The sequence below is a fragment of the Aythya ferina genome (genome assembly GCF_964211825.1).
Source record: "Aythya ferina genome assembly, chromosome: 1".
Lineage (NCBI taxonomy): Eukaryota > Metazoa > Chordata > Aves > Anseriformes > Anatidae > Aythya > Aythya ferina.
Window position 1 is genome coordinate 22,082,411 of NC_140296.1, and position 144,179 is coordinate 22,226,589.

The 144,179-nt window shown below is 42.2% G+C and overlaps 3 protein-coding genes across 9 annotated transcripts in view; 1 reads left to right on the plus strand and 2 right to left on the minus strand.

The window, feature by feature from the left end:
- Positions 1-977: 977 nt before the first annotated feature.
- On the minus strand, positions 978-109,210 carry FLT1 (fms related receptor tyrosine kinase 1). 3 transcript variants are annotated; one of them, XM_084529132.1, is made up of 31 exons: positions 108,945-109,210; positions 94,749-94,845; positions 94,202-94,422; positions 85,025-85,149; positions 78,546-78,708; positions 78,322-78,458; positions 76,586-76,760; positions 74,589-74,706; positions 72,118-72,287; positions 71,551-71,710; positions 56,250-56,364; positions 47,722-47,830; positions 41,489-41,779; positions 36,348-36,494; positions 34,429-34,560; positions 29,124-29,230; positions 25,849-25,987; positions 21,212-21,316; positions 17,780-17,893; positions 16,895-16,983; positions 15,242-15,401; positions 14,725-14,822; positions 14,040-14,162; positions 13,029-13,140; positions 10,853-10,952; positions 9,374-9,479; positions 9,165-9,295; positions 8,759-8,843; positions 8,239-8,330; positions 4,657-4,725; positions 978-2,999 (listed from the first exon to the last, which is right to left on the minus strand). In XM_084529132.1, the coding sequence occupies exons 1-31, from the start codon at positions 109,000-109,002 to the stop codon at positions 2,795-2,797; spliced, it is 4,053 nt and encodes a 1,350-aa protein (XP_084385258.1). In that variant the 5' UTR covers positions 109,003-109,210; the 3' UTR covers positions 978-2,794. The 3 variants fall into 3 exon arrangements, with proteins under 3 accessions (XP_084385258.1, XP_084385260.1, XP_084385259.1); XM_084529134.1 differs by lacking the exon at positions 34,429-34,560; XM_084529133.1 differs by lacking the exon at positions 4,657-4,725 and having other exon boundaries at positions 108,945-109,209.
- Positions 109,211-122,009: 12,799 nt separating this feature from the next.
- The window catches only part of SLC46A3 (solute carrier family 46 member 3), a 44,085-nt gene continuing 21,915 nt past the window's right edge, over positions 122,010-144,179 (minus strand). The window contains exons 7-9 of one of the 5 annotated variants that reach the window (XR_014697514.1): positions 127,560-127,664; positions 126,031-126,123; positions 122,010-122,811 (exon numbers count right to left, since the gene is read on the minus strand). The gene's annotated coding sequence lies outside the window, so the exon portion shown is untranslated. Of the gene's footprint in view, positions 122,812-126,030; positions 126,124-127,544; positions 127,665-144,179 lie in introns of all 5 variants that reach the window. The other 4 variants (XR_014697517.1, XR_014697513.1, XR_014697515.1 and 1 more) reach the window with 4 other exon arrangements.
- The window catches only part of POMP (proteasome maturation protein), a 7,055-nt gene continuing 6,226 nt past the window's right edge, over positions 143,351-144,179 (plus strand). The window contains exon 1 of the mRNA XM_084534367.1: positions 143,351-143,429. Coding sequence (XP_084390493.1) covers positions 143,427-143,429 — 3 coding nt within the window. The 5' untranslated portion in view covers positions 143,351-143,426. The remainder of the gene's footprint in view (positions 143,430-144,179) is intronic.

Here is a 144,179-nt window from a genome sequence, read left to right on the forward strand (position 1 = left end):
AGAATTATTTCTTTATAGTTGACCTGCATCGGTAAGATCTTCTATACCCATTCAATCCTGACTATGCATGTATAACACAAAACACTGTGCAATATATGTGAAATAGTCAATACTTTTTGTATTATTTTAATATGGAGTCATTATCCCTTAAATTGCAGTTTCTAGAGGTTTTATTACATGGAGACTAAAGCTGTGGTAAGTTCAATTGGTGCTCTTACCTATTCTACAGTCTGTCTTTGGTAATGTGCATCAATGGATGCAGAATATCCTACAGCAGTAGGTAATGCCGTTAGGTTCTGTGTACAAAGGAAAATTCACCTCTGCTTCCTTCCAGCACTTCTGTATTGTTATATCTACGGTGTGGCTTAGAGTTACCCTCAGGTCCTAAAATGATATATGGCAGAGAGTCCTTGATGGAACATCTCAGTGGAGGCAGCTTCTCCAGGTTGTGCCATCTTGGCTGGGGATTTGGGTCTCAGGTGGGTCTGTGAAGAAGAGAACATCTACCAGGTCTGAGTTGCTAGCTTGTGTCATAGTTGGTTTGGAACAGGTTTTATTCATGAAACCTGGCTTCACTTGCTGTCCTTCCATCTGTACCAGATCTAGCTGCAGGACTGACCACAAGGTGAGTAGTTGAGTGGATATTTGGGAATGGCAATCTTTAATTACCCTACCATGAAACCTTGGCTCTCCTAGAGGCAGAGTTGATTTTTTTATTTTTTTATTTTTTGCCTCCAGACAGCAGTAAACATTTCTTAAATATTCTGGATTTAGTGGATTTCACTCTCACAAGGAGCAGCACTACTGTCCATCACTGTATCCCCTTTGTTCAAGAAGTGTGCCTTCAGTGCAATTATTCCACATTCCTGTTTGCTCACAAAACTGGTATGTTTGATGCATGAGTGCTGTCCAGAGATGAATTGTCTGTTGCAGTAACCTTCGATACTGGATTAACTAACTGGTCAGAACTGTGCACATTCTTTGAAAAAGCAAACTTTATTGTATGAGTTTAGTAGTCAAATGCATTATATGAAGACAGAAAATGCAAGATAAAAGGAGTTATTCACATCCAAAGAAACTTAGGGGATTCATATAAAAGTAATCTTTGTAGTCCAGTTTTCTTAAATATTATGCACAAAAAGCATATTTATATATTTACATTGTGCAAACACTTCCTTTCAGAGATGCATTATCCCATAATGACTATTGCTGAAATGGAACTAGGAAACAGTTCTCTCCAATTCCATTTGTTTTGATCAAAATCAAATATACTTTACCAGCAAGAGACAGTGCAATATGGTGTATTTAAAACTGGTGATCTCTTGGGAAGGAAGATCTAGAATTGATATTTAGCTTAGAAGTGGCAGTACATATTTCTTTTACTTGCATATACAAGATCATTTTTCTTTGTAAATATGCAAAAGCTCATTTCCCTCTGTCTGTTAGTGGGTTAAATTCACAGTTTCTAAACTGAGTTTTAAGAGGTCAATCCATATATGTAGCATTTTAATATATATATTTAAAAGGGACCACAAAAAACAGATTGGGCAGTAGTTGATTCAGAAGACATCAGAGCTATTGTGTTAAATGGCCAAAGCCTCCTTAATATTGTATTTAAAGATGAAAGGGGATAATGCATCCCCCCCACATCTTGAACTGAGAGCATTCATGTCCTTTCTGAGATGCTACACAGAAGTCTGTTGCAAATCAATGATGCATTTTTATTCCTGTACATACATACTGTTAACTAACCTAGAAGTTCAACTGTCTTCATAGAAAAGCTGCCCAAACTTTCCAAAGAGATTGCCGTGCTATTTCTAAGTATTACCTTCACGCTCTCTATTAATCAATGCTTTGTTGAAAATATATGCAGCTTAATAGCCGTACTGTCCTTTCGGACAGATTCCCATAAATAGAATATAATCAGTGCAGTGTTAGAAAGTCCACTAAGTTTCATGGACGGAGCTTGGCTTTAACATATCTAGCTTGTTTGTTTCCAGTGTGTGTATGTTGGCGTATTGACAAAGTGCAAATCTTCAAGACTGTTGACCTGATTGCAGCAGCCTTGACCAAAGGGAATTGATCTGCATTCCCTGTTCTGGCAGCACCGACTCTGACCTGAGTTCTTTTGTATTCTTGCAAGCTGTGTTTTGCAAGATGTGCTTGAAACTCTTGCCTCACAGAACTCCCTGCGTCTTTTGTCATCCAAAGCAGTAAGACACGTGTAGTGCCTCATCCCTCACTAGCCTTCCACCAAGTTTCTCAAGGTGGAGTTTTCACTTAAAACTGTACAGTGTGGTCTGTTCTGTTGTTTTTCCTCTTCTCAGAACCTCCTTCATTTTTCAGCACTATGCAGGTAGCCTCACCGTAGGCCCAAGCAATACAGCACCCATTCCAAGGTGCCTTACGCTGTGCGCTCATCCCCGCTGCCTCTCCTGACCAGGACCCCAGTGCTGTGTGCCAGAGTCTGGGTTAGTGCAGTATCACCTACCATCCTGCTGCCAGGGACCGAATGGTGAACTGTTTTTTATTTCGGTAATGATGACAATTATGGTTTTTAGAAGCGCTGGGCAATTTTACTGACAGCTTCTGGAGTTCAGCATTGGGAAAGTCAAGGCCTAAGCATTAGTATTCTGCTATGTTTTGTATATGCTTGTTGCAGTCTGTAGATACGCAGATCATTGAGATTAAGCCAACGATAACTTCTTAAACTTCAGGATAACTTTTTAAACTGACATTGTTTTTAGAGAAACCTGCTTGCATTAAATGCATATTAAATCCTGGCCCAGATGACTTAAACAGGCGGCTGAGAGTAATGGACCACTGAGTTGTAGTCAGGAGGGGGAGAGTGGCACGCTTTCATTTTCTCCAGCACTGCGTTGCCGTAAGTGTATCTTCGCTTGGGGTCGCTGAGTTGGTCACAACTGAAACTGCAGAAGCTTCTCGGCTTTGTCATTCCAGAAAGCACCGACTCCTTGCTCCTGCTGGCACCTTTCACACTGAAATAGAGCAGCATCACTGTTAGCATATTTAACATGTGCTGATGTTTTGTTTTCATGACTTGAGCAAACCACATCACAAGTCGCAGCTTTGTTTATTCTCAGATGAGGGAAAGAAACAGCATTGATGCAGATGGGATTGCTCAATGGAAGAGCAGAACGGAGCACTGAAAGAGCCCTGTGTCCCCCCTGAGTCTCCCTCTGAGCAGAAATGCTGTGACTGAACATCCTTAATAAAGTGATTGTGGTCATTGTATTACAGACTTGGTGCTCACGGGGGAATATCTGAGCACTCAGCCTAACCTTTAGTGTTCATTTGTGGCTGGTGCTGGGGGGTGAAGCTTCACTGCAGGGCTGAGTAGTGTGGAGTGTCCGACACATCTGCCCTGCTGCTGGGCTGTGGGTCCTGAAGGGGTCTCTGTACTTAAATGTTCTCTGTAAGGGAACTGGGGGTGTTTGACCAGGAGGAGTGAAGTAATGAAAGGTCCCAAGCCATGTGGTAAAAGCAGAAAGCTACTAGCACAGTTATCAAGAGCCTAATGCTGCAATGAATTTTTGAGACAAGTGACCAGTGCTTCTGAGAAGGGCAAAAGCTCTGGGTATCGCCTATCTTAGCCTGCTCTCGGCAGCAGCCATTAGCTGCTGTTTTTAATTAGTGCTCCTGTCCCGCAAAGGACCAGTTATCCTGTAAGCTGTCTTTTATAAAACGCCTTTTTTTTTTTTTTTTAACAGTGGTGTTGGTGTTAAATGTCTTTTCAGCTTAGCCACTCCTTAAGACACTGTTTGTTTTGCAACGCGTTCTCACCCATATTCTAAGAGTGCAGTGCTTAAAAGGGCTCTTTCAAATAATGAAGACAGGTAAGGCACAGACGATTCTCACACCATTGGACTTAGACACTGAAGCCTTAGCTGCAGACATATGATAAGATGGGACAGTTTCCATCATTGGTTAAATGTGAAATCCCTAATCCCAAATTAAACCTATGTTGGACTACAGTACCTAAAATAAGGTTCCCTTCGTGTTTATAAGTTCCTGGACACTCTGGTCCTCTCCCTTTGTAAGGTCAGGAACATTGGCAGTCTTGAATTCCAGAGAACACAGTCAGAACATCTGGTGAGACTTTGCAAGCCCAGGATTTTGCTTTTAATTTTAATTTGCGCTGTTTGATCTTTAAATGAAGTACAGAACTAGTAGCTCAGCACAGATTAGGAAATGGAGAAGTAGCACTTTCTCTTAGATTTCATGCTTTCTTGAATCTTGAACTCACAAGCCTTTGTACTTTGTAAGCAATGAGGTCTCTGCCTACTGTAGGAAACTGGAGGGCCCTCCCAAGCAGACCACCCCATTACATTTGTCTGTAGATGGATGGGGTTCACGAGGAGGAGCCCTCATGATGAGGGTTGCGGATGCATCCCATATTTCTGTATTTAATCTGTTGGCAGATGGCAAGTAGTTGCCTTGGGATAAATTCCATAACTGCGTGACAAGGTTAGTCACAGCCTCAATGGACATTTTAAAATGGTTTTATAAAGAAATGTTTCCATGATTTACATTGCAGTTGTCGAGTCTTAGGGAGCGGTGGGCTGGCAGAAGTGCAATGTGCATGCTAAGTTATGAGCCTTAAAATCATCAAGCTTTGATCCTTTTATTTCTCACCAGGCTTTTGCACCATGAGAATATGAGTCTTCTTGCAGCCACGGACCATAACATTTTGTCATCGTAGACCTAGTATATTTGGAAATACTAATGCTTTAATAAACAATACCTCATATCTCAAGGCCAGCTAAAAGGCCTGAGGCAGTATCATGTTATGGAGCTAGAGTAAAGCTTCAGTACTAGACTTGGCTTCTCCTCAGGCTAATTAACAAACCTTTATGCCAGTAGAGCTGCAGCTATTCATTTCACCATGAGTGCACTGGTGTACCTGGACACACGCTCCCACAGGCAGTGCTCAGAGAGCCTGCAGGGTTTGGCATCTGTGGCCCGGCTTCTTCAGCTGTGGACTATTTTATTTCCACTCTGTACATTGGAAGGTGTCTACTTGGGTTTTAACTGGGATTATTTGCTGGAGGGAGTTGCTGCTGCTTCCCTGACAGTCTGCATTTAGAAATTTGCTGAGGAGGGAGGTTGGCTGTGGTTTTTGAGATGCGTGTTCTAGCCCAAGGATTTTGGCTTAACAGGGGTTGGGCTTTTTCTACAATACTGGAAAGCTAAATAAGAGGTGCCACTGGGATCCCGATCACTTGCAAAGTCAAAGAGCAATCTTATGAGCTCTTTCTTTGCCCTCAAATCTTTCCATTGAGATCACATCACTTGAGTCCTTACAAGTAGGAAAGACTTCTCTCTTAATGCTGTTCCCATTAATACCTTTTTTCATCTCAATGGCAATAACAAGTCCAAGGCATGCCACCATGTCATTAGTTGTTCTGTCTGCCACTTGGGCCTGGGGGACTCACCAGGGCTCAGGGAGATGCTTGTTTCCTGTAGGGGGATGGGGTAAAACCAAGGGGGAGCTTTGCATGCTGATTCCTTCCCCTACACAGTGTTAGAAGCGGGAAGAAGGGGACTGGCCTGGGTCAGCTGGGTACCTCTGTGTTGTCCCCTTGCCTCTGGTTGCTCACACTGAGGTCATGCTTTGAGAGTCAAGAGCATAGAGACAACTGATGAGTTTCCTGTGAAACAAGCCCTGTGTGCACTTCAGGGGACAGCTCAGTCCTGTGCCTGTGTCCACGAAGAAGCACAGGGAAGACGCAACAGCTCTGGCTCCCTCCACCCTACTCAGTACTTCAGTGCTGTCAGGCTTGGCCCTGCCACTTGGTCCTCTGACACTGCACTCCAGGCCGTGCAAACACACTTGGGCTGTTATCAAAACACCACCCTATCTGCCTGGCTTGCATGCTATTTCAGGCACCTCAAACTGAGAAAAAAAAACAACATGCAGATCCTAATTGCTCTGTCCTGGGAAGCACAGCAACCAACAGGGAAATTCCAGCTTGGTGCTTACCCCCCTGTGAGCCTGGACAACCTGCTCCCAGCTCACCTGCTCTGGGGCAGCAAGGGCACAGCTGCTCCTGAGCACTCCTGAGAGTGCATTTGTCTGCATCTGTGTCCTAAAACACAAGTGCTGAGGTTGATGGAGTGTGACGGTGAGCGCTTTGGAGTGGCCAGGCATTGCAGTGAATGTGTTAGCTGATGCTAAGAGGGGTGACCCCTTCCTCATCCTGGCACTGTCTGCTCTGACTATGAGCCACTACTGCTCGCTCAGACTCTATTTTAGCGTTATTCTTCTAATAATCCAGCGACCTGAGCTGGAGAGAGGACAGGACCACAGCGTGGGATGCTTGGGATGCAAGGGAAGAGGTAGGACTGTGCAGTGGGTTAGATAAGCTTACGTATGTAAAACCCCTCTAGGTTCTACCTTGTCTAGTGTTCAGGGGGTGTTTATTTGCTGCTCCAGCTTAGCCTAATTAAAGGATGCTTAGCTAGGAAGCTGAAACTTTTAGGAATGTGTGCACACCAGAGGGTCACTGATATGTGAATGCTTTTTGGCTGTAACGCTACAGCAATGCTTGTTTAGCTTGCAGGCCCGCTGACCTTGTGTGTTCTCAGCCAACTGCTCTGTTTCCCTGAGGATTTACATTCTAGCAGCCACTGCTGAGTTCATTTTTTTTTTTTCCCCCCACCCAAGCATTCCTTTTCCTTATGCAGCTGAAAAATCTCCTGAAAGCCCTTCTAGGGTGATGCTGGGGGCATGCTTCATGCCTTCTGTGCCACACAAAGAAAAAGGCGTTTTGCGTGTTTCACAGGGGGAGGTCACTGCGTTGTCCCTGCGTCTGACAGCAGCCTTCACCCTTACATTTACATCGCAGTTACAGAGAGAAAAAAAAGTGGGTTAAACCACTTCAGGACAACATTGCAACCTCTGGAGGCTTGTAACACCTGTGTGTGTGTTCCTAGCTTGGGAATACTCAGCTCCTCCAAGGAATGTATGGAGAATAGCTCAAAAAAAAAAAAAAATAAAAAAATCAAAGCACGAGGCGTTCTCCTGTGCTTTGTTGGGGGGGCTCGTGTTGTCCTGGGCTTGACCTGCACCAGCAGTGCTGCCAGCAGCACATGTCCCTGCCACACTGTGTATTTTGGCCATGTGAGCAGGCCTCTATGCAAGTTCTCACACGTGTGGCTCTCTGTGTGTAACCAACACCCTCTTAGTCACCAGAATTTTTCTCGAAGCGAGGCCTCCCCGCCTTGACAGCACGTTTCAGCCGTCCACAATTGTTCACTGAGACAATACTGAGACAATAGAGTGCTGCCCGGCCGGTGACAGGCTTGGAACAGCAAAGATGGCCTTGACCTAATGCCAGCCTGAGAGGAGCGGTGGGATGGAGCTGGGCTGCCCCTGGCCTGGCCATGAGCTCAATCAGGCCCTGGTGCTGCTGGCTTCGTGAGGCCTGTGAGCTGAGACACCACCAGCACCAAGAAAACAAACATTTCCCACTTGCAGAGATCCTGCAGCACGTTTCTTAGCGCAGTCCTAGCTCCCTGCGTGGGTAGCTGTCAGGAATTAGGTGGAGGAAGGTGGCCGATATATTCAAGTGCTTAAAGGCAGGAAGAGAAATGAGGCCCTCACATCCATCTATTGTAAAGTTGCCACTTCAGCATCCTGAGCCCATGGGTGTTAAATGGGCTGTGCTCAGCTGAGTCATGGAAAAGGAGGGCAACAACAAGCACAGGGAGCCTTGTTCCAGTTGGGGTGCCCTTGGGGACACACAGGAATGACCGTAGAGCCTCTGCAGCCACACATGCCTCCTCCTCCTCGCCAAGGGCTGCTTTCCTGCAGCCTCCTGCCTCTGTCTTGGCTCCCTGGCACTCGCCTGCCCGGCCTGGCATGAAGGTGATCAACAGAGCCCTAATAAACCCTAGAGACGATGGGCATCGAAGAGGCTGAGGGTTATTTCTTTTCTCTGAGGCATATGGAGGGTGGTAGGAGCTGCTTGACTCCTGACTCACTGGGCACAGGAGTCTCACATCAAACTCAACTGCTTGAGCAGGGGTTGGACCAGATGACCTCCAGAGGTCCCTTCCAACCTCAACCATCCTGTGATGAAGACATCTCAGCAAGAGCCTTTAAAGGCCTGGGGGCACCTCAGCTTCTTTCGTTAGGCCCAATTCAGTACAAGGACCCCAAGTCCTCCTTTGCCTTCTAACGTGGAGGAGGAGAAGGGAACATAAAATACAGACCCAAAGAGCGTCCGCTTCTGCTTGCTGCCTGTCCAGGTGAAGCGTTTCAGCTCTTCTGAGGGCAGCACCATCCCGCTGTCTGCTTGGTAGTCCTTGGAAAAAACAGAAACGCAGCCCTGTTAGGTGCTGGTTGTATGCAGATACTTTTACAGACTTGATTCCTATTCAGGAGGTTTTCCTGCTGGTTTTCCAAGTTGTCCTTGTTTTGGATTGCAGCAAACACATGCCAATAGTGCAGATAACAAGTGTTAATAGAAAGGTGCTTATAAGCAAGGGGAGGGCCTGGCCAGCCACCAGGTCAGCCTTGAGACCACCGCCGTGCCTTTCTCACCTCCCACCTTGCAGTGTGTATAACTGCTTGTCTGGAGTGCTGCAAACACAGCTGATCTTGCACCTCACATCAGGAGAGGCTGCAAGGCAGTAAAACCCCTCCTTGATTCTCTTTGTGTAAATCTGTCACGCAAAAATAAATAAACAAACAAATAATCAATGGCCTATCACTTGGCCAAGAGTCACTTACATTGAATGCAAGTGTTTCCTTGATGGGAAGCTCTTCAAATGTCTTTATACGCTGGGGTGGTTTTATTTTGAAGGTGTTTATATATCTGTTGAACAAAAAGAGGAAGACAACCTTTGGCGAGAGCATGAAGTGCATGACCAGGAAGTGCTGGTTATTTCTGTATTTCTTTCAGTTTTTGCTTAACAGCCACCGAGGTATTTTTGTCAATGGGGCTTGTTGGCCAGAGCCCACCCCAACCTCCCTCCCCAAGCCCAGGACCACATCGTCTGGCCCTGATAGCAGCACTGCTGGGAAGCTCAGTTGCTGTGCCTGGGGGTTTTCTTCCACCCAAACGCAAAACAGGCTCTGGAGCATGCTGCAACACCCACCAAACCAACCCAAACAAACCTAATCCTGCTTATCTCACCTGACGTTTTCAGTGCTTCTGCAATTTGGGCTCGTTACAGGAAACTTCTCATTGCACAAAGGGTCAGTTGCAGGGGGAAACCCACTGTTGGTCGTAAATATGGCATCGAGGGGTATATAGTCCTTGCCCTCCTAAAAGCAGGGAGGAAATCACAGTGTTACTCCCAAGATCAGAGGATGGCTGGCAGCTCACAGTCCTTCCAGTCGTACCTGTTGCACGTTTGCCTGCAGCAGGTCGCCCAGCCTCTTCACTAGCTCGGAGAACCTCGGCCTCTCGTTGGGGTTGCTCCTCCAGCAGTCCATCATGATTTGGTAGCTGTGAAGATGAGGGCAAAATGAGCACGTGAGGGGTTAGGGTTCAATTTGATCCAAGGCAGCACAAATTCTGATGGCTTTTCATTGACAGAGTTAACTCCTGAACCCGTATGATTTTACAAACGTGCTCCCCATCACTAAAAGAGCAAGCTTTCCACAGACAAAGCAAAGGATTTTTTCTCACAAGACACCAGGAAGACCACATCAAAAGAATAATTTAGCCAACTAGTCATACTTTCTTTTTTTATTCCTAATTAAGCATTAAACCTTTGTATTAAACACCTATTAACGGGCAATGTTTAAGTTAAGGCATCCTAAGATGACTTATATGAATGTGTCACTTCCTCGTATTGGTTGAGTTGAGCTTTCCTTCCTGCAATAAAATATGTGGAAGAGAAAAAAAAAAAAAAAAAAGAAACAAAAACCCAACAAACTCTTATCTACTGTCATTGGGATAATAAACTTAGCCAATGGGTAATAATCCCAGATAGATGTGGCTGGCTTGCTTCCTTTTGCTTCTTCCAGAACTATTTTTTGGCATGTGTTGCTATTTCGAGCCATGAGGCAGCACCCAAAAAGGCACTGAAGACATACACGTGCTTTGCCTGCAGGGGTAAAATGGATACGTTCATACTCCTGAGTGATTTGCCCCACAGGGTGTGAGTTTGGTGTGCTGAAATTCATCATCCCTGTGGGAACATCTGAGGCCAGGAAAATCCCATCTTTTGGGGTGCTGCAGAGTCAGAATCTCACTTGGCTGGTCACAGGGGGTTCCTGCAGGGCTGTCTGTGTCGCCGCTGTGACGTTAAGGCAGACTGCAGACCAAGCAGGCTGGGAGGCTGCGGGTCCCCGCCACCTTCCTCCAGACAGTGGCTCCAGGAAAGGGTGGGCCCTCGCCACCAGCGTGTTTGCAAGGAAGCCTCTGCTGCCGCTTCCGAAGTTCAGAAAACGTTCCTAATGTCACATTCCTCCAGCACTTATCTGTGCGCGTGCCGGTAAATGCTAAACCTGGAAAGGAACCTCCTTCCTTCTTCTGCGGCTGGAGCAGCCCTTGCCCAGCCCAGCCAAAGCTGCACACGGGTCCTGGTCATGCAGGGTGGACATCATGGCACTGACCCTGCCTTTGCAGGATTACCTGCAGATCCCCAAGCACCTGGGCTCAGGTTCACATCCCACTGGTGAGAGGTTCTGCCAGGGTCATGGTGCTCCTCACCCTCTCTGACCCCATGGGAGGACCAAGAAGGTGCCCGTGGCAGCAAGAAGATGAGGCTGTCTTGGGTTATTCTCCTGTATGTTTTTGTGGAGTGTTTTTTGCAGAGGTTCATACATTATGAGGGTGGAGGGATACAGGACAAGTAGAGAAAGGCATCTTACATCTCTTCGGTGGCTTGCTCTGGGGCCTTCATCCTTGTGCCTTCCTTTAGTCTGCTGCAGAAGTCTTCATCTATTTGGACTCCGGGGTACGGAGAGGCGCCTGGGGACAACATGGAGAGAAGAGGATTATCCATCCATCCATCCATCCATCCATCCATCCATCCATCCATCCATCCATCCATCCATCCACCCATTCATCCTTCCACCCAGCCTTCCATCCCCTGAGCCAGAGCCAGGTGGTGAATTGTTTCTGCACACGAGGACACGTCCCTCTTAGCATATGAGACACCAGCAGCTGTCCCCATCCCTGCACCATGCTCAGCACCATGCTCCCTGTGCAATTGGTGGAGGAAAACAGGGTGATCTCCCCACGTGGACCTCCACCTAGGGACAGGTGAGCTGCTCTCAGCAGGTCTCTTCTCCCAGCACTGACTGCAAAGGGAGCCTGGCTTGGTACCTGTGACCTGGCCTCAGACCCTCACATCCCTCCTGCTGTCCCCAGGCTCCCCCCTGTTGTCCCCAAGCACTTGGGTGTGCAGCATCTGCCTGCAGGGTTCAGGGCATGGAGACCACAGGCAGGGAAATGCTGATGATGATGCTCTAAGCCCTGCTCTTCACAGGAGAGCAGGATTAAATGCTAGTGGTTCACCTGACCTCAATACAAGAAAAAAAAAACAAAACATGACTTTGACTTGAAAGGAATCCCCAAGGAAAAGCCAAGTTTGATCTCTCTGTGGTTTGGACCAATCCAAATGCTAGTTAGCTAAGCAGTCCCAAATGCTCAAACCCACCTCGAGAGTACTAAAATCATGGTTTAAAATCAGATCGTGGCACATCTGCATTATTTCTCAAGTTTCCGTAGTTGTAAAGTACAGCCTGACCGTGTTATTTTTGTTTATTTGTTTGTTTGTTTGTTTCCTTGAGATGACATATATGTCATCTAACTAATAAATGACTGATTGTCCCGCAAATTGTATGGTATTGTTTCCTCTGCTGTTCTCCTCTTTTGTCAGTCTCTGTGTTGGACCCAGTTAAGATTCTTCTGTTATGATGGTCATTGTTCCCTCGCAGTGGACATTTTATATCCTGTATTTTTAATGTAGGAAAGAGAAAAGAAAAGAAAAAAAAAGGAAAGGGAAAGGGAAAGGGAAAGGGAAAGGGAAAGGGAAAGGGAAAGGGAAAGGGAAAGGGAAAGGGAAAGGGAAAGGGAAAGGGAAAGGGAAAGGGAAAGGGAAAGGGAAAGGGAAAGGGAAAGGGAAAGGGAAAGGGAAAGGGAAAGGGAGGGAAGGGAAGGGAAGGGAAGGGAAGGGAAGGGAAGGGAAGGGAAGGGAAGGGAAGGGAAGGGAAGGGAAGGGAAGGGAAGCGAAGCGAAGCGAAGCGAAGCGAAGCGAAGAGAAGAGAAGAGAAGAGAAGAGAAGAGAAGAGAAGAGAAGAGAAGAGAAGAGAAGAGAAGAGAAGAGAAGAGAAGAGAAGAGAAGAGAAGAGAAGAGAAGAGAAGAGAAGAGAAGAGAAGAGAAGAGAAGAGAAGAGAAGAGAAGAGAAGAGAAGAGAAGAGAAGAGAAGAGAAAAAGAGCCTCCTTGGGTGTTAATGTCAGGTTGCATGCTCCAGGTCATCCTGTATCATCTTTATGGTTCCTTGCTCATGGGGAGGCAGCTGTGCAGGGCTGGGGAGGTGGGGGCAGAGCTGCCACAGAGCTCAGATGGCTCCAGCACAGCCAGGGACATGCCGAGACCTCCTTGAGGTTTGGGACCCCTTTACTCCCATGGCGGAATTAAAAGCCCTTGGAAGAAGCGCCAAGTGCGTGGCACAGGGCATCTTGAACACTGTTGCACACAAGGCAATGCTTCAACCCATCTCAGGTGGCATGAAGCCACTGACAGAAGCTCACAGGTTCCTTGCTATATTGCAGGGTACCACTTTCAATAAAAACACTTCAAAATTTGCCCCATTTTTCTGGTTTGCTTCATTGGTCAATAAAACTAAAGAACTAAAACAAAGAACTAAAATTTCCATTTCTCAGAGGTGTGATACAGACAATTCCCCCCTCTGACCCTACTCTCCACCTGTGCTTGATTTAGGTGTTTCCTTATTAAAGACACAGCAAAATCTCATTGAAGTCAATGGCTGAGTTAATGGCAGCCACCTTGGCCAATCCCAGCTCCAGATTTAACATACCCAAGGAAAATATCTCCCACAGCAAGACCCCATAGGACCACACGTCACTTTTGGTGTTGTAGATTTTATCAAATATGGATTCGGGAGCCATCCACTTGAGAGGAAGTCGAGCCTGGAATGAAGCGGACAAACCTGGCTGTTATTTCCAGAGACTGAAAGAATTTAATCATAAATGAATCAACTATATATTGTTATGTAAATAATTACTATTCAAACAGGAGCCTGTGGGATTTCCTTACAGGCAGTCAAGATAAACCCACGCTCATTCAGACACTTTCTTAACAGATTGTCCGAGTAAGAGGTTGTTTTTAAAAAATATGTGTGGCACAAAAAGCCAGGCACTGGAAATCTGTGACCAAGGTGACCAGGCCTTCTCCTCACAGGGATGTGGAGATGTGCCAGAACAGAGGTCTCTTGCCAGTGTTTTAGAGAGAGGGAACAAAACCCTATGGCCAGTCAGAAATCATTTTGTGATGGTTTTGGAGATGTTCTTGGGAAAATTTGGGGGCACTGTGCCAGCAACCCTTGAAGACCCCTCAGCACAGCCTATTATTGTATCCTGAGCAGTACTCAAGTCACGTAAGCAATGTTTCACAGCTAATATGTAGTGTTAAAAGTCTTCAGAGTTTTTGTTTTGTTTTTGTGGATGAGGGCATAGCTGGCAGGTGGCTGAGTGAGACATCCAGGAGGAGAACCTTGTTTTGAAGGGGTTTCCTTGAAGGCAGGTTATTGAGCAAAGGGGGTCACATTGCAGAGCCAGCCAAGAGACAAATGCCAAAAGAATTTCTAAAGGATCAACAGACCAGAGCTGTGGACCAGTTACAACGTCTAAGCCTTTTGCTTGAGGACAGACATACTTTCTGGGTATATGACGCATCTTTTTCACATAAAACTGTGATAGCTTTCAAGCTGTTTTAAGCTCAGGAAATATGAACATCTTCAGAACATTCTGGTGGACAGTTTGAAATGATGTTATAAACATTTGGGTAAATAAACAGCATCTTGACTTACATCTCCTTTTCTCACATAATCAGGATTCTTATAAATATCTCTTGCGAGGCCAAAATCACAGATCTTCACTACATTGTTCTCAGATAAAAGGATGTTTCTGGCTGCCAGGTCACGATGAATGCACTATAATAAAACAGTTTCACAATCAAGCTGCATTTCCTTAATCCTACCCACAAATTTCCTGACCGTCTCCCATATCCTTTTTTAAATTATTATTATTTGAGAGATCAATTTAATAATTTTTTTTTAGGGAAGTCAACTATAGTTTACATGACATTGCAGTAAACAGTGGCAGTTCTTTTCAGAAAAGAAATTTGCAATCCAGAAAGTCATAAATTTTTAAACACGTTGATGTTTCAAGGGAAAGTGCAGATTTTTCTAGGGCTTCCTACATTACATGTGTTGAAATTGAGGGTAAAGAAAAAAAAAAAAAAAAAAAAAAGCAACACCACACACACAAAAGATCATCTCTGAATGAATGAGCTTGACCCAGTGCCTTCGACCATGATCCCGTGTTTATGGACTAGGGAGACTTGGATAAACACACCATTATATTTATAACTCCAAGAGGAAAACGGCTCTTCCTTTGGGAGCTCTCCCAAGGAAGGTGTCACAGAAACGTAGACATGATTTCACCTCTGCATCCCATCCTTCTGCGGGGAAAAGTCCCCATGGCAAAGCTCACCTTTCTGGAGGAGAGGAACTCCATGCCCCTCGCCACCTGGAAGCTGTACGAGATCAAGTCCTCCATAGTGAGGGGCAACTTGTAGAGCTCGTCAGCATCTGCACGGGTGGAACATGTGGTTGGTTACAGAGATTGCTCACAAGGCAGTTATTTCCCCCCCTCTCTTACTCATATTATTACTCCCATAATTTCAGTCTTCATAGAGTAACATTTGAAGGTCAACCCACTGTCACTGCAAACAAAAATAGTGTTTGCTTTATACCCCATGCTCTGGACACTGCTGTGTTTTCCCCAAAGATAAGGAGCAGTCAGAAGAAACAATCACACATTTTCCTGTCAGATTTAGTAACCCTGGAAATAATCTTTTTTTAAATCTTCTACCCTCTGGACATGACCCTGTGAGCATCTCCCACGGATGTTTATTAGGGTGATAAATGAGGAAAAAAATTTCAGGGATGCACAGTATGTTGTAAAAATATCACAGACCGTGTAGGGACAGGAAGGAATTAATACCTACCCTCCTCGTCCTCCTCCACATCACTCAGACTTTTATCTTCCTGAAACCCCGAGCTTGCGAAGCTCTCACTGCTGGTCACACTGGCCAGCCTTTGTTTTTTGCTTTCCACTGGCTCCATATCCTTTTTTTCCTTCATCAGCTCTCCTTGCAGAGAGGAGTCCTTCAAACAGAGAAGTGCAACATCAGAGCAGTGGAGGGGGTGAGGGAGGAACCGAGTCGTGCTTCTCTCTCATTTCCACTAGGAGATATTCACTTGTGGCATCTCCCCTTGCTGTGGGTGCCCAACGCCACAGCAGAAGGTGGGGGCTGCTGGCTATTTGGGCAGAAATTATGGAATCTCCAGCTTGGGAGCTCCAGCACATCATTTTGGGGAACTAGTGGACTAGCTCTGATGAGACGAGGATTTGCAAGGTCCATGGATGGACATGCCCTCTGGGCAGAAGCTCGTGTCAGCCTCAGGACATCTTGAAAGGGGATTTTTTCTCCACTTGCCAGACAAGGAGCTTTGGGGATGAGTTGAGACATGTGCCAACAGTGCAGGCATCCCAGCCCAACCAAATTAAAGTGTGAGCTTTCCATCCCAGGTTACAGAAGGCACCTGCCTCTGCATCCCTGTGCAGTGCTTGGCGAGGACCAAGGGCACTTTGAATACAGCTGCTGAAGGATCTGACCATCTCTCTTCTGCAATGCTTTCACCCAGTGCTTTCACGCAACATTCAAGGACAGTTTAATGCAACACATACAACACTGCATGGAAAATGCTTTTCTTTACAACCTGGAGAGCTGCCTAGCTGCTTGGCCATGCTCTTCCACAGCCATCCCTCTCCCTTGCCATGCTCCATCCCCCTCGGGATCATAGACTTTTGGAGGGCGTTCCTCCTGAGCATGCCCTACCGCAGCCTTCACAGGACCTTTGTGAAAAAGTCCTGAGATGCCTCCGAGCTTTTGGCACAGCTGAGAAGGGGTTTTGAGGACTGCAGCTCTGCATCCAGGCTCCTAAATCCCACCTCAGATCCCTTAATCCTTTGGGGGATTTTGCTGAACGTGCAAAAGCAGGGATATAGTTGGCACGTTTAGGTTCAGGTTTGTAATGAGAAACAGGCAGTAGATTTAATTCAGAGGGCTGTGGGATGTGAGGACAAGAATTTAATCTTTTTTTCCCCTGGATAGCCCCATTCCTCACACAATGAGATAATTGGCAGATCTCTCACTATTAAGGTGTCTTGAAACATGGCTTTAAATGGCATTATCTCGTTTGTTTTCCCAGCAGCGCTGAAATCAGTGGGCAAAACCACTTCCTTCGGCCTGACTGACACGAGCCTCTGAAGTGACCCCATGCTCAGAAGGAATGGGCTTGTCAGCAGAGGGGTGAGGGCACGTGGGGACACCGCAGATAAAATTCACTTCCTCTCGCTATAGATGACTCTATCTAAGTTAGTCACAGCAGGCTCCTTGCACAGTCAGGGGGAACAATGAGCCCTTTCTTGGCATGACGTGTCCCACACCAAACATTTGAAGCAGATCAGGTGTATTGTATCACCCCAAAGCAATTCTCTCCTTTGTAGAGGCTGAGGAGAGTAGCGCAGAGGCAGACATCTCCGTCCCTGACATGCCAGGGGTGATGAGCCCTACCTGGGGCACCTGCCTCCTCACCTTGCTGGCGCAGAAAAAATTCCTCTTGCTCTTCAGATAGTTTGATAAATTCCCATACTTGCAGTATTCAACGATCACCATCAGAGGCCCTAGGGAAAAAAAAAAAAAAAAAAAAAAAGTGCATTTTGAGCAGAATAAAGCAATGAATGGGAGGTTAAGCTTTGAGAAGACAACTAGTCTTCTATGCATGTCAGCATAGCTTGAGCCCAGGACGACTAAAGACATGTCCTAATGAAAGCTGCTTGAAGGACACTGGCCATGCTAGCAAAAACTAGCACTGCTTCTGAAAATGAAGGACAGGCCTAGTTTTGAAAGCTGGGTCATGACCCTGGGCCCTAAGGGACCCTCCATTTCCTCTTCTGTCGGTCGGAGTTCAGACTGGAGTCCCGCAGCCCACACACGCTCATTGAGCTAAAATAGGTGACATATCTAAAACAAATGACTACTCTCACTGGCCCTTTGATTTTCTTAGAGGAATCATGAAGGATTTTACAATAGTTGCCTTGTGACTCATCATTCAGGGCCAGCAGCTGATATCCCTTGCTCCCAGCCTTCCCAGATCACGTTTAACCTGAGCTTGAGCTTTGAAGTGAGTGAGATGAAAGCCAACAAGTGGCTCCTTATTCAGCATGGCTCTATATTCACACTTCACGTGTTAACACCAAGAGAAAGTTTAAGTAGGGAAAATGTTTAATCATGTCATTAAATGAACATAAATCTTTATTTCTCTTCTTTTTTTTTTCTTTTTTTTTTTTTCACTAATCACAAGATGAGTTTGAATGTTTCAAGTTAATAACTTGACCTCTAGATGAAAAGCAACAGGGTTAGCTGACTGGTACTGGGAGGTAATTCAAAACCATTTTCAATGCAGTGCAGATTTTTTACCTCCATTTTTTGTGCATGCTCCCAACAAATTCACAATATTGAGATGATGGCCAATGTGGATCAGTATTTTCAGCTCAGTCATCAGTGCCTTGTATTCACTTGCTGTGGCCCCTTCTGTAAATGCAAAATAAAATCAATGTGAAAAGGCAAAGAATTGGTCTTGGTGAGCTTTACCACTTTTTGTCACTTTCCACTTCCATTGTTGGGGGTATTTCGTGTGCTAATGTTCCTTTTCTATTCCTCCCTTCCCAGCATCCTCATACTTGCAATAAAACCCATAAAAAGAGTCAGGCAGTCAACTTCCTCCCAGTAGACTCTGTTATATTTAGAACAAGAGAAATTTTTCACATGAATAGTTTTGTACTTTAAGCCAAAAAATGAAAGAAAAAATAAAAAGGGATTTCAAGACTATAATTAACTCCATCCGAAGTAGGTTTCAGCTGACCTGACTTCAGCTATCTAATAGTTATGTACTAGCTTGAATTAATTAACCTCTCAAGGAGTCAGTGCTAAGAGCAAAATATTTCCAGGATCTGATGCAGCCCTCAACATTAGCCATTTATGTAAAGGGAAGAGATAAACCACCCTTTGGTAATAATTCTCTGATTCTGTTCATTGTGCAGGAAGCCTGAAATTAGACCAGGCACACAAATTCTACATGGTTGAAGTTAGGGGACTACATCTCACCCTTACCGGTAAAGATTAATATTAATTATAACAATAACAATGTAAGAAATTCCACAACTAAACATGAAAATTTCTACTTAGTCTCAAGCATAACTTTTCATTCCCTCCAAGCAGGTTTTTTTTTTTTTTGGTTGTTTTTTTTTTTGTTTGTTTGTTTTGTTTTTGTTTTCCTGCATAATTTCATTTTGGCAAGAAAACAAGAAAAATAAATAGTCCTTTGTGTAGACCCAAAAGGACTGAAAACTTCAGTGACACCAAGAGTTAAGAATGGTCCAGTGCAAAGAGCCTGGAGTTAGGTCTTAGAGGGCTTGGTTTCAACATCTGATTGGAAACAGATTTTCTTGGTGGCCCCCCCACAAAACTTGTCATCTAACCAGTAACCCACTATTTATCTGTATAGGCGGTGACACTTTTCCTCCACCTCATGGGAATTCTGTGAAAACAAAGCTCATGAATGCCCCCAAAGTTTCTGGATAACCTAGTGAGGACAGAAGGAATGGGACAGGTCTTCCCTAACTTCAGGTGCCTGTTGTGAAGGTGCCTACAGAGGACCTAGTCACCACAAGCTCTCTTTGTAGCCAGCAGAACAAAACATGTGCAGGTGTCCCCACATGGAGTGATCTGCCTTAGGATGGGATGGCATGTTGTTTCTTGCCACTGACAATAAAGGGAGTTTGGGTGACTGGCTTGGATGCAAGCCTCTACCCTGAATGCACACACACATGAATCCCACCATGAAGGTTTCCTGCAGCTGCCATCTGCTCCCATCTATGCCAGGAGCAGCCCTGCTGCCTTTGTGGTGCTGGCACAAAAAGCCTGCTGATGTAAATAAAGAAATGTTGAATTTGACAGACCACTCTACTAGCTCATCTGTCTGCATGTTGGCAAAACAGCTGTCACGCTGGGCCATGCTCTGAAACCAGTGACACAGATAGCTATTGGCCCATTGCTGCAGAATGATCAAAGGTTCATTTTATTTTGCTTTATTTTATATTTTATTTTATTTTATTTTATTTTATTTTATTTTATTTTATTTTATTTTATTTTATTTTATTTTATTTTATTTTATTTTATTTTATTTTATTTTATTTTATTTTATTTTATTTTATTTTATTATTTTATTATTTTTTCTAGACTTGCTTACTGCAGGATATTTGTTCATTTTGCATTGGCCAACAAGGTTTTTCTTAGCTTTTTGAACACGATTGAGGAGACAGGTTTGCAACCCTGTCAGCTGAAAATTCCCTCCTTGGGGTGCCACCCTCTGCTAAAGCATTTGATGTAATACTACAGAACAAGCCTGTTGAGAGCAGTACCAAGAGGGCAAAACCAACAGGGCATATAACTGTCAGGTCACTGCCAGCAAGAAATGATCTGATGAAGCTATTTCAGGTAGAGCATTGCAGGGACAGGCTGTAGGTCTGGAAGTACCCCTTCAAGGGCCGGAAGTAATAGGTGCAGATCTGCTAACTCTGATAGACAAGTGGGCAGCTGTGAAACTGGGAGCCCCTGGTTAGGAAGGTTGTATTCAAACCATGTCTCAGCTGAACCATCTGAGAGCATCGGGGATCCAGCAGAACAGAGGGGATGTGTGCTGGCAGAGAGCAACACTGAAAAGGATTCAGAGATTAAGGGGGATGAAGCAATGCAGCATAAGGTCCCAGAGCAATGAAAGAAAAAAAAAAAAAAGTAACAAAAATAATAAAGCAACCTGATCTGATCCTTAGCTATATAAAGAAGGGAAAGCTGTATGCACAGGAAGGGATGTCACCAGGGCTCTGGGTTAGGGAATTCAGCCATGGCTGCTGCAGGCTGCTACTGAATATCATCCTGCTTCCTAACTTCCCAAATGCCCCCCTTAAATCGATTAGGGTCTTCGTCCTTCCTGCTCCAGTGATAAAATCACAGGGAATAGCTGGAAGATGATTTCACTTTGGGAAGAGCGCTGGTGTGTGAAGAGCGCTGGTAATTCACTTCCCAGCCTGTGTGTCAGCATCCTATACACCATGAAACGAGCCTGCAGACGGGTCGGAGAGGATGCACCTGCACTGCAACTCAGAGATTTAAACTGCTCAATCTGTTTAGCTTAATAGAAGGGGCCTTCAAGTAGAAAAATTACTGTGTTTTAGGTAATCTAATGGCGAATGTTAGAACGAGGAGCTAAAGCCAGACGGATGTAAATTAGGCACAAGACACCTGTTTTTAACAATGAGATGATTAATCGTTGGAACTAATGACCAAGGAAACTATGAGAGCTTCTATACGAGCCTCTTCACATCAAGGTGGATGCTTCATGCTTCAGCTGAGGTTCATTTACTGTGATCATTACAGGGTGAATATAGCATAGTGGTTCAACATAGGATACAGAGGAAATCGAATTCCCAATTCTGATCAGGCAAAAATGGCTTTTTCATTCTTTGTGACATATGGAATAGAGGAATCAAAATTTCAAAAAATAAATTAAAATCAGGCTATCAAGTTCTCAGGGCATCTGAAACTTTCTCATATATTGTGTGGCAATTTATCGCATTTTTTACTGTGAGTGTAATTTCAGAACAATTTCATTGTTCTGCCGCTTCTGGAAAACTTTGGTGGACCAGAAAGTTGGAGTACACATTCTGGAAGCTTCAGAGAGTTAGTGGTGGTAGGATAACATCACACACTCTTGCTTTAGATAGAATCATATTAAAAGCGAGACACAATATAGTGCATCATTTTTTCCAGCCCAGCTTTGCAGCAAGATACCTTTCAGCATTTTCACAGCAACTATTCTGCACGTTGGTGACTTCTTAATTCCAAAAGCAGATGCCTGTACCACCTTTCCAAAGGCTCCATGTCCAAGTGACTTTCCTGTAAAGAAAATAAATTATAGAGACATTCTGCTAAAAAAGAAATCTTGTTGGTTAATTAATTAATAAATAATGAATTGAAGAAAGGTTCTTACAGTGAGTCATATATACACTACACGTATATTCCTAACATAAAGGTATTTGGAGTTGGTTTTTTGTTTGTTTTTGAAGCATAAGCAGATGTTGGAAGACACAGTCATTGAAAGGAATAGGTGATATGATTGAAAATAATGCTAAATGAACACAACCATTCAGTGGTTGTACGCTGGATTCTGATTCTATTTTTCCTGTCTAGTTCTGCCATCAGGAAGGTTTGCTCCTCCATTCTTTGAGCACACTGTACCATACGGAAGGCTGTGACACTGTTAATTATGTCCCCAACAAGTTAGGGCCACAGCCTAAACTCACACATACACAGAGATGCAGATTGATGAGACCTTTCAGTTTGCAAAATGAGGCCTGGAGGGATTCAGTGAGAGAGGACCAGGAGTGACAAATGGTGGGCTGGTTGCTCCATGGTGGGTACGATGATTCCAAGTGCCCAAAAGCAGACATTTGTCCTATGGTATCATCACAATGCTGCCATCAGACTGCAGAAGTACCCAGAAGCCCTTGAAAGAAATCAGCAGGCATGAACAATATTCTCCGGCAGTAGAAGCTGAGTGTCCTTTTCCTTCATGTTCAGAAGCAGTAAACTTTTATTTATTTATTTATTTATTTTTGGTGGGCATTTTAAGCCAATCTTATGATCTCCACAGCTTCATTCATGACTTGTTAATGTTTGAAGCAGACATGGTTGACTTCCTCTTTGACTCCATGCTCACATGGACAGGACTGGACACTTTTGCCCTTCCTGGGTAGGTGGTGGAGTTTTGATCAGAGAGATGCTATCCTGTCAGTGAGTAAAGAACTTCATATCCAAGCAACTCATTTCAGGCTGTACTTGTGCTCCAGTTTCAGCAGAATCCAGGCAATTCAGAGTCTAACAAGAGTGTAGCAGCTGAATTTGCAGTGTAGAGGAGAAGAGCAGAAAATAAAGGGCAGCTTTTCATACAAAACCGAAGGACAAGATATGCCACTGAGGTCACATTCATTTCTCAGATATGTGCATATAACACAGCCATCTTCACAGGACAATTTCCTTTTTCTATGATGGAAATCTAAACCAGAAGAGATGAATCACTTCAAAAGTCACTTCAAAAGGGCTCTGTTTGACTGGCTCTGACTTGAATGCCTACCTTCTCAATGTCTATAGCTGCGAGAGATGAATCACACCCAGACACCCAGAAGCAGAGAAAAAGAACTGCTGCCAGATCTAAACTAAACTAAATAGATACTACCTTTTATATTTGTATCATTTCTAAACTGCAATTCCCAGTATGTCTGTCAGTAGAAGACAAGTAGCATATGTTACTAAAGCAGGGGAATACACAGTGTGGGGGATGAAAAGAGACCACAAAACAAAACAAAAAAATGGATTTTGTTTTCCCCCAGAATTGCAGAAGTATTTTTTTTTTTAACAGCAAACAAAAACCATAAAGAACTTAATCTTCATGGCTGAAAAGCACCCACAGACTCAGCCTTGATTTGTGAAAGGCTTTGAGTTTCACACTCAAATATATGTGGATCAGTGTGTGTCTTTGAAGATCTCCAGTCATTGTCTTTTTCAGTTATTGCATATCGCTTCTTCATTCAGCAGATTTATCAGGGAAGCAATATTAACACAAAGGACTCAGTTTTCTGGGTGAACTGATGTTCTTCATCCTTAGTGTGTTGACTGTTCATGGTTTGTACAAGGTGAAGCTGTGATTTGAAGTTCTATAAAACTCACTATACCTTTGTTCAAACCGTAAGCTTTAATCAGTTTCCATCACTGCTAACTCACTTCCCACATCAAGATAACCTACTTAGTCACCACTTGGAAAACATACCAGTTAGCTCATAAAGCTACACAAAGCTGCTAACCTTTCATAAAGGAGAATGAGCGCTGGAAACAACACTTCCTTCTCCAAACAACGACTGTGATTTACTGGGGAGCTGTAATAACACTTGATGTATTGCTCTTTGTTGCTCTGCTATTGTTTAGTACTACACTAAATTTGAGAGCAGAATAGGGCTGCTCTAAATTTTCAGTGCTCTAAATTTTCAAACTCTGGTTTAATATATAGATTGCATTAAGGACTAATCCTAACAGCTTGTCCTTGGAAAAACCCCTTATGTGGACAATTAAAGTAATTAAAAATTATTAAACAGAGCAATTAAACAGAGCTATTAAGATGGCCAACCACCTAAGCAACCAGCTTGTCGCAGTCCCCAAGCAACTACACTTTCCAGGTTCAGAGTAACTCTCAGGTATGAAATGCAGCATTTTCATCCAGACCAAGGAAATGAAATGCTCTACTTAAGCTTTCTCCAGTTGACTTTGGTTTCCTGGGGGCAATTCAGAACTCATTGATGTGAACAGCCCCTTCAAAGGGTTTTGGATCAGGATGTTTCTATTTCCATCCCATTTTAACTGGGTTCTTCAGCAGCTTTTTTTTTTTTCTTTTTTTTTTTTTTTTTTTTTCCTTGTTTTACATCCAACACGCTGCCCCGTGCCAGCAGCCTGGGTTTGAGGTGGCAGGCACAGGGAGTCATTTACCCCTGGTGTGCCTACCAGTCACACCAGAGCCATGGGGCAATACTCCTTCGGGTCCTGTCCACAGCATCAGTAGCTTGTGACCTCTCATGGATTAGGATGGTTGAGCCCAAGAGCAAGGTGAGAAATACAAAATAGGTCAACACTGATGTTGGACTACAGCATTGTCACCAACCACACTGAAAATGACTTGTAGCACCAGCATTTTTCTATCTAACAAAAAAGATAACATTTTGATCTCAGTTGGGCTAATCTACACTGAATGTTAATTATCCAGCCTTCTGTGGTGCCCTTACGATGTTCTCTGTAACATCTGTTGCTCTTATGGTTGGAGGGAGAGTACTGTTGTGTAAGCACTTCATCACACCCGTGAGCTGTACGTGTGTGCTGAAGGAACACGTAGCAAGAGAGATGGGCTAAAAGTAGAGGCTTACTTTACAAAAGTTACAATAAATATGTATATTTGAGGATAAGTAGGTGGAAAGAGACAGACAGACATATCTGATGCTGGAAGGGGTTGCATTTCTAAGTTAAAAATATCTATTAAAAAAAAACATAGAAGCATGTTCAGTGTTTGTGAGACTCTAATCCTTGGAGACTGCCGAGGTTATTCAAAGTCCGAGTATTCAAAGTGCCGTGTAAGCAGGACTTGCACTGAGCTAATCTAGCATACTGCACATACCCAGCTTCTCCGAATCTGGTTCTCATTCATTGTCAGCATTCTTTGTTTGTTTACACCAGTTCTTCCACTTTTAACTCATTCTCTGGTCATCATTCCTCACCTCCAGACTCTACATACCAGCCCTGTGAGATGTGGCTTTTCCTCGGTGTTTACATTCCTTCTCTGCTTGATTCTTTCCATGGGATTTGCACAGAAATGTAGCATCGCATAAAGCAGAGATCACGATGTCTGCACATCGAGCTCTTGGTCCATCGTTGTAAGAAAACTATTTGAAGATTGAAGACACTTCAAGACAAGGTTATGTCTCAGCATTCCCAGAATTGCGTCCGACAATTATAAACGACTAGCGGTATATTTCAGCTGTGCTTATCCACATCTGGTCACCTTGTGACTTCTAGCAGGAGAATTAAGTGTGATGGTAACCGTACTCATGTTTTAATTACCCATAGCCCCTGATCCCTGAAGGGCAAGAGGAATCTGTTGTGGCTCCTAGCTGAAGTGCAGGGATTTTCTATCCCCAGCTGTAGGACCAGTCTGATGCTTGTCTGAAGGAACAAACAGCACTATAGCAACAGCCTGTGTTTATCACTGATTTTTTAAATGTTGACCCTTTTGCTGAAGTTTGTGTGGTTTCTGGAAGAACTCCTTAGCTCGAAAACCTGATCCCTACCCTCCTGCTTTCCTCGTCAGGCCCAGGCTGGGCTAAGCAAGCCAGGAATGCTCCCAAGCCCATGCCTTTCAGTGGGGCATCCGTAGGCGAGCTAGCCTGCAGGTTCAGAGTTTCCATGGATATTTATTTATGCAGGGACTCGTATGTCACATTCTTGCACTTTATGGTGCACTGACAAGAATGTCTATAAATCTGCAGCACAGAGGGAAAACAGAGAGAGTGGGCTGGAGGGAGGAGGAAAGGAGGAAACTGGGAGGGGCAGACTATAATGACCCATTTCTGCATTTTTATTTTTTTTTTCTCAGATGAGCATATACCAGGTTACAAGGGAAGAAATTTCCAGTAAATGTCAAAGGTATGGAAAGTTAGTCACAGTTGGCAAGTCCTAAATGTTCTGATTCAGTCAGGGAACAGGACACTTGCATGAAACCTTGCTGGACATGGTGCCCCATGTCCAAAATACACCCAGCTCCTTCACGCCTATAGGTACACCAACACCTCACTCAGAAGCCACACACAGAACGTGAATCATGTCAACATTACCTAGTTTCAGCCTTTCCCGTGCAATCTCCCACTTGCTGGCATCATAAGGCAGACGTTCACATTGCTCATCCAAGGGCACTTCGTCCGGATCCATGATGATGGACAGGTAATGGTTGGTCTTCGTCTCGGAAGAATAAGGCTAAGGAACAAAGAGTATTTCAAAATGACAAGGAGGATGGCAGTATCTGTCAGTACCTTCCTCTTTGGATCAAGGCTTCTGAGTTAATTCTGCCTGCAGGGCTGCATTTCACAGCCCAGTGGAGGGTTTGGTTAAGCTCCCTTTGGCTTATTTCAATGTTGCAAGCTTCTTTTTTATGTAAAAGAAAATCCTTCCTCTCTCTTTTCCTATGTAACTTATCAGTTTCCTCAGTGAAATCTATGTGTATCTGTATTGACATATGGCTTTATGATACAGGCCCTCTGCACAGACAAGAGAATTATTTTCTTCAAATGACTAAACATTGCTGTTAAAAATAACTTTCCTTCATGATTGTGCAAAGCCAAAAGTGGCCATATGCAACAGATGGAGCTCAACTGCCAGTGTTTATTTTTTCTATATACCCAGCAGAGATAGGTCATATGTGGTTAGAAGTTTTGCAAGAACAGTCACCAGGAGACTAGATGTTACACATCTCAGAAACTGTTTATAAATTTTTAGAATTTTTCATTACTTTGATATAATTTCTTACAAATTTACTGAAATGACGGGAAATTGGTGGAATTCATAAATACCTAGATATGAACACGTAACTTAAAATTAATTTTCCAGGCATTCAGTTTCTAGCGAACAAATGGATTATCCACTTCACATGAGAAATTTTGGACTCGATGAGCCTTCTGGGTCCCTTCCAACTCAGGATATTCTATGATATTCTAAATATAAGGAAAAATGAATCTAATCTCAAAGTTTTCTGCAGCCCATCCTTTTCCACTTTGAAGTGTATTTTTCTTTAAAGAGCACTGAGATTGTTACTCTAATCCATTAGACTTCTCTTGATGCAGGAAGTGCTGATATTTCTAGAGAAAAAAAAAAAAAAAAAAAAAAAAAAAAAAAAAAAAAAAGCCTAATGTTTGCTCTAATTTCCAGGCTATTAGCTCAAAGTTATGGAAAATCTGTTGACCGAGATTATTCACACTACTTTCCCTAAACTCACAGAAACAGCATATGAGCATATAAACGAACACACAGGTATGTCTACATGGATTTTTATTGTTGCTCTGACTGTCCTCTTTGACTTTCAGCTTTCCTCCTCTACAGCCTGGAAATATGTCCCTACTACATGCATTTCCAGGCATTTATTTGAAAAGGATGTTGCTGGCTTTGTATGCTTTGGTTACAAACATAACTAGATTAAAATGGCAGTAGCTAACAGCTCCTGCTTTGGTTGCTTTTCACAATCCCAAGAACCCAGAAAGTCAGTCCCAGGAAGGATTACAGTGATGCCTGGAGAAAAGTCAGGAGGCACAAAGCCTGGGTCCAAACCCTCCACTGTCCCTGGATGGGACATGGATAAGTGGGATATGGATGGAAACAGAGGCTTGTGAGGTGCTCCAAAAAGTAGCATTTTTTACAGAGATGTGTGCCAGACTGCTTCTAGCAGTCACTTTAGAAGAGATTTTAGGTGGACCCACCTCAAAGAGCAGTAGGAGAGTGGGAAGGTGCAGACAACTTCCTATGTTTCTCCATTCAGACTTACTGAATAACAAACCTTTGGCACAATCAGAGCTTGGAAACAACATTTTGAGTGGCAATGAACTATTAAGCATATCATTTGACCCTGTATGCGTAACAGTCAGGCTTTAAGAAAATGCTCTGTTTTTCAAAGAGCACTGAAGATTTTTTTTTTTTTTTTCATCATTTGTATATGCAATTTAATTCAGAGCTAATTCTAGAAGTAAATCCTTGAGACTAAGAGTTGGTAACAGAAACACAGAGAAGACCATAAACACAGACTGATGCTAGTTGGAAAGGCTTGTCTGGAAAAAAGCCTTCACTTGTCATCTAGTTTAAATCCCTTGCTCTGTAGCAAGAAGGATTATTTTTGTTCTCAGTCAAGAATCTAACAAACAAATAACAACAACAAAAAAATCTGCAACTCCTTGCTACTTTTAAAACTTGCATTTTTCCAATGGCTGAACCCACAGCTTTGCAGTCCTGTTACGAATTACTTTACCATTACTGATGAGAAATCAGAACTGGTCCCAAATGCTTTGTTGTCTCTGTACAGGTATAAAGTTTTTCCACAGCTTTAACCTTTACTTTTCTCTCCCCCCAAGCAGTCTCCCATGCATTTCTTCTTATAAAAGCTTGCAGCAGTGGGGAGGCAGGAAGGACAACTGCTGTCCTACAGCCCTGGTCCTGCACTCCCATCAGTCCACAGAAGTTCTCCATCTAAAACCTAAAATGCAGGCAGGCTGAGATGAAATGGTTTTGCAGGCTGAAGTCAGCTTTTCACACTCAGCCAGCTGGAGCACATCCAGCTGTGGGGGCTGAGAAAGGACACCCAGTGCCTGCCCAGCCAGGCGATGGGTGCAGCCAGGGCTCAGTGCTGCTGGGCGGTGGGAAGGGGGGAAAGGGGCTTGTGTGGCCCTTCCAGGTCTCTTATCCTGCATTGAACCCCATTGTCCCAGCAACTTCTTTCCCTCAAATTCTTCTGTGCCCATGAGATGCTCCAAGGTCCTTCTGCACTGCAGCAATGTTGGATTTTTGGCGCTGACCTGTGGGTTTAGGGGTGGCACGGTGGGCTGTCAGCAGAAAGGAGAGCTAAAACATCCTGGGCACTCTTGGATGAGAAGAAGGGCAGCTAACGTTATCACGCTGATACAGGAGTATCTGTATGAGAGAATGCCCTGCCAAAACAACCTCGCTACAACATCATCTCACCAGTGATGTAACTGTACCAGACACTGTGCACACACCAGACCTCACCGGGTCTGTGAGGTTCTGTCATTCTTCCTCACTCCCATCTTCAAAGATGCTGACGTGCCAAACTCCCACAGCTTTTAAAGGAATGGGGATGTTTTTGGTGGGAGGCAGGCACCCAAATACTTGCAAGCCTGAGAGTCTTGCCCCCTGCCCAGCTTTGCTTACTCACACCCAGCCCCATGAGTCATTCCCTGGGCATCCGTCTGCAGCCTGGTGGTGATTGCACAGGGAGTCACAGTGAGTGAATCCCAGTTTTTGTATTCCTAGTGACCTCAGTAGCCTGGGAATAAATTTTTAAGATGATGGAGAGTCAGACACAGCTGGGATCTCCCCCCCATCGCAGCCTTACCCTCTTCAGCTTGCGTATGAAGAGGGTCAGCAGGAGCCAAAAGAGCGTCGCAGCCACACAGGTACATGTCAGGGTTATCAGCTCCAGGTTCGACCTCTCTGGTGTGCCTGAGAAAATCAAGCAGCAAGCATTTTAGAAAAGGACCCGCAAAGCCAGGTGTGGTTTGTGGTTCTCTGCCATGAAAATAAAATACCAGGAAGGACCAGCTTTTATTCAATGGAGCATTAATCGCTGTTTGGACTGGAAAAATAAGGTCTCCTCAGCACAGCCGTTGTACTGAATGCAGCAAAAAGGCATAAGATCCATCAGGAAACTTTTTGGTAAAAAGTCAGCCCTTCTTAGGGGTGCAGGAGATGCAGCTGACCAAGTGAGGGATGGCCTGTCAGATGATCATTTCCTTTTGAGTTGGAAATACAGCTGTGGGGTATTTTTAGCCTTTTTTTTTTTTTTCTCTGTGTGAGAATGTGTGTGGGCCTGCTCATGCAGTTTCATGATACAACAGCGAAACCCATCTGGCCAAGTCTGCATCAGAGAGAGGAGCAGAGGGCAGGGAAACACTCGGTCCTGAGCTGTGCCAGGAGCTTGTGCTGCTGCATGCACCCGTGGCTCCAGTCCTGCTGCCTGGGTTTTGTTGCCCAGTGGGTTTTCTGCCTCTCCCTGGGCACTGTGCCTGCTCCAGCACAGCCAGGGGAGCCCCTTCATGCTGATTGCTGAGCCCTGCTGCACAGCCCTCACTCAAAACCTCACTGGGGATGCTCAAAGGGTCATGGCATGGCTGGCAGGAGTCCACGAGCCTTCCTGGGCAGGAGTCCACAAATCTTCATATGGTCTGGATGGATCAGGAGGAGCAGGAGCTCGGGGCTCAGCCCAAACCTCCATCCCATGGTGACCCAGCAGGATCCGTGCCCTTGGGTCTCCTGCGGTCACAGCCGTGGCTCCCCAGGGGAACACGAGGCCCGTGCCATGCCCAGCGGAGCTGGCAGAGCCTGGCTGGCAGGGAGCACAGAGGGCTCTCCAAACCCCAGAACAAATCAAACACAGGAAGGGAAAAACAAAAAACAACAGCAACAGAAAAGGAAGCAGTGAGAAAACATGAGCATTAGAAATCTGGAGAGTATTAGAGCTGACTGACAGATTAAAAAAAAAAAAATCCAAAATAAAATTCACTTCAGACTGCCACTTAGGGACTCATAAAATGTTTTTGGAGCAGTCTGTTTTGCAAATCCTGTGATCGTGTCAAAATACCATGCTTCCCACAATATGTTTGCCATCCAACTGGTAGCAAATGCAAGAAGAAATCATGCTCTGCCTCTTATTCTGATACACCCTCTGGAGAGAGAAAACGAGAGGACAAGAAGGAGTAATTCTGAACAGGATTTCACAGCAGTTTTGTCAACTCCACTGGCAGCACTTTCAGGCCCCAGGCGGCTTGGTGTTGCTCCTGACAAACGAAGAAGGGAGGAGTAACATCGCGCTGGTGGGCTCACCAGGGAACAGAGAGGGAGGTGTGACCTGGTTTGGGGCAAGCCTGCTGAGTTTTGTGCAGAGTTTAAATGGCTTCCTTTAGCTGTGGCTTGACTAGCACAACACCTAAGTATTTAATCTCTAAAGGTGATGCATCTGGCCCCATGTCTGAAATTCTGCAGGCACATCCATTCTGGAGTTTTGAGAATAAAGCTTTTTGAAGGAAAACACAACTGAAAGTGGATGTACCTATTTCAACAAAATAACATGAGTGTTTTCAAAAGCATGAGCATTTTTAAAGGACTTAATTTAAATACGGGCTGTAATGATGGCAAAGATGACACAGCCTGAGACAGCTTGCCTATCTGCTATCATCCGGCTTCCCTTTTACACGGGGATCTGCTCCTCCTGCCTCTGAGTAGCACCCGTGCAGATGGCAAGTAACAGCCTCTAACGCTTGCTCAGCAGATCCTGGAGGGGCTGATGGTTCATTTCTTGCCACTGTTCCATATGGCAGGGCTCATGAAACCTGTGAGACACAACACAGCCGCCCCTGGGTGGGAGGCAGCAGCTTCCCCACGGCTCCTGTATGTGGGAGTTGGTGAAGAGATGCAAAGGCACTGTCTGTGACATGCCCCAGTGGCTTTAGGAAACCAGAACAAACTTCTCCAGTTTGGGCTTGGGTTGGGTTATAAACATTAGGTTCCTGATCTTGTTAAAGCCTGGCAGCCAGAGCTGGCTGAATGCCTTGCAGCGGGGTAGGAAAGGGCTTGATCTGACACAAAACAGGTAGGGTAGGGCACTGAGGTGTCAAGCAGGGAAAAAGCAATGGCTGAGACACCAATAGGTCTCTGTTGCACCTGAAGTGCCCCGTAACCCTACACTAATGGGTCCTGCCCTGCTTGACCCGCATGATCTTGTGGTCACAGCCCTGCAGAACCAGGAAAGGTGCTCAGAGATGCTGAAGGATTTCCATCCTTGTTGTTTTTTGCAATTTGGCCCATCCATCTCTGACTAGAGGTAGAGTTGATGATGATCATGGTTTGAGCTGGGGACTAGACTAGACACCTTCAGGGCTCTCTTCCAACCCACTTTGGAGATCCCCTGAAGTATCAGGAGTCTTAAGTGTCCCCTGATGTTTCTCTTATGGTCATCCACATAACCCAGGCTGAACCACGTTCAGTAAACAAGGGAATTCCAGATAAACTTCATGGAAACATTCCTGATGACTTCAGAATCAGTGTGGCCCAGAAAGCACAACAACTTTATGAGATACAAAGTCAGAAAGGTCGGTACATACAGAAACAGATGGTTAAATGAGAAGCAAACACCCTTTCCACAGTGTCAGAGCAGTTCAATGGATGTTTCACAAGTGTGACACTTTCCTTTCCCATCAGCAGGGATCACGTGAAGTTATGAAGCAATAGCTCTAATCCAGGGCATTTTGCTGGATTAGTTTGCTTGTTACAAGCCTGGATTTCAGTGTGATGGTCCTTCTTTCACCAGCACCCTTACACAGGTGGTTGCACTTCTGCCACCAGCTCTCTCACTGGCTCCCACTAGGAGCAGTGTGCCAGGGTCCCCAGGAGAAGTAAGGAGATGGCTTCAGCAGCAACTGAGAGCAGTGCAGCAAAGCTGCCCGAGACAGCCTATGTCCCTTCTGTGTCCAGCAGCTTGTGCTACCATGGTATGAGGGACACAGTCCCCTCCACCTGCTGGCTGCTCGTGCAGCCATTTCTTGTCCTTGTTCTTTCAGATTCGCTGCCTCTTCAGCTCCTCAGCCAAGAACAAATGGACAGCTCGCTCTGACATATCCACAAACACAGCCCCTCGTCTCCTCAGACAGCCCTACAAGCACAGCTTCCAAACCAAACAAGGGCTGTGATTATTTAAAAACAGCCCTTGGATTCCACCATCCATTCATCCATGGCTGGTACAAAAATAACACATTGTTTTATCTGTGAGCATAAGAATGTTTTTTCAGAGGAAATAAAAAGAGCAGACAGCTTCCTTCCTGGCTCATTTGCAAACTGCCCTTCCAATCTGCTCAGCACAGCCACCGACGTGGGGCGTTGCTCTGCTGCCTTTGATCTGGAGAGCCAGGGGATAGGGGACAGCTTTGTGGCAGTGGCACAGTGTGTGTGCTGAGAAAGGCAAGGAAGGGGTAAAACCTAGAGAGGGACCCATGTTAAAACCCTGATTTTGTCCCTTCAGGCTGATGGGAGGCTGGTGTTCCCCAAGAGGAGGACAGGGACTCCACTTTGGAGAAGACTGCCAGGTCTGGAGTGAGCAAAAACTCCTCCAGTGACATCCCTTCGTGCAGTCGGAAGAGAGGTGGTGGAAAGGCATTTTCCCTGATGATAACAGATAAGAAAATCTCTCTCTCTCTTGCATCTAGTCTCAGACTATAAATTTTAATACGGTAGACTTCATCTCCTGCTCGTCTAAGAGCTCCCATAGGAGTCACGCAAGCACATCGTCAGCGGTCCCCGCAGGGCATGTAACCAGAGAAGAAGCCTTCCTGGCTTCTGTCTTCCTTTTCTCTGGTTCATGTGCAAGGAGATATGACTTCCTAGAAGCCATCTGACAGAACGAGTGTGGCTGAAATAAATAGCTGAGATACAATGATACAAAAATCAATACCATAATGAATTACATTGTCCAGAGCTATCAATTAGCCTTGGATGCATTGGACAGCTAGCACTTAAGGACAAGTCATTCTTTAAGTGATTACAATAGCTATTAAAACCCTAGCATTATTCAGAAAGAGATGGGGGTTTTTAACTCCTTGATTATACCCGTTAGGCTAGCCCACATGTACATATTCTTATCCCTGACCTTTTAAAAGAGCTTCATTTTATCATCAATGATACCCATTAACTGGGGCTGCTGACAAACACGTGGCAGAAAATCAATACTGGTTTACCAGCTGTAATAGTCTTTTGCTGTAGGGCACTATCCAAATACTCAGCAGCATTCAGATACATTTAGCAATTCTATGAGAACAGCTACAAAGACATAATCCCTGCCTGAGAGACCAGGTGGTAATCAAACTGTCCTCTAAAAAGAGAAACTAAATGCACTTAGGACTATTTACTTAAAAATGAGATCAATAAGACAGGTTATGTAAAATTCTTACACGGCACTGACTTACATGGAGAGTGTCAACCTGCTTCTCCCATCTCATAACAAAGATATTCAACGAAACTGAAAAGTCACTGAATTAACCTTATTTTAATGCAATGTACAATTACTTAGTGGAAGTCACTGAGGTGACTCAGGTCTGAGTCAAGCTTGGCAGAAGGCAGAACAATGCTGGATGTTTAAAGGAATAGCAAAATAACTCAAGTAATGGCTACAGAAATCACTAGATCATACCTACTTCTTACAGTATGTACCTTTAGAATGCATTTGTAACTATTGCTAGGCTAAAATCTTCTGGTCTGATTTGGCAGTTCACTTTATATTGAAAATAAGCAAATGAAAATATCCCAGACCTCTACTTTTTGTGGAATTAACCTGAAATGGGAAAATGAGGGGGTGTTCCTTATTTTGTTTTTTGTTTGTTTTGATGATGCTAAATTTACATTTGTCTTCTACCCTGACCTGATCTTTGTTGGGTTGAAGCAATTCTTCTTTTTAGGTCAGTGTAAACACTCTCTGAGTTAGCATTTCCTGTTAGGCTTCCTTTCCAACCTGGTACGTTTCCCTCGCTAGGACTTCCTTCAGATTGCTGCTTTCAGAGCTCACCACATGCTCCCCAAGTCATACCCCCACCTTTCCAGCCAGAGCAAGAACATCACTCGGGCAAGCTTGCTCTTCCCATGTAATGCACCTTTACCTTGTACTGTGACATACGCTGAGCTCTCCACAGACCCTCTTAGGTTGGTGGCTATGCACTGGTAAAGTCCTTCATCCTCCTCTTTTACTCTTTCAATAAACAACATTCGGCTTCCGGGCCCTAAAATTATTCCTGTGAAATTAAATATTTTGCAATGAGCGGTAGCCAGGGGATAAACAAAAACAGACACTTGTGTAATAATATCTGCTTCAAGTTTTTCCCAAAAGAAATCTGAGCCGTAGACTGCACAGCGCAGTGTTCTCTGCAAGAGAGCCAAATATGCTTGGAAGCTTTGGGAACCTTTTGGAAATTAGAGTTTACAAAACACTTGTGTGAGTGAAAAAGCTCAGCCTAAGGGAATTAACCTGGGAGCAGTTGGTATCTCGTGTACTGATTAGCACTGTGGTTGGACACTCGTCCAAGCGAGCTCCATAACATGTCTCCAAGTTTTAGAAAATGGGTGGTCTGTCCGCTTACCACTGCACTCACAAGAGCAGTTCCTTTGCAGAAGCAGTTCCAGCTTTGAGCAATCCCAAGCCCCAACTCACTTGCTCATGTGGCAGGGGACATTGGGCCCCTTCTCAGAAGGAGCACAGCCAATGCAAGGAAAGGTCCCATGAGGTGTACCCTAAATCACAGGAGTTACCTGAAGTTTTCAACACCTCTCTTATTCCAGCTGAGTTGACCCTTAAGCCAGCCTGGGTGATATTCCAGCAAGCAAGGAAGGGGCAGGCAGCAGATTTGGCCTTAGCCTGCCTTTCAAGAGTGATACAGGCAGGAAATGTGCAGTCAAGTACACACTTGTGCGTTTGGCTCCATCTGAACCACAGTCCCATTGAAGTGTACTCCCACCAGCTATTCCAGGCAGCTCACTAAAGTGCTCTGACCTACCCTGTAGAAATGTCTTCCTGGATCCTAACCTCATGTGTTGCATTACGCCCAAGTTAAGCACATAACATCCATTCTAGACAACAGTGTGAATAATGCACACTACAACTATGCGGCCGTGGTAAAACTTCACAGAATCTGGCTGTATATAAAGTTCAGTGACTGTGTTGGAAATCTGTGCATACTTGCAATTCACTTTGACAAATACGCAGTTTTTTCTGTTGCCTTTACTCATGCCATAGCAATTTCCAATAAGACAAGACAGAACATCAAATACAAACTTTCTAAAATGCTGGTATTTAAGACTACACAGGGTTCAAGTTTCTACAGACCAAACCTCCTGAACCATTTTTGTAGAGCCCATAACATGACCTCATTGTGTGCTCCTGATTTGAATGTGCATGAATTTGCATGAGAAAGGTTTTCCTTTTTCCCCCCATCATTCATTTCCACCTGAAATCTCCAAGGATTGCTTCCATATCAGAGCTGGACGTGTAGCCTAAACTGATATTTGAAGCTAATTTGGACACAGCAGAAAACATCTCCCAGTTTTTTTCCTGCAGTAGCAGCATGCCACCTGGGAGGCTGTTCCTTTCTGCTGCATGAAACATGGATTCCCCTGGTTCAGGCAGACACATTTCAATTTTAGGGACTGCAGAGAAGGAATTAGCCTGGCAATTGGGCTGTGAATCTAGAACAAACTTTGCATGTCTGGCCAGAGACTTCCCCTGGTACTCATACACACCTCACTCAAGCCTGGTTTTCTCCTGCCTATCTGTACTCTGGCCAAGACACCTGGTCTTTAGGCTCCCTCTATAGTAAATGAAGAGAAATAAAACAAGCCATCTGGAGGTGACTTCTAAAATGCAAAATGAGATATTTGTATCTATATTTTTCCCTCTGACTTCACAGTGGCCTGATGTGTCTACAACTACAGCTTGGTTGACATTTTGGAGTGCAAATGGTCACTGAAAGTACACAGGGCACAACAAAAAGTCTGTACAAGGTGGGGAGACATACAGAGCTCTCACCTGATTCTTGGTGTATTTCCTCATGGTTTTTAAGCCAGGTTATCTGGGGCTCAGGGATGCCACGAACCTGGCACTCCAACATTGCAGAATTACTGGTGTTCACCGTCTGATCCATGAGCTGCCGCAGCAAGGCTGGTGCCTCTTGAGCTACGAGACAAAATAACACCTCTGTTTTACATTCCTGTAACCTTGGAGGCTTAATTATCCTCCCTGCCAGCCCTTTACTGATGTTAGAGACTGCTATGGCTGTTCTATCAAGTCATTTGTTCATAGATCTAATTTACTGCTCCAGTTTGTGTTCGATGAGTGCTGAATACTCCTGTTACTCAGCAGGGGAAGTTTGTGATGGCCAACAAATACCCAACGTTGAACTTAACAGATTTACTCAGTTCCATTATCAACCACACTGGTTTATCAAAAGCACCACCTTCCTATGAAAGCATCAGAAGAAGCAAACCATGAGACCAAAGTTGTCAACAATCAGCAGGACACCCTTGTAGCAGAGCATCACCGATGGGACTGCACAGTACACTGTGATACCCATGAATGTGAATTTTATCATTTACTTACTTTAAAGAACACAATTATGAACTGCATTCAGTAAGCCCACACAGCCAAAAATGAGAAACGATGAGCACAAAAGCATTGTTATGTGTCCCAATGTCTTCACAAATTCTTCCACTTCTGCGTCTCACATATTTGGCTGAGCACACCAAGGCTTGGCCAAACCACACCACTGCTCGCCTGCCAAAGCTGCTCTGGTGAGGAATGTACTCATGTCCTCCGGCAGCCCACGGATGCTGGAAACCCCCATGGCAGGGGCCAAAGCTGAATGCTAGCACGCCAAGCATCATAGCGACACCGCTCCTGTTTCACTTTAATCTACCAAAATCCAGGCAAACACAATGCAATAAAACACATCCATGACGTTTAGTGACAGTGACTATTGGGAGTGCGGCTCATCTGTACTGCTTCTGCTTGAGGGCTGAGCAGAAGGGCATTTCAAAAACACTCTGTAGGCATCATGTCAAAGTCATCCCGGAAAGAAGCAAAACAACAAATCCCTCTTATCCTCTTTTCAGCACTTTACCACTCCTTCCCCCATTTCATATGGCGCTGAAAGGCGTTCTGACAAAGACCAGGGTACTTGCAGTTTTTATGTGCATTATATGGTAACACGTCTCTGTCACACTGGCAACATTCACACGATTCTTTCTGGTATTTTGTTTCCTTAAAAGCAGTGGTGGAGAATCCAGAGAGCTCCTGAGAAATCTCACAGATGCACTGCAGATTCCCTTGAATTCCCCAGTCTCACAAGAACTGAATTATTTGCAAGTTTTCCTTTCAAGGATGTTGCCAGGATTAGTAGTCACTAACATGGTGAGACACACATTGTAAAATACAAAATAAAACAAAATAAAATAATAAAAAAAACCTCCCCTTGCAGATATTTTCTTGTGGACTGCAGTAGAGATCAATACACCACGTTCAAGTATAATACTGGCTGAATTTCTGACACTGTGTTTGGAAGATTACACTCTATCCTTTCACAAAAATTGACTGTCTGTAAGATATTTCCATCTTCACAATCATTATGTTACCAGCTGTGAATAAAAGCTCTCCTGAAATGTTAAGCACCTACGCACCACCAGCTTACACAGTGTTCATGAACCCCGCCGGACTAAAAGCTTTGTCACAATTTAATGTGGGCTACCTTTGCTATGCTCTTATCCCTTGAAATTAATCCAGCATAGTCATGAACCTGCAGTCTGGGGCTTTTCTGAGCCTTAAGTCTGTGATTTCCACGGGTAATGCTATTATTTGTTTACTTCACAGCAGACAATCTGTTCTCACTTCACAACATGCAATGCTCATGAGAGAGGCTGGACAGCAAATTCTTCACCAAATACCTACACAATGACGTGATCAACAAGCATTGCCTCACAGACAAGAAGACTTCCCCCTTCTCATTGACACCCTCCATGGTTTTTGCACATTCCTATTTTTCACAACAATCTGTCTATGAGCAGGCAACTTTTGACACACGTACACAAGCTGAGAAGATCCCCATGTTTTGCATTTATCAGCAATAAATGATGGACACCCCAGCCCAGACATCCAAAATGAAGGCGGACAAGATGACACAAACAAAGGCAAGCCACACATTCCATGGGTTATTTGTGATTAATTTTAATTTGTTTATAGCCATACACTAAAGTTGGGTTTTCATATTAAAAACTTTCTTTCTTAGAACTCAGATCCAGTCACCATTCACATACTTCCAATAATTTCTCTGCTGCAATCAGCTGATTTTTCAAGGATTCTGTCAACCTGAGGGTCAGGTTTGCAAGCCACCTGCTTTCTCCTCTCAGTTTTGCAGCGTAGCCATGGGGTGGGAGTTTCAAATGCAGGCTGTGTCTCCCTGCTCTGCTTGCCCCAAAGCTTCAGGGCTGGGTGCCAAGGGTCAGACTCTGCTCTCAGTTGCCCCAAGGAACTTCATGGTAGGCAGAGTTTGGCCCAGGGCAGTGACAAGGGGTCACAGCAGGGAGAAGGGGACGCTGGCGTCACAACACACAGCAGACCCAGGGTGGTATGGGAAGGATTTCCATTTCCAAAAGCAAACAATGGCAAGAGGGGAGAACACATTAAAGTCTGTTCATTTTGGGGTATACTTCCCGTTCTGTCCATTTTTTGCCCTTTGTTACTGTTAATGTTGTTTTTTCGCTTATTTTTATTAACCAGTACAAAAATATAAATACAAGCTTTAATTTTAACACTTAAAAAAAAAAAAAAAAAGAAAGAAAGAAATATAATTCACACCTTTCTCCCTAAATAATATATTACACAACAAAAGGCAGAGAAACTCCCCAAACCACTGAGGTTCCCCCATCCTCTGAGGACATCAAAAGTGACAGTAGTCTTTATCTGGCCACTGAGAACTGCTTTCCAGAGAGTAGTTTCTCTGTGCCTCCCAACAGAGGAGGCCCCACAGAGATTTCACAACGTCCTTGCACAGCGTGGCCTTCCGAGCACCAGTCAAGACCAGGCTGGCAGGATGTCCACCCAGCAGTAATGCACATCATTGCAATTCACAACCATTTCATGGAGGAGCAGGCTAATGACCTTTTTTTTTTTTTTTTTTTTTTTTGATCCACACTCATATTGCCTGGCAACTGGCTGCTACAAGTCATCACACTCCGGCTCCCAAGGCCATGGAAAATTCAGAACGTCCTGTCATCACCGCCCACCTTGCAATCAAACGTCTTCTCACAAAATAGCCTCATCAAAAAGGGGATTCTGTATTGTGATCCTTCTGAAGACTTGCAAATGCTAAAGAGCACATTTGCCCCGTTTTTAAGCCATCACCAATGATTTCACTTGCTTTTTAGGCATATTTTAGGAAAAAAAAGAGACCCAGGTCCCTTTGCAAGAACACATTGTTTCTGGAAGCCATCACACTAATAATGAACAAAAGAGCTACTGTATACAAGCAGGCTATAGGTGACATTTCAAGATATAAATGATTATTCTTTTCTTTACTCTGACAACTTCCAGGTTATCAATTGTTTTCTAAGCATTTTAGGCTCCATGAAGCTGGCATTATGGGGAAATGCTATTGTTTACCCTTTCACACTTGACAAAAGCAATTCCCACGTGAAAGACAAGTTTAGCCGTGGGACACAGTCTCGATACCTAAAGGAGGAAATAGTCTGGTGAGTTCCCAAGCACAAGAAACTGTCATGTTGTCACCCTCTATTTTAAAAGCACAGCCACTTTGTTCCTTCGCTGTAGCTATTTTGGTCACTACGGTCTGTTTTGTTATGGCTTATGTAAATGCTATATGAATGATCAATCATAAATGTAACCCAAAATAATAAAAGCTATGCATTGTAAAAAAATAAAGTTATCAGATCTATTAAAAATAGTAACTTCTTCCTTATACAGAATTTATAATACACAGAAACATCTCATAGCAAAATTGTGACGAAGGAATTGAAAAGGGAAACAATCACAAGGAAGTTTAAGGTTGCCCTTAATTCTCCTTCAGCAGTTTAGTTGGTTCTTAATCCCCATAATAAATCCAATTGTCATTTGATACCAAAAGCAATGAATATTTTTAATGGCTTCAGTTTTGAACCTCTATTTTTAAAAAACATATTAAACATCTCACTGTGCTGGCTGCAACCTTGTCAGTCATGTTAGTGGGATATTTCTCTTTTAATAAAATAATTACAACATTACAAATTCCTGTATGTTCAGGCCAGGAACAATACTCATGCTTTTTATCATTAGCTTTTTACATTAGTGCAGAACTGACTTTAAAAATTGACCAACACAGCAACTGGAAATCTACCTGGATTTATTTGGAGAAACACAGTTCACGTCTGTCAGTTTTTAAATCATCATTATTATAAATGATATTATAGGTCTGTGCATTATATCAACATTTTTATTTCTTCCCTGCATACTTCCTTTAGAAGATACTTTTTAAGATTAATGTACTTTAGTGTAGAAAATAATTTCAAATAAATAAGCATTAGAACTTGCTCAGCAGGTAATATTTATAAGTCCATCAAGATCAGATTAAAATAAAAAATATATAGTCCAGTCAATCTCAAACTGAGTTGTGCTCATTCTGCACATTAAAGTTAACTTATTAAATGTCCGTTGTTGACTGAAAACAGCAGTTTTTAAAGTTAATCAGTTTATTCAGCTTTGACACTTTTGACGAGGCCGATATCAAAGTGGAAGAAAAGATTGATCCAAAGTTTTCCTGATCGCTCAGTAGGAGACACAGCAAAAGAAAAAAAAACAACATGCAAAATGTAGCACAGGGGATCTTCCAAACCCCAGCTTCCACGTGCTTTGTCAAAGCAGAAAACACCCGTCTGAACTCAACTGGAAGCTCATGCGATATGATTTTGTTTGCTATTCCTCCTATGTCCAACCCATGGGGGAATGTGCACCACCTCAGGGCCTGAAAGGTAGCAACAGCAATAAAAAATCAAGATGATATGAGACACCTGTTACTGTTTAATGAGTCCTTTAATGTTTTACATTGCTTTGTGTTGTACAATCATTCCTTGTGCTCTTATATTTGAGGATCCGAGAGTAAACAGCCTTTTTGTTGCAGTGCTCACCTCTGATTGTAACGTCTTTCTTTTGAAGCACTTCTTTCCCCGTGTATATGTTCCTTGCTCGGCAGATATAGGTGCCTGAGTGTGCCAGGGAAACGTTCTTGATGGTCAGAGTGAGGGTGATGGAGTACTCCTTGTTGAGGGCCCTTCTTGATTTCGTTTGGTTGTTGACTGTCCTTGGTAAAATCCAAGCGATGTCTTTGTACAGGAATTTGTTGGCCGAACAGGACAATACCAAATTCTCTCCTTCAATGGGCATTTTTTCCAAATTAATGTGGAATCCACTCGGTACATCTGTCAAAAATCAAGAACGCCCTTTAGTTTATGTGAAATGAATGAGCCTAAATTAACACGAAATATATTTTCCCCTTTATCAGGAAGCCTTTGAACTAATCAATGTCGTTGTCTTCCTGCTGAAGTCTCTAATCTTTCCTTTCATATGCTAGGCTCTAGCTATTCTTATAATTTGTCTTAGAGCTATGAGACACTTGGGCTTGGACATCAGCTCATGTAAACTGAAGCTGCTCTTGGAAGTATCGAGCTTGTATAAATGTTATGCCAAGTTAAGACAGACTGGGGCAAGGTACCAAATTATAGACAGCATGCTGGGACTGTGAAAAAAGACAGAAATTCTTGTCTCAGCTGCAGCCTGTGAACTGTGTGAGAGAAGATGAATATCTAGAAGGCGAGAGAAAAATTCTGCAGTTCATCACGCTTGGATATATTTCCTTTTTATTTGTGAGTGGTCAGATAAGTTATGTCTTTTTTTTTTTTTTTTTTTTTTTTTTTTTTTTTTAGTATGATTAAGATCCAGAAAAAATATGGAATATGTGGTTACGTGCCTGAATTTCCCTCAGAACAGAGGTATTTATTCCATGCACGTAAAGCGTATCAGCCACCCAAGAGGAAAGCAGAATCAATACGCTCTGGCCTGGTGCCAACTGGGTGCAGGCAGTATCAAGGCAAAGATCACTCTATTCAGACTGCTTAGCATTAAACTTAGGTGAGTAACATCACCTGAGAGAAATCAAGGACCACTGCACCAAAGCATTTCCTCAGCATAAATATGACTTGAGTTTTAACAAGGATTTTGCATAGCAGATAGTTCAGGCAGGAACTGATTTAGCCAACAGGCTAAAAAGCCTGACTTGCAAAGACACACAGGTGGTTGGATGTAATGTTACAGCAGCCTCCAATGCCTTGAGAAGGGCCTGGAACCACGGCCTTCCTGGCCACCTCCTGGCCCTCTCCACTGGGGCTCAGCCATGCCGCCGGCCTAAGTGAAAGTAGAAGCAAGTTCCCGAGAGAAAACACTTCCAAGTTTTTCTCCTAGAATGCAACCTCTCTTGGTTTATTTGTAGCCAATATTCTGATAAAGTCATTTCCTTCTCCCTCCAGTGAAATCGGCTTTGGCCATTTTCAATTGTTCTCTCACTGCTAATTGCTACGGCACTTGGCTGTGAAGTTGCCTCAAGACCGTAAGATCGGTTTCATCTTACATAAGGGAGAATTATGCCTCCTTTTCTTGTCTCTTAGAGCATGAACAGCTCAACACAGACTTTCATTCAGCTTCACATTTGCCAGTGTCACTTCAGTCCTAACGTCACTGCGGCAGGGTGAAGAATATGTCCCCAGAGAACAACATCCCACACCCTCTTTCAGTAACCTCTTTCATTGATTGACCAATCCACCAGAAAGCTTCTTCTGACTCCCTAAATCCCAAATAATAACATTTTATACTGGATTTGTAATGAATTGTTCCTTTTATATTTTATTGTGGTCCTCTTTTTTTCCTCTTTCTGGCAAAGAAAACTATAAAAACCTTTAATGAATTTATTTATGACTACCATCATCACATTCTTTGATATGGAAGAGCATGTGGAAACAGATTCTGGTTTCAGTTCAGTATGTATCAATTGGAAGTGCCACTAAATTGAAAGAAACCTTTCCCTACAGGAGGTACAACATATTTAAAGTAAAACTTCAAAATGCAGACATCTACTAGCTTTGTGTATGAGCAAAAGTTTATAGTCATGGAATGACACAAGTACCTCCAGAAAGCAATGTAGCCTATTGTCTTCAGATGAGTCAAATTCCAGAGATCCCAGTCTCTCATGATTAATTATGAAGTGTTCTTGCATGACCAGTTTAGGTTTAGATACCCAACTTAATGCTTAAGTTAGATTAAGTGAATCCTGTGCTTGAATTGGTTGAAAAACATTGAATTCTGGAACATTTAAGTCCAACCAAGGTCCAAAGTTTTGATCTAAGAAATTGCTGCATCTTACTCACAGCGTATCTGAAATTGTTCTGATATGTATTAGGAAAGCCAGGGCACTGGCCTAGAATACTGATAATTTTTGGCTTTCACAGGTGCCAGTGCTCAGTAAAAGCTAGGAAGAGCCAAGTAAAACTCTGAAGATGGAACTAAAAATCCCCTGGGACTGAGGCAAGTGATCTATTTTTAACGTAGAAGGATAGCGTGCCAACAGAATAATATAGTTGTAACTACTTCCATGTTGTCAGGTCTGGAGCTCTTCCTAGATGTGTCTTCTGTGAAGAAAGACTATTTTCTGAATAAATCTATGGACAAAAGTAAAATGCACAGGATTCCAAAAGAATCGTTTGTTTAAAGGCTACAAGCCCCCTAATATATGACACCTCTCACCAATTGTTACCGTCTCAGGCTAGCTAAATAACATAGCTGGGAATAATGTAAAAGGGTTTTATTTACTTTAGTGATTTGAAGCTTCCTGTGGAAATAGCTCCCAGGTTTCCTGATGGAAGATTTTGTTTATCTTTGCCAAGCGCCATCAGGAATCTCAAAATAAAATGCGCTTAGTGACATTGGGAAACCAGGGAGATAAGGCAGAGCTGTTCCTGTTTCACCCTCTGTAATTGCAAACACACCCATGGGCCTGCTGTGTGCCAGCAAAACAGCCCAAAATGTAGGGAAAGGGGCAGGATGGAGCGAGTGGGGCTATCATAGTTAAATTTGGTATAAAGGTGTTGCAGAGACTGTTTCAGTATCAGCGAACAGGAATGCTCAGAAATCACCTTTCCATGTCACTTGTACATAAGGCTCACAGCTACTTTTGTCCCTAGAATGAAGATTTGGCTTTAGAAATAGGTCAGTGTGTCAATACCCCCAGAATTGCTTTCATTTGACAAAGGCAATAAGAAAAAGTTACTTCAGAGCCCATGGATTTCACGTCCTACACACTCAGGCACAAGGTACAAAACTCTACCATCCTCACACCTCCCTTGAACCCACATGAAACTTGCACTTCGAACCTAGAAAAATTATGAGAGATTTACAATAATTTAAAAGTGAGGGGTTGTTGTTACAGGGTCAACTCTACTACACTTTCTTGTTCGTATTTCCTCACAACTGCCTTCCCATGAAGGGGCTGACCGCAAAACTAGGTTTGCTGGGATGGGTTTTACCTCCCCATCACCTTCCCAGTGGTTTCTGCCTATAGAAAAGAGACTCCTCACACCAGCACAGTTTCTCCAGTGGAGCAAGCACTTTTCTTCATCCTCAAGGCATGACCAAGATAGACTCCAAGGAGAGGGATGTCTCCATCTGCTCTCTGGGATCCTTTATGTCCTGTCCCTCTTAAAAAGAGCAGCAGCTCCTCTTCCTACAAGGGATCACCATCTCTGTTTAGACACTTTCTGCTCTTACACTAGGTTTTGTGTGGTTCAGGCTGACTTCATGTGGCACCAAGAAACCCCTATAACGTAACTTAAACTAACCCCAGGCTGTCGCCCAAGATCAGTCGCCAAGAAAGTATTGGTTTTGAACTCATCAGAACAAAATGCTCTGCAGTGTCCTGCTCATTTCGTTCACATCCATCATCATTAGGGTCTCTTGTTTTTTAATTCTTTAGCATGTTATTTAGTGAATGAATGCTGGAGAAATGACGCATTTGTTTCACTGACGTGAAACACAGGCTGTTATCCAGCCACAGCAGTTTGGTCTCAGCCTGACAGAGGAAAATTATGATTACGCCATGCAATCAACTGAAGCGTTATGTGCACGACACAGAAAAATGAATCTAGCTTGATTTTTTTGGAAGAACAAAACAACAGCATTGTTTAAACAAGCTGCCTTCAATCAGTGCAACTGAGCGTCAGCGGATGAACAGGACTTTCCATGTCACACAATTGAAGTGCTCAGCTCCAGGAACTAAAAGGACAAATGCATTTCAACATCACCACCCTATATAGAAAGTTTGCCACCAGTGAAGATGTTAAGAATTTCCAAGCCATAATAAAGCAGCCACTCCTCTTTCTGAACACCAGCCAATACCAAAGTCTTCAAAGGAAAGTCATAATATTCTGCATGTTCTCATGCAAGCTCTGGTATCAAGGAGAAGGATTTCCTTCTATCCCTGGTCAAGATCTGAGACTGTGAGATCTAAGAAGGGAAACTAACTCCCTCATGTCACAACACTAAAACATCCAAAACTTTGAAGGGGAGATTTGCGTACTGCAAATCAAAGTTCAGCTTCATGTGGTTTCTTCCATGTGATGTTTCGAAGACTGAGGAGGAAGAGTTAGAGAAGGTCATATTCAAAGAGCAACAACCTCAATGAGTGTGTCTCAGTGACTGCTCAAAGCTATGTGGGAAGTCCTCACATGAATATACGAATACGGCCCAACTGGCACATTAATTTATGTAGAATTATGTGTCATTTTTAACCTTTCTGTTCAAACAGAAACAATGTAAGGGCAGGGAACAAAGCAAAACTGTGAGTTGAGAGCTGGGGCAGCAGTCATCTTTGAGCTGGCAAATGTTCTTGTCACATCCATTAACAGAACATGGAGATATTCGTCTTGTTTCCATGTTCTAACAAACAACCTGCTTATGCATCACTTATCTGTCTACATTTCAAGGACTACTTCTCCTGCTTGGTACTGAATTTATGTATTTATAGATAATTGGCTCTTTCTAAATGTGGAAGTGTACTATTACAGCCAGAACACTTCAAAAATATAATTTTCGGTCCACAAAATGGTGTGTGTTTGTGTGTGTGTGTGTATGTTCAGATAGGTCTTCTTCCTTTTTTTTTTTAAACAAATCTGGTGTTTGTCTATTCTCCCTTGGTAGTTTTCTGTAGTTAACAGTATGAGTTTCACTAACATTGTTCATCAGAATGATAAGCAGGAGATTGACAAGAAAAACAGATAAGAGAACCAGCAAAAATTAAAACATATACATTGAAATTACTTTTCCTTTTAGCTTCAAGATTATGATTTGTGGAATTAGGTATCAGAATATTTTAACCTTTCATCTTTTGTCATATTTCTGAATGGTTTTCATTTCTTTAATGACCTATTCTGAAAACTGTCATTAGCCTAAGTGCTCCATGAACTACTGCTTTGTAAACAAAACTAAAAATAAATCTTTCACGAGAAAACAAATCCTTTGTTTTGGCATCTGCAGACATTATGCTTCTAAATATTGCAGTAGTTATTATCTTAAACTTGTGTGTTTTTTTTTTTTTTTCCTTCTTTTTTTTTTTTTTTCAGTAATTCCTAAAGTTAAACTATTTAATTGTTTGTTTTTGAACCTGCAAATGCTTACATAGTTATGGATAAATAACTGGAAATATGCTCGTATACACAGCTAGCACGATGAGTCTTCTCAGTGTCATAGCCCAAATCCTATCCAAGGGCATACTTCTCAGAAGAGGGAGCAAAACTCTTCAGCTTGCACCCTGCCACTTTTCTACCTACAAATAGTCCCTGAGAGCTGTAAGAGGCCACCCAGGTACTCCTGGCCTCCCTCCCCTGGTACCTGTAGATGCTGGCACTGCTCTGGGCAGTGAACTGTGACACCTCCTGGTTGGGAGCAGGATGAGGCTGTAGACACAGTCGGTGTCACACATGATGCTGGTGTGTGAGAACACAGTACCACTGCACATACGGCAGGACTGCAGAGTCCAGGTGATTTAAAAGGAGGAAGTACAGGTTGCTATATCTGGGAGCAATTTGTGTCACTCTGGGGTATTTGATGAAGGCATGAGTCATTCACCAAACCTGGTGACCTTAGAAATACAGACCAGCTGCTGTGAGAAACAGGAGCACCAATAAGCATGGAATAAGTTTATAAGTGCACATATTGAAACAAGTCTCAAACTTTGGGATATGAAAATTCCATCACAGCCTGACAACTATAATCATAGGACTAAGAAGCATGTTTTGATCTAGTGGGGAATAGATCTTACCTGTTACAATAAAGCTGACATTTCTTTCAGCTTTTCCCACTTTGTTGGATGCCACGCAGCTGTAGATTCCAGAAGATTTGGCGTCAGCTACAACAAGAGTGCTGGCAGTCTGCGAAAGAAAGAAGAGATTCAGCTCTCGTTGGATCACGAGCTCAGTTAATACTTCCCTTCTCTTTTTTCTGAGTTGATAGTCCTATGATTCATTCAGTGGCAGGCACCACTGAAGCTATTTAAAGGAGGTATCACCACATAAAGTTTTGGAAAGGGTGGAAGAATAACAGGAAAAAAGCTCCTTGAGAGACCATTATATTATCAGAGCTGTCATAGCCAAAAATCTTTGAATGTATCTCTCAGGTTGATTTATCTCTTGGTGCTGATGTGATGATAAGCTACAAAACATTAAACATGACACAACGTGGTCTGCCTGAGGAAACAACCAGCCTGTAGGGCAGCCATGACTGCAAAGGGAATGGATGAGGAATGCCTCAGGCAGTTGGATAACACTGGGAAAAAGAGGTTTGGCACTATGTGCATTTGATTTCTCTTTCATTTTCTCCTGTAAGTGTTAGGTGAGAAATGACAGAGGCAAAGGAGAGGTTTACTCATCCTCTTTTGGACTATCTCCTCTTCTTGGATTTACTACTTCTTTTATTAAGTAATAATATGTTGAGTTTCTTTACATTGCACTCTAGCACCATCTTAAGAGGTTCACACATATTTTCACAAAGTAATATAACTTGCAAGATGAGACTTTGGAAGGCCAGAGGACAAAAGAAAGAACAAAACAAAACATTGTAATAGTAAGAGTTATACCTTCATGGTGATGGAAAGCCATGGTCTAATGTCTTGGGCACTAAGTGAGAGAAGAAAGTTATGCACAGGCAGCTGAGGTGTCATTCTGATATGGAACTGAGACATGGGGCATGCATAGGGGGCTCAGCATTAGGACTTGCTCTGAGATACAACAGTAGCTCAATTTTCTGTCTTTCTGTCCCCATTTTAGTTCTTTGGTAAAACGTGTTCTGACTGGAGTTATGGGCAGAACTGGGACAATGATGAAAGGAAATTGTGTGGCCATGGAATCCTGTTGCTTGGAACTGTTTGGCTTTTCTAAAAATCTTTGAAATAATTTCTCTGTAATTAATACATTCTTTTAGGTCTGTCTGATTGCTGCAGCTCAGAGAAAACCACAAGAGTGTGAGTCAGTACTAAATAAGGACCAGTTATCTACACTTTTACATAAGCTCTGGCTGAAAATTTGGGCTGCTTCTGCCTCTTACTCAGAGACTTCATGGCAGTCCCCAAACTACTTCCTGTACCCCTAAATAATACAGACCTTCTGTTTTCCCAAAAACATTATTTATTTGAAAACGTCTAATACTTTTCCTCCTATGCAAGCAAACACGGTGAAGTCAAGTCATTTAATTTTGGCCAAGGTATTTGTTTTAGAAAGCTGCCTTATGGCCACATCAAAACAACAAATGATGCTAATAGCACCTCTACCCTGTTAAGCCGTGCCAATGGCCAGCTACCTTTCTGCTAGTAAATTGCATCTCATTTTCAGCTAGAATTTTTCTAATCTATTTTTTTGGCTCTTCTGAAGGAGGGTTAGTAATACCAGATAGGTAATTACAGCCCTTAGAAGAATTCATACAATTTGGCTAAATTCAGTAGGCTGACCTCTATGAATTCCTAATTATAAAGCATGGGTCCAGCCCTGCCTGTATTTCGTCATTCTCTTTGAATTCCTTCCAGTTTTTAAATAAAGTGTGGACACAGGGTCCAGAGGCAGGATTCCTGCAGCTGTTTCATCCACACTAACTTGGGATGGAAGGAAGTCCCACAACATCTGCATGAGGGCCAACGTGGGTGGCTAAGAACTGCTTCTGCCATTCCCAGACTTTCCACAACAAAACCATTCTTTCTTATGTCACTCAACATTACCTCATGGCCCCTTTGCCCAGGTAGCAATGACCTGTTACCCAAAATGCACACTGAAGGAGAATGAGACTCTTCCTCTCTGACTCCAGGACATTATTGTTATTACTACTACTACTACTACTATTATTATCATTAATAATAATAATAATAATAATAATAATAATAATAATAATAATAATAATAATAATATCATTAGTGGTGGTGGTATCAAAGTTTATTTTGTCCTGACATTGTCAGGTATTAGTTTTTAATGAAAAAAATAATCTGAATTTTACTGTTCCAACCCACTACAATGTGATTATTACTTTTATTACATTGAGAATATCTCTTACAATCATACTCTAGCAGATAGACTATAATTACTGGCTTGAGTGCTAATAGATTATACTTTTACTTGTATATTAAATGATGATAGGTGACGTTGCCTGGGCACTGAAACCCAGAGATTTATACTTCTACCTTGTTCCCAGCATTGCTTTGGTTTTGAACAACTTGCATTGTCCCAAAAAATCCTCGAGCACAGGCTAAGGAACATTCCCAACTAGCAACTTGCATGTAACCACCACCTTCGGAGGGTAAGGGAGATAAATGTAATGAACACAGGCCCTATTATTGACTAATACAGAGATAGCCATAGTGTCTAGAAAAAGCAAGGCTGACTTTGCAACATAACAGAGTATTTTAGAGACAAATTGTCTCTGTGTAAATCTTTGAGCTCATAAATTAGTCATAAAGATAAGATAACATCTCTTTGAGCAGGTCGTGAGCCCTCCAGTGGTGCAATCTGCGTTCTGCACTGTGGATGCCAGCCAAAACCCACCAGAGAAGCGGTGTATACAAAACGAAGCGTGGCATGATTCTGTTTATTGAGTAATTATAGCTGTTGAGATCAGTCTGTTCTGTGTGGTTTCCCTATACAGCTATTGCTGCAAAAGGAACAAGAGAAAAAGTCTTCACAGCCTTGTGTTGTCTCTCTTTGCAACAGAGAGTTTCAGGCCATGGATTTGCAACCAGATAATGCACAAAAAGTCTGAATCCAGTTGCCATGATCAGAGAGAGAGAGGAAAAAATCCTTCCTGGCATGCCTGACATGTTGAGCCTTCTCCTCTGTCCACAAACTCCATTTGCCACCAAAGCTTCGATCCTTTCTGCCTCCTCCCTGCATCCATCCCAGCTGAAGCACTTTGCTACAGGCCCATTTCAGAGCCTGGGGAAGTGAATCACTCACTGCTGCTGCTTCTGCCAGCAAATAAAAGAGGCATAAAGCAGACATCCTGAGATGGAAGAGGAAGTTACAGATTTTCTCATGGTGGAAAGTGATGAGGAAAAGACTTGGGGGAGTGTACACAAAGTGCAAAGCAGTGTGCGTGGTCTTTGTGGTTGGAGGCAGGGCAGTCTGATGGTTCTCCTGGAGTGTCTGCTTGAATTTCTCTCATCCCATAGTAGCTTAGATAGAGGATTGCCACTGCTTCAGCTGATGGCAGTGAAGCAAGTGGAGGTTTCAGTTGGTAGCATGACTCTTAGAAAGCCTCTGTGCATATATATGCTCCATTCAGAGACTGTTGTACTAACTAGGAAATAAATGAAAATATGACCTCCTCACCCTCTTGGATTTATCTTTGGCTAAAGGAACATTATTTAGGAACACAAATGTTGAAATATTGGCAGTACACCATCAGATTATTCTGTTTATGCCAAAGACACATGATCTGTATGCCTCACGCTGGGAAGGACCATCAGTGCAAAACATCTGGACAACATGGTTAATCTTCAGGACCACCAATATGGCCACAGAACAAACTCTAAAATATCTTCAGTAGCAGGACATGAATATGTGCAGAATAACACTTCTTTCCCCAGGTCAGACAAGCAAGCAGAGCTTCAGTTTCCCTCTGTAGAGCTTCAGTTTCCTTCTTGAGCAGGCCGTGGGACTGAATGCATCCCTCTGACTCACAAGGAGGTTGCCCTACAGACAACTACACACCACCACAGACACCTCCTGTTCCCCTTCTCAGGCCGTACATAGAGTAAAGCAAGATTAGATTCACGCCTCCCCCACAGACCCAGGAAGGGAATGGGTTTCAGGAGTTGCAGCTCAGCAGAGGCAAGTGCCAAGTTCTCCTGGTTTTAATCTCACCAAGCGCTAGGCTCTGCTGGCACCTCCAAGTCATCTATTTAAATGTGTTGACAGAATTTCTAGTAGCACTCAGGAGGGCCTCAAGAGAAGTTACAATGTGCTGAAAGAGAGGCAGGCTACACTCCCAGTGCTATCTTTAGCCTGGCTTCCTAGGAAGATCACACTGTCTGCCCATCCATCTGTCTGCCACTCCTCTGTCCTCGGTAATTTTTTAACCCATTGCCTGCGTTCAACCAAAATTGACAGATAATCTCAAAGTTCAAAAGTTCTCCTATGTTTTATGGGAACTATATGTTGGGTAGAGGAGAAAGACTAAAACAAGTGCTGCTGTAATGAACTAAACTGCTCTTTCTTTTATTTTGGGTACCAGCTGGCCAATCAGCATGGGTGTACGGGCTAGTCAGAGGGCACATACGGGGACTCAGGACAAGCAGAACATGTGCTGCCTCATCTCATCAGTAAGGAGGGGACATGGGAGAGAGCTAGAGCCTTAGGGCTTGGCATAGAAGGCACAGAAGAGATGGAGTTGTCCTATACTCCAAGGCCACACCTTATAGGTCATGTCCAAGAGGGACTGACTCTCCACCTTGATGTTGGACTGCGACAGTTTCTAACATTACCTGCAGATAGCATGTGTTAGAAGGACCCATTATTGCCAGCCAAACCAGAGATGGACAAGTGCAAGCCTGGCTTTGGTCTTGTAGAACCTTCTTACAGGGTCATTACTTTCCACTTGTCCTAAAATCAGGTGGCTTTATCACTTGCAAAGGATGGGACCACTAAAAATTTGTGTCAGTAAGGTATTAGGTATGCATAGGAAAAAAAAAGGCCATACATATATATATATGAATAAGCACAACTTCACGTATTAGTATTCTTTATACCAACTGCCCTTCTGTCTACTATCTCCTTCCCTGAATTTTCTCATCCTTTCTTCTTGGCCAACACCTTCTACTCTCGTACATCTGAATCCACCTTCTTAGCCATCTTCTGTGCATTCTCCATCCCCAGGATCTTTGTCCAGTCTCTCCTGCAACTCCCTGTCCCTGATATACCTGTACAAGGAGTACTACCTCCTTCTTTCAAAGCTGTTGATTATCCAATGTGTGGTTAATCCAATGAATGCACACACAGGAGGGAATATGCATATACTGCAGTGGTACCAATGAACACCTGAGATCTTTGCATCTCATTATTGGAGGTCATTCACAAGTCAACATTTTAAGAAACCACTGATCAGGCTAATAGTAATCATAATCATAATCAATATTAGCCCTGAGCTATAGTTAGGAGATAGCTTTGGGTAGGAACACTGAGAAGTGATGGTTTTTAGCAGTTGAATGACAAGAGAGTGCCTGAGATCTGTTCACATGATAAGCCTAAGAATAGGTCAGTTTTGTAGGAAGTCACCAAAAATGTCCAAAAATAAAGAGAATGAAAATTTGGATGGGGAAATCAAATCACTTCAGGAGTTGTTTTATGATCAAGTATTATGACTTCTGTTACAAACTTCTTCCATTATGCTACTTGTGTTTCTCAATGTCTGTTTAGAGAGGCTTCAGCGGAAATGTTACTAAAACACTGTTGTCACAGTTTCTCTGTCACCAGAAGAATAATGCAGAACAGGCTTCCTGAGTTACTTTAACCATGCAGACATGAGGTTTGAAGTTTTTCTAACTTTAAATATATACTTGTGGCTACCTGGATAACCACAGACAAACAAACATCCAATCAACCTACCGCAGAGAAAGGCCAACTTTTGGAAGGATTCATATACTGCACATACAGGAAACTAAGGAACTGGCATGAGGTCTCTAACCAAGGTGAAAGTGGCTACCTTTATTGATAAAAGAAACCTTTTGACCTTTCCTTGTTCATCTCTTTCCTTGATTACAATAATCTCATCCGGTGGTCACCCCCATTTCTGCTTTCATGCTAACCCAAAAGTGTAACTTTTTGAGACTCTTCATCCATTTCCTACTGCTTTGTCTCCTACTACTTTGTTGTTCCCATTGAGCTTTGAGATTGTTTGTACCATGCTTGCTATGCTCGGATGTGGAAGTGGGGTAGACACTCTGTTTAGATAGCAGGACTCCATTGATGTGGAAGTGCCTCGGCGAGCTGTTCTTAGCTGTGTGCAGTAGCAGAACTGCTCACAGTAGCAGTTCATCAGAGCCAGACGCTTGTGATGACGTGCTGCATTCAGTGAGCTCAGTGCTATTAACAGTTTTACAATACCCCCAGCACATGAGGAAGGGTTTTGTCTGAACTCTGTCCCTTGGAGTTTGCTCCAGGAGACCAAGAATGACTCTTGGACTGCAAAGAGTGAAAAGCTATAGACTCCCACAGAAAAAAAAAAATAAAAAAATAAAAAAATTCCTGGATGCTCTAGAGCAGCTGTGTGCACACAAATCATGCAACTCACTGTTTGGCCAGGAACCCAGGCTTAGAGAGCATTTTCTACTTACAATAGCATTCCAGCTGTGCTTGAAAAGCTACGGAAGAGCAGCAGAAATGAAGAAACCTTTGAAAAGCGTTTCTCAGAAGCAGAGAGAATTCACTTCAAGCTAAGAACTTGAAAACTATAGATGACATGCATATTTCCAGCATGGATGGCATGCAAAGCAGAAGCCAGGCAGAAGTATCTATCTTCAAGCTGCATTCTTCCTAACAGCACGACAACCAGGTACACTTAAAAAAGATGGGCAAACAGATTGTTTCACTCGCCTGCCCTTCCCCATTGGAAGCAAAAAGGATAAAGCAGTACAAGACAGACCTTTCTTAGCTGAACTAAACAGCATGAAGACAAGTAATAACAGGAGAGCTGCTACATTTCACTGTAAAAATTTCCATGTAACACATGCAGAGATCATCCCTTGGTTCATTTCTGGGCATCCTTTTTTAAAAAAGGGGCAGCTTGCCAAAGACTTCAAACAAAATCTGCAGTTCTGCTGCAAGGACCCATTATTAGCATCTTCCTCTGGGGAGGAATTTTTTCGCTGCTGACTGGAAGTCGGTCTGACATTTCAGCCACTCCTCTTATGCTATCTCCAAAACACACAACACACAAGGAGAATGAGGTCTGGCCATTAGGCAGCTCCTTATGTACCCTGTGAGCAGGTAGGGCTTCACCCACAGCATACCTAGATGTCTTCTGGAAAATTACCGGGTTCTCATGGGCTTTTGTTCATAATTCCCCCTTTGGAATAGGCTTTGTCTTCCTGTGCCTGAAATGATTTCCCTTTCCTCCTGCAAATCCCTCTGTATGTCACTTTTTTTTTTTTTTTTTCATGTGCTTTCCTATGATAGTATCCCCTAGGAAACTGTTTGCTCCCATCTTTGCCTTGATCTCTAAGCATGTGGAGGTGGCCGGCTAAATAGAGCAAACGTCTCACTGGGATCCAGCCTGTTCCCGTACGCTGGACCTGTGCCATGAACACCTGTGGTACTTTCTAAATAATACAACAGCAGGAGAAAATTCAGTTCCAGGCCTGAATCTTGGCTTCATGCACAGCCCTATTTATTCCACGGTGTGTGAAAGGGCCCTAATGTAAGAGTAGTTACAGTTTATATCCATTTTCACATGCAAAAAAAAAAAAAAACTGAAGGAAGACATCAGGGAAAGTACACCTACATCCCTGGTGTCCTTAGAATTACAAGAAGATTTTCAGCATCCTTAGAAATGACAGGCCTAGAATAAGGTAGGGGAAAAATATCTTGATTGAAAGGTTGGATGGATAGCTCTCCATGACACTGCAAGGTAATCTCACTGGCTTTCCTTCCCATGTTGGACAATGACATGACTGGCCTTATCACCCTTCAAAAGTGCCTACATCTCCCCATGGCCCATGAAAGGATGCTTGACCTGGACTAGACACCTAACTTTTAGACAGTTGATGCAGACGAGATGAATCCCACCATGCAGAGGTGACTGAAATCTCTGAATGAGATGTCTCTTAAACTTTGCTTCTTAAATCTGGATTCATTTGGCCCTTTAAATTTTTTATTGCAAGAAAAGACTTGGTCATCTAATAATCTAGGACCACATCTGTGAATAAACTTTCAAATGAGAGTAAATTGTTTTACTCTCATAGGAAAAACAACAGGAAATTGTGCAATGGCACAAAATGAAGTAAAGATGGTCTGGAACCCTGCCCTTGTCCTCCTGAGGTGCCCCAAGATACTGCAGGCCAGCTCTGAGAAAGCCAAACATACTGAATCCCTGGCATATCACTTACCTTAATATGACAGCATGCCGAAAAAAGTACATCTCTACATCTCAGCAGATTAATACCAAACCTCCATCACTGCTGGTGTGGAAGTTACTTACATTTATGTAGGTCTTCATATAAAAATGCTGGCTTACTCACTGTTACATCAATAGCATCTTAAAGCACCTTTACAGCTGATGCTGTCACACAGAAAGGTTATTTGTCCCTAGGACTCATACCTTATTTTTGCCCTCTATTATAGCTGTTCGTTCAGTGATGCTCTGGATCCTGTTTCCTGTGTGGCTGCCAGCTTTCACGTTGAAAGATCCTTCAGTATAAGAGCAAAAACCATGCCTGAAGACAAAAAAGTGAAGTGAGTTTTTATTGATTTGGTGATAGACTGAAGCATACAACACATAAACCAAAATAATTTTTCTGGAAAGAGTGATCATCTGGGGAATCTGCAGGTGTTGTGATCACCATGCAAGAATGGAATGGCTACACTTCAAAAAATCTTGAGGTTTGAACCCTGATGGTTGGATTCATTTCCACAGCTGCCCGCAGAATATTACATTTCTAGAGTCTGTGTCAACATTTAACCAACTATAGACTGGGAGGTCAGAATTTACAATCCAAGCCTAGATATAAGACTGTGTGAGAACAGTGTGCCATTTCCAATCCTCTTAAGTTTTCAGCCATTGTAGTGGTCCAGTTTTGGCTTCAAAGATGAGTTCATATTATTTTGAGTCCTAAAATCAAGACAACATATATTTGTTTCAAGATCCATTCCTTAAAGAATTGGGTGCCATTTAAATATGTGCAGGTCCTTTTTGTTATGAAAAAAAATAATGCAACCTTTCATTTCTGATTTGTTTTTAGTTCTGCTTACAAAATGGCAAAATATCAATACTGTGATTCAATGATTACAAAATAAACAATAAAAAAATGACCATAATCCTGCAAATTAGTGAAACAAGACAAAACAAAACCATATCTAACAATAGAAAGGATTTAAATGTTCATTTTATCTGAAAAAAAATATCAAAGACATGTTAATGAATGGAAATATCAGGAAAAATGTTTTTGCCTTACACAACAAGTTGGCTTATAATCAGAACATTCAGGTGTGGTCATGGTAGAGCTAATTTGTTTCCCAAAGCCTAATTTGGTACACATGGAAATAAACACATTGGAATGCTTCTTAAATTCTGTCCATCCCTTTTCTTTGAGTATATCAAGTTTTGCTTTTCATCCAACATTGAGTTGTTGCTTGTTCAATTCCAGCTTCAACAGTAGAGCTTAACCCTTCAACGGGGTCAAGCTCTTTCAGATACAATATGTTCCTTTGATCTTCCACGTATTTGAAAGACAAGAGCTGTTGTATCCATAATCAAGTTGTCCTGACATGTATATCAGTTGTTTGGAGAAATGACCCTTGAGGGTTGCTGACTGGATAACAGCATCTGATGCAATACCGACCAAAGAATGAGGTTCATTTCCCTTCAGCTAAATGTGCAGTTTGGTTAAACTTTGTGTTGTTTACAGTATCAATGGTACACTAACTTTACATGCTAGTTTTTAATTGTGCAGCATTGCATCAAAACAAACAGTGCCTTAGCAGACACTGCAGCTTAGAGAAAAGACGACAAGTAAACTAACTAGAGCTGTAATCATTAGCACAAACTACATGAATCTGCATCCAAATTCTTAACATGCATTGAGAGTCTCAGGGAGATGAAAAAGCCAAAAACCAGGAGCGGGTCATGGTCATTGGTGCATGGAGAGAGAACAGGGAGAAATAGCATGGCAAGAAAGCCCTACACACACAACCACTTATTCTAGACTGGTTTAAAAGCCACCTTCTAACACAATTGTTGAGGCCAGGATGGATGAAAGACAGCAAATACATGATTGTTGAGGCCAGGGTGCATGAAAGACAGCAGCATTAAGACAGTTGATGCATTCAGAAGGGAAAAAATGTTTTAAAAGTCACTCAGAATGGTAGATGCCATTTATTTATCACATTTAATGCCTGAAAAAGTCTGTTTTTGTAACAGGACTTTAACACAGAAGACATGATAATGTTGCTAAACCATTAACATTTCCACACCATAACAGATATCAGAAGTTATTTCAGCATGCCAGTGCCACAGACACACAAATAGGCAGTATCAAAGGTGCATCCTTGGGCCTGGATATTTGGACAATCTCTGTACAGGAAGACAGACACTCCACTATCTCATTTCATTCATACTAAGTCATTTAAAAAATGTTCATCCTTTCAAACAGGTGGAACTGGTATTTTTCTGCACAGAATGAATTTGTGTTTCTTGTGATGTTGAAGATCTGCGCTTTTTACAATAAAAGTCTTTACTGAGACACATTTTCGTAAAGGACAGAAAGAAGGTATAATGCATATTCAGAAACAGCCTATGTATGTCTGAAAGACATCTCCAATCTCATTTCTTGCAGCTCTGCAGCCCTAGGCTTAGTTATTGTTATATTATTTTTCATAATTCCTTGAAAAGGACTGTATATATTTAGGTTGCAGTGTCATAGGGATGAGGACAGTGCTATGTCTTTGTCGATGCCTAGCACAATGGGGTGCTGATTACTCATTAATACCATAATACAAGCCACCATCATAATTACAATAACATCACAATAACAAGAAAAACACATGTAAACCACTAGATGAAATATTAGCCCTGCAGGCACATACGTGAGCTCCACTGCCTTCACATACCGTATTAACTCCAAACTGCTGATTACGATGTTAATGCAATTATAGGAGAAAATCGAATACGCTTAATAGCAGTTGTCCATGGTTATAATAATAATAATAATAAAAAAAAGGAGTCCAAATCAAGCTGTGACTACATTATCTAACAGCCCACAGCGCACAGTGGGAGATGGGACTGCTCTCGTCCCGTGCCACTTCAGCTGCACGGTCTGCTGGCTCAGCAAGCATTTGCAAATCAGTTTCAGAGTGGCTGCCAGGCAAAGTTTAGGACAAGGCTCAGACTCATCCCTTTGGATGCCGAACCAGATGCTTTCCCTCCCCAGCTGCCAAGCGCTCTCACTTTAACCTCAAAACACACCAGCAGACTTCCAGGCTCCTGAGCGGGTTGCTGGGGTTATTACTCAGCCATCCTTCCTCTACTTGCTGCCAGTGGTGCCACACAAAGTCACCACTCCAGGCAGCAGCAGCAGGTAGAGTTGAGCAAGTGACAAACGGGAAGGATTAAGAGCCCTGTCTCCTGACCTGCCTTCAGCTCTTAACAACAGGCATTTTGTGACTGAAAGGGAAAAGGCTCTGCGGCACTTAGATGTAGTCATCAAATCAGATGTTTGTGTTAAGTACAGATGCTTGGAAAGAAGTAGAGAAGAAGAAGAAAAAAAAAAAGTACCCTGGCTGGAATCAAAATACGTAATTATCTTCCAGCGCATATAATTGATATTTCATTTTGTGTGTCCTCAAACAACATCAGATAGGTATTTCTATGTCTTAAAAGTAACTCAAAACTATCAACTCAGTAAAATAGCAAGGTCATCCTACTTGTAGCAAGAACTGCCAGTGTTTGCAGGGAAATTCCACTGAATTTTGGATATCTGAATCTCGCTCCAGACATCTCCCGAGTGCCTGTGTTCCTGAAATGGTTTGTTGATGGGATGAGCCTCATTGCTTTGCATATTCAGGAAAGTTTGCAGCAGGGTTACCGCCAGGTTAATGAAAAAGCACACAGTGTGCACAGCGGCTGATAAACAAGCTAGTATCTGCCAGCACATTTATAAGCAGCTCTTACACCTGTTTTCCAGCTACACGTTCCTACTTCGTGCTTGCAACCCTGCACATGCAGAGAGCCTGTATAGTAAAAGCAAAGGCTGTGTGCGTGCAAAGGTGTGTTTATAAATATTGTGTAATCTCAGATCGCAGTAATCCAGCTCTGATGCTCTGCTTGAGTGCCAGGAGGCTCCGAGCGATCGAGTGTCCCCCCCCCACCTCCTCTAAGTGTTTTTTTACATGTGCCTGTGTGCGTGCTCGCTTGTGCGTTCGCCAGTGTGCACGGGTGCACAAACACACCCACCCGCACAGGCACGCTCGGGTCCTTTGTGTCAACAGCTTGAGAAGCAGGCTATTCATCTGTGAAAAAACAGGAGCCATTAATCCTCCTGTGGATTTCGGAAGAAGCCCAGCGCGGGGGCCAGGGGAGGGGTCAGCGCTGCTCGGCGGGGGATGCTCCTGGCGCTCCAAAAGGGATGCCCCTCGTGGACCCTTCCAGCTTTGGGAGTTTGCCCTTTTCTGGGAGGGCAAAGGGTGGTTATGCAGCCAGAAGTAATCTGGGCTTTAAAAAAGGTCTGCGGTGTGCGACGCTGGCACCCAGAGGGGCCCTGGAGAAGCGGCCGGGGGGAGGGGAGCCAGCCTGCTTCTCAAGAATACATCAAGCCCTTGAGGAAGCAGAGTGTGCCATGTTTGAAGATGCAAAGATAATCACAGTGCTGGGAACCGTCTTGTGTAGCGGAGGAAGCCAAACAACAAGAGGAAAGCAGCATATGCTCCTGATTTCGCACAGGAAGCTAACAGCACCTCCTGCCAAAGTGAGATAAGAAAACTCCCATGGCCTATTCTGGACAAGGCCATGGTTATCAACCTCAGCTTCACGCTGTCCTCGCTCTGCTCCGCAGCCCATTCCCTTTCCTAATGAGTTTCAGAGCCCTCACCTCTATTAGCATACAGCATGCCAAGCACAATAGTGTGGTATATTTATAACCATTGATGGGGAAAAGTTTCCAGGGTAAGAGTGTACTTCATGTCATCTTGATATATTTCACGGGAGTGAAACTACAAACCAGCTTCAAGCTGAAGTGCTGTCTGTGAAACTGCTGGTCTCCAAATAAAAGTCGTGTTCTTGTCACCCCAGCAATCTGCAGCAGAGCCTGGGAGCTGGGGAAAAGGGCTTCTTTGATGATTCACAGGACAGATTTGAATTTCCATATTTGCAGAGTCCTAAATGAGAGCCCTACACCCAGCTTGTGTCCAGACACATCTTCTTCCCCACTCTGGAAACAGTGCTAAAAGAGTGACAAATACCAGCATAACAACCCTGACCCCCATTTCAGCTGGAAAAATAATGACTTCAGTCTTCTCATCATTTCAGCTCCTCCCCCCAAGTCCTCCTACATGATGCCTTTGCAATCCTTCCCTCACGTGCAATGCCATCCAATTCCCTAATGTTCATTTTGGCAATGCTACCACAGCCTCAGTCAAGCTCTTACTTATTGAGTAGTATTTGGCAATCACGCCTGTGCTAGGAGCAAGAGGAAGCCCTACTGTCACCGACCGTGGCTATTTTCAAGAATGATTAACACCAGGAATATTTATTTTCTCATCACCTATTCCTTTTTAGGGCAGCGATCAATTCCTAGCAGCAGCAGGGAGGCGTTATTACGAATTCAGGTTGGGCTGACGCACGTCTCTCAAGACACGGTGATGACGACACTAACTACAAGACAGGAACTCTGGAAATTCCTGGAATTGTAAAGAATATATAGGAACTGCTTCCCACTTGGAGGTTATCAAAAAAAATCTGAATGACCCAGGCCTCGCCTGCCCCGTGCCTCGGTGCTCGGTGCTGTGCGATTGGTAGCACCGGGCTGGTGTAGCCACGTGTCCCTGGGAGCACTGAATCACGGTGAGGCCGGAAACAAGAGAGGGAAAATAGTAACAGGGAGCATGAACGGGCTGTGAAACGTGCTTTCTGGGGGAGGGGGGAACATGTGCTGGCTCCCCGCCAGTGCACTCCCTCTTGCTTTGGCTGCAACGTGATAACATGCTTGTTGATTCAGGAGCCATGGTACAAGCATCCCCTCCCTCTTTCAGCCAAAAATAACCAGTTCCAGGTTGAAACACCAGCCCCACTGCTTTCGGTGGAAAAGCTCCAGTTAGCTCCAAACAGATTGAGAATTCATCCCTAGCACCTTCCCTGGTATGCACACATACACCGAGTATCACAGAATCACAGAACGGCTTGGGTTGGAAGGGATCTTAAGGATCATCTAATTCTAACCCCACTGCCATGGGCAGGGACACCTGTATGTAGGGGTTTTGAGGAGACCTACAAAGGGTAGGAATTGGATAGTATTTATATCACATACTGTATGTTGATTTATATTTATTTAGGAGCTTAACAAGGAATACCAAACAAGAAGCTGTGTTGATAGTGGCACATGTTCCTTCTTTGCATATCTCATTCTTTACACTTTTGCCTCTCTGCTCTCACTGTCCCAGGCCCTTGCTTATGCCCACTGCAGAGTCAACACTTGCCCACCAAGAACAGAAGGGACATCACCAGCCCATTTCATGTCAGACACTCTCATGACCCTGAGAAAGCAGTAACGGTCCATCGCCACGCCTCATCCTCGGTCAGCAGAAGAGGAGGAGACTTGTGGCCGAGGATATTATTAGCTGTGCTGAGATTTTCACTGATGAGATGCAGGGTGACTGGAGGATTTCTCAATAGCCTCTATGCATAAGGCCATACTGAGATTCTTGTGTACTGCACAGTTGCCAGAGCAAGGACTGAGTTATTTTCTGTTTTATAGGATGTTCTGCATCCCCATTGAGGGGGACACATAGAGGGAAAGCTCATTCTCTTGGGAAGATCCCAGATGTCCTGAATGCCCACTCCTTCTGGTGAGCCTCTTTCATACTACATCATTAGAAATAGTCGGGTATATGACATGCATGACCTTGTTGCATACCACCGTGACTATGGAAAAAGAAAGTTTGCTGTCTGCACACTGCCTTTTCTGTTGTAATCTACATGTAACCAGATTAATGCATGGTGCTTCCCTTTCACACTCATCCTTTCCAAACATTACAGCTTGTCCTGAACTACTTCAGTGTGCTGCCACAGAAAGCCAATTGATCTGACTTTTCTCAAAGGAAGCAGGAAGATCAGCAGCAGTCTTACCTGTCCCACCTTTCAGCCCTTCATCAGCCCATGCATGCATTCCCACAGGGGACAACAAAACAAAACAAAAAAATAAAACCAGACCATACAAACAAACAAACAAACAAAAAAAAAAACAAAACACACAAAGACCCAACACTTCTACATCTGCAGAGCTGAGCAACCTGAACACCAGCCATTGACAACAAAAAAATAGAAAACACATTTTACTTTCAACTCCTTTGCCAATACTTGAGACCTCTGAACATTAGGGAACATGACAGCATTTGGATGTAGTTTTTCAGGATTTTTGCATATCCCGAGGTAACCTGAAATTTTCTCACCTTGAGTTTGTTATCAGATAATTATATTTTGCTTCTTGACCCTGTGTTTCCTGCTTCACACTGTTTAGCAGTCTTCGTGGACACAGAGTATGATCAAAATTTCAGCCAAGCCTTCCTTCCTTCCTTCTTGTCCACCTCCTTTCCCTCCATTGCTAGGCTGAAATCACTCTCGTCTCCCATATGGTCACCATGACTCAGCCTCCACTTTCTCTCACCAGCTATTTTCTCCATGGAGGAGCTGAATGCTGACTGGACTACAGAGTTATTAAAGCATGAAGTTTTCACAAGCACCTAGAACTTCTTGCTGGGAAAAAGGGTTTGAGTTTAATAGTCTGTGGTGTAGTACTGAAAGGAAGAGGGCTTCTCCAGTTTGGATGAGCAGTCAGAAACCTAAAGGGAAAGACCATGAAGCCTCTACATACAAAGTCTACTCTGCTTCTATTTCCAGAAAAAGATCATTATATATAAAGTCTGGGATTTTGTTAAGACCCTTCTGGCATAAGTTATTTCCCATACACAGGTCACTCCTCACAGCTCACTCAAATTTGAGACGTGACCTCACATCTACACCCACCCAAGATCCAGGTCTCCCCAGCACCTTATCATAATGCTGAAATTCCCTTCCTTTTCTTTGCTGTCCTGACTGGATCCTTTTGGCTCTATTAAAGGGTAATTCTTTACTATTCAGTTTACACAGTCCTTAATATTCCCTGTCTTTCTGACAAGCTGGAAGCACAATGAACACCCTTTCCATTTCCCAGTGATCGACAGAAGAGATGAAAGGGTTGTTGCTGCACAGAGGTTGTGCTTTTAAAGATGGATTGTTTTCAGCTTCACTGCAAGTAAGGGTCTGAGAGCAACCCTGGGCTGACTGGAGCCAGGGACTGGAAGTGCAGGCAGAAAACAAGGAAGGGATGAGAAAGAATGGAGGGAAACATTTTTAAGGAGAGAGGGGAGTTGATTAGAGGGAAAACAGGAAGAGAAAATACTGACAGACGTGGACATAAGACCAAGGATCCATCTACCCCATATCCTGTCTCAACAATGACCATAAGCAGATGGTTGGGGATGAGTAAGAACAGGACTAACTTCAGATACTTCCTCCCAATACTCCCCCAGTCACCAATTCTTATCAGCCCAAGAACTTCCTGCGTCGGAGGCCATTTCTACACTTAAGCAACTCCCAGTGGATTTCTCTTCTAGGACTTCATGCAACCTCCCTTTGAAGCCAGTCAAACTTTCAGAACCCACAAAATCCTCTGGCAAGGAGTTTCACAGATCAACCTCCCACTGCACGAATAACCATCTCCTTTCTACATTTTGAATCTCAGTCCTCTTGGTTTCATTTCATGGCCCCTATTTCTTAAACTGGAAAAGCATATACAACTGATCCTCAGACCTACATGTCCTTCACTAGTCTGTAGATATCTCCTGTGTAGCAAACAAGTCAACTATTTGTTATGCTACACAGTGCCGGCCTTATAATTCCTAACACTCAATTTGTTTTTTTTTTGAGCTGCTCCTTACTGCCATTGCTTTCACAAACCTGCATACCACAATGCTCATATTTTTTCTTTGTGTTATTAATGATCAGACAATGGCTTATCATTATACGTGTGAAAGTCAGACTGCTTTTTCCTCTGTACATCATGCCTTTTTATCTTCAGCGGACTTCATCTGCCACTTTATCACTCACATACTCAGATTCATAGAGTTCTGCATTTCTTCGCAATCAGCCCTCATCCTTACAAATCTGAATGACTTAGTATCATCAGCGAACTCTGTCACCTCCTTACCACCTTTTCCACGTTATTTCTGAACATGTTGACAAGTACAGACCCCAGCACCAGCTCCTGAAAAACTTCACTGGTCACCTCCCTGCACTGCAAGAACTGACTGTTCCCTCCTAACCCCTGTTTTCTATTTTTTAACTGAATATTTTTCTTTCTGACTATGATCTTACCTCATACACCATGCCTGTTCAAAGCCTTCTGCAAAGGGTTTTTGAAAGGAATAGACATAAAAGGAAAAAGGATGCTAGCTGAAGTTTGTATATTTTTGTAAAAGGTGTACTCAGTCCAATAATAGCACTCCATTTATAATCATTCCTAAGCACACACAGCTTGACCCTGTGCCTTCCTCGGCCAAGAGCCCCTGCTAGCACAGGAGGAGGTTTAAGGCCACAGGCTGGGACGTTCCCATGGCTCAGACACTGCTGCTGCCCCACGTTGAGTAAAAGACCAAGCAATAATGATCAGCCACCTGCACGGACCCACATCTTCTCCCTTAAGAACGGGTGTCAGACTGTCCACAGTAAAGCCAAGAGAACACCCTGTGAAGGGAACCACAGAAAAAGAAACTGGAAAAAATAAATGAGTGAAAAAAAAAGATAGGAGAACCAGGTTTTAAAACATGATACTAAGCAGAAACACTTGTCACTATCTGGATGTTACTGTAGTCCTTATATTTTGAGTTTGATCAATAACCAGTTAAAAAAAAAAAAAAAAAGAAAAAGGTTACTTGAGCAATATAATACATTTTTGGCTAAACTATTTTCTATTGGACTTGGAAAAAATTGATTTAAAGTGACTTGAAAATTATCAATACCAAAAATGGAAAGCTTAATCTTCTGGTTCAGCTAAGACCCATAATGAAACCTTTGATAAAATTTACAGCCTGCACGGTGAATTCATCAGTGCATTCACTACATTACCCTGGGGACAGACTGTGGCAAACTGTACCTAGTGTACAGTGTATATTTACTGGGTTTATTTATCCACATACATATGCCTGATCTGGTTCACATGGCATTTTGTAAGTAAAATATTAAAAAAAGATCTTTTCCAAAATATTGACTGAGGACAGGGATGCTGTCCTTTTAGATGTTTTCAGAGAACAGGAGGTGTTCACAAACAAGCAGTGACTTCTGGCTCATCGTGGAAGTAAAGAATGAGATGCTGCAATAAACTCCTTGGCTGGTCTGAAGCAGATCAGACACTTTCACTTCTCTCTTTCTTTAGGCTTCAGATTCTCTGCAAGTCCATGTTGCCACAATGTACACTCCTGTCTGGTCCTCTGCATTTTTGGAAAAGTATGGGAAAAACACAGAGCCTGATTTTCATTTACACTAACCCATTTCCACAACTGCAGCAGAATAAGGAAATAGCTAGCATTTTTTCTTTCATGTACCCATTTCAAGTACCTTTACATTATCAGATCTCTGCAAGAGGATTTTCTTGTAGTAGGGAATGGGAGGCACAAAGGCCACCAGCCAGATCCTCAGTCAGTGTGAATTTAGAGCTGAGGATCTGGCCACATGTCAAATTAAACAAAGGCATTTTTGAACTACCTGTTTATTAATGGCATCTGACCTACTTTTACCAGCTCTAAGGACTCAGACTTCCCCTTCCCGAAAATAGAAGGTGGCATGGGGAACAAAAACAGTCACTGTGGACAAACTAATGGGCATCAATGTTTGCAGACATCCACAATTAAATTTGGGTGGTTCAGTACATTTCTAATTAAGTACAATTAACATTTGTTCTTTACTTGTTCATTTTACATACCTCAGTGATGTTCCATATCTAGTTTCCCCTGATAATCTATCCAAGCACATCCTAACGATTCTGCCTTTCAATCCTTTATTAATACCCTGACATAAACAATGCAGAAATGCAATTAGACTGCTATGCACACATGCCCTGCTTCCTCTTTCACCGAAGCTGGTGGGAGTCTGGCCATGCACTTTCGTGATGGTAGTTCAAGGCTTTTTCTCTCTCTGCAGAAGTTTTGAGAAAAAGTTCTCATTTTTGCCTCACTGAGATCCACAACAAGCTTCTTCCTCACTCTGTAGTGCTAGAGAGCTGTTTCTGTAGAAAATAATTCATGTGACCCTATCTTTGCACCACGGCCAAGCCCCAGTGGGAGGCAATATTCCCTTCTTATCTCTCTGTGTTAAATCAGCAGCAACTCCACTGTGATACATGCATCCATCCATCCATCTCAGAGCGTTAGGAACATTGTGGTGTCCTGAGATGTCTCCATGGTAGTGGTACCAGCTTGTGGCAATGCTGCATGGCCCCTGGTTCCTGCTGCCCACTCCTCAGCTTCAGGCATGCAATCCATTCATCCCCAATCCCATCCACCTCACAGTCTTGCTGGGATGATGAAGGGGTTGGGAAGTGGGGGCAGAAATAGTTATGGGTTATTTTGGGTTATTTTCAGTTCATATCCTGACACTACAGCTCAGGGGACAGAATTAAGGTCTTTCCAGGGACCTTCTTTTAGCAGGTTCCTCCACAATACCTTTGTGATTCTCTCTCCTTCATGCATGCACACAGAAAAAAATCTAAATAAATAAATAAATAACAAACTGACATGATGGCAGGGTTGAAAATTAATAACCTGACACTTGGTTTGAGGCTAACCATAACTGATAACTCAAGGTGAGAGGGAGGCAGAAAGATGACAGGAGAGCTGGAACACCCGAGAAAAAATTTCATTGCTTTTTCTGTCTGCAGTTTTTGGAGGGCTGATCAGTCAAGCCCTGGGCAGAGCACAAAGAAGGTCTCTCTGGAACTGCCTACATGGAAATGTCCAGAGAGGAAAACTGCCCTCAAATGACACCGCACCATAGCTGAGGAAACCGGTGCTTACACTAAGCAACATCAATATCCCACATGCCTTTCTTGGCAATCTCTGCCAGACCAGCCTAAGATAAACACAAATCTGCTGAAGAGATTCGGGTCAAGAGCCATGAGCATCAAGCACATCCCTGGCGTGGGGATGCTCATGCTGCAGCCTCGGAGCTGATGAGCTGTAGGTGGAGACCAGCCTTGGTGGCTCCAGGGAACATCAGCAAGCCCTGCCCTGGCTGCCCCTCCACAAGACTCAGCTGATAACCCAGCCTGAGCAAAAGTGAGGCCAGGAAGAGCGACAGCAGGGTGGTAGGGAAGAGGCCGAGGAGACTGCTCAAGCAACAATTTAATGATGGGAGGTCATCAATCTTCTGCTATATCCACTGAGCAATGAATATATGTATCTGCTGCTTTGTCTGCAGTAAGCTGACACTGGATAAGAAGCTTCTCAGGAAAAAACGATAGTAATTTAAGCAAGACTAATCTTTCGTTTTGTTAATTTCATTTTATTTTAACTCATTCCATTCTCCAGTGACATTTCTCTGCCATGTCTGAATTGCTATATCTGAATAAACTTGAAAAACACAAACAAAAGAACAACAAATAACTACTTTTTTTTTTTTTTTTTTTTCTTCCCCAGGCAGTTTTTCTTATCTCTTTTATGTTTCCTCATTGGGATGAAAATCAGAAGTTATTTTTTCCACCTATCCATCTAGTTACGTATCTGCTGGTTAGCAAAAGGCTACTTAATGGTAATAGAGTTGGTTAAGCAAACTTATTTTAATGGAAAATAAAGCACAGGGAATTTTAATGACATTCTTGGTCTCTCTGCTTTCCAAAAAGTTAAATCTGTTGAGCAATTTTGCAGCTTTTTATTATTATTATTATTTATTTATTTTATTTGCTACCAGGAAACTATGGAACCTGTTTAATTTGGCTGGCTTACTGTTGCTGTCTTGAACAATATACAGAGGAGGGTTATGCAGATTGATTGTATTAATTACAAAGCACTGAAGAATATTTGAACTTTTTTTTTTTTTTTTTTTTTTTTTTTTTTAAAGCGGTGGAATCCACTGAGATATTTTTAGGATTTTTGAAACAGAAATACTGTCTGAAACTGCAATTGAAAGAAGCAGCCAGAGAACCTAGTGGTTTCTATTACGGAGACTATAGGCAACAGTCCTTCAAATAATAATAATAATAAAAAATCTCATTTATTCACTGTAAGTCATTCCCCAGCTTTCAGTGATAGTACTCAAATGATGTAAAATTAAGCGTATATATAAATCTGGAAGCAAAAGATCTGTGTGCTGCAAGGTCTTTGCAGCAACAAAAGATTTGTAATTAGAGTGTTTCCTGCATCCTCTGGCATGGGACCCAGAAACTCAATGTGAGTCTTACTGCAGTGTGGTGAATAACGGTAACCTGTGTTGGTTTATCAACTTGAGGTACAATTTTTTCACCTGTGCATTAAAATAGACATTATCTAGTGCTGAATACAAACAGAACAACATTTTAGCCTTGGAAACTTAATGATGGGCAGGTAAATCCAAAGCAATAGCTGTAATGGGAGAACAAGATAGATTTCTGATCTGCATCACTAGTCTGTTACTTAAGCAAGCGTCACCTCACACAAGGAAGGAAGAATGGTGAAAAGGATGGGATTAAGGGGTCTTCCAGTGCTTTGGGGAGAACACCTACACCAGTACACACGTCAGCTCTGCAGCTGGCACAGCTAGTATTTTCTGCTCCCTTCCTGGAGCAGGAGACAAAATGCAATTATTCAGGGATTCCTGCCATTCTGTTGTACTTAATTGTTGCCATATTTTTCACAGGGAGCCACTCCAGTCATCTTATGCAAAGCATTAAAAATGGTGTTCTCCAAACTACTTCTTCAATGAGTGTTTGAAGGAGAAGGAAGGGGAGGGGGGCAAAAAGAATTGTCACGGAACAATTATGAAGGCAATTTGGAAGCAAGTCTGGAAACAACCTTGTAACAGAGCCAATAACTGATGTTTAAATTGCTACATTTCTCCTTTGATCACCTGTTCAAACACACTTCCATTTAGCATTTAATTGAGTCTACAGTTTAGCACATTATTAAACACCTGCTTGTGGATATTAATTTTTATTGCTTGTTAACAGAAGGATATATTTGACTTTGTAAGAATCCTACTCCTACTCCCAAAGACAATCCAACTGTTTTACTAACAAACCAGTGTTTTCAATCCAGAGAATGCATAAATGTATAAACACTTAAAAGAGACTAAAAGGTTGAAATTTTTTCATATATGCCTTTCATGGGGGCTGTCTACTTAAAAGACATTGCATTTTCTTTTATCATACACTTTACATTACTACGTAGAATTCTACGACCCATGCTTCAAAAATAACATAAAAGAGATAGAAAATAGTAACCTTACCTGTCCTCGAAATGGAGAATTTCAGATTTTACCTATTCTAGCAAAAGGAGAGATTGCTAGTGCCACCTCTTGGTGAAAAGGGCACAGAAAGCCATTTATTTGCATAATCTCAAAGCAAGGTGTAATGGGAAAAGCAACATGTGCTTCCAAGAAATGCTGCCTAGAATTTACAAGCACCCTTAATTTGAAATAAGATGATTGTCCTATTTAATTGAACAGGGTGTCTTGTATCCCTGAAATTAAGCACATACAGAAATGTTTGTCTGGATTGGCATTAAAACCCAGTTCTGTGAAAGTGTTAAAGTTAAATCCTATGTAAAGTGAATAACTTCAGCTGAGACTTGGAAAATATTGGTTCCTTAGCTTTCGTTAGGTTCTTAAACATCTTTGTTGTGCTATGCTCCAAATATGTTGAATGTTTGAACTCTTCAATAGTAGCTTAATGCTAATGCCATTGTGGATGTAGAGCGTTAATCATTAAGATTGTGTCAGATTTTGAGATCCAGGAAGAGCTTTGGATAAATGAGTCAACATGCACAAACTTGTCATCATCAGTCACAAAAAGCTCAAAAGAAATCTTAAATATAAAAGAGGATTAGTTAAGTGCCACATCAGCATCAAGTAGGCTTGCACAGAGCCATTTATGTTTTGCCCTGTCGAAATATTATCTGGAGAATGCTGGTCACATTTGTCTTGCTGATCTAAACCTATGAGTCATTGTATTGTAAGAAAGATTTGATCATCATAATAGAAAAAATCTCTAAGATTATTTCTGTTGAATTTCAAAATAAACCTCAGAGTAGAATCACAGTGTTGTGACAAAAGCATGGAGGTAAGCAAGGAAATCTCCTCCTTGAGAAAGTATGAGCACTTTGCAAGACATTGCCTGCAAGTCTTCCCTCATAAAAATCAAAAAGCAATTATGGCCTCCGAGCACTGCATGCATGAATAGTAATGAACTGTAAATAAAAGTAAGCAACAGTACAAAACAATGACTCTACACCCTATTTTTAAATAATGATGCAGAAAACAAAAAGTCAATTTTTTCTGCATGCTTACTTAAAAATAAAGTAACACATACTCTACTAACTACAAATGTTCATGGTAAGCTTTTTTCTTAAGTTAATATCCAAATATAAGGGAAGGGAAGACAAGCTAAGTGTAAGTAACGAAGCTGTCCTACCTTGTTTTGGAATGGTTTTGTCTGCAGGGGTACCACATCCATGTAATTTTTGGCTGAGGAACACCATACACAGTGCATGTCAGCACTTGTTTGCTGCCCAGTGGATACAGATTGGGATCAGGGAATGATGATACAGCATTTTCGTATATCTGGGGTTTCACTGTAAAGGGTAAAAATTGGAAAGCTATTAAAAGCAACTCATTTCCAATGTGTTACAAGATCATGAAAATCCTACATTCCTGCAGGGTGAGTAATAAAAAAAATAAAAATCCCCAGGAGGACAAAGAAAAACAGCAGGAATAAGTTGAGTCAGATGAGTGGTTACTAACACATTTAAGTCATCAGGAACAAGTATGTGACTGTGAAAGACAGAAACCCTTCTAATGAAAACCAGTGTCTGTCTGCTGATTTCAAGAAGGGTCCATCACCCCACACATGAGGCTTGGATTTGTGTCCATGAAAGTCAGTAAGAAAGTGCACAATGTCCTGGGCCATGCAAGATCAACTGTTCAACGAAAAATTGATGTTTATGTTCAGAAAAAGTGTGGGAACATGCTGTAAACTTACCATTTACTTTAAGAGTGACTGTAAGATTCTTAGACAAGTTCCACTGTCGTATGCTCAATATTATAGTGTAGTTTCCAGCATCTTCCTCAGCAACATCTTTGATGATTAATGAATAGTCTTTAACCATGTACCGGGCACACTTTTCAGCAGCAGGTAGCCCATCTTTTAACCTGTTTAAAAGAAGTCCAGAAATGAAAAAAAAAATTGAAAAATAGTGCTGCTTTAACAGCCTGTGTTTCTTCATTTGACAACATTTCTTGATCTTTGAGCAAGGATTGAATTTACTGTCCAAGATTCTGCTTACCAGAGGATTATCCTTTCCTTACAGATTGTTGATATTTATGGACAACTCTGAAGAATACCATTCTATACATGAAAATTTATATGACAGGATTCTATAACATCTGAGAGCTGCTAAAAATCACAACTCTATCTCTAAAGATCCCAGCCTTCCATACTTCTGCTGCCATTTAGTCAAGAAGACGACCATTTTGGCCAAAAGTCATTCACACAAACAAAGGTTGCGTCATCCAGCACTGATCATTTCTTATGACCTCAGAATACATCCCAGGACAAAGTATTACTGTAGCCTAAGCACAGCTGTGATTTTAGGAAGAGGAAGAGTAAGTAGATTAGATAAGAACTTAAGAATCAGATATCCTGCTATCAAGTGAATGTTTTTAAAGATAACAGAAAATCAACACAGAAAGTATGAAGTGTTGCTCACAAACAGATTCCTGAATAAGCAGAACATTTCTTTTTTTTAAAGAAGGTAAATTACGGCATAAACCACATTTTTGTAGGTTGCTGTATGAAGCTCAATGTGAGTGCAACCAAAATTCACCGCGGTGATGGACTTAATTACATTGATTCCTGTGTTTTAGTAAATACTTACAGAAAACTTTTTCAGTCATTGAAGGAGCATTAAAAGTTCATAGAATCATAGAATATCCTGAGTTGGAATGGACCCTTAAGGATCATCAAGTCCAACTCTTGACACCGCACAGGTCTACCCAAAAGTTCAGACCATGTGACTAAGTGCACAGTCCAATCTCTTCTTAAATTCAGACAGGCTCGGTGCAGTGACCACTTCCCTGGGGAGCCTGTTCCAGTGTGCAACCACCCTCTCTGTGAAGAACCCCCTCCTGACATCAAGCCTAAATTTCCCCTGCCTCAGCTTAACCCTGTTCCCACGGGTCCTGTCACTGGTGTTAATGGAGAAAAGGTCTCCTGCCTCTCGACACCCCCTTACGAGGAAGTTGTAGACTGTGATGAGGTCTCCCCTCAGCCTCCTCTTCTCCAAGTTGTGTCTAAGGACCATAGATTTAGACATTTCACTGAACACATATTTCACAGAACCACTGAATATTTGAGGCTGGATGGGCCTCTGGAGATCGCCTGGTCCAGCCCCCTGCTCAAAGCAAGGTCAGCAAGTTGCCCAGGACCATGTCCAGTCAGATTTCAAACATCTCACAGGATGGAGAAACCACAGCCTTTTTGGGCAACTTGTTCCAGTGACTGACAAACCTCACAGCAATAAATATGTATTCTTATTATCAAATGGATTTATTTATTTTTTTTTGTATTCAGAAGTTTTGGGTCTAAATGTATAGTCAACAAGCTCAATCATTAAAAAGACAAAAATACCATGTAAATGGCTAGTATCAGCTGCACTTTTGTCCCTTAATTTTCCATGTGGAACTGCAAATGCAGAATAGAAAGTTAAATAAAACAAAACATTTGGAGCAAAAATAATTTCTGGCTCTGAGAAGCATGAACACTTACTGTTTGTGTATATATGGTTTGTTTTCTTAATCATTCTTGTCATAGACTGCTTGTTAAAGGGTAATGAATTGAACCAGAACTATTACTATTTAAAATTATATAAAAACAAACAACAACACGCACACAAAACACACCTTGAGATTATGAATAGATAACATTGTTTTCTAGAAAGGTGGTTGAGTTAATAGAAAAAAAAAAAAAAAGTTTAAAAGATTTGTTATCTCAGTATACTTTAGCCAAAGTGAAAACTCTGGTCACTAAAGCAGATCTAAAACCTACAGATCTCCATATAGTAAAGCCATCTTCCACAGCTTTTCTAGTAGTGCATGGTTGTATGAATGAACTCAGACAAACTAATTTCTCATATTTGGGTCTGCATGAAGTTAGATAAAACAGAAAATATTGGTAGAGGGATTTAGCTGTAGAGTGTCCATTGATTTCAACAGGAGGCATATCTAATATGTTTGAGGGTCTGAACTTTAAAGTTTCCAGGCATCCTATTTTACACTTCCAAACTGAAGATAATGTTCTCTTAAATTTTTAAAACTCAGCCAGACCCCGAAAAGTCCAATAAAAATCAAAAACTGTATTGTTCCCAGTTTGTTGCCATTTTAAAGGGTCTAAAAATGAATATTTTTCATTTAAGCAAAGGTCCAGAGTACATATGTGGAAATAACTTGTCCTACCATATAACCTCTGGAGAAGGAAATGCCTTCACTTTCATTGACAGACGATAGGACTTTCTTCCTGCTACAGCCTCCAGCGCAGTTTTTCTTCGACGTTTCAAATTAATGAACATTTTATCTTAAAGAAATAAAAGAAAAAAGTGTTCTCATGATTTTCAGCCTGCAAAAAGAGTCACTCTTCTAAAGAGAACAGGAATTCAAATAAAAATGATCTTTAATAATTTTGGTGTTCCCACACGATAACAGCAAGAATAAAACCTACCACAAACATACAAAAAAATGAGATACAGTTCCCAGGCCATGAGTCTGCCTAAACAAGGTATGCTCTAGCCAAATTCACATTGTGCTTCAGTCAAAAAACAAAGCACAAGAAAGAAGGTGGTTTGTGGTACGTGGGAAGCTGAACTAGATGAGCAGGTGACCCCACCACCCCTGAAAGGCCGAGAATCAGTGGATGTTCCAAATGAAAATATTTGGCTGGGGATGGTTTAAGTGAACTTCAGAGAAACAGCAAAGGAAAAGACAGAAACTTTCTGTGTCATCGGTAAACAGCTGTTTCATCAAACAAACAAATCTTTATCACTTCATTGGAACAGTCTCAACCTGCTGGAATTAATTCTTTTCCAGTTGTACTGCCCAATATTTCAAACTCTGACAAATCGATGGGTTTTACCAGAAGCAATAAAACCACAATATTTATAGAGTATATTGGAAAAACACTTTTTTTTTTTTCTTCCCAAAATGCAATTAAACAAATCAAAACATTTAAAACATGAAAAAAAAAAAGGTTCAGTGTCCTTTGACAGTACCCACAGTGCAATATTTACTCACATTATGAATTGTATATAGATACTGTATATCTATTAAATGAGTGCAGTATTTAGTTATATTAGTGATATTTGCAGCATACTTTGAAATTAACATGGGCAAGATAACTCAATAGTTACATTACATGAATTAGGTTATACTTGAACTCTGATTGTGCAAACCATTATTCAGTCTGTCTCTTTCTAATGAGTATCCCATAGATGAGACTGCTTATGTGAATATGAGTTTATAGGCTTGCTTCAAGAGCTTCAGCTTCTCTGAATTCAGTTTTAATTTAAAACTTAGTTTTTGATAGCTTCAGGCTTATTTATTTAAGAACATAAGAAGTTAAAATAATGATTCATCCAACGTTCCCAGCGTCTTAGTCCAAGGGTTAAATAGAGAAAAAGTACTTGAAATACTCCCTGAAAATACCACCATCTGGTGCTTAGACCACAATTACAGATGAGAGAGAAAAAGTAGACCACCTAAACTGTGGAACAAATCAATACTGTGACCACAAATTGTCTGCCATCAAGGAGCCACCATTTGGATATTAATACCAACAGTGCTCTGAATATCCTACATAATCATAATTGTAACAGGATGCCACAAAGAAGGTAGCTTCTCATGCAGTCCCAGTGCACAAAAGTCCTAATTCACATAAGCTTGAAACAACACAGGGAATTTCCAGATCTCACAGGAAGCCTGGTCAGACCACAGAGAACTTATTTAAGGCTCCCACTGTAAAACCACATTAGTGAGTTGCAGTGTGTTATGCTTGTTTCGGTTTTGTGAATGGTTTACCAGCGATCTTCTCCACATAGAGCTAGCTTATCTGTTTTTTTTTTTTGTTTGTTTGTTTGTTTGTTTTTTTCCTTCTTTTGCTTCATAGTAAGCAGTAGATAGGTATTGTAGAAGAGGAACTGGAACTGTCAGAACTGAGGACAGGATCATCACAGGACTTATAAAACAAGGGTGATCAAACTGAACATTAATGTGTCCATTGCCAAACAGGCAAAACAGTCATGGAAGAAAAGGTACATGTTCTCTCTTATCTTCCTCCATTTTCTATCCACGATAACCATACTAGAAATTCATTCACACTTTGTGTCAAGGTACAAAAATACCGTATGACTGAACTTGGTAAGTGAACACTCAGTATTCTACAAATTCAAGGTATTTCTTACCATAAACGATGACTGTTGTGTTAACTGATTTGATTGAGGGCCCACTCTTCACGTGGCAGGCATACTGGCCTTTATCAATATCACGCACTCTGTCAACAACTAGAATACTGTAAAAAATATTGGCTTCTGTATTCTTCCGGTCAATGCGCTGTGTTATGGACCCTCTCTTCTTTGTCTATAAAAGAAAAAATGAACAAGAAAGAGCTTAATCAAATGTTTATGAATGATTTTAATTTTACTGTTCTGCCACCAAACCTCCAAAAAATGTATCCAGATCCCTTTGCACAGGACAAACCTGATAAAAACTAATACTTCCAGACAGTCAAAAATAAAAATGAGAAGTAACTTTATCTGGCAATTCATTCCTATCTCCATTCAAGTTGCAGAAGCATCCAAACTAGTTCTTTCCAGAGGAAGGTCACCAATTCTGCATGACCTACCATTGAAACATGCCCAGCTCCCCATTGCTCCTTGTCCAGCATTGATCATAAAAGTCCTTGGACTGCCAGCACATGAAGGGCACATGAAGGGCAGCAGATAATTCGGTGCCTTGGTTCTGAGTCCATAGGCAGCAGATGTATAGACGATGAGGGCATTAACATCAAAAGGGGAGAATTCTGGAAAGGCTATAGACGGAAAAGTGACTAGATTTGGCAAAGGAGTAGCAGGGTGGAACTGAAGATAATGTGAGCCTGAGGAGTTATTTCCTGCAACTCCCCCTCAGCCTTTGGCCTCAAAGTTTATTTAACCCAGGACATTGTTGTTGTCTTACAAACACTGAGCACCCTTCAGTTACCGTCCAAATAAAACCCAAGCAGAATTTCACAAGTTTGGTGCTTAGCTAGGGCTTGGTAATGTAACAGTGACCAAATGTAAGATATTTGGGGCGTTTCTTGTTGCTAGGTTGTTTACTTCTGCAATGAAAAAATGCCAAGGAAAATGGCTACAGTATGCAAAAAACAATTGCATTAATCTTCCTTATATAATGTAATCATAATTTCAGTTTGTGATTAGACACAATGAGTGACATAATAAATGATCTTGACTTGAATCACCAGCATAAATCAAACTGACATGAAAGGAATGGGAGTTGTAAACCTTAAGCTAATGTCAAATTTCTTATCAGCTTTACACGGGCTCCCTGGCAGTTATTTTGTAAGTGACAAATATTTATGAGGATGCTCCCAATGTTGGGGGAGGAGAAGCACATTCAAGATCATTCCTGTAGTTGTCAAAACAAGCGGATTGTTCATGTGACACTTAACAAATGAGATTTTGGCTAGCTAAATCAAAATATCTTTTCTAAACATGCTTGAGTCGGGTGCCTGACTGTCTGCCAGTCTTTTAAATGAATGTGTTAAGAAAGAAAACCTCGATGAAAACTTTTTTGTCACGAGAGAGCCCCTGCCTGGGACAGGGTGATAAATTTCTATCATTTCCCCAGGTCAAAAAGAAGCTCCCAGGGATGAAACGTTTCTAGTGCTCGCTTGTGGTTATGCAATATAGCAGAGTGCATTGTGTAAACTTGTTTACCTATTCAATTAAGCACCATAAGAAAAAACAAAACAACAACAACAAAAAAACAACCACACTTAAAAGCCGTGTCAGCAAGGTTCACAATGATGAAATGAGAAACATAACAAACATTTTGAGGAAGAATTCCTCCCAGGATGCTAGATGTAATACGATCTATGGGAACCCTCACCCGATTTCCTCCTTTCATTCCCAGCACTCACCTGTCCGGGGTAAGTCCACGTCATCTGCACACGGGTGTTCCAGGCTGCCGTGACAGTGCAGTTCATTGCCAGGCTGTCACCCTTCAGCAACTTGACGAGGCGAGGGGTGCTCAACTGAACATCAAAAATTGTATTGGCTGCATGTCATAAAGAGAAGGAAAAGTGAGTAACATCACCAGGGCAGACGGCTTTCCAAAAGACAGGGGGTGTAGAAGGCTACTTACTTTCTCGGTGCGTTAGGTACTTCGTGCTATACTTATGCCCAGCAATGGTTGTCTCACAGCTCAGGAGCCCTATGAATCTGTAGGTTGCCTTGGGTATTCTGAAGCCTTTCGTGCTGTCCCAGATGATCGTCTTGCCATCAGGAATTAGGGCTTCTCCAGGAATCTGGAAGTGGCAAACACACATCATAAAAACAACTTATCCTCATGCCACACTCTAATCAAAACAGCCTCATAAAAACAAGTGGGAAAAGAAAAAAAAAAAAAAAAAACTTGAAAAAATGCCAATCAAAATAGAAAGGATGACATTTAATTGTGCAGATTTTTCAAGTCACGTTTTCATCACAAAATAGAGGAAAAACCTGGGTGAAGAATGTGAATGTTTTATTTGTTTCCAAGATTTCATTATTTATAACAGGATGTAATTTATGACACAATAGATTGACACTATCATTAGCCTCAGTGCTTGGGCTGCTATTCTGTTGGATTCCAGTTGGCAGCTAAAGTGCTCGTTTTGGAGAACCTTTGCAATTAAGTGTCCCGGTGTTACCACAGAGATACAAATACACATTTTTCAATGGAGGTGACAAATGGACTTGATATGCTGTCATTTGGTGGCTTTAACAAATTTCTGCCAGGATTCAATCTGATGCTTCTCATGTTTATTTTGTCTAAAGGACTAGACTTTAAAAAAAAAAAAAAAAAAAAAAAAGTGAAGCACATGGATGCTTATTCCAGAGCCGACAGATCACAGAGCACAGGTCTCTAAGTCATTACATACAACATAAAGCACAAATTTTAAATCCGCAAGGCTACCGTGGGCACTTTTATTGAGAACTACAGATCATACTGAATGAGGAAAGTCATATTGACTACAGATTTTGAAAGGATGCCTTGAAACAAAGTATGTCAAATTTCCAGAGGAAAAGAATTCATCACATTTAAAAAAAATAGCACTTCTAGGTCCCTCAGAAGTTGAGGACCCAATAAGTAATTAGTGTAAAACCATCAGATGTTTTATAAAATTATGACTTGAAATTAATTATTATTTTTTTTCAGACTAAAATTTTGCCAAGTGGGATCAAGTGTCCACTTTGTCAGCAGAACAAGTGATACTTTATGTTAGCATCCTTTGAGTTTTAAGCCCCATTTTATAAGATTAAAAAACAAACAAAAGAAAAAAAAAAAAAAAACAAAACAACAACAGAAAACAAAACAAAACAAAACAAAAACAAACAAAAAAAAAACCACTGAAATGGCAAAGCATGACAAAAGCACTGAGGCCCAGGAACACCTCTTTTATTTCACATCAATTCTCTGGTTGTTATGCAGCTTTATTGATGGAATAAATGCCACCATTTGGATGCCACACAGATCAACCATCATTACAAAGCCTGGCAGTGACTCTACTTTAATAAATCCCACTATTATTTTGAAAATAAGATAAATATTTTTAAGACACCATATAGCAGAGCTTGAGTGAATCAGTGCCCTAAGCAAAGAGCATTTCTATGCACCTCCATCCCTGGGTCCACCTAAATATCTTTCAGACTATCACCTCTCTCCATGCTCCCAGACCCATTGCATCCCTTTTATCTCCTCCTTCCCCTTTATTTGAGCAGAGGGCTGGTGTACTGGCCAGCCCTCTCTCTTCCTACAGCCAAAGCCACTGCAGGCAGCTGCCAGTGGCAGGGGGAGGCACAGCTGCCTGGCACTTTCCTGCATGGCTCAGCTTCTCTGAAGCACGGCACCCTCCATGCTGCCTACTCAGCGCACGCCACGAGCTGCCCTTGGGATCACCTCCTCTCATCTCACACCATTTCCTCCGACAGAAACGCATGGTGAATCAAATGGACAACAATTACAGCCAGCGTGAAAGTGCTGCAGTAGAATTCCTCATCTTTACAACAGCTGATAAGATTTTATAATAAGCATGCAAAGCACAAGCAAAGCCCACTATGTTATAGTGTGTTGGCTACCATTCAACGATGTCTTGGACTCTAAGAGCTTTGTTGCCATTCCTGTGTCTAAACAAAAAAAAAAAATATCCAAGCTTTGGCTTAACTAGTTCATAGTTATGCTTTCAAGAGCTTCAGCTGTATTTATCCTCTGCTGCTTTGTTAGAAACCAAACTGCTTCACAGCATACTCCTCTATAGGTTTTCATATAAACCAGGAAAAAAGAGTTGAGTCAGAACCTCAGAGCCTAAACTGATGTTACCCAGGGAATAAATTAACTCCACATTAATAAGTTAATTGATGGATTACTGAATTTGTATTAGTCTTGCTTCAGGAAAGTAAAAGTAGCCAGAATACCCAGAAAGTGTCTGGATCTTAGAAATAAAGTGCTTATAAATATGGTCTTGATTTGCAACATAGAAAGCTGTGAGTTGTGCAGCAGGCTCACCTGCCCTGGAGGCAGACCCTTACCTGCACAGTTTACTCTCCTTAATCCCAAAACCAGATAGAAGTACACTTGTGGCTATGAGAATAAAAAGTTGCCTATGTAAAAGTGCAAAGTGACACATTTCTGTTGCTGTAAGGAGAATTTTAGAAAACTGAAGTCCATAGACTAGCAAAAGACCCCTATGGCACAGCTGTTCTCTGGATAAGATACTAAAGATATCAAGATACTAAAACCAAGATATTGCCACAAGTCCATGTCAGGAGGTAGAAATGCCAGGATTTTGTCTCAGGGCAAAGGCTGGATGCTCACCCTCATGCCTATTCATAGCTCAACCCTTCCCCTTTATGTCTGCTTCTTACCCAGCTCTCCTCCATGCTGCTCTCTTCTGCCACCCCCCGGGTTTCATATGTCCTATTTCCTGCTCTTGCAGAAATATTTAGGGCTTTATTCTACCCGAAGCAGAGACACCAACTTGTAGGCCACCACCTAGTGATATGGCATCATCACTGTCATGATTATTGCATGGATGGTACAAGACAAGGATCCCAGAACCACACAGTAACTGAGGTTGAAAGAGACCTCTGGAGGTCACCTGGTCCACCCCAATGACAAGACAAGGACAAGTAGCTCAAGGCCTTGTCAAAGAACTTGGGCATTTGATCATCATAGGCAGAAGCAGAAAATCCATGAAGCAACTTCGTGCTGGAACAGCACCGTCTCCATTGAAGCAGCAGGGGATAAAATCAGCTGAAATAATAGGTTACAGATGGGTACCAGCAGATAGCGAGAGATGTTCAGAGAAGCAGTTCATTGTAATGGCTGCAGTAAACTGGAATTTACTGTCTACATACTTATCTGCATAAGCCAAGACACTGTACAGTCTTGACCTTTGTCTCTTTGAAACCTTCTTTGTTTCAAACTAGACTTCAGTTTCTCTTGGCACAGCCTGTGCCTCCTTCTTTGCTCAGCACTGGCCACTGAACCTTTTTGGTTCCAAGTGGTATTAACATAGTACTACCACAAGGTTTGGGGTATATATATATGGTCAAGAGTACATAGTCATGTTTTGGTTCCCCACATCTCCAAAGACAGATTGTATTAGAAAGAGCCAGATGAAAGTATAGCAAAAAACATACATTAGGCACTGGAATATTAGGCACTGGAACAGGCTTCCCAGAGAAGCTGTGGATGCCCCATCTCTGGAGGTGCTCAAGGCCAGGCTGGATGGGGCTTTGGGCAACCTGGCCTGGTGGGAGGTGCCCCTGCCCATGGCAGGGGGGTGGGACTGGGTGGGTTTTAAGGTCCCTTCCAACCCAAACCATCCTGTGATTCTGTGATTCTGTAATTAGTCTTGAACGCTTGCTTTTTTTTTTTTTTCTTCATGTTTCCCCTTCCACCAGTGTGGGAAGGAGGAATTGGCATTATTAAGAATCAGACTGCCCAAATATCTGGCTCTCAGCATCCTTGGGGTTCCTTTTTTATAAAGGGTGTTGCTGATTTTATGACAGAAATTCCAAAAGGGGAGTGAATAGAGGGATCAAATCATTGTACCAAAGGAAGACATTTTCTCTTTTTAGTAAGACAAGAGCAAAGGAAGAAGCAAGGGAAGTCCATTCCTTAGTTGCAACAAATTTTATCATATTTTAGGGATCTTGAATGAGGCTGCCAGAATCATATTGATAGGGATGATGGTTTCAAAGATTCTGGATATATTTCTATTAAATATAGCAAAATAATTAATTGATTTTACAGGTCATCATATGGTGAGGAATAGAAAGGGCCACCAGCTGTTGCAGATATAGATTGTAATAGGACCTGAAGGCTGGATTTAAAATAGGAATGAAAAGTTTCATTCTCTTTTCCTTCCTGACTTTTAAGACTTTTTAGATGTTGCATATGATTACCATGCTATACCATACAATTTGTAGAGATGTTCAGCCTGGAAGTTAGAACAGCACAGTATCTCAAAAGGGTCGAGCAATGTAAAGATGCAGTTTTAGTAATAAAACCATGTGTAATGTTGAAAACGAATAATAAAACTTTCCCATACTGGTCCACAACTGCTAAGAACTAGCGTTTCACAAGAACAAAATGCTGGAGGCAGTATTCATGTGACTTTACCAATGAGTTCTTTCAGAAGAGAGATATTACAAAATATATTCCATATTCTAATGGCTCTAATGCTCAGTCTTTCTTTCCAGCTCCAGGGGATTGCATTATGGGGACACTGACTTCTTCCTTTATTGCTAAATGGAAAACACAGAATAGCTTTTGCCAGCTCTACAGGAGCAGTATGCCTGCAGCTGGGAAATGCATTTAACACATCCCTTAATTACTATGAGAGCAAAAACTTGATGGAATCTTCATACATGGGTGTCACAGATGATAAATAAAGTAAGATATGATGTAATGCATTGTAGCTTACATACTTCAGGAAATTCTGGGATGAATTAGGGAACACATTTCTTTTTCCTGGAATGCAAAACATGTAAGCAACCAATCCTTTCTTTCAAGACTTGGCTCCACCTCCTCTTTCTCCTTCCCAGACTACTACATCTGGTTTTGATGGTGTGAAGATGTATCATACACTGCAACCCCAAGCTAAAAGCAAGCCGACAGTGAGAAAAGACAGTAGGTATGCCTCAATCTCCTCCAAATAAAGTTTGCTTTTATATTATTTCATAAGAGAGAATGCTGATGGGAATTTTCTCAGTTAGGAATTGAATATGTTGAGATTTCCGATGCAACACTACAATGTCCAGATAAGTTCTCGCTTTACATCCTGCACCTTATAGAAAGCCAAGCCTCATTTACTTTTGATTCTATAGCCACAGAATCTTGTGCATCATCCATGCACATCTCTGATACAGTTCTTGCTAGAAAATTGTGTGTGTGTTTGCGTATATAACTGCAGATACATTTCTTAGGTCAGATTACTTTCCTTTCTCTGTATTTAGCTTGCTTCCATGTGGTTTAGCAGCTGGAAACTGAGGTATAATCAGTATCAATTTTAGCAAAGCACAATGTTAACAAAGGCTGGGTAAAATTTTTAAACCTCCATGTCAAGTTCAAACACAGCACCAGATCTATGGCTGGTGTAAACCTCTGTAGTCAAAGTATGGTCAAAGACTTGTATTGATCTGGATAAGCATTGCAAAATGGTATTGTTTGGCAATTGCATGCTATTCTATAGAAATGAAAAAAAAAAAGAAAACAAAAAAGGAAAAAGAAGAGAAAAATCTCTTCCTTATATCAAGGCTGAATATTTATGTTACTATGCACAGATTTCTGTTTGTTTCTGTTAGAAACAAAACATCACTGGCACCTCTGCCTAATTTTTAAGCCAAACAAAGCAACTTTAAAAAAGAGGCACCTCTCTGTCTTGGCACAAGGTACTTTACTACATATATGAAGATCAGTTAGCTCTCCAAGTAACTCTCAAGCAACTTAGGAAAGAAATGAAAACATGAAAAATGTTCCCCAAACATGAAAAATATCTAGATTTTCTGTAACTGCTCACGCCATCTCAAACTCTGCACATGTTGCCCTACAAAGATAAGCCATCCCTTGTCTGTTAAGTACATTTGTATGTAAAAGTAGATAGCAAAGTTGCTGGAGTGGGAGGGGGGAGAGGAGGTGAATGGCAAAGTCTTGAAGAAATGCCTTGTGCAGCCTCAGCACATCTCCAGGCTATTCCAGAGGACAGGGAGAGAGGAAAGGGGAGGAAGGGCAGGGGAAGAAGTGGGAGGAAATCTCATCTCCTAACAAGAAATTCCCTCCTGGGTTTCAGAAACCTTTCTCTTGAGAAGTTAAACTTTAATAAAGATGAAACTTTAATGAAATGGTATATAAAGCTTAAGTTTCTTCAGAAAATTTCCATCCAGTGTAAGACATCAAGCTTCCAAGGTTGAAATATTTCTAAACACGCTGACACCTAGGAACCTCATTTAAAAACAACTAAATGGTTTAAATGTTCCAAAATCACCACAATAGTTGTAAATAAAACCAAGCAAAACCAAAAAAAGCAGAATCCATAGCAGCAATAACACCTTCAGAGTATTCTCAGATAGCAGTACCTTTTTTAAAGTGACAGCAATGTTTGGTGCTGTGACCCTGCATGGAATGATCATCTCTCTTCCCACAGTCATGTGTATTATTTTAGGTATATCACTGTTCATCTCTACAAATGGATTGCCTGTATCTGCAAGAAAAGAAAAAGAAAAGGTTAATTTCTGAAATTTTGCAGGAGTATATGGAAATTGTAATGATGCATACAGCTTAACTGATCAAGCCTATTTATAATGAAAGCTAGACATCGTCCTCAAATTATTCCTGTGTTTACTTTTATCTAAACAACTTCAGTAGAATACCAAAAGTAGGAGCTCAATACCTCCTTTAAAATCCAGGGCAGTTCAAGTACCTTTTTCTCATTACAGCATCATCTCTACTGCTGGTACGTCTGTTTTTATTTTCAGGGCATTTCAGGAGAAGTAGTTATGGGATGTGAGCTGAAATTCTCTTATCAGGAAACCCTTACACAAGACATGTTCCTGCTTTCAACAAGGAAATCGATGGGAAAAAAAATACATGTTGACTTCACTAGGAGGACTCTACTACGATTATTCAACCATATTTTCAACCACATTCTCTCAGAAAAGGGACTAGCAAGAGTTAACTATTCTTCTCCTTCCTACTATCACAATACCTATATGTCTCTTTTGTAAGTGACAAGGTAAATGAAAATGCCAGGAAAACATTCATTCTGTTCAACTCAATAACTAAAGCTTGGCAGAGTAATTTACCGTCCCTTGAACAATCTCTTTAACAAAGGGCATTGTCATAAATAGCTTGCGCTGGGAACAAGGAACATTGCTGCTGCTATTGTTTGAACCAGTTAACAAAGAGGGGCTCAAGCCACTGACTCTGACTCCAAATCTTCTTTGCAGGTGTTGAGATCTGGAGGTTTGGTTTGACTCACAGTTCAGATAGACTACCTCCAAATTCACATAAGGTCTGGCTTTTAACTCTTGAAAAAGTGGAACATTTAGATCTCAATTCCATGCTTATCTACAGCTCCAATGTTTTTTCAGGCAAATCCTATTATTTTCACTGAGTCAAAAATCTTACAAGTAACAATGGAAATCTTTCTTGGAAAAGAAAGAAGTAAAGCTAGCAAAAATTGACCCTTTACAAAACCTTAAATTGTAAAGTTTTGCTAAAGTTCTGGTCCCAGAATTCTGCACATTGACCTATGTTCACTCAAGTGGTTCTTTAAATACATTGCTTTTGTTTCTCCTTCAGAAGTATGATCTGCACTTCCCAGTGACATAAAACTGGTCTGCCCTTAAGATCTTCTTTTTTATTATATGCAAAAATATTTTTGTTTGAGACATAAAACAGGAAGAGAAGCAAATTCCACCTTGATTTATACTGGGGAGAATCATAAGGACAAATATCTTAAATATACAAAAATGTACTGAATTTTTTTCCCTAAGAGACTTAATGAATTTGTTATACAAATTTTCTGAAATGAAAGATTATCACAACGTTTTACTTAATAATAGGTTTTAAATGTCCACCAAGATCACAAAAGGAACTTATGAGTAATAGAGGATGCGCATGTAATAAAAAATACCCTAAGGACTTGTTAGGCTAACATTTCCTTTGCAATATGATTCAAGGAAAGACCAAGAATGAACCTGTTTGTAGCATGGTGAAAAGAACCTTTTTTGTTTTTCAGGGGCTGCAGCCGTGGAAGAGGTGACCTGCCCCTTAACATCACCAGACAAATGGATTTACAACTCCCTGAAGACTTGTTCGTCTTTGTCACAAAATTAAGAGCTCCTGCCCAAAACCAGCAAGCTTTGCAAAGTAGTTTCCTGTATCATAATCTCCAGATCATTACAAGTGCGAGGAAGAGCTGCTCTGGAGATTACCGGTGCTGTCTGCAGACAGAGTGTCACCACTGACTGATGCCAACATCGAGGCCACGGGGGCTGTGCAGCTCAGACCTTGCAGGATTCCTGTCCATCCAAAGGCAGGGACAGGAAACGAGCACAAAATACCACACTTAGGCTTTTTTTTTTTTTTTTTTTTCCTTCTTCTTCAATGGAAATTAACATTTGCGCCTGGAGAAGTCAATGAAGCGCTGCATTAAAAGTCGACAAAATGCCCCAGCTTCTCTTGGTAGGCTTCAAATCTCAGCGACAGCCTTCCTTGCTATGTTCCCTGCTGTGGCATGCCAAGGCATCAGGACACCAAGGGCTGACTCTGTGCCCCCAAGATTCGCGTGCAGAGCTCCCATTGACATCACCGGGGACTTCCGCCACGGACCGGAGGGCAATCAATGGCCCCAAGTGCTCCAAATGTCTTCCTGCTTTTGATTAAAAGGAATACGCATCATGTTTCCTAGCACAGTTTTGTTTTTATAATGAGTGTGGAGGCTTTTCCTGATTCCCTTTGATTTTATTCTCCTTCTGCCTTAATGGCTTTAAGGAGATATTTTCGGTGCTTTGAGACCAGGATCTGTGCAAGCTGAACCCAGAACAACACCAGGGTATGCCAATGAAGTGAAATCCTTCTGCCCCTCAAATAACAACACTGCTTGCTTCTTTTTTCTTCTTTCCCGCCCATCATAGCCACTGGCAGTGGCTGCTGCTATATTTCCTCCCAATTCCTTCCTGAGGGGAGGTAAATGCCAACCTTCCTTGACCAGCTGGCTGGGAGCACATCTTGGATGACCTAACCTCCCACCCCAGCAGTCTCCGAGCCAGCTTCAGACACATTTGCGTTCAGAAAGCTCTACCCATAAAAGGAACATGGTGCGTTGACCAGTCTTGAAGACCACATCCAAGTCACACATTCAGCGTCATTAGGATTGGGAATACAAGATCTAAGTGAGCTGAACTTCCTTTTTGAGGTTTTGTTTGTTTATTTGTTTTGCTTTAGAGTTGCTTGCAAAGGTAAGGAGGTGAAAGAGGGATTGCCAAAATGTTTGCATATGCCAAAGGTTGCTTTAAAAGTCACTTCAGAATATTTTTAAGTGTGCCTGGAATTAATGACTGTGTTCTGGTTTGACTGTGTTCCTTACAATATCTCTCACTTACAATCAACATGAAACCACAAAGAGCAGTCGAGAAATCAGAAAATCCGAAGGTCACTTGCTATATTGTTAAAGAACGTAAATAGCAGTTTTTTATTAAGCTGGTTGGCAGCCAGATACAAACTTGATAAGAGACTTAACACAAGCCATATTATGTCTGGTATCAGTAACCTGTCTAGGCTATTTATGGGTTTTGCACAAACAACTAAATTAGCCAACACTGAAATGTCAGATTCAGAAAAGATGGGGAGCCTTGTGCTTTTTTTCTTCATGCTTCAGCTACTGTTCTTGCCTTTTTTTTTTTTTTTTTAATAACTTGAGCTATGTAAGTCAGAGTACTTACACATCTGCAGGAAGAAACATATCTGCAGGGAAGTATGAGCTTCTTGAAATCTCTGCAAATTTGTCCTATAAAGCTCTTCCAAAATATCTATACTTACACCCAGCTCGTCATTAATTAATATATGTATATATATATATATATATATATATTTTTTTTTTTTCAGGCTAAAAGAGCCAAAACAGCCTTTTCCCCCCATGCACATGCACTAAAGTGCAGACATGAACTTTGCTAAACCTAATGGGCCAATTGCCAAATTCCCCTTCCCTTTCCAGGGATTCACCCTGACTAATTGCAGTTATGCTGGCTAAATTAATAGGCTTATTCAAAAATTACTCAAGGAGAGCTTTGCATACTGAGAGTGGATCTCACCTCACACATCTAAAACACATTCATCCTTCTCTGAGTTATGTGGCCAAACTATTAGTGTAGGCACTGGAGAGCAGTGGGTCTCTGGCATGAGATTCATCTGACCTGTTTTAGACTTCTCTTTGATGGTAAGACGAATCATGCCCTAGGAAAAGCACATATTCAACCTGCTCACATGTAGATGTCTATGTTCCTTAAGAAAAAAAAAAAAGTCCCATTTTGTATGCATGGAAGCACAACACCTTTATACAACAAGGGCTTTTCCACTCTTGCCTCTTCTTAGCCTGTGAAATAATAATACTCTTTGAATACAAATGATTTCTAAATCTTGAAGGAAAAGAAGAGCTATAAATTAATAATACAGAAGCCAGGGAAAAAAAATAAAAAGGAGCAGAATATTTTTTAACTGGAGCACATCCAGAGACAAAGCATTGCTAGCATAATTGTACAATGATTTCTAGGCAGGGTTTGTTTGTTTTCCTTTGAGGCTAGTTATACTATGCTATCATCGACGTAGGTCCACCACACGTTTAAAAAGTGGTTAAAGCTCTTAAGAAAAAATACTTTAACCAGGAAGTTCACAGTGCAGTAATTACTGTGTTCAGTAAGTTATCTCTAGAAAGGCTAACAGTCATTAGAAACACTTTTTTTGGCTGTATCCCTTCTTCAGGATGGGTCATCTTGGAAATGTATTTCCATTACAGTGGCAGCTATAAGGCTTGGTGAGGAAACAGGACCTCAGAGAGCTGAGTGTGCAGCCTTTGATGTTGCCAAAGCTTCCATGCATACTCTGCTCAACACAGTGAAGTGCGATGTGAAGTCCATGTACACACAATGACACTACTCAAAAGTACAGCAATTATAGGTGATTTACGTCAGCAACTCTTAGAGGGCTCTGTTTTTTAACAGGAACCTCATTAGACAATAAAAATGTGTCCACATACTTGATACAGCTGTAACATAGTTTAATTCCAACTAGTTTCCTTTTCATAATAGAAGTGCTATCATACCAATGACTTTGTGAGTGTAAGCCAAAAAAGCACTGCTCATAGGTTAAAACTGTGCTAAAAGCAAAGACAGAGATTTAAAAGGCACAAGAGAAAGAGTTTCCTAGGCTTTGTCAGGTTCATCTGTTGGTACATCACATCTGAAGAAGAAGAAAATCTCCTTTACCATTAGCTTTCAGCATATTTTGTCTTCCTACTGTTTTAATCAGATTTCTTTTGACTTTGAAGCTTCTTAGATCTTAGAGACCCTTTCAGGTAACTCTTTTAATGCCCTCCCTATTCTGCAACATAGTACCTTTGATGTTTCAGGAGTCAGTTTATTCAAGCTAGACATTAAATCCATGTCAGTTCTGGGGCTGAATACAGCTAGCTGTCAACAACTGGACCTCCCAAGGAGACGTCATACTTCTAGCACTTGCAGGATACAACTCCAGAGTTTGAAAATGCACTTGAATCCCTGGATGTTTTGGCATTTCAAAAGCTTACATTTTGAAACATTCAGTGATGCTAAAGCCCTTCATTTTGGACTGTCATTTTGGAGAAATGACATTTGGAGACATTTTCGTTTTGGAGAAAAAAAGGTACTTTTTCTCTCTGTTAAGTATAGAAAGAGAACAGACAACTGACTTAGCACAGAGGTCTGTTTTTAAACCAGAATGTTTTAAATGGTGCTCATTTGAAGTACCAGTAAATGCATCACTTTGTAACGAAAAGTGTGTGGTCAGAAGATATGCACCATGGGAGTGTGAGGAGAGACAAGGAGCAGAAGAACTGCACCTAAGCAATGGGCTAATACCTTACATCAAGTACAACTTCACTTGGAGAAAAATTCTCTGCTGCAGAAGAACTAAAACATTGTTCTTGTGTAATAGTAGCTGAAAGCTATCTTCATCACAGGAAATAGCAACATTTAAACTTGAATCAAAGTTTGTTTAAATTCCCAAAAAATCTAAGCTTGTTATATTAATGTAATTGAACTTATTGGCTTTTTTCTATTGTACCATGGGAACAGGTGATCAAAGGCAAAGGAAGAAAGAGATGAGAGTAGAGAATGAAGAGGACTGCACATTCTTGAAGAAAGAAAATGAATGAGCTCCAGCAACTGGAAAAGGGTGTCTTGGAGCTACCGGAACAAAGGCAGACAGAAAGAAAAGCCTTAGGACTGTCCCTGGGGAAGTCTGTGTAGGTTTCAAAATACCCTGCTGATAATCTGGTGTTTCTTAAATGTCTTTATTCCATAATGATCTCTCTCCAAGCAGAAAATTCCCCATGTCTTACTCCAATGTATGCAGTCACTATTCATTACAAATCTGTCCATTTAACTTCCAGGCTGCAATTGTGTAACAAAACAGTTCTGGGTCTGCGACAGTGGAGAAATTGGCAAAGAGGCATATGCTTCATCTCAGATTTTTCCCATGGCTCATGGTGGAAGTCAGGACATCAGTTTTCTTACAGCAAAGTCCAAGGCTCTTGAGAGAATTCATTTCCCTTGCTTGATGTCTCAATTCCTGAGCTGTGTGTGGTCAAGAGTTGCTGCAGCACACTCTGCACACTCACTCCCCTGTGCAACTCAGTAGTGACCTCTCCAGCTGAAAGAAGGGTGGTGTCAGGACTAGCTCCTGAAAGAAAAGTCACCAGCCTGAAAGTTCTTGATCACCCAAACTCCATACTTCAGCTTTAAGTCATCCATAGGACCTTGGGATTTGCAGGCCCCTTCTCATCATCTTGCATCTTATTTTTGTCTGTAGAAGCTCACCTTCTAAATGCATGCTGTTATTTCTAAACCAAAGGACTTACTGGGTTTATTATTTCTTTATTTATTTAATTAATTTTATCCAGTTCATTTCCAGTATCACTCTAATTACGGAAACGAATATCATTTTTGAAACAATAAGTGATGACTTCCTGTACAAACAATATCAACTTTCCTGATTTGGATTCTGTGTTTGTAAATAGCAACTATTTGTTCTCATCTGCAGCATACTAAGACATGGGAAACAGGCACCTTGGTGATCCACATGGAGCTAATATGGGAAATGGACTGACACAACGTCCTGCCACAGGAAACAATACATAACTAGGAGGGACTCAAATTTTACAAATGTTTATTTCCTAAGCACCCAACAAATCCCTTTAAGATAAAACTAAACTCAAGAAAGTTAGTCTTGACAGAGCATTTTCTTATCCCCTTTTCACCCTGCTCAAACCTGGTAATCAAGTTTCCTGTGTTCACAGAAACATTGATCTATATTAAGAGATTGCTTATGTATTTTCTTTCTGATGTTAGTGCTACACAGATCAGAAAGGATGAGTTTCAGTATTCTGAATCTTGTTTCTTTCCAATCTACTCCACATTTCTTCCTGAAGTTGTAAAGTTTTGAAGGACCAATACACTTTTCTTCATCTTGGGACAGAGTGACAATTTGAACTGTCATTACATGAGCAGCTACATCACAGCCTCCCTTGTCATCATAAATAGTCTAACATAAGACTAGATTGCCAAATTTGTATGTGTACCTAGTAAGACACAATCAACATTAAGTGTTAAGAAATTGGCTTTCAATAAAAATGATTGTCAAATTGTGAAAATTAAGATTCTGAAGATGTCTAAGCTTGATACGGGATTATCCCTTTTTGGCAAGTAAGGTAGGATGAAAAACACAGTCTAAGCCTATTTCAACACCAACACTTATTACATTTAGTAACTGTCCTCAAAAAATCAACATAACTAAGGCAGTCAGGCACCTTACCTTATCTTTAACTGATTTGGGGGAAGGTAGGGGTTGACCAAAAACTGTTCTATAATGACTTGTTTCTCTTCTGACGCGTGAATTGGTCAGATCAGCCGATTCACATATATCTGATTAAGGCTATCTTTCAGGTGCAAAGAAGCCACACACAGCTCAGGAAGCAGTGAATAGTTAGGAGGACCAGTTGTGTCTTCCATTTGTAATAATTTGGGATCCAGAAAAATTAACACTTCAAACAGAAAGGAGACCAAGGGAACATGAAGGAATCTCATATGGTATATCCTAAAGTAGGTTTAGCAAAGAGGTCAAGGTCACTATCATCCTTGCTCTTCTCATGTGGTGAACAGAGAGGACTGTGGGTAGATCTCAGCTAAAGATGTGGTCCAAGATGATAGTTTCAAGAATGTCCCAGGATGGGAAACTCAAAAAAAAGTCATCCAAGCACATTGTATTTTTTCCTAGGCAGTGGTAAATGTTGATTGCTAAATTAATAACCTTCTACTTTCCTCACATTTCCTTGGATGCACCTGTAGTTGGATATCCAGAGGATTACAGGTAAATAATTGGGTGAGGAAAATACTCTGTGGCATATTCCAGGTGAAGCAAAGCTGGATGAACAGCATAAATTGTTCAGTAATTCTCAGTAAGGCAACACAAATTATGGGGAGAGCCATCTTATTTTCTGTCACCGCAGTGAAAGATCCACTTCATTCTGTTTTTCCATAGCACCAGTCTCACACTTTGTGTCACAGAATGAAAACAAAGGCTAATTCACTCTGATGAGAACTCGTTAGAAGCACCAGACACATCATTTGGAAAAGTTCCAGTTGCACATTCTCTCTAACCCAGGCTTCAAAAATCTGTGAATCCTGATACCTCACAGTAACCTATTAACTTTCTGCTGTAAAAATCAAGAAAAGCTATAATACAAAATTGAATGAAAAACCTAAAAGGTTTATAATTTCTTCCTTTATTATTGTTTCTATTGAGCTGTTTTGAGAAGAATCTGATTGATATCCTGGAAGAAAACAGGATCAGAAAGTAATTTCTGTTATAGCCTAACTGACCTAATTCCAGCATTTCCCATATATTGCACAATACTTGTTTGCTGAACACTATTTTGTATTTGGTTTGAATCCAATTATTCTAGATTTTTACAATTGGTGTAACATGAACTGCAGAGTACTTTTATGAATGTGACTTGTATGCAAATATTAATTTTCTACAGCACAAGAAAATTCAGTGATGTAGCAAGACAACTTTGGTGTCCGTCAGCTGTCTAGAAATGTGCAGTCTTACATGGACAGGTTAAAGTGGACATTGCACCAGAAAAATGGGTTTCATCAGCCATCACTGGATTAAGTTATGATTTCTATAATACTTATTTCATAAACTCACTTCTAGTCTACTTCCATGTGGAGTTTGAGTTACTCCAGGGGACTGGTTGGTCTTTTTTTTTTTTTTTTTTTTTTTTTTTTTTTTTGTAACAGAGAAAACAGTAGCATTTGCATCTGGAAACTCTGAGAAAGCAGGTTTTATGCATAAATTGGCAAATTATCACGACATTTTCCAAGGATGAAAATATCATTCAAAACCCTGTATCTAACCACGGCTGATGTTCATTTTTATCCGTTTTGCTGTACTGAAATTAAAGTACCAAGAAGTGTTAAAAAACACAATCTTACCATTAATAAATACGTAGACTGTAGATTCCTTCTTCTTTTTCGCTGCACTCGTTGGGTATTTGCAGCTATAGTTTCCAGTGTCACTTGCTTGAGTTCTGCTCAAGGTCAGGCTGCTGCAGGACAGCTTCCCATTCCTTCCACAGGCATACTTAATTACTTTCAGCCTTTTGCTGTCCTTACTTAGAGTTTCAGGCAAAGACCATGAATGAACCATTTCCCCCCTGCAAATACAGATAAGGAAGCAGAAACAATTATGTTGGGCTGCAATTATATAGCTCCAGTTCCCAAGCTTTCTTTTTTATTATATCAGGCTATTTCTGGGGCTCTCTTTTATCTTGTTTTCCAAAAACAACAACAGAAACAACAAAGAACTATTAAACAATTGCCATTGAAGTTCACTCCCCACCTTTCCCCACAACATAAGGTTTCATTTTTTTCTAATTTCAGTTACAAAAAAAAAAAAAAAAAAGAGAGAGAAAAAAAAAAAAAAAAGTATCAGGTGTATGAATTCCCAGCCAAATTATCAGAAGCCAGCTCAGCTGGTTACCTGCATGTGAGATTTAAAGTCTGGCCTGCTTGAACAACATGCTGTGTGCCATTTATGCTCAGCTCAGGAACTTTTAATTTTGATCCTGAACTAGATCCTAGAAAAACAAAGAAGAAAGTCGTTAACAATGACGAATCATCCAGCTCCCAATCCGCACACATTTATGATGTTCTAATGGAAGAAGAAAGCAAAGCAAAGGCGTTTCCCCCCCCCCCCCCCACCACCACCACACATACACCTTTCCTCTAGGCAAAATCCTGCTGTCCTGACTCAGGACTCAGGAAAGAAAGAAGAAATGAAAGCTATGCAGGTTTTGGTCAACAACATTACTCTCAAGTTGTTCGCTGAGTGTACCGTGAAGCTCAGAACCTTGTGGCTGCACGCCTAGCCAGGGAAGTGTGTCTGCAGCACCGCTGCTGCATTTCCTTAGGAAGCACCACCATGGCAGCCGATTGAATTGGAAGGGCAAAAGTCAGACACAATCACAGCAAGAGCCACATATTGACCTCTGAGATACAGAACTCTCACTCAGAAAACTCACTGAAAAACTGGAACTGCTTTGGAAGAAGTCAGAGGATTCATGACTTTCCCTTCCTGACTGAAGCACTGTTAGCTACAGTCCCTCACTAGCTTCAGGCTTCCCTATGGTAAAGTGGTGTCAAAAGGCAATTGGACAGCTCTGCAGTAAATTTTAAGTAAAAGTTCAAGGCACCCTCCAGACCAGACCCATTGCTTATTGAGGCCAACAAGGCCCCAGTTATGGCCAGATCATTCTGGTGTGATGGATGACACCCTGGGCACCCAGGAGTCAGTATAATGCGGGGTGACTTAGGACATTTAAAACATCAGGGCAGGTTTCTCACAATGATGTGAATGCATTTTTTAGGATGTCTACGAAAAAGCATCACGCTCAGAAGACTGGAGGACCACAGGACCTTTCCATGCATTAAGCCAGCAAGTGCTAGAAAAGCATAACGTTTTATCTTTGCACCATTACGGGCTACGGCCAGAAAAGGTTTTGGGTCAAGCAGACAGAAAGGCATGCCTTAGAACAGAAACAGTCCTTGATCCCACTGCCCTCACACCAACAGCAAAGTGTTCCAGAAGCGAGGAACATAACAAGCAAATATTTTGAAACATCGAAAACCAGCTTAAGTCTAAAACTGCACCCCAAATGCAATTTGTGAAGATTTGAGTATTGTGAGAGAAGATCAGGGAGTGCCCCAGATCACTTTACTCCAAGAGAAAATATTTCATTGTCAACATATGAGAGAAGCAGCATCGTGTAAACAAGGGTACTGCAGATTTTCCCCTAGAACGCAGTCAAGCACAGTTTGAGCTTAGCTATTTTAAGCACTTCTAAGAGATCCCTACCACAGCTGAATATGAACAGCTGTATGTACCAAACACAGTAGAAATCACTAATCCTGTGTGGCTGCTATGAATCACCTCTGGAAAGTCCTCTCTCTTTCATTGACCGTAGAAGAAACTTTGAGACACCACCTCTGGCTGAGGTGAGCAACTAAATTTTGAGTGTATAAACTTTCCCAAGTCAATTAGTTACTCCAAATTCAGCAGCTTTCACCCAGCAGTATATGCATTTAAGGACGTATCTGAAGATACATCTACTGCTGAATGTCAAAACTTTGTTCTGAGATGTGAGCTTGTTCAGTCCAAGAAAGGCCTAGAAGCCAAGTCTACATTTTTGTAGAAAGATGCTAAAACTATGAAGACTTGGTACAAAAGGTAAGGAAGCACGGCCCTCATCTGCTCTTACTTAACTTTTTTGGAAGCATCAGCTGTGCTCCATTTGTCAGTAAGTATTTCCTACTGTGTCTGTGGCTGTCATGCTGCTCCTCTATGTACTAACATCCATGCTTGTACAATAGAAGATTTAAAGCGTACACTTAAACATAGGCATAAACTAAGTTATAGCTCACTTGAACAGGCTTCAAGGAAGAGCAAAACAAGTTCTCAGAACAAAGTGATTCTTTGAACTTCACCACAAATATTGCCAGAAACTGAATGGTGATACTGTACAAATAGACAGACTTCCTCTGTGATTTGTCTAGACAATCATACTTTTAACTAGAAATTATATATTCTTCCCGCTGCTAACAGGGGAGAAAAAAGGACACAGCAAATCTTTGAAGAACAATTTGTTATGTGATATATCCCAAGCATATGTTTTTCTCACCTACCATTTGAGGATCTCAGCTCTGAAGTGTTGGGTCTCCCAAACAGCGCATTGTGCTTTTATGGGATGGCCTCTTGTAGATGCATACGGTCTATGAGCCTATTGAATTTCAGTTCTGTAATAATGTCCCTAAAGGTAAATACTGGGAACTTGAGATAAGACATTACAAGAGCTCAGACAGCTTCGGGCTCTTTGGTTGACAGGATTTGTCAGTGCCCTCCAACTAAGCTACCCAACATGAAACTAGCACATTCCTTCATTTTCTTTATACTTCTCTTGTCATCCTAGCATCAGAAGCTAAACTCTGAGCTGAGTGCTCGGTTTTGCTCAGCACCACCAGCAGCACCCTGCCCAGGAGAAAGCCAGCCAGGCACCAGCATGACCATGCCTGACCCATGCAAGGAGCAGAAAACCAGCCCTGGGAACGTGGGCTGCTGTTGTGTCCAAAGTCTGCCAAAGGTGAAGGGCAAGAAAACATTATAAAGGTTACAGACTTCTCTCTTAGTAACTCTACGTTGATATAAGATGTTCACATGAAAATCTCAAGATCTGTCTTAAATTAAGCATACTGAACAAGAGAGCCTGGTAGTGTGCATGTCAGAAGACCTGCCTTAGAATTATTAAAATTGAATGAAAAGGAAAAAAAAAAAAAAAAAAAAAAAGACCTTTTCACCCCTGTCCTGCAGGCAAAAAAGAAAGCCAGATATGCTGGATAAATATTGAAGCTTTTGCCCTTTTACACGTATTACGTGTATCTAAAAGACACCACAGTATTTGTAAATATTATGGGTGGGATTTTAAGGAGTGCTTAGTGTTTGTCTAACTTTGCTCCCATTGATATAAGCCGGAATTTCACCATGGATTTCGAGTACATTTTAGACACAACTCCGGTATTTAATCATAATATTCAAGACCTCGCATCAGTGTTTTTGGCATGACATATCAGATTTGTTATACGTTCATTAATTTAGCTTTCCACTGACAAAAATCTGAAGTAAAAGATCTTATTTCTGGCCAATATTGGTGCTTTTGCAAGTATGCTAGACAGTATTTTTACCAGCAAAGATGCGAAGTCTGAAGTAAAATAGCTTTATTTGACATCCTATCTATTCATGGGTCATTAGCTTCCTTACATTTTTAAATGCTACAAAACCGATGCAGAGTACAAATGTGATGGAGTTTGACATGTTTACCGGAAAAGAAAAAGAAAGGAAAATAGCAAGGAAATTCCTACTGTCAATATTTAGAAGTGGGTTATACCTTCTCTGAACCTTCTCCAGGCATTTTACTTGATACTGTCGTTTCCGAAGGGTCATGGCTCAACAGGACATGTTCACTTATCATTATGCCTGTCACTAGGCGACCATCAGCAACCTACCCTCACACTGACCTACATTGGGGGGTGCAACTTCTTTTCGTGTGACAGCAAGAGAACTAATTAATCCTGATAACTGAGGAATCTCCTCCCATAGGGAAAAGCGTGATTTTTTTTGCGTATTCTATTTGTTTTGGAAGGCTTATTAGATACATGTGAAAGTCAGACAATAGGGTTGCTTATTTAATGAGCAAAATCAATTTAGACTGCAGAAGTTATTCTATTTAAAATGAGTGAAGGACATTTTTTTTATTTTTTTTTTAAGAAAGCAGAAGGAATAACCTGTAATTTGCAAAGGAACAAAAGAACAAACTTTCTTTAATTATTTTCTGCCTTGCAATAAAAGGCGATGCTTTTGCTGAATTAAGTAAACAAATTTGAATTATTTGTTAACCAAAACTGCTGATTACAAGTAATTAAAAAGAAAATAAAATAAAAAGATAAAACAAATGAACCTGCATATATTTTCCCAGTATGATGTGTGAGTTCATTTCTGCAGATAAACAAGTAACCATGCATATTTGATGTACCTTCCACTAAACCTTGGTTTCTCTTAAAAGGATAGATCTGCTGAACTCAAAATCAGGCCCATGTTCTGAATTATTACCTCCGTTCTGATTTTTCTAGCTTCTACTTTTGAATTTCCTTTCAAAACCTTAAATTTCTGTCATCCTTGGCTAAGAAACGTAAGCCCAAAATCTAGCTCTATGTCTTAAAGAAAGATACTATAATAGAAGTTATTAGAAACTTCCTTGAGGTTAACACATTTGGTGGTCTTTAACTTCTTTTTCATAATTTGAGGCTAAGTGATTTTCCAGCCACTCCAGATATCCTGAACATGTTGACTAATCTTTTTTCACCTGCACCACGAGAGGTTAAGGAGAATGTTCAGTTTATCTTTGCAACTTCAGTGTATACAAGGAGTCTGACCTTCTGGGTTTAAAGTGCCATCTGTGGGCAATAAAGTTATCCATCAAGAAGTAATTGTTTTGGTCATTGTTGGGGTTGCACGTGTGTTGAAGCTTGTTAAACATAACTGATCCTTTGTAATTTTTACCAACAAATATAATTTCCTCCTTTCAAGCACATTCAGCAAAAATGTCTTTTGTATAGGACAGTCTCAAAGTAGAAAGGGAATGCACATGATTTCTTAATAGGGTCTTCACCTCTCTGTGCTCCTTAAAATGTGGGTCATTCAGTTCAAATGCAGCCCAGGACTTTACTCTTGCTTCTGAGCACTTCCTTGTGAGTCATCTCATTGAAGGGAATAGTGACACCCACACGTGTGCAACTAATAAGCAACCACAGGGTCTGGCCAAAATGGTTAGGAGCATGGTAGTCACCCAGAGAGTTGACCTTCATTGTGCCCCAGTGAAAACGAGCTGACCGATCTGAAGCACCTTAAGCAGAATACGGCCACCAGCTATCCTCATATGCAGAGAATAGGTTCACTCCATTTTGTAACATTAGAGATAGTGGTAGTTTTATTTATTTCAGGGTTCTTCATGAGATACTGTATTACCATCTCTTCTAAAGATACTTCAGTCCATTCTATGGTTAAATACAACTTTTTTTTTTTTTTTTTTCAGCATTATGCCATATCACTCTATTAAAAGAAAGAAAAAAAAAAAAAAAAAAGGGAGAAAAAGGAACTTGTGGTGAACTTTGAGGAGCTATTTAAAGTTGTAATTTACATCTGACCATAAGGAAAAGTATTGACCAACACTTCCTCCTAGTTTAATCAACATTGAAATTCCCATCAGCTTCAACAGTTGCATTTAGAAAGAAATAATTGCAAGAAAGTTTCCAGGAAGAATTCTATCAAAGTTTCAGTAGTGACTGGAAAAAAAAAAATATTTTCTTGCCCCAAAATGTGCAAGTCCAGCCTGCTCCTTCCACAGGATGAGAGAGAGAAGACATCGCCCTGGATAATGAAGCTTTCTACTTCTGTGACTGCTGGTAGCTGGGAAGAAGCTACTTGTCCCTCCCCATGGCAGCCATAGCCCCCACCTCGTCTGCATTGCCTGGGTCTGGCTCCTGCACACAGAGGTAGAAGCATGGTATCCACTGCATATACTGAGAAGTAGCCTCCAAGAAAGACCTATGGTGCCAAACCATGAGCCACCCTAAAGTTCACAGCAGCATCCCCATGTCTTTCAGGAGCCATCGAGGCCCCATTCTGAAGGAAGCCTCACAGCCCTTCATACACCTAATTTCACACCACGTCTCTGAAGCAAATCCAAATGCCACACCTACAGCTGGCAGAGAAGAAACCAGGACAGCTTATCTGCAAGGGAGCATGGAGGTATGCTTGTGACACAAGCTTCAAACAGAACTTTGCAGGCCATGGGGACTGGGAAGGGTTAAGAGACACAGGTCCATGGGCCATACGGTGGCTTTGTCCCTGTTTCCTGTTTGCTGTGTTGCAAAGAGAGGCTCAGCGTGTGCTGGCAAACAGAAACACGCTGTGGGCAGAAGAAATAGTTCAAGCTGTCTCACTTCTCAACAGATCCATCACTTGCACATGCCTTCGCTGTGACTGAAATGTGTTTTCAGTGCTTTCAAGATCAAGAAAGTTGTTAAAAGCTGTTTACTAACGAAATATGCACTGATTCATAAAAATCATCAATCTGTTGATTCATCCCTTTCAGGACCAGAAGGGACATTCTGATTATCCAGTCTGATGTTTTGCACAACACACACCCAGTGATTTCTGAATTGAATACTTCAGAGTGATGAATCTCAACTATAATTTAGGAATTTAAAGTACCACTTGGTTGTAACATCCAGACAAGAAAATGTATAGGTTAATGGATGAAAGAACTGGGATACTTTATGATACTGCATTGTAACAGAGTCTGAAAAGCATAAGGTTTATCACTGTAGACTTGTGCAGGCTAAAATGCCCTGACCCTGACTCCATACCCTGGAATTAAAAGAGACAGCAGGGCAAATGGACATGTTACTGACCAAGAAATGTCTTCACAGGTACAGAAAGTTGTGTGTGTCTAGTTTTTCAGACAGTGTCCTTCCCCGCTCAGTTCTGGATCTCAGAGCAAGTGATAAGAGTTTATTTACTGCATGTATACACTTACTGTGCACAAATGTGTAAACATGCTGATACAGGATTAGATGTTATAGAGGCAAAGCAAAACACTGGGTACCTAAAAATAGAGTGCGTACAATTCTGATAGCACTTTATCAGAGCATCTGAGCAGCAAACCCTACTGTGCCAGTGTTGCCAATAGCTGTAAATATAAACAAGCATATTCCCCCAATATTTGCCACTCATTTGCCAAATATTTTGCCAGTATCTTGCCTAAGTAAACGTGACAAAGGTGTTTGTTTCATTGGCTACATAAGGAGAAAGTCATTAACAAAGAAGTTAAACCAGCCATGGTCACAAACATTTTCCCCCACTGAGCATATGAAATTGGAAGTGGGGATCTGAATGAATAACCTAATGCCTCCAGTATAACCCCCAATGGGACCATTACTGGAAAACCAGCAGGTCATTGTGGAAGAGAAGCAGTTGCCACTCCACCAGAAATGATGCTGTGTGGTTGGCCACTGGAATTCACCCGGGAGGATGTTTTCACAACTCCACGCACAACTAAGCCTGTGCTGCACACAGGATCCTGCATGGCCCTATTCACAATAGGTGTGGTGGGCCACCAGGTCTGCCTGTCATGTGCGGACACGTGTCCGTGCTTGCTGCCCCTCTGCTCCAATTCCACCTTGAGAGGTCCCAGCATATAACTATCAGTTCAATGCTTTCATTTTGAGGAAAATTTACTCCATTAACTAGTGCTGTAGGAAAGTACTGATTCGGCATAAAGGCAAAGCGAGCATATTAAAAATACACACAGAAATCATTATAAATTCCTACATATAGGAATTAATGGGGTAAATTTTTTGACCAGATTCAACTTCTTTACCAACTTGATACTTCAGATTTGTTACAGATTCCCTGGCAAGACAAATTCAGCAATAAAATAGGATTGAACGGGAAGATTGATTCATATAGAAGTCTGAGCAGACGAACTGCCTGGCTGCCAGTAATCTGCTGGCTCAGCCAGCAGCACAGGCCTACCAAATCCATTTGGGACTGTACTGTTCATTAAGCTGTGCGCACAGGAATAAATTCAGAACTAAATTAAATAAAACTTAGAGCAAACTGCAGGATTTCCACTTTGCTCAAGGCTGCCAATTATTATTTCCGATGCTCCATCATTACAGTTGAACTGTCCTATAACACTCCAAGAAAAAATAAAATGAGACAGAGCTGAAACTGACTTTCCATCCACCCTACTTTAACCTATAAAGCAGAATTACAGAGCTCAAAACAAGAGAAAATAACTAATGCAGAGGCCATCCTCCATCTTTCTTCATTACAGAAGTCATCCCTCTTGCCACGGGCTGCCCTGAGGACCAGCCTGAGAGCTTTTGTGAAACAGGTCACTGCTCCATTTGGCCTTGGTGGGCTTTTGGACTTTAAACCAGGCAAGGTGAGGACAGCACTAATGAAGCAAATTGGACCATGTTTGGTTTTTCTGGCATGCAAAAATTGCGTCCTGATGAATGGGTTAAGAGGCTAAATCCATATTACATTTAAATGGGATCTAAAATACAAAGTTTATGGTAGGTACACATGCAGAAAGTTTCTGGTAAGCATGTATATGGCTCAATTTACATTGAGAAATTATAACCATTAGTACTTATAGATTAGGACAAAAGTGAATTACAGTGCTGCATAGAACAAAGAAAAGTAGGTTTCCACTCCAAACGCTACCATCATGAGAAAAGAAGAAAATTATCGATATTACATAGCATAATGCAATATAATTCCACCATGGTATATCCATTTGCCATAAACATAGGCAACACCTAAATTTTGCCACACTCTAACTTATTACCTTGACCCTGAGACCTATGGTCTCTTAGTAAGTCATAGTGTGTTTTAGAGATCACACTTCCAAAAAAAATTGTCTCTGGAGAATGTTATGAGGTAACTACTTTTCTTGCAAGGTTTGTTGAATCTCCCCTGAAGACTAGATGTTGGACACCACCAGAGACACAACGCGGAGCTACAGAGAGTCCTTGTCTGTTCTTGGATGGCAGCTCTCATGCCTCTGTTAACATTAGTCCGCAGTGACCCTGATGAGAGGTTTTTCCATGAAGGAACGACAATGGGAACAAAGGGAACAAATTCCTTCATCCCGTGGCAGAGAAGAATCCCACAGGAAGGACGCTTAAGCGAGCTATGTGAAATTGTGGAATTCCTCTCACGAAGCGCCCTCGTGCTCATCCCTCGCCTCTCCCCACGCACTGAGCGGGGGGTCCTGTTCCCAGGGCACGGGCTTCCCAAGGGAACTTCCGAGGAGCAGACATCTGCTCATGGGTCCCCGGCTCTGTTTTGCCACAGCATCTTCAACCCATTGAAATCCTGGACACAGTTTCTTCCTAAGCACTTCCTTGTCCTCCAGCTGCTAGAGTGGTAAAGAACACCTTGTTTCAAGGCAATAGCTCCAAGGGTGAGAATAAAACTTAAAAGGGATTTTAACAAGAGGGCTTAAGGTCACAGATCAGTGGATGTTAGAAGAGTATCTCTATCATCTAGAGAAATATTGGAGTCACATAAACATAAAAATGAGTCTATCTTATCATGCTGGACTGTCTTCGGGTGACTTAACACCGTGGGTACGGACCAAACAATTTTGCTATTTGATGGATTTGATTTGATGGAAAAACAGCAGTGACAGTAAAACCATGTCATCTGAGCGTGAACAACTTTCTTCTCCATTAAAGGAAACCAAACCGAATTCTGGGAAAGATGATGAATATATCGGTTAACCGTTGTGCAAGAATCAATCACCATCTTGAGCAATACAGATGTGTCATGAGCAAGATCCTCTTCCTTGTCTTCATTAGTGGCACATCAAAAACTGGTACATCTCTACCCAACACGCCACCAAAAAAAAAAAAGCCAACAACCACCAAACATCACCAAACATGGCATAAAACAGAAGAAGTAGTCATCTACAGTTCCAGTCCAAGTTCTCCGTACATCCTGATGGTTCAGGGCTTAAGTTCCAGGCAATAGTGCCTCTGACATATAGTTTCTAATCTTTTCTCCCACACTTTTGTATTTCTCAATCTGTTACAACTTTGCTTAGCTGCAGCATGAATTCATTCTGCCAGTCACAGTAGGCATGATATAACCACAGGGATTTTTGCAGTGCTGACCTCTAGCCTCAGGGGAATGAAACTGAACTGCATCTTGATACAACTGTGGACACCTTCCTGCCCATCCCTGAACCAATTCTAGGATAAGCAATTCCCACATGGTGGAATAAGAAGTCAGACTATTCCTAGCCAGGAGTACTTGAGGAAGGTTTTTTTCCCAGTTGAAGGACTATGTGTAGTAAGTATGCATTGCAAGGACCAAGGGAAAAGAGGCTGGTGCTGTCCACGGATGGAATTCATGCTCAAATATGCACTGAAACATTTCTACATGCTATTACAAATATCAATTGAGAAAAAAAAAAAGACTGCTGGGGGGGAGAAGTGGGACAAGAAGTTGAAGCACGCCTGAAGGGAGCAGTTTGCTGCTTGAAGGTGTCCCACCAAGGGGAGAGGCTTCCCTCCAAGAGCAGAGGTGGCCGTGGTGGCTGAGCATCACGGGCTTTGCAGCAAAGCTACTCTTGCAGCAGTCTGGCTTTCCATGCCTTCTGGGGCTGCAACAGGAAGCCTCAGTCCCTAATTTTAGGGGATTCAAAGGAGGAGTTTTGCTGATAAAGCCCCACCGCAGCCCCACTGGATACGTATTTTTGAGACACCGAACCTTAACCTTCATCTGCTGAGCCTCTTCCTTTCCCAATCTCAGTTGGACACAAAAACTAGCAACTTGATAAACATTTCTGCTTGAAGTTTCCAAACCACATTAAAGTGTAAGGACTCAGCAACTGCCCTGAAAATCTGGACAATTTCCTCTTCTCCTATACACCCACACAGTGTGAAGGGCTACTGGTTTGAGTCTTTGAAGCATCTGACAAAAATAGGCTCAGCTTGTTTGCTATTGTTCACATGTAAAAAAACAAAACACAAACAAAACCCCCCAAAAATAAAAAAAGCACCATCAATCATCAAAAGCACAATCAAATCTCCAAGTCTCCCCAGTAATGATTTTTTTTTTTTTTAGGTTTTAGATGTATTGGGTGCTTCTAGATGTGAAGATCACAGTTGAAGGCACATGCCAAGTCCTGATTTCCTCATGCATGAGCCATAAAGCTGGAACATGCTAGCTTAGCCCAAAGGAATTGCTTCAGATTACACCACCTATAAGAGGAAGAAATCTAAATTTCTGTAGAGTATGTGAGCAAAGCACCTGTTTGGTAAAGCATTCATAAGTGATGCAAGTGACTTTCTTTAGTAATGCCAAAAAGCATGCCAGTACATGCATTGTTTTTAAATCTGTGTTATACAACAGTGTCTAACTCTGCCTAACACAAATGTAGTATGAAGTTTTTAAGGCAGCCCAATTTCGATGAAAATCCAGAAGTGTGATAACCATTTTTTCAGCACTCTGTTGAGATTTCTAGCCTTACTCCTAGGTTAGATCACTGTAGCTGCAAGGCTGTACAGCTGTTTCAGCTGAGTAGTCAAATCAGATAGAAACCTTAACATATGAACTTCAATCTGAACAGCACTTCCAGGGAAGTCAGGTTAGTTATTGTAAGAAATTAACCTCAACGCTTTTTAGATTTGACCTGGAATTTCTTCCTTCATTTTTTCCAGCTGACCATGAAATTGAAAAGTCCATCATTTGCTGGAGATTTTGATGATCTAGTTCCAACTGAAATAACTCAGGCTTGTATAGCACTGTCCACAGATAAGATTGTAATAGATTCTATTTATCTTCTAGCCACTAATTGTGAGGTATTGCAGGTGTGTTGGCAGCTGGAAATAAAGCTGATTTATCTGTCTCATGTTTCTGGAGAAAGAGGACACAGAATCCTTGATCCAACCTGCAGAATCTGATCTTTTTGAGGTTTAAATCCAGTCCTTCAGATTCCTAAGCACTAGTGATAAACCTGTTGTGATATAAAGTCTGCAATTGGGAGATCAAACCTAAATAAGGCACCAAAGTTTTTATGTTGACCGTTACATATCCAGTCTTTAGCATAAAAGTGTGCAATATAATTTGTGGAATACGTATATACAAACTATACAGGAAATATATGAAAGAGCTATGAAAAACAGAGACAAAAAATATTGTTCTTTCCCTGATAGTTAAAATGCAAATGTGCATAGAAATATCAGGGGGCTGAAGTGCCCAACACTCCCATGTTAAAGCATATGTCATTTCTCAAATGGGAACTCTTACGGCTTGTAATTTGCATGTTGCTTTGGGGAAATTTGAATTACTAAATAGCCATAAACAAGCTAGAAGATCTCTTTCTGTCTCTTCCTTATGAAACTCTCTGTGGTAACTCCTGAACCACTGACTCATTTGTCAATCTTCTCTGGTACCTATCAGTAAATGGAAGCCCAGCAGACACCCGCAGACTGAAGTACAAGAGTAGTCCATCAAGACCACTTAAAAAGGGAAGTGCTGAACAGCCTCAGTAAGAGTTTCGGGTAAGCAGTGAAGGAACATGAGATGTGAAGGAGCACATAGAAAGTCGCATAGCATAGAACATCCCACCACTTCACCGATGGCTTTGAAATGCTCCATGCAAATGCAAGTGTAGAGAGTTTTACTACTGGCTTAGAAGAAACATGATCAACCAATATGGGATGTCCAACTAAACCTGTGCAAGGATTATTTTCCAAAAAAAAAAAAAAAAAAGGAAAGAAAGAAAGAAAGGAAGAAAAAAAAATCAAAGAGTTTGGAAAAGTCTGAATTCTGACTTGGAGCTCAATTTCTCATAGTTTTAAGGGAGGAAAGAAATATAAGTTTCCAGCAAACCAGTTGCAAAGGCACTCAGCCGAACAGCAGAGAAGCTCCTCTCCAGTGCCTACTGGCCCTGAGCTGACCCCAGGACGTGCGTCCCCACAGCCCAGAATCCAGAACACCAAGGTTTTCCCATTGGGTTTTTCCCATTGGAGTTGGTGTAGGGTGCACATGCCCGACAGTCCCTGGAACAGGAAGGTGAACTAGGGTCTCGTACAGCACAGATCACGGAGTCCACCTTCTCCCAGGGCAGTGGGTTTGCCACAGCTTTCACAATGGGAAACCTTTCCGACAGGAAAGAGGAAGCCGGTGCCCTAGCGTGGCTCGGCACCGCGGGAGCCCTTGTGGGAGTGGGACACCGAAGTTCAAGCTCAAGCTGTGAAGGAAGCCTGGCAAGGATTTGAACCCACATTTCCTGTAGCCAGGGTGGGTGTCCCATGCCTGTGTCTATTTCAGTGTTACTCCAAGGAGGGCAGAGGAGCCTCCTTGGCAGAGAAAAATAATGTGGGGAAGTCGGCACTTTCCTGAGGAAAAAAAAATAATAAAGAAGACGACGAAGGAGAAGAAGAATACCTATATATCTATACCAAAGTTGATGAATCAGCACTTCCCGAGCCGGAAAACGTCCCGGCGGCGCGGCCCCGCCAGCTTCCACCCCCGGGCAGCACCGGCAGCTCCGTACCGGGGGGGCGCGCCTGGCCCCGCACGGCCCCGGGTGGCTCCCACGGGCTCAGCGGGGCTCAGCAGCCCCAGTCCACGTCCACCCGCTTGGGTCTTTGCCTTCTCGCCCCCTCCCGGGATTTGCTCGCATCGCCGAGCGCGGAGATGCTGCGCGCAGCTCGCGCGGAAGAGCCGGGAGCACCTGGAGACCCCATGCGGGGAAAGGTTGTGGGGACAGGGATCTGGTCCCGGAGGGCTGCCCCGAAGTGCCGAGGGACCATCCTAACTCCACCTTGCTCCCAGGTGACCGGCGAGGCAAGGCAAGGGGACACGATTACCATCGCGGAGCTCCGACCCTGCGCGGCCGGCTCCTCTCTCAGGAAAAGAAAAAAGAAAAAAAAAAAAAAAGAGAGAGAGAGAGGAAAAAAAGGAAAATAAAACAACTCGGGGAGAAGAAAAGAAAAAAAATATATATATTTAAAAAAAAAAAAAAAAAAAAAAAACAGCTCGGGGAGGAAAAGCAAAGCTTTGCGCCGACCCATCCCGGCACACGCAGCCCTGCGGGATGCAGGCGCGGCGAGCGGCTCCATCCTGCCCGCGGTACGGCGGCTCCGGGAGATGCCCCCGGGGCTGGGAGGCAGCGGTCCGTGGGGTTTTTGGCCGAGGAAACGGGCACCTTTTCCTCCTAACGGGCAGGGCTGGGAGAGGCTGACCCTCGGAAACAAAGCGGGCTGGAAAGGAGCCTGCCCTGCAGCCGAGTCTTGTTTGCTTGTCGCGATGCACCGGCTCGGACACGGCTCGGGTGGGAGGCTGCTCCTCGGGTTGCCTTAGGATTTTGGGGGAAGGCTCTCCAAACAGCCAGCATCTCCTCCCGGGACCCTTCCCCGGGGTGGGGGGACAGGGACAGGGGCAGGTGCCCTCGGACCCCCGCGGAGGACACGTCGCGGCGAGCCGGTGGCTGTCCGGAGAGGGATGAGGGGGGGACAACGGGGGTCGTCGGAGCCTTACCTGCGAGCAGGAGGGCGGCTGCCAGCAGCACGGTCCCTGAGAGCGGCTGGCGGGGCATGGTCCTGCCCGCGGCCACGCAGGGCTCTTCCCTTGCCCGCGGAGGCGAGGCGGCGGCGGAGGAGCCGGTTGGGCTCCGACGGGCTCTCCTCGGTGCCGGGCTCCTCCCGCGGTGGCGGAGATAACGGCGAGGCGAGGGATCAGCATCCAGCGGCCCCACAGCCCTCCCCGCCCGCCCCGGCCCGCGGAAAGGGAGTGTCCGCCCTGCTGCCAGCTTCACCTCCCGCGGACATCAATCCCCGGCCAGCCCCGGCCCCGCTGATTTATAACTTCTCCACCCCTCGCCGCGCACCCCCATCCCGCCCCTTCTCACCCCCCCTCGCCCCTGCCCCACATCCTCCGCCGGCAGCACGCCCTCTCCCCGCCCGACGGCAGCCGCCGGGGGAGCTCCCCCAGGGTCTCCCCGAACCCCGATGGGGGGGCACGAACCCCCCCGGGACCTGGGGTTGCCTTCCCCGTGAGCAAACGTAGCTGAGGATGTGCCAGGAGCCCGCCCTGCCAGCTCCAGTGCTGGCTTTCTCTGCCCCTGGGACGTGCAGGTCTGAGCTGGGAAGGGAATTCTCCTCCCTGAGCTCTCACCTCGTGTGGTCCGTATGGGATTTTTTTTCTTTTTTCTTTTTGGGAAAGGCCACGGGGAGCCTGGCAGCAAAACTCAAGCCCCATCTTCCCATTCATCCCCAGAGAAAGGCTATGGGGTGAAAGGCAGGTTTTTGGCCTGACCAATTTCATCCCTTCCTATATTTTTACAATATGAAGTAAGCCTCAAGAGCATCTGCAGGAGGCAGGTAGATGTGATCACCCCCAGTTTAAGGAGAAGGAAATGGAGGCACAAGCAGCCAGTTCAAGGTCATAGGAAGCTGGTGACAAGAGCCAGAAATAGAGCTCAGATCTCCTGTGTCCCACCAGACCATCCTGTGCAACAAAAAAGATGAGAAGTTGGTGTTGTTTTTAACTCGAGAGCTGTTTAACTTTCAAGTTTAAAGTCGGTGAGAATGCTTCCTGCATGCTTCTGCCCGACTCCCATTCACAAGTGACACCCTACGCTAAGAATTTAAGGCTGCGTTTTCCAATCTTCCTGCTCCCAGCTGAGACCTTGAAAACAAAACAGCGATGGATACCTTCCCCCTCATCTGCTCGCACCGTGGGGAAAGAACCCAGAAGCTTCTTTCCCGAAGAGGATGACTCACGAGACATCACCTCCTCCAGAGGAGAGGACAGCAGCTGGGAAAACAGCCGAGCAGAGAGGACAGACCAGGCAGAACTAGGACACTGGGCATCCTGACAGCTCAGACCCCCTAGGACCAAGGGCTCCCTGTGGAAGGAGCTGAGGGAACTGGATGTCCCTGCCTTTGACCTACGTGGTGCTGAGTACGTGCTGAGTCTGAGATGATGCAGGCCCCATCGCGAGCCCGGCAGCCATGCCACACCAGCTCCCCACCCTCTTCACACCTCCTACATCACAGCTGCATTCAGTCACGGCCCTCCAAAGACCACAGCGCTCTGGCAAGGCGTACCTCCTTCCTTCTCCAGGGGATGTCATCAGCTCCTGACCCACCCAAGGAGCCGAGGAACAGGGAGGGCAAACCTGAAGATCTACTCATAAATCCTTATCATGCTTCTTATGCTAAAGCCAGGGAGAGAAGAGTCATGCAGGAAGGTTGGGAAGACCCCAATAATGAGACGCAGGGATGAAAGAGGATGCAGGCATTCCCATGAAGCAAAATGAAAATGCAGAGGGAAACCTGTGCCTGGATGAAGGGCATCTCTAAATATGCAGACTGAAGCAGCTGGATAGTGCAGGTGTGAAGGCGAGGGCAGTGTGGAAGCTGTTTGCCCTTATTTTTGTGTACCACGGCATAATGGCAACACCTAGTAGGGTGAGAACATATTCTGTACAGCAGTTTAGGTGCTATGGCCATACAGATCCCAGCCAGCCACAGACCCCTCCCAGGCAAATGTTCATCCTGCAGGCAGTATGAGCTCTTCACACCCAGGACCTTAGGCCTAGGTGTGATGCTAGGAATCAGGTGGCTTATGTGTAGGACAGTTTTTATCCTTTGGTGTTTTAGGGGCAATTACGTTTCCCTCAGCTGTGAAATGGCGTACATTTCCTTTTCCTAGCATATGTTAGAAAGACTATCACTAAAAACTCAAAAGGAAACCAGCCAAATTCAGCAGCTGAGAGTGAGCCCTCTTTGAAATGTATCAGGCAAACATCTTTGCTGTTCATCTGCTCAGCCTCCAGCACTCCAGGAGCTGTGACAGACAGGGAAGGAGCAGCCTTCACAGCAGACAACATCAGCTTGTCATGTTTCCTTGCAGCCCTTGTATTGTGGATGAATTTTGCCCTGCTCGGGGGGGAAGATGGCTTCTGCCAAGCCTTTTGCTTGAACAACCTCTACATCTGGCACTGAGGTGGTTGAGTTGTCAAGCACCAGCTCCCTGGCACGCACCCCTTGCCCCTCCCTGGCTAGCAAGACTCACTGGCACAGCACAGAAAGTGAGCAATGGGAAATCTGATTGAAAAGACGAGTAATTGGGGCATTCAGCTGGAAAAGGGTCAAACCCTTCTCCTAGGGCAGGCTGTGAAGGAAGACAGGCACCACCCGGAGAACACAGGACCTCTCATAGATGAATGTTTAACCAGCACATTCCCTCTCCCCTGCTCTCTGCCAGTCTTTATGACTCTTGTGTGTCTGGTTTCAAGAGCTAGGTGGGGTGGGGAGTCCTCTCAACCCGGATATGACTTAGCCAAGTCACTGGGACACATCCTGAGGCTGTGGATTCTGCTCCCCGTTGGAAGCAGGACACTTGGAACATCCTGAGTTGAGGCTTTAGCCAAGTCCCTTGGGAGGAATCGTGTGGACAGTTCCCGCGGACCTGGCAAAAATAAAGAGCCTGGAAAATCCCACTCACACCAGTAACTGATACCCTCCCAACCCGACCTGACTCTTTCCAGTCGTGGAAGCAATTTTTTATTTGCATTGGTGCTCGGAGTATCTCCCAGTGGCACCAGTTGCAATGTTCAGAGCATTACACAAAAGGTTACCCCAGCACCTGTGCAGCAGGTGCCTGCCCTCAGAAGACTTCATGGGCTGGAGATGGAGCTGGGGGACCTAATAATTTCTGCTTGATCTCTATACTCATAGCAGAGAGGTAGAGACCTCGTAGGAGCAGACTAGATTGTCTCAGAGATGTTCCCCAGCTCCAGCTGTTGGAAGAGAGGGAAGGATGTCAAAGCAGAGCAGATTGGATCTCCCTCTGCAGGTCTTCCACGGAATCTGCAGCTGCCAAATAACTTGTAAGAGACAGTGTGCTGCCGGGACTGAAAATTTAAGCAAAGCAATATTTCAGTGAATCACCTGAAAACAGTAGAGCCAGCAGGCGAGGACCCAAAGCTCCCTGCCCACCAGTGGGATCCCCGTCCTTCCCTGTGCTGTAGTGCCCTGGCCCTCAGTTGCACTGGCACAACAGTTTCTGTGGCTCAGTGGAAAAAGAGTTTGGTGAAATAATCCAGAATATAACTTGGATTATAACATGGAGGGCCATTTATAACCCAGGTCATTTCATGAACATGGCTTACAGCATACCCACACAAAGGGACACAGTGAACTGCAGCAGTTGGAAGAATACAGGAGATTTTTACAGTCTCTCTACTGGGAGACTGCCAGCTGGAGCAAGATCCTGGGTCAAAAGGACTGGGCATACTCTACCCAGCACATTTTTCTGTCTCTCTTTTCCTCTCTCTTTTCAATTAGATGTTTTCAGTTTGCAGTATTTTAATGTCCTCTAGCTCCATCTCCCTATGGCAGGCACAGCTGAAGCGACACGTTATCAAGTCAGTCATTGCCATCATCATCGTAAGTCTAGCTGCTGTTATCCAGATTAACCATGGATGAAGAAGAGGTGCCCACTATATTCAAAGCTGTATTTAAACCAAAGTAAGGTTCCTTAATTTTCTTCAGTACTGTGGGAAGAGAAAGCTGAAAGCCCTTTTCCCTGCATCACAGTTTTGATGTAACAGCTACTTGCTTAACAGGCACGTGCTTGGTAGGTGTAGGCATAGATACGAACTGCAGCTGTGGATGGGCTTTCCCGGCCTCTTTGCTCTGTATCTGGTCAGGGTGTATGGCCAGGTCAGCTGAAATCTTCAATAAAGGCTTAGTGCTTTCAGGACAAGCTCGCAGCACCGCTGCCCAGTGGGGTATGACAGCTCAGAGCACGGGTTGTGTCACCTCTTCATCCATGCTTCTCGCCCACATCAAAGCCAGGTCTAATTATGAGGGCAGGCAAAACAGGCAGCTGTCTAACCACAGCGAGAAAGGAGAGGTAACAGAAGCTCATAATACATCGCTGCTTTTTTTTTTTAGTTATTATAATCAGTCAATTGGCACAATCAATTAATCAGAGGTGTTACTGGGAGGTTAGAAAGCTAATTAGTAAGACCTCTGGCAATCCCCCAGGACATCCCATCATGGCCCAGAGGGTACCCACATCGAGGTTTTTTGGCTGAGTTGAGGAATTTAGCTGGCAAAGTCGGACCTGTTGCTGATAATAGCTGTTGTGGGGACAGCTAGAGTCAAGGGGTTGCCCCTCTGGTCCTTGGGGATGTTTTCTGCTGGAGTCTGTGCCACCAGTCCCTGCTCATGCTGTGTAGCTGCCATGCAGCAGCAGCAGCTGAGCCTGGTCACGTACCTACGTGATTTTGACTCTGCCCATTCCCCTGCCTCTCGGGTCCATGCGGCAGGATGCCAGTGATTTCGCCCCCGTCACTGAAAGCAAACTCCATTACAATACACGTTTTCTTTCAAAATACTACACAATTGATTTTATATGTGTATTCAGCAATATTTTGCTAAACAGGAAAAAAAAAAAAAAAAAAGAGTGGAATGAGATTTTTTGTCCCTGAAAAAAACAGAAAGCAAGCACAATAGAAGAATGCCAGTAAGCATTTCCACTACATGCACACGTACGCGTGCCGGACCCCCCTCGCAGGCAGGCACACCTGCATCAATACGGGGGTGACCTACTTTGGGACTGGCTGGGACAGTGGTAGGGATGCAGTGCTGTCAGCTGCACCCCCCAGGGTCCTCAAATCCAGTCTCTAACCATCACTTCTTCCCTTTATCTGGGAGGATATATATATATACGCCTTTCCTGAAGCCATCACTACGTGAACGTACCAGGCAAAGTGTTTAAAAAGAGGCAAGACCACATGAAAGGAGCAATTGCATCTCATCCATGTGGAACCAGGCCAAGGTCACTGCATTTCAGTGGGAAAGACAACCAGAAGGTCAGCAAAAGAACCACAAAACCAAACCAAAACATGTCAAAAAGGGTAAACTACCCAAGAAAATATTGGGCCATGAAAAGAAAACCAGGCTTACAATGAAGAGCTCTTTTCCTCTTACCACCCCAAACACTCGCCCCTAGAGGCTGTATTTCCCTCCCCATAATATAAACCATGCCTCTGAACCAGGAGCCTGTGCAGCTGCTGCTTGCAGAGGAGCTGGTGACTCAGGGATGTGCATGAATGTCGATGTCCTGATTATTTTGGAACAAGTCGGATACAAAATGTGAACAAAAGCAAACAGCTCTCCAACCGCAGGACCGATGTTCACAGGAGCATCCTGGGAGCCGTACTGGGAAATGTGGGATACAGGCAGGGCTGTCAAGGTCCTGCAGCATTGGCACAAAGCGTGTGGTTGTCCCACATGTCCCAAACAGCAGGGCTGGTGGGATCCTTGCTCCACATGCTCGTTCACTTACACACCTGCAAAGAGAGCAGTTGCAGGAGGGATGATTCAGGATGCAAGTTTGGAGCTCTGGTAACATCCGACTAAGTTAAATCAGCAGTGATGTGAGCCCATCAGACAGGTAGGAAGAGAGAAAGAGAGGAAGAAAGAGAGAAAGAGAGAGAGAGAGAGAGAGAGAGAGAGAGAAAGAGAGAGAGAAAGAGAGAGAAAGAGAGAAAGAGAAAGAAAAAGAGAGAAAGAAAGAGAGAGAGAGAGAAGGAGAGGGAAGGAAGGAAGGAAGGAAGGAAGGAAGGAAGGAAGGAAGGAAGGAAGGAAGGAAGGAAGGAAGGAAGGAAGGAAGGAAGGAAGGAAGGAAGGAAGGAAGGAAGGAAGGAAGGAAGGAAGGAAGGAAGGAAGGAAGGGAAAAAAAGGAAGGGTCTGCTGCAGTGTTTGCCCAGAGTTGTGCTGGCTCCAATTGCAAGCAGGATGATGCTTTGCAGGGGAAGGCTAACAGGAGCTGCATCACCTGGGGGAATTAAAGAAGCTTCCCCTGTCATGCACAGAGATTTGTCTTTTCCTTCATTCTCCAGACATAACTGAGATTTTTAGGACAATTGTTTCAAGATAGGTCTTTTCCATGATGGTTTCCTTGCAAGTAATTTTAAAATGTAGAGGGTAAAACAAACAAAACAACAAAAAAGTAAAGAAATGAAACCGGCTAATAGGAAAAGTTAAAAGGCTGCTTAACTTTCAGTTCCACAAGATACTTGTGGTGACGAGGGAGGTTATTACCTGGGTGATGCACGCTATGAAATTAGCATCTTTGCCTCCTTTGGTGCAGGAAAACCATAACTGGCAGGTCAGCACAACGTGGGGGCAGAAAAGGGCTGCCTGCTGACTCTGCAAGCCTCAGGGCTGCCCATCTGGAGCTGTGAATCCCCGCCTGGGAATGCTCCCTTGTCACCAGGTCCGGCGGGCAGGACCCAGTGTGGGTCTAGTGGGGAAAATGGTGTGTGCCTAAGCTCAGCTCACAAGTACGGGGATACTGGGAGCTGCTTGTACAGTTTATGTGTGTCTACCTCACCTGAATCTGAAGTTTAGGTCTGTGCAAGAACTAAGGCCAGAGGAGAGGACCAGAAGCCTTCAGTGGCAGGACCACTCCCGAGATCCCCAGAGCCTGCACTGATTTCTCACCAGCCCCAGTTAGGGGCAGCCAGGGAAGGCTGAGAAGCCAGCAGCCAGCTGCACTCACCAAACCCACCCCCAAACATCGCATGGTAATGAAGAGCCCGTCACTTGAAGGGCGGGCGCGCCATGGGATGCTCATACCACATCACACACACGGAGCCGAAACTCCCCCTAAATTCTGCACCTCCACAGGCCTTACTATACCTCCTTCCCACCTGCAAACCCTGACAGCCCCTGCCGGCTCGGAAAAAGCCCTTTCCAAGCCCCATTACCACGCGTGGCCGGGGCGGAGCGGGGCGGAGCGGGGCGGAGCGGGCAGCGGAGCCGGGCTCGGGTCTTCCCCTGCTCCGGGAGGATGCGGAGAGGAGGCAGTGCCTCTCCCCTTCCCGAGAGCCTGCGAGCCCAATTTCCCGGGGTGTGGACGATTCAGCAATAAAAAGAGAAACGCACGATCCAAGTTAATTTTCCACCCCCGAAAGGAAATGCTGCTTCCTGTATTATGCAAGGCCGGTGCCAACAGCACTGACACAGGAGTCTATTGTCCTGTTCACAAAGCCGTGGTGGGGAAGGACGCCTGAGAAAATAGTCCTTGTGCAACAGCAAGGAGCTTTTGATCTTTGGGGGAGGAACATTTTTTTTTTTTTTTTTAAAAAAAAAAGGAAAAGAAAAAAAAATAGAGAGAGAGAGAGCTGGGGGCCGGGAGGGATGCTGCGGGCGGGCAGCGGGTACCGGCCCCTCTCGGCCCTCGGGGATGCACCGAAATGCCTGCAGATGCCTCTCCTTTTCCACAAAAAAAAAAAAAAAAAAAAAAAAAAAAAAAAAAAAAAAAAAAAAAAAAAAAGCCATCGCACGGCTTCAACCCCGCTTCCGACGTGTGCGAGCCGGAACAAAACCACTGGGGATGAGGAGCCTCTTCCTGCCTGCTCCCCCAAGGCTAAGTGCGAGGACCCGCAGCCCCTCCAGCACCGGGAAGAAGCTCACGGGGTCCCCCCGCTGCTGTCCGGGGTGTCCCGGTCCCCCCACAGCCAGCCCCGGCCCGGGGACACCGTGGCCCCCTTCCTCCCGGGGGGAGCCTCGGTGCCAGGGCCAGCTGCAAGCCCCAGCAGCTTCTTAGCAGGAAAAGATCAGTCACATCTGAAGAGGAGCCGCGTTGTTTGCAAAGGCACTTTAGGAGGCATGCTTTCCTGCCAGAGGCTTTAAAAATATAATGGCTTTCTTTCTCTTAAATAAGTAATAATGGCTGAAAGACTTTAGTCCTGCTCTCCAAGGATCCGTCAGTCCAAAGGAGGATATTTGGATCCTTGGGTACTTGGGTTCATTCAGTGCTGCTGATGCTATCCCTTGCTGCTGATTCATTGTTAAATAAATCCTGAAAAGTTAATCTTTCCTTGAAAGAGCTCTCAGAAGAAGAATTTGCGTTCTTAAAATAGTTCTTATAAATTTTCTTATTAATTCTTATTAAGGGCGAGTTCCTGCCGTTCCTAATAGGATAAAGAACCTATTTCCAAGGAAAGTCTATGCCCAGCAGGAGCAGCAGGGTCAGGCTCCTGCTCTGACTGTTTTCTGGCAGCTCTGTCTGAGGGATGGAGTTGCTCTGCCCGACTCATTACCAGAAAATGCAAATCGTTTTCTTTAAATGTGTCTGTTTGTCATAAAAAAGAAAGCCTAATGTCCCTCTTCACACATGTAGATGGGCTGATTTAATGACATTTTGGGGAAAGAGGGTACAGGAACCCTTAAGGGTAATTATATAAAATAGAATGGGACTTCTAGGGTCCAGGGGCAGGGTTCATTTAAAAAAAATGCTAAATCTGACTAATTTTTTTTTGTGTGTCTGTTTTGCTGTGAAAACAAAACAGAACAAAAACCCCAAGGCAGAGCAGGTCACCTGGGTTTGTAGCAGCTTGCAAGGTGCTGACTGCTGAACACAGCTGGTTGGGGATGATGGTGAACATCATCCTACATCCTACATCCGACACTACAGCTGTCTTTGCCTCCCTCCACCGAGACCCAGGTTTGGGTCTGCTCTTTCTAACACTGTGCCCTACTCTTGCCTATGATGGCCCTTAGCCCCCACGTAATCCCAGCTCCAGCAGCTTTTAAGGCTGTCAGCACACCAGCTGCCGGAGAGCAGGCAGGAAAAGCCGTGCTCCTCCTGCCTGTGGTGCTGCCTCCCTTCCCCCAGCCCTCAGATGTGGGCAATTCGAGTTTATCTCCCACAGACTCCACCATAGACTTCTGTTATCTAGGACGAGCCCCAGAGGCACAAATCCTTAAAGGCATTGAAGTGCCTAACTCCCATCAGAATGAGGGATGGAGTTGTCTAAAGACCTCTGATAATCGACAGAGCTGCTCACGATTTTTGGAACAGAGAGCACGTAAGTGCCTACGGGCTGCCATGGGCTGCTACGGGCAGGGTTTCTCTGGTTATTGCTGCTGCTGTTGCTGCTGCCATCGTTCAGCATCTGTGCTGTGATGTACTCAAGCTGATCACTGGGTATCAGACGATCCGTACTGAAACCGCTAACGCCAAGCCAGGGAAAAAACACCCAGCCCAGCTCAGATCCCAGCTGGGAACAGGTTGGAAATGGGAGGGATGCCCTCCTTGCGCCCGGCTGTGTCTTACGTGCCTGAACTCTTCGTGGCAAAATACGAAGTGTTCTTTCGAATTTAGAAATGTGGGAACCAGTTAGCCTCTGCTAGTCATCTCCGGCTTTACCCTGGATTCAGCCAGCAACGAAGTTAAGATGTCCATCATTTTGGTGAGATGGATGAGGCTTATTAAGAGAGGAAATAGGCACAGCCCTAAGGGATAGGATATACCAAATGAGCACCTAAAAATAAACTCTTTGTTTTTCCTGTTCCATGAAAGCTATTGTTGAAGTTGCCACAGAAATATTTCATAACCATGAAACAAAAAAACACACCCAGGAGGTAATCTCTCCTCTACCTGTGATTTCTTTGTACAGTACAAACTATATAAAAAATTCAGTGTGTTTGATATGATCGATGTGTCTGGATGGGGAAAGATTTGTAACTGTTCACAATCAATATGACCCCCCAAAAAATGTCACCATCGTTAACAGATCTAATTCAAACACTGTAGAACATGATCTGGCTGTAGTTGTCAGCTGTCTGCTTTGTGAGAGGTAAATTTGTGCTAACATTGTAATTTTAGAGGTCCCATACAGACGAAATGATGTGCCCAGTTACACATGGCATGAGTGACGGTGTCAGAAAACAAATTCTCTCGGTCAAGTCGTCAAAAGTACTCCTCCTGCAGACAGACACGTTATTCAATCCCTTTCACTATATATCAGGCTCCAGCATTAGAAATGCAGTGCTGTGACCACAGGAATGACGGAAACCTGGTTTCCTATGTAGCTTGAGGTTTCGGTGTTTGAGAAAGTGTGAGCTCTGTTCGATGCTTTTCCCATGGGCGAGCGTTCATACGGCATTTAAATGCCCAGGGACTCGTTGATGACTAACAGGGTATGAGTTCACACCAAAGCCTTTCCCTCGGTTGTTTCCCTTATGGGTTGTTGTCTTTACTTTACCTGGCCCCCATTTTGATGAAATCTGCAGAAATATAATTAGCTTTAAAACCCATTCCTTTATATCAGCTTTAATTATACTGGAACACATATTCCAAAGTGCTTTTTTGGTGAGGTAGGAACCATGTGGGTACACACAGGTGCTCACACAACTCTCATTTCTTTAGAAAACAGTGCTATATGCTTACATTTTCTGCTGTCCCCATTCTTTCTATGCTGTATCAGAACCTTATTCCCCCACATTAGAGAAATTACTCTTATTTCAGCCTAAGCGAATTAATTCCAAGTTTACAGTTTTCTGTTTTTATGCTGACATTGTCTTTCTAACTTAAATACCATCTATTTACTGGTATTTACTCCTTGATAATTATTTATTTCAGAGGTAATCAGCTTTATTTTTATTATAATTGCCTCCTTTCATAGGACAGGGTTGCTCTAGCAAATGCTCCCTTCATCTATCCCAGTTTTAACTCATATTTATCGAGAATAAAAAACCACCACAGCTTTTCATGGAAATTTCATACTGATGCATTGTGACCATTCTGAGACACTGACTACATCCAGATTTTTTTGCTCGGTCATCGCCAAAGTATGATTGCCAAACTGACAGCAGATATACTTGAGGAGTCAAAGCAGAACTCACTGAACCATCCTGCTTTCCGGTCTCATGGGGCTGTGACCATAGCTTGGCTCAGAGATTTTGGTGAGTTATTTTTAGTGTTATGTACAGAAATATTTCACTTTGAAATGTGGTTTTATTGGAGATCTACTCTCTCCTACATATTTACACAGCAATTTGTAATGCTAGAAAAGGATCAAAAAGTTTTGTTTCACCTTGCTAAAGAAAGAGATGGGCACTTGGCAGAAAAGAAGAGCAGGATATTGTAAGGTTAAATAAAATAAAACACACTGTTGTATTAGGAGATAACACTCTGGAAATGTAGCTGATAGAGTTTCCAACCATCAAAATTGCAGTCTGTTTCAGAGGACAGCTGCACAATTGAAACAAAAAGCAAGGTGTCTGTGAAACCCCAGTCTATTCAAAACCAAATACATGGATCTAAAAGTGAATGCTTAGTTTTGTGACTCACAGGAAATGTACCTGCTTGTTTTTCTGTTTCTCCTCCCACTGGAAGATCCTGAAGCTCTTTCAAAGAATCAACAGATGAAAATGTGCAACATTTCTGTAAGGAACATGCTTTGTTCTGAAACAGCCTGCTTTTCAGTGACTACATCCTGCTGAGGGCATTAAAAGGCTTCCCCAGCCTCTCTGTCCAGGATGGAGAGTTCCCTCAAGCTGAAAATGTGTTATGAAATACTTTTTTCCCCTCAACTCTGTTGAGAGGAATACTTTGTGTTTCTTTGATAACCCTCACCAATCTGGCGGACACACAGGGCTCAGTTTGGTGCAAAACATAGGTGTCTAACCCCACCTCTAATAACCTGGGGCATAGGAGTCATTCACCAAGGGATGGTGTGGGTCAAGAATGACCAGGTTCCTCAGGAGCAATGTCTAGATTTCATGAGAGATCCAACGCCTAGAGTTCACTGGGGCCTCCACAACTCCACTACATCTCCAGATGCCAGTGTTTGGACAAGTGAATTGTCCCTCAGGCTTTCTTATCGACATATCTCAGAAAGTTCCATCTTCTGTTCTGGCTCATGTTACAGATAAGGCACTGCTGAGTTCTTTTGAAATTTGTTGTAATTTAATACCACTTAATACCTGATACTTTCCAAGGAATTTACTTTCAAAGGCATTTAGGCCTAGATTTAGACTAAGTCCTTGCAACTGATGTTTTCTACTGTCTGCACACCTTTGAGGGCCCAGAGGGAAACAGCAGGAAACACAAGGCTCAGAGACCAAAGGAGGCTTTGGCTTGCCTGGCTCAAGGACATGATCATACCAGTGGGTGCAGACAGACCCAGACTCACAGAGGTAGTACCATTAACCTTAGAACTGGAAATACCTAGGAGATGAATGAGTTCAGGTGACCAAAGAAAGCCAGCTTGGATCTGGAAACAACACGTATATGTTTGCTTGAGGCTGTTCCTGAGCTACGTGTAAGGCACCCTACTGCAAACTGTTGCATGGACTGTGCCTGGCCTCAAGGAGGATCTGCCTTCCAGGCTCTGGTGTTTGGTGGAGATATGTTTTTTTGTGTTTTCTCAGTAGTTTTCCCTAAGCACAGGTGGGACAACACTTAAATTGGAAGGACTTTAGGTTGCATTTCAGCAACCAAGTCATGTCAAAGGTGGTGAATGTAGCTGCTTCATTGTCAACTAGTGGCATTCTTCCTGGAAGGTATGAAAACAGAAATTCTTCCTGAACTTTTTTCCTTCCTGAGAAAATGAGTTTAAAAGCTCTGACATTGGCTCTCCCATCTCTTTTGCAGCGATGAAGAACCTTCTTTTGTGAGTTTACTACACCATTTTGCCAGCACCACTAAGATCTTCCAGCAATGTCTATTCAGTAGAATAGACTTTAACTCTTAGTGAAATCAGCATCAATACAAAACAGGAAGGGAAAGTAATTGATATGGATTTTTATTCCTGCTGAAATCTAAATTGGATGTAACTTTTAATCCATGAATCTTGACATAAACCACTGACAAAGTTCATCAATATAATGGCATATCACAACACCTAAGATATTCCTGAGTGTATTGGTATGGTTGTTGTCTAAACATCATCTTTACACCTATAAACTGAATGAGGAGTGTCTGCTATTTTCTTTTTCTTTCCCATTTAACGCTCTGTTTAAGGGTTGTCAATCTTTTGTTAATGCAAAGAATACCCATCCTTTTTAGAAGAAAAGAAAATCTAAAGAGAATTTCTTGGAGGGTTGTTACATTTTTTTTCCACTTCAATGAAAAGTAGGCTGAGATGCTTTTATGTTTATTTTCCTCTGATTCTCTTGGCTTCCCTGCCTGAGAGGAGAATGTGTGTGTGTGTGTTCTGGCTGAAATATGGAAATCTAAATTATTCTGTGGTTTACTTTTTCCAGAATCAAAATTAACTCACAGGCAGTAGCTTGAGGAATTGCGGTTGAAGAACTGATCTTCCTTATTTTTAAATTCAGCCTGTGCTTCCCTTATTTATCGTAAGTTGTTTCCTTTATTCTGCTTTGGATAATATTGCAGAAAGCTCCTCTGTCTCTGAACAAAACATAGCACACAGTCAGATGCCACCGTCACTTTGTTCACCTTTCTTTGCCATTGTGTTTACAACTTCCTTTTATTTAACAGAACAGAGACTTCATGATGTTTCCTCATCACTGCCATACAAACTTTTAAGTGTTTCCCCATAAGTTAATCTTCACCTGCACCATTTCTGTGAAAAAAATAAAAATAAAAATAAAATATTGGCATCTTTCACTTCAATTGTGATGGGAAATATTACAGCGTCTGGTACGGTGTTTCATTTTCGGTTGGCATTCTTTAAGAGCGTTCTTCCCTCAGTCTCTCTCTCTCTCCTGTTTCCAAGGACTTGTCTTGTTTGGTAAGGCTTTGAAAGCCAGGAGCCTGCAGATATGACAGAGCATTTCCTTTTTCTCTCTTTCACAAGTGACTTCTTTGGTTACATTTTCATTATATTACTTCATTTTTTATTTTTATTTTTTGTAGTGCTTTGTTATTGTTTTTTTTTGTTGTTGTTGTTGTTGCTGCTGTTATTTATTTATTTTATTTCATTAATTGCTTCTTTACCTTAAAGAGATTATGCTTCCTTTCTTAGGTTTCCCTTAGTTTGCACTGTTCTTAGTTGTCTAGACTTCAGTTGTACTTACCTAGAAACTACACATGGTTATTGTGGGGTCAAACCTATCATTGTCAGCTGAAAGAGACCTGGCCTTTTTTTTTTTTTTTTTTCTTCTTTTAAGGAAATAGAAGGACAAGAAAAATAAATGTCCATGTAATAAAAAAATGTCTGTCATATACCAGAACATAGAGCCTGTACCATCTGGATAAAGTATCATAAGTACACATTTATCTTTTCCTCAGTCTCTCTTTCAAATTGCTACAATTACAGAAGAAAAATGTCCAGGTTGTAAATCACTTCACCCTTTTAAATGTAATGATTTAAATCTTTAAAACTTTTAAATAGCTTTACAAACTACTTCCTCGAAGCTATGCCACAGCCACTGCTCCAGAGCATAGCAATACATCATTTTATGCTTTTCTGCGTGGTGTTTTCAGCTACTAATTAAAAAAGAAAACATGAAGTATGCTGGCAAACAGCAGTAGCCCTGGGCACAGAGACATAAAACAATAGTAGGATGATTGCTATGGAAATGGAAGTAGTCATTAAATAATCACAGGGAGAGAAAGATAAGACTAGAATCAGAGTCAAAGAACATGAGAGAAACTAATGCTGCAGAAACAGGAAAGAAAGAAAAAAATAGTTCCATAAAAATCAACTGAAAATACTCTTTAAATGATTTGATGGTTAATAGCAGGCAGATGAACCAATCAGTATACTTTTTTTCTTGAGAACTATGGAAAATATACATTAAAATCTACTTCTTCTGGTCAGATAGCTGGAAATTCCTAGAGACAACTAAGCAAGAGTTCATATTTTCCTCTTCCAAATCCCAGAATTTCATTTAGCCAACAGCAGTTAATAATGTACTTCTGAGCACTGTGAGCAGAATGTAGAGAACAGACGCTACAAACATCTTTTATTTAAATATCTGCTTGCCCACATTCATTTGTACTTATCTTTCTCCTTTTTTGAAGAAAAAGGCCAAGAACAAAAACTATTTATCCTTTTCTAGCCAAGAAAGACTGGAGATACCCACAGACCCATGCTGCTGTTGAACCACTTTCCCTAACCTAGCACAAGCTTCTTGTTCAACACAATTTTATTCAACTGGCCAGATTCTTGAAAGACATTACCCACCTCTTGTGCCTTGTAACTAAAACAATTTATAGCAAACCCAAATTTTGGTACATACAGAAACTGGTAATAAAAAATCAGAAACTCACATGCCCCTCCTGTTCTGCTGGCAGTGTATCACTGCTAAAGGACCCATAAAGACTAGAACAGAGCCTGACAATTTAAAATGGGTTTAAAACCTGGAAGAAAATTGACTTCTTTTGGGTTAATTTCAACAATAGTAGTATTTATCTGACGTTCCTTTAGCTTTAAGTTCACTTTAGCTTAATTTCTGTATTATAATACTGAAGAACTTAACAATACAGAATTTCAAATAATGCAGTGTTTTTTTCCAAGTAATACCAAGTAAGTTATATTACCATTGTCAAAGATGCTTCCGCAATATTTTAGAGTAATTTCATACTTGTCTGTATTTCACCCTCACAGGGCCCTCTTCCAGCTCTGTGCATTCTGCCAAATGCAAGTAATACATCAGAAAAAATACTAAACATATCCTAATTCAGACACAACCAACATAGATTTAGATTAAGGACGTGTCCATGTCTCCCTAATTAGTATTACAGTGCTGGAAATGCATTCTACATCATCCCCTTGCCAAGATCTCCACTGAGCCAACTCTCATCCTTGAGTGGATCCAGCTCATGCCGCCAACAGGAACACCCAGGTGGCTGTGTGAGTCCGCCTGATGTTCTTCCACAAGGTCCTCCATGATGTGGTAGTAGCAGAAGGTCAGCATCAATTTTGATGACTCTGTGCTCTGTAATCAACAGCTGCACTGCCTTTCCTTTTCTCTGTTGCATGCTTATATGTTTTAATAACCTAACTGACTGATGTTTGCTTTAGCTGTGTTTTTTTCTTCTTTCTTTTTTAATCTGGTTTATCTGCCCTTCTCCCTCCTCCCTCTCCCTAATTAATCAAATGTTATCTAGAGCAATGGATCACCAGTGGATTTCCCCTTGGGCCCATGAAATTCAGTGGAGGAGCTGTAAGAACCTGCAAACAATAGAAGTGCCTTTATAGAGATGGGAACAATCAACAAATGATGGGCTTCTGGGTTCTTGCAGGATCTTGGCAATGATAAAGCTGTTCTATGTCAAATTCTCTGTCAAGAAAAAAAACAAACACAAATACCCTAAACCTTTGTGTCAGAAGTGCTACAGAAATAGATCTGAAAACATCTTCTAAAGGAAATCAATGTCATTATTGAGCTTCCTATGCTGCAAAAGTATAGAAGACAGAAAGAAGGCTGAACTGAAGTCATCATGAGGCTTGATTCCTGTATGAGAGAGAGAAAACACCACTAATGCAGTGATTATGGTCAGTATAATAAATGTATTTGGACCATAAGAAAAATAAGATCCCAAAGCCAAGCCTCAGCTTGGATACTGTGAGAACACCGATAAAAGTGACACCTTGGCACACAGTGTTAATGTGGTGAGGGAATGGATGCACCCATTAGAGCCAGAACTTCCACAAGTGAAGTAGTGGTGTTGGGTGCTCCTAACTGTAAGTGTCCAACTAGAAGTATATTAAGTGGACCGGATCTTCAGAAAGTACCAGGTTCTGAAATTCAAGATTTTTGGAGACTGTCATGTAAGCTGCCTACAAAATTAAGCAATAAAACCATCTCTGACAATCTGTAAACACTGTACTTACTTCATAACTTGTGGAGGAGCAGCAGCAGGGGAATCAGAGATGACAGTAATGTCGGGAGATAAGACTGCAATAGTGGAAAAGGGTAGTCCCTGACTGTAAAACAGATATTGGTGTCAGCCAGGAAACTGTTGAGCTAATGAGGAAGAAACTTAAGCAGAAGCATAAAACCTCCTCTGTGGCAGCCCACACAGTGACTGTAGAATCACCCTTTCCATTCCTGCCAGCAAAAGCAGTAGGCTCTTCACCTTAGAGTTTCCGGCAATTAACAAAATAAAACAAATCAAACCAAAATAAAAGTAGAATGGAATGGAAAGAAATGGAGTGCATAGGTTTATCAGGGGACCCCAGAAGGTTTTGTTTCCCTGGCTAGCACTGTCTGGTACACTGTAAGCACACTGTAAATGTGATATTTTATCCTGTAACATGGCTGCAAAATCTTGACATCCTTCCAGCCCTCCTGAAACCCTCTTGTCATTTTGATAACTCCTTTTCTCCTGTATTGTTAGTCTAAAGGGATAGCAGAAACATTTCCATTAGATGTAAAATGCAAGTCTGGGACAGAAATTTGTAAAAATATTCTTAAAATGTCCCAGTATATCCTGCTTACCATTTTTGCTGTCAGAGTGACTATATTATTTATTATTCAGTATGTCTTCACTCCCTATTCCCCTTCCTTTAGATAGCATAACTTAGTGTACATGGTCTATCTGACTATTTTTATTTTACCTTTCTGTATGCTCTCTAATATATATAAAATTGTGTGACATCTCTGTAAACACTTTGAAAGACCTTTAGTGAGCCTCTCTTTGCATTCCTTTTCTCATCCAAATCCACCCAAGTGAAGCCTACTGGAGCAGCACTGCAACAGGTAGGTAGCAATACAAGACTTCCATTGAACTTCTTATTTTCTAAAATAATACAAAACTCTACTTTGTAGCCTATTCTAAAGGATTAATAGAGTTCTATATAACTTCTTCTGCTTGTACACACTTATCTTGTGGCAAAGACTTGTAAGAAGAGACACAGACTAAGAAGTTCATACTGAGGTTCTTGTCTTATCATGAAAACATTTCCTTAATTCTAAAGGTGCTAAGAATTGGCATTGTTAAATTAAGTTAATGGGAGGTGCAAATGTTCTGCATCCTTTGGAATAACAGGACACAGTTATCCCCCTGGTTGTCTGGTTTTAGATATCTACGGCTGAAGCAGTTTTAGACAGCATATCTTGCAGGGTCAGAACTCAAAGAAGGTAAGCCAAAAGGAAGTGGCAGCTGAAGTAAGAGGTAGGATATAGCCTCAGAATAAAAGGGATCAGTGCAGCATATTTTTAGATGCTTGGGAATGAGGCCCAAAAAGAATAAAACTGTGCAATCAAGGACACTGCTTCCCCTTCCAATCACACACACACTCTCTATATTGTATCTAATCACTCGCAGTTATGGAGTCATTTCCTTAGGAGTTCTAAGGGAACCACATTAGGATTCCAAAATGTGTAAGCAACGCATTAATCTTACTCTATAGAAACCCACATCGGAAGTCCCTGATCAAAATGTTCAGCAGTTAGAGTATGGTATCATTCTTCCAGTCCCTTCACAGTTTTTCACCTGGTACATTTTCCAAGGACAGACATTAGCCTAGAAAATAAAGAGAATTTATATTAAGTTGGCCCTAAACTGACAATGAATCCTTGCATGAATTCATAGTCACATTAAGGAATATATTTAGAGACAAGTAGAAGGAATTTTGACTAATTTGTTGTTTCTGAGAAAAGGATTGTAGAAGGAAGAGTGGGTGGCTGAATAAGATCCCACAAAACATTCAGAATTTATGACATAAAGGCAAATGAGTTGAAAAGTGAAGTGAAAACTCAGTGTGTTATCACTGAGTCACACATTGAGAAGTATTTCTGTTGACACATAACATACAAAATATCAAAATAATAGAGTATAATGCCAAGAAATCCCTTACAGAAGCAGCAGAATGTAAGAGGCTTTAAAGTCATTATGCATAAAGAGTAAAATCATGTAACAACCACACAATCTGGTACTTATGCTGTCATAAGGACAGTCAGAACCAAAAATACAAAACCATTTAGAAACAATTGCTTGTGGACAGAAGCAAAGCAACCATATCTTTGTATTTTTTATTAGTATTAATACCCAAAATTCCACAAATCAGTACAATTTTAAATGGCTGCCCTCTGAATGTCTGATAATACCAGCAAGACATATGCTACAACACAGGCATTTAAATGTGTATATTATATATATGTACATATATATATAGGGAGACTATACAGGGAGACATAATGATTGTTATTTCACTTTTAAAAGTCACTGCACCCTAGGGCACAATTAACAGGCAATAAATTCTTACATGCTACTGAAGTTTAGAGATTAGTGTTTGCCAGTCAGAGCATGGAAAAACATTTACACCTAATAAAATAAGGCTGATTAGCTGTTTAAATAATAGGAAATGTCAACCAGGGACCACAAAAGGCTACGAACAATAACTCAGCCCATCACCAGAAAATTAACTCGTGTTTAAAGAAAAGTCAAATACTAAACATCTGAAAGAGCCTTAGGGGTCTGCCAAGTCATCCAAAAGAGAGGGATCTGTACATAAACGATGAAAACAGTGCAAGAAAGTTTCTGGAACACGTGACACTCAAGCCTATGTAGTTCTCTTCCATTTGGTTTAAGAAAATATTTTACACACTAGACAGGAATTTGATGAGCGTTTGGAGCACATTCCAGCTAATTAGGACATGTTTTTGCCTTGCCTGGTTGTAGGACTGCAGGTGACATCAAAGGCTATGTCTGAACCACAGGGCAGACACTCTTGGTGGTGTGCCCTCTACTTCCCTCTCCCAGCTACCCGCAGATACCAGGACCCATACACCTCCCCACCACATGCAGTCCTGCACGTCCTCCCTAGGGAAATGAAGTCACAGAAGGAAGGTTAGATGGCTGTGAAGTCTTGCTCGAACATGAAGTCAGGATGCATGAATTCTGAGATGCAAAAATTGGAGAAGTCCAAGCCCCTCATTTAGATATACTCATAGGAAAATATGATTTAGGGGTGAATGTGCTCACCTGGAAGACAGGTAATGCAATGGTGGACGATAGCACTGGTGCGATATGCCACTCAAGTGGACACTTGATTTCTCTTTAATTTTGTGTTTTGAATCTCTGCCTCTTCCTGAGGAGACACAGAGGGGACAGATGCAGGTCTTCCCTCCAGTGAACAGCCTGTTTGGTAGCAGTTCAGGATCAAAACCCACATCCTAGCTGCTGCTAACACTGGAATTTGTCCACTCAGGTATCTGCTTAGGTCTAAAAAATACTTTCAATACTTTTCTGTTTGTTTTTTTTTTTTTTTTTTTTTTTTAACATCTGGCACCATTCTTATTCTGTTTTCTCCTCTTTTTTTCCCCTCTAGCTTTGAATTTCAGAGGGGATGAAGCAATTGCCCAGCACCTACAAAGAGACTAGAAAGATATTAATAGCAAAGTTTCTGATTGATTTCACAGTTTGGTCTTCTACTGAGCATCTTCAATCTGACAAGCTTAGCCATTATCACTCAAAATAGAAACTATTGCATGAAAACATGTTTGTTTGCTTGTTTGTTTGTTTGTTTGTTTGTTTGTTTTTCCGGCATGAAAACCCAAATGTAAAATATGGTACAACAATAGTTACTTTTTGCCTGGTGTATTTAAGTTTGCCATAGTTTCACTGAGTACAACCCTCACCCAAAAGCAGTCAGCTCCTATAAAGGATGCTATTACCTTACAAGAGCAAGACAGTTTTGCATGGAGAACATTTCACTGTTCAGCTGAGAGATATGCATTAAAATAGTACATTGCATTAAGTATAGACAAAACAGAATAAATCACCTAATATGGTTTTGAAACCAAACAGGGTTTGGAACTGAAGTCCAAAGGCAGGTAGCGTGTGCTGAGTTTGTGGAATTTTCTCATACTAATTTCTTCTTGCCCATGGCAGAAATACAGCCTTTCGGCAACAAATAGGAGTGTTTTCGCATGGTTATGAATAAAAGCAGGACCTGCATAATGCTTGTGATATTAGTGCCATATTGTCCACTCTGCAGCAGTGAATAACAACCATGTCCTGCATTAGTAAGAGCATAGCCCACAGACTGAATTTTGTGTTTTTTCCCTCTGCTCAGCACTTATGAGATAAATCTGAATTATGGTGACCAGTTCAGGGATCTTCAGCACTAACACGCAGACAAGCTAGAGACCAGTACAAGAGGGAACAGAATTTTTAAGGCACTGGAGAACATGACATACAAGGAGAGCGTGAGAGAACTGGATTCACTCAGTTTGGACTACAGAAGGCTAAGAATGGATCTGATCTCTCTCTACAGCTAATTAATGGGTGGTTACAGAAAACAGATTCTTCTTGGAGAGGCAAGTTGCAGCAACCATAGAAGCTCCTATTAGATATAAGAAAAAAAATCTTTCCAATGAAGTGCTCAGGTAGAACAGGCTCCCCATCTTCAGAGATACTCAAGGCCATAGGCAACATGGTGCAATTGCAAAGTTGACTCCATTTTGAGTGGGGCAAGGGGTTTAGACCAGATGAGGTTCTTAAGACCCCTTCCAAGCTAAATTATTGTCTTATTTACGACATTGTGACAAGGGCAAAATTCAGGGAAGAACCTAAGCCAGATGATGAAATCCAGTTTAGTTTCAGTGGTATTTAACCATGTGTTTGAATCAGAATTAAGAAGTAAATACAGCTGCATGACATACAGAGATACATACAGAGATAAAGTTCCTATATATAGCTTCAAAAAATCAGGAAGAGGGGAAGGATGTTCTGTCTAGTCTGCAAGGTTGAAGCCAAGATAATTTTTCATTTCCAAAATTTCTTAAAATATCTTTTGTGATTTGGGGTAAATGACTTAATCTCACAATAAATCAGTTGCCAATCTACTACGTAACAGGATAAATCACTTAATACTTAGATACTTGTGGATCCCACAAGTAATACTAAAATGATGTTTACAAGTGGAATCCAACAGAGCAAAGGATAGGATGCATTTCCTTAAGTTTTGAGTCATCCGTCTTAGTGTAAGACAAAATGTTCCATAAGAGTGCCATTGACAGCAAAGGTAGGGGGATTAGCTCCGGGGTCATGCATCACGTAGACATCTTCATTTGGTTAGAAGGATCTCACCCAGGAAGATATAATGTAAAACTACTTCCTCATGCCAGAAGCCTTCAGATGCAGCATTAATCAGAATGGAGTTGGAATCGGGATGAATATATTACACTGATAAAAACACATGATAATCTCTGCATTAATATATATATATTGCAATCACAAAATTATCTCAGTGATTATCAATAAATTAACTTGGGCTAAATCTGAATGATGGTTGGGAAAAATACCTTTGGAATTGTCTTTAGACAAATACATTGACTGCTACATATATCGAGGAGATCTTTGCTAGTTCTTTAAACAGCACAAATCCCTTGCACTCTTAAATTTGCACTGCACTCTTATAATGTCAGGATCACCACAAAAATGAGATGACTTCTTCCATATGTTTAGTAGAGACTGCATCCTTTCTTTACACCTGGTGGTCTGTCTGCCTGCAATTTCCATCATCCTACCTTGATTATTACTTCTCCAGGTGTGGGGCAGTAAGCTAAACAACATACATATGAAGCAAGAGTGCACCTCTACTACAAGCTTGAGTTCAATAAAAGAAAAACAAAACAAAAAAATTGTCCAGTTACTTTATCATTGATACAAAGCTATTGAGTTCTCTCAAAAGCAAACTGAGTTCACCAACTTGTTATCTCCTGCCAAGTCTGTTTTCCTAACCATGTTTCTAGAAAGTCCCAGCTCAACTCTCTTTTCTTATGTCTTCCATTTGACATTCTTCCTGGAATCCCAGTTCCTATTAGCCCAACTTAATTTAATCAGCATGAAGATGATGCATACACATTCTACTGCAGTATTGCTTACATTCTTATAAACATGTATCTCTGCCCCTAAATGCATCTTAATCTACACCTAGGGCATTTTAAATCCATGTCACTTACTCAGCTATAACACAAAAAGATTAAAGGTGGTAGGGCTGGTCTACAAACTTCACCTCTTGACATTTTGCTTATGCTTTGACTGTAAACATGTTACAGTAGAACAGATCTCTTTCATTCTCTCTATGTACACTACCTTACACAAGGCAATCATTGTCCAATATCTGATTGCCTGAATATTTTACACTAATACAAGTAATTAATATCGATAAACAAAATCTTTGTTGTGGGTCTGTTTAACAGGAAAAACCTGCACAGGAAGAAAATGGCTTTCAATTTAAGAAACCAACAAAATCAACACATATAAGGATAAGTAAAATCTAGAAGACAAAATGAACAACATTTGTTGTCATTGTTGGCAGATCTTAACGACAGGATGCAATTTAAAATAATTAAAACCACAACTGATTGGGTCTCAGGGAAGTCATAAAGTAGATCCGAGCAAATAAGAGCAGCGAATATATCACATTTTGGGCTGGTACAAGGCCTTGGGCAATCCCCTTGGAGTCTGACAGAGCCCACCGAGTGCACGTTTGAAGCGTGCGAGCTTCCTCACGCCGCTGCCTGGTTTCCTCCTTCGGGTGTCTGAGAACAATGAGGCGAAGGGGGCAGAGGCGGCAGGGCAGCCTTCAGCCTGGAGGACAGCTCGAGCCAGAGGCCTGTCAGCATTTCCACTCTTTCACACGCGCCCGAACTTCAGACGGGGATTACATCATTTTGACCACTTTTCTCACATTTAAAAAAAAAAATGTCAAAATTAGTCAAAACAAAAACAGCAACCATGTGTGCTCAGGGATGTGAGCGGAGAAATAAGGATAAACAAATCTGCTGTCTTGCATATCCTACCAGCAGTTCGTCTCAGCGTGATCCTTAAAAACAGCAGGGTGCCCAGCCTCAGCTTTTATCAAATAACATTTATAGGGCACCCCACATTCCCTACCAGTGGACCACAAAGAATCAACAGGGAACTAATGGGCCTTCCTTTATTTTTGAAATGTTAGGGTCCAGCTTACTCAAAAAATATGATGATGCATTTTGTTTTGTTTTGTTTTATAGCATGGGAAAGAAGGAATGAGAAGCGACCCATACAGGCTTACATACTAAAAAATTAGGTTTGTATTACATGCATAGTTATGAAGAAAACTGTGTGACAGCAAAGAGAAAAATGCCATTCAAAATCACAGTTCTGCACCATACTTCTTGGATACATGAGGTTTTCTATAAAGCCAGTCTTAAAGAAATGTCCATTTTTGAGTATAGGAAGAGGGAGGCAGGCTCTAGTATGTCTAGACAGATGTGTCCAGGGGTGTTGTCCCTAGACAGCAGAGGATATATGGCCTTTAAAGAGGACAAAGATTGGCTTTGCTATAAAAGAACAAGCCACTTCCTGGAGAGGAAGATGCACTGATTTTTTAGGAAAATGCAGACACATTGTGAGCTCCAAGGAACAGTGATCTGGTGAGGAAGGAAGAGGCTGCGATGTGAGGACTAAACATCACCTACCTATAAACTTTGTAATTAAGGTTCACAGCCTGTTATAAATGAGTCTTTCTACAATCTTCACCTAGATGACAAGAAGCAAATGCTTTATTTTATGTCTTTATTGTTTTCCTCTTCTGCTTCTCTCCTGCTTGATAAAAAAAGTCTTGTAAAACACACCTGTAATATGGATTTCACCGCTGGTAAGGATTTCCTCCTTACCATATTCAGCCAAGGCTGAATATGGATTCCAAGAGAAGCAAAGGGCTCTGCACTCAGGAAAAGAAAAAGAAAGTAAAAGACTATAAGACTGATAATGAAGTGGGATTTCCCAGCAAAGTGCCATGAGTCCATGCTCAGACACTGATTCCCTCAGTGTTTCAAGGAAAAACTGGCAGTTACACTCACATAAGTTTTACAGAAAACAGGAAATGTTTTCCAAAATTTTAACAACATATTTTGCAAAGTCAGCGTCTTACATTTCACTACAGGAAAATTCTCAGAAAAACAAAAATACGTGAGATGGAGACAGTGGAAAACTGTTCTCTAGCTTTTGTATTTTAGTAAGTGAACACATAACATCCTCCCCTTGGCTAGAAGATAGTTAAATTCCGTAATGTCTTATTGTGAATAAGCACAGATACACGTTCAAGGAGTTCTCTTCTGCAATTCCTGCTGTGGCTTTTCACTTCTCAGTAAGCTTACTGAGCTGAGTTTCTTTCTCCATCATTTTCCAACTGACGAAAATATTTTAGGAATAGTATGAAGATTGATTCCGTGATATTTTACCTATCATCATTTCATAGCTTGTAGTTTTAAAATGCTAGGAAAGGTGTGGGCAGAGGGAGTGAGTAGGGGTAAAACAGGCACAAAATCCTTTGAACAGAGAAATAATCCTGAAATCCACTCTTCTCTTTCTTATCTCCTACCATTCACCTCTTATTACATTCATACACACCAGACAGTAGTTAATAATAGATAAGTGTATCTAAGAATGAAGGACAAACACATAATTTCATGCTCCTTATCTCTGTAATCTTCATTCAGAGGAATTCTCTTCTTCTTCTGGAATCTGGGGCAACTTCTCTGGAAACCACAGCGATAACAAACTGCAGGGAACTCGGCAAGTTTATCAGTCCCCACAACATATGTGAGTTGTAGCTGAAAGCAGTGCAGATGAAGATATCAACCAACAACAGATTTTTTCATAATATATGTCAGTAGACTAAAGAAAGCATAAGCTCCCAGCACATTGGGCACGAAACTAAGGACGAATAACTTCACAAGTCTTTAAGGAATACTGCCAGAAAAAGGCATGTGGAAATGTGGCATCAAAACAGAATATTAATGTATTGGCTTCTCATTTTCAGACTAGCAAGAAGCTATCTGGGGTTATTAATTAAATGAACCGGTGATCTCCTCGTAGTGGACGTTTCGGTGTATATCTCAAAGATGCATTGTGATTTTCAGTCTGTCTTCAACAACCACCTGATGAAAACACAGGGGCACATGTTTTAGGCTGGATCTGAGGACTGCTTCAAGGAACAAACAAAGTATTTGGCAGGCAGAGCTAAATGCGGGTGATGTAAAATGCTGAAGTACACCTGATGTCTGTAATCTTTATTTAAAGGGCAGGCAAATGCTGCTCCGTAGAGCTTTAGAAATGTAATGGATATATTTTAAGAATTGTGTGACTAAGGCTGGAATAGCACAGTTATTGCCTCTGTATGGTATCTGCATGTGAGGCCTGGTCTTTAGTCTTGCATTTATAAAAATGGGTGTGAAATGACAAAAAACATAAGTGTACTCAGAAATACCTCCTATGCTGAGGGAGAGAGAAGTTGAAACATCTTGCCACCCAATCTCAATGCTACTTCTCAGCATATAATGAAAATTAAGCTGTTTCTCTTGGACACAGAGCAGATCCCCATGTCACCTCATGACTTTAAAAAGAATATTTTGATCTCCCACAGCAAATCAGTATTGCACTGAGAAGCTACAATACCGCACACCTTCTAGGGTAGAGACCTTATTTATGCTCTTTAGACAGATGAATCCCAGAGGAGAAGGCTCCAGACACTCTTCCTTCCTTTCTTTTTCAAAGGATTTTTTTTCATCTTTTCAGGATGGTCAGCATGATATTCTCAAACAGAAGCCAAAACCTGTAGCTCTTACTACAATTAGATTTAGAAGGAAACTAGAGGGAAAATTAAATTTGGAAAAAAAAAATAAATCATAGTTTTAATGTAAATATAGTTGTTCACAAGATCTGGTAAAAATCCAACTTCTGTCTAAAGCAGAGCCCCAAAAATGAGTATTCTGACTCAGTTTTCAAGCAGAATAAGAAGGTAGAACATAACAGTAGGGCTGAATGGTAAATTTGAAGAAAACATAGAACTGGAAATGTCTAATTTCTAAGATGGCAGAAAAAAAATAAAAGCTGAATGGTCAACATTTAATCACCTAGGTAATCATCCTCAAATACTCAAGGAACAAGCAATGCAATCACAAATCTTACAATAAGGATGTTCAATAAATTGTATAAATCCGTTGACTACTGGTACACCTAGGAGCAATATTTAAGAAAGAGAGGGAAAGGGTATTCTAGATAACAATAGAATCAATAATCTGAACTGCCTTTAAATGGGATGAATCATGATATATTGGAGTTCCTCAGGGAATGGTTTTACGGCCACTCTTCTATATAATATTTCCATAACTGATAGTGCCACAAGAAGTAGAATCTGTTATAGTTAATGGTTGCCCAGAGAGTCAGGAGATCTCAGGCCAGAGGGAAGAACATCAGACTAATCACACACAGATAACATTAGAATAATAGCAATGTAACAGAATAAAACAAGGTCATTGACAAGTTCTCATGTGATGAGAAAGTTTGTCACTAGACTATGAAACACCAGTCTGATGCAACTGTGAAGAAAAAGCAAATGTCATCCTAAACTGTATAAAGAGAATTGCATTAATAAAGCTGAGTAGGCACTGATGTGGCCTGATTTGAGGTACTGTACAAAATTCTGATTACTCATTTTCAAGATATGTAAAACTGGAGCATGTTCTGGGAAGGGTTACTGGGATTAGTAGGGGGACAGACAGCCTAGAGGCTTCATGTCCCCGTGGAGGAAGAACCATGCAAGCTAAAAGTCAGCGTAGCCACAAGAGCAAATAGGTACAAACTGGCTGTAGAGGATTTCTGCCCAGATGTAAAATTTTTGTAACCAGAGCAATGAGGTTCCAGCACAACTTCCCAGAATAAGAACAGTAAGGGAAGTAGGAAGAGGAACGGGATCAAGTTAACTTAATATGGAAGTTTATTAACATGTTATGAAAATAATTATATAACAAGGCTCTTTGTAACAGCAGTGGACAGGACTCAACGAGCCAAGAGGAGCCCTTGAATCCAAATGTGATCCTATGTCAACCTCCCTTCCCCCTCCCCGTCTCCCTTGAGCCTGTATATTACTTTGATCTGCCCACTCAGATCCTCCACCACAAAGGTATTCACACAAATTTACTCTCAGAGGAGGATATGACAGTCTCTCATGAAATGTCCACTGTATATATTTCCCAAACCCTTTCAGGACTGTTTGCCTCTTTGAATAAACGACTTGGGGTTTGTTTTTCCGGTAATCTTTTAAAACTTAAAAAAGTCCTTCCGAAGAAGAAACCACACAAGTTTTCTCAGTTCATTTGCATCTTCTTTGTTCCAGAAATCTAATTCTTCAAAATATTTGCTTTAATATTTTATTTTATTTTATTTTATTTTATTTTATTTACCCAGAAGGTCCCTCTGAACCCAGTTCACAGTCCTTCTTTAAAAAACAATGCTCCAGACTTCTTTTGGAACTCAAATGGAGAATTTTCCAGGTGGTACTATCTTAATTTGGTCCAATTCCTTTTAGTTTTAGTTCAATATGTTAACTAAAAATACCTTTACAACACTGCAGCGATGTGCTTAAATACCTTAGTGTAAATAAACTTATATTGGCTATCTGCTGCAACATTCCCCATTCAGTAAGTATAGGGCTGCCACTGCTTAAATCCATTGACAGTTTCTGTCACAAGCACTTCCTAATGATGCTATATAAACCGAATGGGAAATCTCATTGTAAAGCAAAGTTTCGGCACCATATATTTAGCATCTTTCAGCCATAAATCTGAACATAGGAACACGTCTTAAGCTGTTAATATAACAAATACAACAACAACAACAAAAAAAAGGTAACTCATTTCATAAAACAGGTAGCTGTAGAGACTCGGAATGAAGAGATGCAATACAAAGAGCAAAAAAATGTTAAGCCCATTGTGTGGAAAACCTACAGTAAGGAAGTATGAATAAAATCACCCATGGAAAATGTTTAATCATAGTTTCCAGAAAAAATGAACAAAAATAAAATTCACAGTACATATTTGTCTCCTTAGAAACAACTTATTAACCACCGATACCCTTCAAAATATAAAAGCTTTGAATTTACTAAAAGCTGTTCCTGAGGAAGCACGATAATAATTCCTCTGTACAAAACCAGCCTTGCTGTTTTGCTCCCATCTGGACTCAGTGAATCAGTAGGATCACTGCATCTGTGTGAAACCCTTGGAAATTCAAGAAAGCTCCCTGCAAGTGCCAGTCTAGGCACACACGCTGCTTACTGTAAGCTACTACTTCTGTTTATGTACATGCAATCTAATCATAGCTTTTGCTCTGAAATGAGTCATCAGACTTAAGCCTGGCCAAAATTTAGGAGGCTCTAGACCCACTTCTGCTTTTGCTGGCTAAAAGTAGGCACTGTTGGCTCACATCCTGGGGAGTTCAGCACATAATTACCCTTCACGATTACCCTTAACTATTTCTAAGCCGGCCATCATCTATGTGGCTAATTATAACATTCTTAAGAAGAATGTGGTTGGATCAGAAACTTTCGTCACTCTGTCATTTTATTTTTAAAGTGACAGAAGAAGAAGATTGAGAAAATTTTCATTTTGGTGAAAATAAATTTTCAGTATGGTGAAAATAAATATTATTTTGAGTGATACATATCTGTTTGCTGAAAAATGTCTGTTTTCTGGCAAAATATTGGCTTTTCACTTTGGCGGTCGCTGGCTCACGTACTGCTTTCAGCTGTAAGAGGAAATTAGGGTGACCTCTGATTATCTTGATGCTTAATGGATATGGTTATGACTCAGAGTAGTCTCAGACTTCCCTCTTGCAGCTAGGCATTTTGGCAAACTCTTGGGGGATTTTTTTTTTTTTTCCTGCACAGCAGCAGGAATGGGAAGTAATGTTCCATTCAATTCTTTCAGCTGTGACTACTATTAATTATTTTCAAGGTTTCCCTTAGGAAGATACTCTCACAGGAAACGTGCTCTTAGTCTCACCTATATGTGCAGGGCAGTAGGGTTTCTGGATGGTATATCACGCCGGGCTGAGGGGACAGACAAACATGTCTTTCTGTGAGGTCTCAGGAGACACTTGGTTTTGGTGCAAAAAAAAAAAAAAAAAAAAAAAAAAAAGTTTACAGAGCAGTGAGGTCCTGACTACGTGAACACTGGATAGGTTAAACACTGCACTCAGGCTGAAGGCTTAATTTAAGGTTAACAGTATCACAATTTGGTAGCAGAGCTCACTGAAAGTAGTTCATTCAGCCATTAGTAGAGGCATTTCCCCTGGTACTGCCCTCGCAGCTTCAGCTGTTTCATACCTTGCTTTTCCCCTTTTGACCCTATTTTTTCATAATTCTCATAGCATTGCGAATAAAGGGGAAAATCTACTTAAAATGTACCACAAGCACCTAGCTGCCGGCTAGATTGAGCTGGCAAGCAAGGAGAGGGAAGGCAGGGCCAGGGACTTCGGCTCCGGAGCATCCTCTAGCGACTGGCTCTGCCCCTTGCAGCCTCCTCCTGCTTTTTTGGCTCCGCATCAGCAGCACAGAAAAAGAGACGCCTGGATTTCTCCGAGTCTCAACAAGGGATTACTCCAAGTAAAGGAGTATAGATGCCAAGCCTGGACTTAAAGGAGCATCGACGAGCTACAAAATAAGCTGACACTTCAAGACAACGAGGACCTCTTCCCAAGAACCTAACTTGGATTAAAAACAGGCAGCCCCTGACTGATCGACCAAAATGGGAACTAAAGACACTTCTAAAGATACACTTTATCTTTTCATTTAAAATTAATTATGACTTATACATCAAATAAGGAAACAGAGGTTGTTGGCATACTTTTCCCACTAGATCCCAGGGCACATTAACAAAGTTAACTTTTCATTGGGAGATAACAATGAACTTTTTTGTCATATATTGGACTGCTTGCTGCATGTGAGTGATGAGGATGGGTAAGTTTTGACTCAAGAAAATCCCGCAAGCTGTAGAGTTTGCTGGTAAACAAACAGGAAAAAATCATCTGCTTTGGCAATATGTGAGATTCCTTTTATTTTTTTTCCCCCTGCAACAGTAACTTTTTTTTTCTAAATACTTTCACCAGCTTCAGGAAAGGGTGGGTTAGAGTCAGGGGTTTCCTGAGCCTTTTCAGAACATGGTTTTAACGTAGCCGTGTGTTCAGAAGAGCCCCTAGAGAGTCTTGTTTTGGAACACTCTGACGCCTACACATTATTATCTTTGCTACGTTTTGCAGTTTTGTGTGAAATTTATTTTTAATCTTTAACAAAACATGCCCCTGTTTATCTTAATTCAGAAAAGGTTTAATAATTTAAAACAAAATAATTTTTTAAATAATTAGATTTACAATGAATGACAAAACATAAAAGTATAAAGCAAGTTAACAAGAATGGACTTCTTAAAGATCAAAGAAAATGTGTTTATTTGATTTGATTAAAAACAAATAAAAAGTACTTTCACTTTAACAGGTTATAGCTGGCTGTTGACAGAAACCAGGGAAAGAGTTTCCCAGAACCACAGGATAAAGGTTTTCTGTTGGTAGAGGTTCACGTACTCAGAACAGCTTGCCCACTGATACGTCAAAAGAATTATATTTTGAAAAGAGACAACGCTGCATCAATATTAAAGGTTATGGATAAAAGGCACGTTTCCTTGGACAACATACTCCTTTTGTTTTCAATAAGTAGGACTGATGCTGTACATAAATGGGTATTTCTGTATCTTCCATCCTTTCACAAAAAATAAAATAGAATAAAATAAAAAAAATCTCTGGGAATGGGAGAAGTAAAAATTACCACTTATTTTACTGGAGGGGCAGGATATATTGGCTTAAAAACTGCTGTAACATAGCAGTAGAGTTCCCAGGTAGGAGCTGGCTTCCACGGGTCTGGGCAGAAGTTTGGATATTCCAGCCTTTGTCCAGCTGGCCCTGATGTACCTCTGTCATCACAAGTTCCCAATCCACCTGGAAGGTCTCTTCCCCTGTGCTTCGATGTGACCTTATAGACCTCGTGTGAAATGATGCCATGCTGGGATCCAGGCAGGAAATAGCTAAGTGATTGAAACAGGAATTTACCTTAAGTCAGACTGTCTAAAACCCAGCTTAATGAGGTTTTATGTTTGTTAATACCAATTTAACCGCTAAAAGAGCATTTGAAGCAAAGAATGTTTGTTTGTTTGTTTGTTTGTTTGTTTGTTTTTTTTTTTTTTTTTTAAAGAGTAGGTACTTTCCCCATTTTCCCCATTTCTAAAAGATAAAACAATTCATGGTCTATATATCTCTTGAAACCTTAGGGAAGTTCCCCAGCTAAATCAAAGAGACCATATTTGACATTCCAAAAATGTTGAGGTAAAAAACATGCAGAAAAGAATTTAAAACATTCACACATTTCAGACCTTCCTATGAAAAACATTGGAAAAAAAAATTGTTCTTAAAAAAATAATAATAATTTTCAGGTTATCTTTAAGAGCAACATGTGGAGTTCACCACCTCAACTTTGCAAAAATAGTAATTTTAGAGGAGCGGTAGTTATTTCCACACTAATTTTAGAGTGTCCACAAACACTAAAAGAACGGCCTCTTGAGCAGCATCCCACTTTCCACGCCATTACCATCAGCCTGGAAGATGCCTTCCAACAGACAGACAGACAGACAGACAGAGCTGCAGGCCAGCGACTTGCTTCTGCAGCCCAGCTTCATGCCTGGGGCCATGCCTGCGGGCTGCCGTCTGTGCTGCGGTGAGCCTGGCTTTGGGGCAGCCTTGAAAACATCTGCAGCACTGAGGACAGCCATACCCATTGCTTCTGAGTAGCTGAAGCACTCATCATTCACCACACGCTCTTTTTTTTTTTTCATCAAAGGCTTGGTCAGCCTGACAATCGCTCATGTAACTCGTGTTAAGTTGCAGCAGAGCCACAGATAGGAATGAGATACTACTACAGCCATCCGCTGTTGAGATACTCACTGTAAGGTTCATTAAAAGAAGCATTCCTCAAATCTGAAATACTTGATAATTTGATGAGAAAATATGTGCATGATTTGTGTTTATGTCTGGAAGTTTTCCCTAGCGTGAAAGCCTGTCTTTAAAGGAAAACCAGATCTTTCTTGCAATGTACGCTCTTTTATGTTATGCAGCCTCGACTGGATTGCAGTGATGTCAAAAATGTACATGGAGTGACTGTATCCTGTCTGTGTCCTGCAAGAATGACTTTGAAAGTTAAATGTTTCATCTCTAGTCATATCCTGATCAACAAACTCAGTCAATAAATAAATACATTTAGTGACAAACCTAGCTTTTCTGTACGCTGCAGTTAAACAGGAACTTGACTTGTTTTTCTGTATTCACTTCTGTTCTATAATAATGAATCCAGCACCACAATATCTGAGTACCCATTATAAGATCAGAGAAACCTTTGTGGTACCCATTTTCCTAAAATTGATTTAAAAAAGCCCAAACCTCCATTCCCATTCTTTTGAAGTCTGTGCTTTCAGCCTCAGACCTTAACACAAAGGGCCAGAACTTTGATCGTGTTTTTTTCTAAGTGGTGATCTGATTTTGCTCAAGAGGAAAATAGAGTTTAAAGGGTATGCATATCCGAGTAACTATTATGCAAAGCTGCGTGCCATGGAAACATATATAATGTTCTCTTGTTGATATCATTCTTTTGTGTGTACACAATGTAATGTTTAATTGTCACGTATGAAATTTTTAGTGCCACGTCAATTTGGGGTAAAACTGTAAAGGCCTTCAGTGAACTACAAGTCCCAGAAGAAATAAGTAAAATAGATAGGCCAGGTGTACATCTGGAGCCTTGCAGCAAAACCTGTGGCAACCTTTATGGCTTCCAGGAAGCCTTTTAGACTTCTTTAAGTAGAAGTTAACATTAAGGGAGTTACCATATTGTTATTGTGGCTATTAACGCCCACTAACACAGCAGCCTTTATTGAAGTTCTCAAAACTCTTTTGGTGCAGCGGTTAACTGAGGGCTGCCCGGGGTGGGCAGCACACCCTGACACCCCACATTCATCTTGTGCTGCCCCCCAGGGGTCTCCCCTGAGGCCATATTTCCCCATCAGCATCACATCAAGCATCGCCGCCTTGGTGTGATCTCATGGCAGCAGGGCTGGAGGGACCCAGAAAATGGCCATACAGGGGAGAAACAGGGAGCACTCGCCCCTCACAGCGCCTAATGGCCCGGCATGGCCATACATCTAGTGGCCACACATCTAATGGCCACCCCAATGCCTCCCCTATAATGGCGGCCCCCATCATGGCAGCCCCCCCACCGGCCGCCATCAGCAGCCCCGCCCCATCTCTGAGACCACGCCCCCCTTCCACGAGGCCCCGCCCCCCAGCCCTCCCCGCGCGCGTGACGGGGCGGGGCGGAAGTGGCGGGGGGGAGGAGGCGGAAGTGGCCGGGAGCGGGGAGCCAAGATGGTGAGCGCGGCGGGCGGGCGGGGCGGCGGCACCGGGAGCGGGGGGAAGGGGCCGGGGGTGGCGCCGCCGCCTCAGTTCCTTTCCATGAGGGGATGGAGGGCGCCTCAAGGCCTGCCCCGGCCCTCGGGCTGCCCCGCTGGGGGGTGGTGGGGCTGTGCTGAGTCATGGGGGCGGCGCGGCCTTGGTGGGGCCTCGGGGCTGGCTCCTGGGGGGGAAGCCAGCCCTCCTGAGGGGTCTGGGGTTCCGGGGGGGGCCTCGCAGAGCAGAGGGGGACAATCCCCTCCTTCAGCCTCCTGACCACGCTGCTGTTGGTGCAGCCCGGGTGGCATTCTGGGCTGTAATTGCATATTGGTGGCTCGTGTCGAGCTTCTCGTCAACCCGCACCCCAAGTCCATGTGTATTTATGCATATTATAACCGCTGTTTAGGGATTTTCTAACAACTATTAGGTTATTGGCTATTATTCGTTGCTTTCTCGCTGAGGCACGTTGTGTGAACAATCGGAAAATCACCTCAGTAAAAGCAGACAGGCTGTCTTTAAGTTTGCAGTGTAGGTTAAGATGGCCTTACGTTGTATATCTGTGGTGTGGTGTTCTCATCTTCTGCTACAAGTTACTCTTTCATCTTTGTTCTTTCGATGAACTAACATACCGGAATGATTGAGCACACCTTCCTCTTTATATGTGAGCCTTAAACCATTTGTCTGTACTCAGATCTTACACGATTGTGTCCATACTGAAGTAAATGAATG

Bases quoted from the DNA above. Each gene is read 5' to 3' on its own strand.
- FLT1 (XM_084529132.1), bottom strand. From the start codon at position 109,002: ATGCCCCGCCAGCCGCTCTCAGGGACCGTGCTGCTGGCAGCCGCCCTC. The intron at 56,365-71,550 runs GTAGGACAGCTT...TTTTGTCTTCAG, and splicing joins CAAAACCATTCCAAAACAAG to GCATGGTTTTTGCTCTTATA. The intron at 10,953-13,028 runs GTATGTTAAATC...TGTTGTCCCCAG, and splicing joins GTGGGAGATATTTTCCTTGG to GCGCCTCTCCGTACCCCGGA.